The following is a 133415-nucleotide window of genomic DNA, read 5'->3' on the forward strand; positions in this document are numbered from 1 at the left end:
AGTGGACCCTGAGCAAGCACAAGTTACATGGCCAGCAGCTATGGTGGAGTCTACAACAGGTGCCATTCGATTGGAGCGTCCTCATTTGGCACCTAGCTACTGAACTCTGCCTTCACCACCCAAGAACGTCCCCCACAACTTCCGCTCGATTCACTAAGATAATATCCAACTACATGATCTACCTGCTCTTCATTCATCCAGAGATGCTTATGCCAGGCACCAGGCAGGGTCTTTTCATGGCAGCTTGCTACGATATCAGGCTCATGCTCAAGCGTGGGAATGAACCTCAGCCAGAAGATGCAAGAACACTCGCGCAACAGATTCTTCACACATCACTCTTCGTCGATAGGGGGTATGGGGACCATGGTTCTAGGAGCCTGCAAGGTCGCCGAAGAATTGATGGAGCTGCTGGAGGATGAGGAAGAGAGGTGGACGGTGATCCAAGGCGTGTGGGTGGAGATGCTCTGCTACTCCGCCAGTAGCTGCAGGGGCTACCTGCACGCCAAGAGCATGGGGGAAGGTGAGGAGTTCCTCACCTTCGTGTGGCTCCTCTTGTCGCGCATGGGGATGGAGACCTTCGCCGACAAGTTCCAGAGGTTAGAGCCTGGTCAAGGAGGAGAAATCGATGCAGGCGCGTCAGCTTCTGAGCCCCAAGACATCGTCTAAGGCTGTCCGCAGCGGACTCTGTAAAACAAACCGTACCCATCTACAGAGAAAACTCCCGCAGCGGGGCACGCCAAGCCGCTCTCTATCGTCCCATACGGCTTCCCGCACTGGATATCCAGCGCGCGTCCGACCGAGACGCAAAACTGCTGTGCGCGGGCCCCATCGTCCTTCCCGCGGCCGTCCCCAACCGCCGCAGCTCCGCGCCTCCGGCAAGCCACATCTCCGCTGGGGCACGACATCGGAGGAGGGCCGCGCTAGCCAAGGTCAAGCTCGCCCATGGCGTCGAGTTCGAGGGGCGCGGGGAGGCGGGCCAGGAAGGGGGAGGAAGGAGGGGCCGCCGTCGGGGAGGGCGCTCTGGAGGTGGCGCCGCCGAATCCCCGGCCCGCCGCAGCCATGGACAGAGAGGAGGAGGCCGCCGCCGTGCCGCTGTCTCGAGAGCCGCCTCGTGCTCGCCGCCGTCCCGCGAGCCGCCGCGCGCACCGGTGTCCCGTCCGCCGACGCCGGGGAGGCCGCGGAGGCCGCCATGGAGCTCGATGCAGCGCGGATCAGGTCGAGCTCGGCATGCCTCCGCGCAAGGCCCACCGTCGGTGGCGGGTCCCCTACTCCTGCGCCACGCGCGCACCTGCCGCCGTGCCGCACGCGCGCCGCCGTCCCGCCGTCGCGCTCGCCGCAGTGCCGCCACGCGGATTGGGGAGCTCCGCCGCCGCCGCTGATCCGCGCCTCCGTCGTCGAGGGCGGGCCCCTGCACCTTTGCCGCCCACCCGCCCAGGCTTGAGGCCGAGTCCGCCCTCGCCGCCAGCGACCGGCGCGACGAGCGGAGGGATCCGCGGCCGGCAAGGCGGGCTCGAGCTCCGCTGCTGTGGCCGGCGCGCATGGACCGGGGCGCCTTGACGCCGCAGCGCGCGCCCCGGCGCACGACCTCCACCTGCGCGCTCCTGCAGGCGCGCGGCCCCCGGTGCACGGTGCGCCTGGCCGCCGCGGCCTCCGCCCGACAGAGCAGGGGAGCAGGGAAGGAGTGGCGCCGGGGAGCAGGGGAGGACCGCCACTGGGGTGGAGTGGCCCACTCGCGAGCTCCGCCGCGGCAGCGCGAGAGAGTTCGAGCTCCGCCGCGCCCGGCGCGACCGCGCGAGGGAGGAGGGGCGCGCCCGTGGCCGGCGCGGGGAGGGAGCAGGGGAGGGAGGAGGGGCGCGCCCGTGGCCGGCGCGGGGAGGGAGCAGGGGAGGGAGGAGGGGGGCGCCCATGGCCGTGGCGCGGGGAGGGAGCAGGGAGAGAGAGAGGCTGCGGGAGAGAGAGACGGGGAGTGGATGGACGGAAAGGGAGAGAGAGGGAGGAAGAAGGGGAAAGAAAAAAAATAAAATAATCCTGACAAGTGGGTCCCGTGCTGGTAGTTGTTATAGAGTAGAGATATAGAGAGTGAATGGATGCAGCGAAACTGGATATAGAGAAGAGAATCTGATGACCAGACAAGAATATTCTGTTTAGAGAGTGAATTTAGAGAATGACGAGTGCGGAGAGCCTAAGGCTGTGTTCACTTCCCTCCCATTCCTCCAAACTTTCCATCACATTGAAATATTAAATATAGCAAATGATCCATGCATGGAGTACTAAATGTAGGTAAATAAAAAAATAATTGTATAGTTTTGATGTACGTTGCGAGATGAATCTTTTGAGCCTAGTTAGCCTATGGTAGGACAATATTTACCACAAACAAACGAAAAGTGTTACAATAAACTACAGTATCCGATGTGACTCTTTTCACCCGCTTTTCGCGGATCTAAACACAGCCTAAGGAGAAACTGTTCCCTTGTGTGTTCGCGCCTTACAGGCAGATACTTTTCTCTTTGGAATTTTCTACACGTCTTGATTGTCTGTTTAGATCGTCGTGCTCTGTTCCTTCTGCATTGTTTGCTGCTACTTTTATTGTGCAGATTAATATGTAATAAGCTGGCCCAGCTTGGCAGCAGGGTTCATGAGTTTGAGTGCACTCCTCTGATATCTTCATAATTTCATATACTAGTCTATCAATCCGTGCTCCTGCACGGGTTAATTAGAGATATCTAATAATTATCTATCTCACGTTCTCTTTAACAAATTAAATATTCTAATTCAGTACTGCAAAGATACATATTTAATATTATATAATTGTAATAGATGTGATATGTTTAGTTACTAACAATTTTCTCACTTTGCATCACACCTCCATATATGTTTGATATATGTTTAATGGAACACTTTGTTTGAGCTACATGAACAACATGAAAATTGGTATTCTTATCTCTTCTCTTGTACATGATATATGGTGACAAACAACTTATGGTTATAATATATGTTTATATAAATAATAACATAAATAATGTATTAATAATGATAGGAATAGTAAATTAGAATTTTATATTGATGCACTTTAAGATTTTATTATAAAAACATAATTTTGTTTCAGATTTGAGGTTGATTTTAACTTTTATTATCTTATCACTAGATAATATATATGAAAAATTAGGGGTTATTTGATATTATTTTATAATGGCATAAATGGGTAATTTACATGAAGATTAGGGGGTTACTTTAGATTATTTTTTATAATGGCAGAGGTGGGTAATTTAGATACATGTTTAGGGGTTACTTTATTCTATTTTCACAATAGCAAAGGTGGGTAATTTATTAAAAAAAGATAACCGATCCAATGGCTATTATGATTAGAGTTGCCGAATTGATGATTGGATGTTTCCGATTTTTGTGAGAATTTATAGAATTTCTCTATTTTTTTAGATTGTCCACCTAGGATTCTAGGTGGCTTCATCTGAAGGATTCAAAAGGAGTCTCCAATTAGTAATAGTAAAATTGTTGATACTACCTTAGCTGATTGGGCTTGCGAGCAGTGCGCACAGGCGTCTGCTCCACAGCCACGCATTCGCTAGACCATGCCAGCTAGCCTCCGCCTCTATGGCATTCACCAGCGCCACCAATGGTGTCTAGTTCTAGGGTAATTTTGCTCCTGGACACTCTACAATGATGGTTTTTTGTCACAGGACACTACTCAATCTTTTATTTGCAGCTGAACACTCTTTAAGTTTGCATATTTGCTCCTGGACACTTTAGATAATATAATATTCATTTTTAGAAAAAAGGAGGGATAAAAATTTCAAAATGACCAAAATACCCCTGCCGTCAAACCCTATCGGTTCAACACAGTACCAATTCCCTAAAAAAAGAAGATTTCGCCCACCCCTCCCGCCCATCCGCCTCGCCAAACCTGCCCCTCCCCCCGACGGCGTGACCCCAGCAGGCGCCATCGCTACCTCCCTGGACACCCCAGTCGCCGCCCCCGCCACCCTCCTCTCAACCCCAAGTGCCGGCGGCCGAAGCCCCTAAATCGGACCCCCGCCGGCCTCGACACCCCCGGCCACCACCGCAGCCACCGCCGCACCAGACCGCGGGGGATGTGGTGGAGCTACAAGAGTAGAGTGGCACTGATTGGTGTGGGGGATGTAGTGGAGCTACAAGAGCAGGGTCCATTTTGGTGGGACTTGGGGCCAGTGGCGCTGCTGCCTGGCTTGCAGATGGTGGCAGATGGTGTCTCCGGAGTCCTGCCTGGTGCTGATGGGGAGCGAAGGGATACGAACGGATGTGGCTGGGAACCGAACAGGGTGGATAAGATGTCAAGGATATTTTGGTCTTTCTTTGAATTCTTTTATTTTTTTATCAGAAAATTAATACTATAATAGATATAGTGTCTTATAGCAAATATATAAACATGAATATTGTCTATTGGCAAAGATCAAATTGAGTAATGTCCATCAGCAAATATCAACATTAAATAGTGTCCAGGAGCAAAATAACCCCTGCTTCTATGGTGCGTGGGACGTGTTCCAGCTCGACTTGGATAGTGTGATACGGCCAAAGCAGCCGGGCCGGCGGCGGCTGCCTGCTGGGGATGCGCCACAGCTGCGGCTCGCGTTCCAGGCGTGCGATAGCTGCGAGACATCAACCTGGAGGCTGGACAGGTCCACTTCGATTCATCGTGACGGCACGACACGGGAGGAGCCCGTCAAGGTCGCCGCGGCGAGCTCCGGCGCGGCCGGCATGAGGGCGGCGGCGCGGACTTCGTCAAGCAAGGAATGGCTGGGAAGGGACCCTTCCGCCATAGCGCTCGTCAATCTCTGCCGCGGCACGAGTGCCTGGACTGGCTGCACAAGCCAGCAGCCTCCGGCAGTCCGGCGTCGGTGCTATACGTGTCGTTCGGCCCGACGTCGACGCTGAGAGCGGAGCAAATCAGCGGTTGCCGCGGCGCTGCACGACAGCAACCAGCGCTTCATCTGCGCGACGCCGACCGCGGCAACGTATTCGCCGGCCACGGCGAGAGCCGGTCAGCCGGCACGCGGTGCAGCCGCCCGAGTTCAGCAAGCAGACCGAAGGGAGGGGGCTCGTGGTCACCGGCTGGGCGCCGCAGCTGGAGATCCTGGCGCACGTCGCCACGGCGGTGTTCATGAGCCACTGTGGCTGGAAGCCTGGAACTCGACCATGGGGAGCCTGAGCCACGGGAAGCCCATCCTCGCGTGGCCCATGCGCTGCGACCAGCCATGGGATGCTGAGCTTCTGTGCTGCAAGTACCTCAAGGCCGGCATGCTAGCTCGTGCGCTCGTGGGAGAAGCACGGTGATGTGATACCACCGTCGGCGGCCACATCCCACATGTCATCGAGGAGGCCATGCTTTTCTGAGGAAGGTATGGTGGTGCGACAGCGAGCAAAGATGCTCAGAGAGGCCCGTGCCTCCCGGGTTGACGGCGGCTCGTCGCACAGAGATCTGGATGACTTCATCATTTATGTGACAGGTGGGACTGTGATAGTCTATTTTCATCCGCTAAAATATATTATATCTTGGTCAAAGAGATTTTCTCATCTTCTATGTATATACTGATTTCTCCTATACCGGTCATACTTTATATCTCATTCTCTATACTAATTTACAATATATTTTATTCAATTATCTTCAACTACCATCTCATTTTAACAAACAAATTTCTTTTTTCCCTCTTTTCCTTTTCTTTTTTTTCTTTCCTTCTCTCTCATTTCTTCTCCCCTCCTCTCTTTGTTCAGTCCGCCCGTCTCTCTCTCTCTCTCGGCGAGCAGCGGGGCCGCGCCTTCCCTTCTCTCTCCGCCGGGCGAGCCGCGCCTCCACTGCTCCCTCTGCCGACGAGACGCGGAGCCTTGCGGTGGCGGAGGAGAAGCAGGGCTACGAGATTGAGCTCCCCCGCGCGAAGGCCATGGCCGCGGATAGCTGATGCCGCCCCCGCGGTCTCTCTCTCTGGGCGGCCAGCGGCCAGTGTTCACCTTACCGCCGGTAAACCGGCGATTACCGCCAAAATTTACCGATACCGCTATTAGGCGGCAACACTTACCGGTAGCGGTAACCGGTGTTTTCCGATTCAAAATTTAAAAATACAAAAGTCAAAAAAACGGTTACCGCTATAGTAAAAACGGTAAAATCTACAGTGCAAACGGTAAGGTGAACCCTGCCAGCGGCCCATCCTCTCCAGCCGGGCCCCTAGTGCATCAGGGGGCCAGGTCGCCGCCGTGAAGCGAAGCAGGGTGAGACGCGGCTTGCTGCCACACGCCCCTACCTCCCTTCCGTTCCAAGCAGGGGCGCGAAGTGGTTGCAGGCAGCAGCGATGGGAGGCGAGGTGGGTCCGGCGCGGTGCCACTTCGCTTTTGGTGGAGGACTGGAAGTCCGCTCGGAACAACGGGCGTGAGCCCGTCCACTTGCGTAGTGTATGGGATACCGTAGCCCGGTGTGACTGTTTTTATACTAAATGCGTACTGGAGGATGGGGTACCGGACTCCAGTGCGGACAGCCTTACCAGTTAAATGACAATTGTGGTACCAATCATCGATATTTATAAAATATGGGTATGGTTTTCTTATTTCAATATAAGACGTTTGCTAGAATCTATGATACAAACATGATAAGTTGTTGCAAACGATCAAACTGTTCAAAGTGTAACTGATATTGTAATGAATTTCTATTCAAAATTCTAGTTTCAAATTTGTATTTGATATAATTTTGATTAGAAAAACTAACCAGTTAAGTTTGTGCCATTATTATGACACCTGTAGCTATCAGTAATTTTATGGCATTGCATGTGTTCTCAACACTTCCACCGTGATGGTGGTGCATGGGAATTCCTTTGTGGCACACTTGTGATTTGGGTGATGCATGTTTACTTCTATCAACAAAAATATGGCTCATTGTTGGATTGGCAAGTTCAAGTGTTTTGTTCTGTTTCCGGAGGTGAAAGAATACACATATGGAGCCAACCTTACCAAATGAATAGCATTGGAAGATAATAAAAGCTGGGCTCAATTGTAAATCCCACCCCTAACTTTCCTCTAGTTTGATATTTCCCTCTGTAAAATTCGTTTGTTGTAAAAGTCACCCCACCCAATCCCTGTTTTAGTTGAAATAGCCCCCCGGATTCCATGTGCTCTCCCAAATAGGCCAAAAAATAGCCCCCGGTTTCCCCCATCACAAAACAGCAACAACAAAAAAAAGGAACAGAAAAAGAGCGCGACAAGGCACAACGTTTCTTGTGTATTGAATAGTTTGATAAGTGTGATGGAGATGCAAAATTACGTACCACTGCCCTTAACTGGGAGCGCAAGTCGGTTGGGAGATGAGGAAGGAGAAATGAATGCCTTCCATGACAACATTGTTAATGCTTTATACGCTAGGAAAGGATAATTTGTTTGTAAAAGTTATACGCTAGGAGAGTATTTGTATGAATAAATATTGAAATTTGTATAAATTATTCATAATTTTGCAATTATTTATTTACTTTTATATTTTACAAATTTATCGGATGTTAAATGTGCTCTAAAAGGATGAGCAAGGCCTTTGAAAATAGCTATAAGGGCATGCCATGTCATTTGTATCAATCCACCGGTACTCAAACTTTTTTGGTTCACCCCAACATTACCCAAAATTATAATCTACGTTTCCAAACAACCCACCAGCTTATTTCCTCTAGCTTATATAATCCAACACTAATAAGCTAGATTATATAATCTATGTGTAGCAGAACCGACCAAATTAAACCGACTTAAGTGCGCTAACTATCATCTTAATGGTTAATCAACTTACCACGCACTTAAAACGGTATAATCTGAACGTCTGTCGGGTTAAGGATCGAAAAACACTGGAAGTCTCGCACGAAGACGAGCACAGATGATTACAAGCAGACAAAAGTTCTCAAAATTTAATTTACAGTAAAGCTTTACAAAATGAGTTTTAAACAAATTATCAGAGTTCAACATGCAACGAGATTCAAATAGAAGTTTAGTTTGATAACAACGATAACTACATACTAAGGCGTGATGATGTCATATCGAGCCCACCGGTGTGAATTCTGGTTAGCTCCAACCAGCAACAAACACCTAAAAACAGAATAACAACAAACCCTGAGTATACTAATACTCAGCAAGTCTTACCCGACTATGAGTATACTTAGCCCACTATCTAGACATGCAAAGCTTTTTGGCTTTGGAGTTTATTTGCTGGAAAAGGCGACTAACAATGGATCCTTACTTTCAAATTTTAGCTTAGGTTTAGTATAAAATGTACCAACTAGGTTTGCCTGAATTTCTAGAGCACACATGGTAGAACAGAGAAATCCTCTAGCAATCTCACAATCCAGTTCTCTTCATTCCATTCTCATCTCAAGTTATTACAACAATGTGACAAAGAGATCAAGGCTCTCATAACCGCGAGTCACGGCGAATCGATCCGATTTAATCTTGCAAGGTGGACCTAACTCACACGACACATGCAAACCACACCGGGCCACACGCATCAACTGTTCTCGTCATTACCACGACACCTAAACCACGCCTGCCAAAACCCAGGTGAAGAGCCCCTCTCGGTGAACTCCCAGAGTACCCGGAGGCAACATACACTCCAACACCCGTCATCATTCCACTCCCAGAGTAGCAGGTCGCAGTTCAAGCTATCGTTGTAAATCAGGTCAACAGCTTACCGGTTTCGACTACCTCCTACTTTCGGCATGTGGTCAGTATTGTTCAATCCTCGTTCAACACTGCCAACAACGGTACGGTACTCAATCGATACAGGCGGAGGCTTACTTTTCATCCATTTCATATCCATAACCCAATTCCTCTCTGCCCGGTCTCAATTTTTCTTTTCTCACAGATTTATTCTCAAACCACTTTGCCATAAGTATCAAAATCTTATATCTCGCGAGTGACAGGAATCACTCGACTTCTACCGAATCTTGATTAAGCATGGCAGTACTAACGACCTGCACACTAGTAGAGTAACTGAGGAAACCTAGGGATCATGCATCTATGGTTTCATTCAACTCCTAGAAAACTTAATGCACAAATACATAAATAAATATTGAATACTGAAATTAGAGGTTATGCTCCGGGGCTTGCCTGGGATTTGACACAAGTAAGTTAGTTAGTTTGCACCAGCTTGATAGCATTTCCAGTCCACTCATGTACTCCAGGCAGTCCGTCCATCTTCAGGATTGGTCCACCAGTCACTGTCTTGTGGTTCGGTTCCATCCTCACTTGTTTCACGTCCACGCATCGCACATCTAGCGTACCTAGATAACATGCAACAATGCAAGTGCATGAACTTAAGGGAAACATCATATGATGTAATTAAAAAGGTATAAAGGCAAGCATAAGGCCACAATTGCATGGGTGCTGATGATGCAATGCAATGCAATGCGACTAAAAAGAAAGACATGACTGTACAATCATTTATCGAGTAAACACCGCAAACAAGCTCAAAAGGCAAAACCGGGTTGGTGTTACAATATGAGAGTTCATTCAATTTATTTTAGCCTGAAGTGTTTCCTACTAAAAAGTATTACCAAACTTATCTAGGAAAAGCCAAGCAAAACATAAAGTAAGGAGCAACCAGTAAGATTTATTTCACTAACAAGCAACTTAAGCAAGTTAAATAAAAGCAACCTATAAACTGGTTCTCTGGTTCGAAGAGGGATTAACATGATCTACACATGAACAAGAATCAAATTGCGGAATGTGAGCATGCAGAAGAGCATTTATTAGCAACAATAATAAAAGGAAACCTGTAGCTAGGAACCAAACAAATGCAAAAACATAACTTGCATGTATAAACGGGTAACCAAAATTTACCAGCATGATGAGCTATTGATAAAGCATGCAACAATATTTTTCCAACATTAGATCTTAAACAGTATGTCCAAATTAAATTTAGATTGCACCATTATTTTTTTATGACAAGATCTTTAAAACAAGATCACACTGGCCTATATTTGCATGAAATTTTTTAAAAATATTTTTAATACTAAATTATCAGTTTCATCTACTGGGAACAAATATTTTAACAATATGAACAAATAATTATGTGCAACGAATAAATATTGAACATAGCGAACATTTAATTGTATAGGATATATAATGAAAAATAAATATCACGAACAGATGAGTCAACATGGTCGAACAATTTAATCTATAAAATGAACAAATGAGTCAACATGGCCGAATAATCTATAAAGAAAACATATAGAAGGAAAAAATAAATAAGTAAATAAAGAAAAAGGGAAATACAAAATAAAAAACAAAATAAGACCAAAAAGATTTGTAGAATGGATACAGGGCGTGTTTAGTTGGTGAAAAAGTTTGAATTTTGATACTGTAGCACATTTCGTTGTTACTTGACAAATAATATCCAATCATAGACTAATTAGACTTAAAAGATTCATCTCGTGGTAATCAATTAGACTATACAATTAGTTATTTTTTTCAACTGCATTTAATGCTCCATGCATGTGTCTAAAGATTCAAAAACCGCATTTAATGCTCCATATATGTGTCTAAAGATTCAATGTGCCGGTACTGTAATTTTTTTTTGAAAACTAAACAGACCCACGAGAGAATATTGAAAGAATATAAATATAAGAAAAGGACAATTAAAGTAAAGAGAAAAAATGAAATAAAAAAGATGCATGCGCCTTATTTTATTTTCTTCAGCCCTGCTGCATGCATGTATGTTTGAAGCAGCAACACACAGCGTGGGAGAAAGAAAAATAAAAATATAGTAGCACAGTCACAATCTCGTCACATGCATATATGTTCCAAACAGCACTATTTGCGGCCAGCCAGGTGCTGCACAAGTCCAATCGTACTAATATGTATGCAACTGTCATGCATGTAATTACTGTGCAACTGCAGCAGCAGCGCACAAATTTTCACAGGCTAGTTTTTCTCTCTTTTTGGGCTGAAATTGTTTCACCGATCTTGTATAATATTCTTCATGCGATGGGTAGCAAATTTGCAACGCAAACGACATATAGCTTTCACGCCTCCTCGCACGCACACAGTATTTATCCAGCAACTCCTTTGCCGTTATATGGATTGGGCGATACGTGCGTGCAGACACATATAGAGAACCCACTCACTATCGCTAACACGGACACTAGGCCTCCTGGAGCGACGGCCCGGTAGTAGAAGCTTCCTCTTGTTCGTGGGCACTGACACGGAACCCTCCTCCGGAATGCCCGCGGAGTTGCGCGCTTTGCAGATAGTTCGTCGAGGAAGGCCGTCGCCGTGGGAAGCTTCACGTCGAGGAGCAACGCCAGATTGTGCGAGTCACCCTGGTCCTACCTTGGTGTGCCCATGTCCCGTTTGACAGTTGACTCGTATCTCCAGTTCTCCACCCCAATCGATACTCCCGCACTCCACGGATGACAATAAGAAGAATGTTAAAGAGGGGAGATAGATGGATTAGGAGGAGGTGGCCGCGGCGGCGACGGCTGTGGAGCGCCGCGAGCTCCAAGCGACTGTGCAAGCAAAGCAGCGACTTCTGTCCTCTCTTTCCATATGGCAATTTCAAGTTCAACATGTGGCGCTAACACCACCAGATTCTAATCGCTAGCAAGAAGATGCCATTAAAAGGACCATCCTCATATACTTTATTTAAACTGACTTGCAATTTGTGCTTCTGCGAGTGCCACAAAAGGTTTCAACATCTGGGCTCGTTGCGTGCATACAGCAGAGTTTCTGAATTTCTGAATGTCTGAACTTTGAATAGAACCACGCACACCATTTCTGAATGTCTGAAATTTGTTTGACAAGTTCTAGCAATAAGATGGCATTACAAGGATCATCCTCATATGCTTAATTTAAAGTGACTTGCAATTTGTGCTTCTGCGAGTGCCATAAAAGGTTTCAACTTCTGGGCTCGTTGCATGCATACAGCAGAGTTTATGAATTTCTGAATGTCTGGACTTTGGACTGACGAACCACACACACCATTTTTTAATGTCTGATTTTTTTTTATACATACACAGCTGTTGCTAGTAACAATTATCCATTTAACTGGCAGTCCTTTGCACACACACAGACACAGTATGACAACAAACAGGAAGAAGCTGTTACGTAATAGATACTCAGGCTGGAGCTTCATCAGGAAAATAGAATGACTGCAGAACATAAACCGGGTCGCCATTCGCCAACCTTGATCGTCCTTCCTTTCAAGTTTGAACATTTTCTGATAGGGATTTAGCTCAAAGCACACCTATAACGATCGATGAAAAGGATGGTTGGTCTTTACTGAATTAGGCACCATTATGAACGTACTACCTGAGCATCCTGAAGTAGCAACGCCAAAGATAAGATGCCCACAATAGTCTGACGAGGAATAAAGACAATACAACCACATACAACTTCTGAATGTCTGAACTTGGGACAGACAACCACACACAATATCTGAATTTCTGAACTTTGGATAGACAATCACAGACAGTTTCTGAATTTCTGAATTCTGTTTGAAATATAAATAGATATTGCTAGCAACAATTATCCATCTAGCTGGTAGTTCCTTGCACACACACTATGACAACAAATAGGAGGCAATTGTTACATAATAGATTTTAGGCTGGTGCTCGTCAGGAGAAGAGAATGACCGCAGATCATAGACTGGGTCACCCGCCTTGATGATCCTTCCTTTGCCATTTGCTGAAAGGGATTCCTTGCAGACTAGATTTTTCCCAAAGTACACCTACAGCGATCGATAGAAAAGGATTGTCAGTCTTCAATGAATTAGGCCACCATTATGAAACCTGAAAATGGTGTCTGGACCTTCAGAGGAAGGTTGCAGGATAGTGGCTGATACCTATGATGTTAGCCTGCTGATCTTCACTGTTCACCACAGATCCTCTGAGTATGGATGGCATTCATCCACTAAAATACTGTCAAAAGATATCAGCTAGCTTCATAAGAAAGCAAGCACAGGAAAATCAGCTATAATTTGCCAAGGATAGGTTAGAACTCCACTAAGCAAAGCAACCTTACCAGTAGTCATCAATCACAACAGATGACCCGAGCAAGAAATACAGACGGTACAAATTAAACTAACACGCAATTTTTTGCTCACTTTGGTCTGAAGCGATTCATTGTTACAGGCTCCTTAAGAATCTCCAGCGATCCCTGCAACAATCAAAGTATTGTAACAACGTTTGCAGAGAGAATTTGTCTGGGAAACCACTGAAAAACTCTGAACACTACCTGAGACTGGGAGGCTATCAGAATCAGGAAGGCATCAGTGAACATGACTTTGTAACCTTGAGCATAGTCCGGATCGGTGAGTCTAGTTTCCGAAACTGTCTGAAATTCAGAGAGGCAAGCATTCTCTGTAATTAGATTCTGAATCGACTGAACCTTCTTTGAAGCTAGGTACGCGGAAAACCACCCGGCGGCTTCAGGTCCTTAGTCGTACGCAGAGCCGGACCACTCTCATACAGCGACACCTCACACCTTCGATCATGGCGTGCTCGACAGCAAGCGGGAGTGGCCCCTGAATCAAAGAGAAGTCCCAGGTGGGAGTTGGAGTCTGGCGCAGGCTGCCAGTCCTCCTCGGCGGGCGGCGGCGAAAGCCTCCAGTGGCATGTCGGCTTCGACGAGCGCGAGGCTGGGATACACCCTCTTCGTCACTGCCCGGCCTTTGGCGTTCACCTCGCGCCACCTGAGAGCTCGGCACCACGCAATGTCCCGGCAGGGGAACGCGAGAGCTCGAGCGCGAGGAAGGCGAAAGAGCCGAAGAGCCTGGCTGCATGCAGCTATCCGCATCTAATCGTGCCGTGTATGTAGAATCCGACGGCTCGGAATACCCCAGTGGCGGACGGTATTTGAAATACCGTCCACCCCGGGCCTGGACTACCGTCCACCTCCGACGCCGTCCTGACCTCCCCCGTGGACGCTCACGGCCGGCGAGCTACCGCGGTGCCTCCTGGGCAGTTTCCATCGAGATTCTGGTCCGTCGGATGCTCGCGCACATCGGCGTGAAGCCGCGCGTCGTGCTCGCGCTGGGACCCTGCGCGGCGGCTCTAGCTCGCCGACCCGCTGGAACGTCCACGCCAGGCGGCACGGCCATGCGCCAGGCGTATACGCCCTCTGCTCGGCGGAACCCTCCGCCTCCGGGATGGCCGGGGAGCTGCGCGCGCCGCAGCTCGTTCGTCGAGGAAGGCCGTCGCCGTGAAAAGTGCTGTTGGACTTGGACGGCGAGGAGCGGCGGCAGCATCACGCGATCGTGGACGAGGAAGAGCCGAAGAGGAACGGCGCCGCGGAGCAAGGGCGCGAGGCAGACGCGAACGGATCGGAGGCCGCGAGAACGACGACCACGCGAGAGCCGGGCAGCTGCCTGCCGGTGCACAGCACATTTGCTCTGCGGTGTTGCTCGTCTCTGTGTCTTGCTTGCTGACGACCAACGAGTTGCATGACGAACATGCGTCCAGCATGGCCTCCGGCTGTTGCTGGCTGCTGGTTCTGTACCGCACTAGCGCGCCGCAGATCATGTCATCCGTCCTCGCGCGGAGCTCCGAACCCAGACGAAGAATCCTGGACGAACAAACGCCCTGCGCAAGCGATAGGTTCTACCAGTGTTGGGATTTTTTGCTTCTTAGATGCCCAGACAGAGAGCCTAAATAGTAAGAAAGATGACAATGAAGGTTGGTGTCGAACTCTCCAATAAAGATTAGAAAATTCAACTCTTTACACTGTGGAGAGGGGGGGCTATTTATACCCCTAGCCCTCTACCGGGTTTTCCTAAATTGCCCCCATCAAACTCTTGTACAGCTCACTTACAATCGGTTTCGGGGTAAAATTACAAGGTTATAGGTGTGTAAATCCGACCTTCTCACGTATTCAGGTGTACAAACCCGACCTTCTCACGTATTCACGTTCTACTCGCATGCTTGCTCCAAACGAAGGTATTCGCTTCCTTCGGAGAGCTCCGGTGGTTACGGCCCAGGAGGTTCCGTCAACGATCGACCAGCCGTCATCCTCGTTCCCGGTGGCGGTCTCTTTTCCCGAAGGTCTTGATCTTCGAGTTTATGCTTCCGGGTAGCCGTTTGTCATCTTCGTCTCCCGAAGGTGGTCACCGAAGGTCTTGTTCTTAGACTTTTTGCTTCCGAGCGGCCGTTTGTTTCCTTCGTCTACCGAAGGTGGTCACCGAAGGTCTTGGTCTTTAAGCTTGTGCTTCTGAGTGATCCTTCGTCACCTTCGGGTACGCTTACCCTATTCTTGTTGGAGCCCTGCAAAAAGAGTTAGGGAGCATTTCCGAGGGTGGGAGCTTGACCTGGAGGTCCAATCCCCAACAGTACCCCCTCGAGGGCGAGGTCCGAAGCCGACGGTCCGAACCCTCGTTAATGAAGAAGATTGCGTGTAACCTTCGGGAAGCTCCCGAGGAAAAACGTCTCCCGAACCGTCGGCTGTAACGGTCGGTTTCTGTTGTATACGTGTCGTGCTCTGATTGCGCCACTTGGGCTATCGTCTCCTCGATTTTATCGCTGGAACTGTTCCTTTTCACCGCCTATATAAGCGGAGGAGGGGGTAAAACCTGTGCCCTCTCGAGCTTGGCTTTCCTTCGTCGCTTTATGCTATAAAGCGCTTTGTCCGAAGGTTCTGGTTTCGTGCGTGGTCAAGCTGCTCGTTTTTCTCGGTGTAGGTAGCCTTGCGGCTAATGGCTCGCACTAAGCAAACAGCGCGGTTGATCGAAGGTTCGTTTGAGCCTTTGTTTCTAATTTGACTTTGTTTTTTATTTTTATTTTTTTAGTTATGACATTCATTAAGAGGGCGGTTCTCCATACAGACTCTGGTCCAGCTCCCGAAGGAGAGGCGGGTGGTTTGCAGCCTTCTCAGCAGCAGCAGTCCAGCGAGAGTCTTTCGGCTGTGTCCGCGGACGTGTCGGAACTGATGGCTCCGGAGAAACGTAAGACTTTGTTTTTCAAGCCATCTGTCGTATCTCAGAGCATGATAGACTTCTACGTTACGAAGGGCTATTTCGCCGAGGGTGTTTGTCGCCCTCCGGGGGGCAGAATTGATTCATGTACCGGAGACCGGCGAGGTTGTGGTCTTTAAGGATTTTTTTACAGCGGGACTTAGACTTCCGATGGATCCAATTGTGCCAAAGCTTTTGGAGCCATTCAATGCGAAGCTACACCATTTTACCCCGAATGGGATTGTTGCATTGGCCAAATTTCTGTGGGTAGTGCGGAGCTTCAGAGGGGAAGTCTCTGTGGATGCCTTTTGCAGACTTTTTCAGCTGCACTGCCAGCCTCGTAAGGTCTATGTAGATGATGATGCCGAGCTTAGCGAGGTTCAGAACGGCTGCTGCACCTTCGTTCCTCGTAAGCCGAACAAAAGGACTGGCCTGTTGAAGGTTATGCTCTCGACAGCTTACAAGAACAAGTGGGAGGGGAACTGGTTGGGATACTGGTTTTACGTGAAGATTGGCTTCCCTGTTCCCGAAGGTTCTAGCGAGGAGAAGTATCTTTTTGCTTCGGACATTGATATGTTCGACCACGTCTATCAGCCTGCCTTCAGCAAACGTGGGCCAGGTTTCAAATCGTGTCTGGAAGCCTTCATGACGGTTTGCCAAGTTTGTGGTGGCAGGGATGCTGTCGAGGAATTTCTGGCTGCCAAAGTTTGGCCACTGGCTGCTGGCTGGTCTCCGTCGAGGTTCGAGCGCAAGCGCTTTGTTGGTTTGAAGTATGATGTGATTTCTCCGGTTTTTGGGCTTAGGAGACCCGAAGGTGCCAGTGACGAAGTTATTGTTGATGAGCTGGAGCGTCGGGCTGTGGAGATACTGGGACCATGGAACAAAAAGGAGTACCGTTCTTTGGTGGAGGTGTGCGGAGGGAACCTTCAGTTAAACTGGTGCCTAGCTGAGATGGGCGTCGCTTACGAGCCTCGGCCGGTTCCGGCGAACGCCGTTCCAAGAATGATGCCGCCGGGGAACGTTGGTTCGGAGGTTCCTGAGGCGAAGTCCAGAGGTAAGGCTAAGGTGGAGGATGCGGGGAGCATCCGGGCTACTGGGACGCAGGGGCGCGGCCGTGGTCGGAAACCTTCGAGCACGAAGGTTTCAGTTGCGAGGGCTGAGATCGCCAAGAGAAAGGCGCAAGATGAGGAGATTTCTTCGGGCGACAGCGGTACGCCCTCATTTATGGAAGAGCTCATGGGACGGTGGGCGGGGAGATTGTAGTTCCCGAAGAGATGCTTTTTAGATCCCGTTATGATCTTAGCGATGAGTACGGGACCATGCTTTCCGGTTCCGGCCGTCGGGTTGAGGTGGCGAAAGCGTTGATTAATCTTCATTGTTCATCCGAAGGTACGACGAAGTGCTGCAGGATTCAAAGCCTCGTCAAGACTGGGGACAAGCCTGCAGACATCCCGAAGCCACTCGTGACGCGGGTGGTTGCCTCGACGGCTGAAGTCCTGAAGGATTCGGCTCCGGCGCCGAAGGGTGCGCAACCTGTTCTTGCGGTGAACATCAAGGAGGGGGAGATCTTGGTAGGTGAGACGCTGATGGCGCTCAGAGGTGGAGAGGCTCCTGGTGGTTCCTCTGCTCCACCTTCGGACAAATAGGTGGAGGCTTTGGAGGGGATGGCCTTCGACGAGTCTGGTAAGTTTCACCTACTTGGCTTTTCCTGATTACCTAACTTGTTCGCCGCTCTCGAAGGGGTTTTTACTTGTGTTACTTTTTGCAGCTGTGTCGGCGTCGATGCAGCAGCTCTTGGCCGCGATGCACGGGCCTGGCACGACTGGGATTCTCCCTCCTAAAAGGGGTAGGGTGGCGTCTGATTATGTTTGGTCTTCCTTCGATTTTTTGTTTTCCCGGAGGTGATTTTGTTTTTGATTCAGGATTTAATGCAGCCGTGGCAGAGGCGTCTACCTCCGATGCTGCTTTCATTGTTGCTTTGATGCTTCGGCCGTGCTTTGATGCAGAAGGCCAAAGCGGGCGCGGACCTTCGGGTGGCGAGTGCCACCGAGAGACTGGGTTTGGCTGACAAGCTTCGGCAGGCTGAGGCGGAAATTCTCGTTTTGAAGGACCAGAACCAGCAACTGAAGGCCAGGTGTTCGAGGCTAGAGTCTGCTGCTTCGGATAACGAGAAGGTTCTGGAGAGCCTTCGGAGGACCGTGGAGGGGGATGCGAACGAGAAGGCTGCCCTTAAGAGTAGGATCACCGAGCTGGAGTGGGTTCAGGCTAAAATGACTGAACTTGAGCGGGTCTTACCCGAGGTCGCCAGACGAGCCGATGAGGTGTACCAAGAGTACAAGAAGGCTCTTTCTGCCCTTGGAGCGGAGCCTTTGCCCTTGCCTGAGCCGGTCGAAGGTCCCCAAGTTTTCTTCCTGCTTTTGGACTGGTTGCTGTCGGAGTTCGAGGGCCTCGGTGAGGTGATGAGTATTGCAAATGACAACGCGGCCTCTGTCTCCTTCGATGGGCTTGTTGGAAATCTTCTTCGTGCCGGCGCAGTTGACCTTGCCCGACTCGATGGTTTTCAGTATGTACCCTACGAAGGCTTGGCAGCGGAGGTGGGAAGAATTCAAGAGGTGAAGGCTGCGTTTTTTGAGCGTTTCTGGGAAACTTCTGGCAAAGTTGCCGTTCAGACTGTGGCGGCCGCAGCTGCTGAGGTAGGGTTGGTTCCAACAACTTTTCGTTTTTTCTTTTCTTTGTTTTTAATTGATTTCGTCTATTTGGTGCAGGAGGCGACTCCTGATCGGCCTTCGGAGGACAATCGAATGTCCGAGGATCGGAGGTCTCCTTCGAGGGCTCAGGTGTAGAGATTGGTTTGTAGTTTATTTTGGTAGCTTTCTGGCACTTTGGTCCGTAAATATTGCCATGGTGCAGGATGTGAACAATGCTATGGTATTGATGAGCTGGGAGGCTTTTAACCTTGCTCGTCCTGGATGCAGCGTTGCGGAATATTTAATCTGGTCCGGTAGAAATTCATTGTAACACGTTTTGCCCCTTTGTCTGAATGTGACTTTCGCGATTGCCTTTGTAATTGCTTTTATTGCGTATCCTTCGGGTTTCCTTTATGTGTGCATTCTTCGAGGTGCTGTGATTTGCATCCTTCGAGGTGACTTGTGATGTGCATTCTTCGTGGTGCCTTGCGTTGTGTATCCTTCGAGGTGCTGTTCTTGTGCATCCTTCGAGGTGCCTTGTGTTGCGCATCCTTTGAGGTGCTGTTTTTGTGCATCCTTCGAGGTGCCTTGTGTTGTGCATCCTTCGAGGTGCCTTGTCGTGTGATGTGTTAGTCATATTTACACCCGAAGTTTGTAGAGTAGTACTATCGTGGTGCTCTTGGAGAAAAACGTCTCCCCCCAGCCTTCGCTTTTTCTTGTCGAAGGACCTTTTTGGATGTAATTTGTTTTTATCCGGGGCGACGCTCGTTAGAGTGGTTTTTGAAAAAAACGTCTCCCCCCTTCCTGACGAGTCGTTGCCTGGAGGTATATTTTTTGCAGAAGTGTTTGTTGTTTCGATATAAGATTTTTTTTGCCGACGAGGCAATGCGCGGAAACTTTGTTTTTTGTGAAAAATGTCTCCCCCCTTTCTTTCGCGCTGTTGTCCTCGAGGGTCTTAGTTCTTTTTGTTTTGGGTAAATCGAATGATGGGTGCCGAAGGTTCTTGTGGAAAAAATGTCTCCCCCCCTTTCTGGCATCCATCTTTCGATTTTTCCAAGGTAGCCTGTTGGCCTTCGCTTTGCACTTGTTTGTGTGCTTGTGTCGAAGGTTTTTTGGTTCGGACCTTTTGAAAGGTCGAAGCCCCTTGGCGTTTTTGCACTTGTTGTGTGTTTGTGCCGATGGTTTTTTGGTTCGGGCCTTTTGAAGGGTCGAAGCCCCTTAGCGTTTTTGCACTTGTTGTGCGTTTGTGCCGAAGGTTTTTTGGTTCGGACCTTTTGAAAGGTCGAAGCCCCTTGGCGTTTTTGCACTTGTTGTGGGTTTGTGCCGAAGGTTTTTTGATTCGGACCTTTTGAAGGGTCGAAGCCCCTTTGCATTTTTGCACTTGTTGTGCGTTTGTGCCGAAGGTTTTTTGGTTCAGACCTTTTTAAAGGTCGTAGCCCCCTTGGCTTTTTTGCACTTGTTGTGCGTTTGTGCCGAAGGTTTTTTGGTTCGGACCTTTTGAAAGGTCGAAACACCTTGGCTTTTTTGCACTTGTTGTGCGTTTGTGCCGAAGGTTTTTTGGTTCGGACCTTTTGAAAGGTCGAAGCCCCTTGGCTTTTTTGCACTTATTGTGCGTTTGTTGTGATAAGTATGCAAAGTTTGCGAATTCTGCATACTTTGCTAACTTACTGTTTTGTTTAGCATGCGGATGCTTGCCGAAACTTGCTATTTTGGCTGCTTAGGCGAGAGTGATACTGTTTGGTGAAAATTCATTGTATTGAGATTGTTTACACTGGGTCCGCCTTGTCAAAAACCTCACCTCCTGTGCGGAGTTTCCCCTTGTGAGGAAAAGAGTACGGCCCGTTTACAATGTATGAAATAACTTAAAATAGGTGCGAAGGTCTGCGATCGCTTATAGCTTCACGATGCGTCCTTTTTACAAGTTTAAATGTAGTACTTTTTGATGCTGTCGGCATTCCAAGGATGCTGCAGCTCATTGCCTTCGGCGTCGGACAAGTGATATGACCCTGGCCTGTTGCTTTTGATTACTAGGAATGGTCCTTCCCACTTGGGTTGAAGTTTGCCGGAGGTTTCGGCATTTGGCTTCCTTTTTAAGACCCAATCTCCGACTGCGATGTCCTTTTTCACGATTTTCTTGTCTCTCCACTTTGTGGTTTCTTGTTGATACTTTTCTAGATTTTCCGAAGCTTGTAGGATGTCTAGCTCTATGATGTCTTTCTCCTCCGAGGGTGTGCCCTCGTCTTGATGGGTCACCCTTAGGCTTCGATTCTTAAGTTCCTTTGGTGTCATTGCTTTGGCACCATATAGTAGCCTGAATGGGGGTGAACTTGGCGGTTCTTGATTCTGAGGTGTTATGTGACCAGATGACCTTCGGGAGTTCATCTGCCCATTTGCCCTTTTTCTGATCAAACAGGCACTTCTTGATGCTGTCGAAGACGATGCCATTGGCCCTTTCGACAGCCCCGTTGGATTGTGGGTGGTATACCGAAGCAAAGATTACCTTCGTGCCCAGACTGTAACAGAATTCTCTGAAGAGCTGTGAATCAAACTGTTTTCCGTTATCGACGGTGATCTCCCTTGGGACCCCGAACCTGCAGACGATGTTCTGCCAAAAGAATTTTCTGATTGTTTCCGAAGTGATGTTGATGAGTGGCTTGGCTTCGATCTACTTTGTAAAGTACTCAACAGCAACTGCTGCGTACTTGTAATTGCCCTGAGCTGTGGGTAGGGGGCCCACTAGATCAATTCCCCATCTTTGAAGAGGCCAGGTCGGGGGTATCAGCTGAATTGGCTCCGAAGGATTTGAGGATTTCGGGCCCATCATCTGGCATGCTTGGCATGTTTTCACTATGTGCTGGGCGTCCTTCAGGGCTGTTGGCCAGAAGAATCCTTGCCTGAAGGCTTTGGAGACAAGTTGTCTGAAGCCAATGTGGGATCCGCAAAACCCGGAGTGAATTTCCTTGAGGAGCTCGATTCCTTCGGTTGTTGAGATGCACTTTAACCATGGGCTGGTTACACCTGACTTGAACAATTCTCCCTCGGAGATAACGTAGCCCCTCGCTCTTTGGAACATTTTCTTCTCCTCTTTCTCATTTGGCAGCTCGATGTTTCCCCAAAGGTACTTCATTATAGGTGTTCTCCAATCCTCGGCTGAGATGACTGAGACTTGTTTTTCTCTCTTCGGCTTGACCGAAGGTTCTGAGATTTCTTCGAAAAATACATCCGATGGTAACTGCTCCTTTCTTGATGTTGCCTTTGCCAGTTTGTCTGCTTTGTCGTTCATGTGCCTCGGGATATGAACGATGTCGAAGCCTTTGAAATATTTCTCCATGGATCTAACTGCATCAAGGTACTCGATAAGCTCTGGTTTTCTTGCCTCCGAGTCCTTTTCAATGTGGTCTCTGATGACCTTCGAGTCTGTTTTGACTATGAAGTTCTGATGGCCAAGGGCTTTCATTTTGCGAAGGCCCCGGAGCAATGCTTTGTACTCGGTTGTGTTGTTGGTAGATGATTCTAGGTTGCCAAATGTTATTCGTGCAGCGTATCTTGTTTTTGCTCCCGAAGGAGACTCTATGATTGCAGCGATGCCCGCTCCGTCGTTGCACCAGGCCCCATCGCAGTGCACAATCCAGGTTTCAGTCGAAGGTTCCTCCTTGAAGGTTGGGGATGTCCAATCGGCAATGAAATCTGTTAGTACTTGTGATTTGATGGTTGTTCTTCTTTCGAAGTCTATGTAGAACTCTGATAGTTCCGAAGCCCATTTGGCAATTCTGACTGAGGCCTCTCTGTTGCTGAACAAGTCATGCAAGGGTTGATCTGTGACCACGACTATCTTGTGAGCTTCGAAATAGTGTCGTAGCTTCCGGACAGACATGACCACTGCGTATGCAATTTTTTCTAGCTCTGAGTATAGGAGCTTCGAGCCTGCAAGAGCTTCGGATACGAAGTAGACAGGTAGTTGCTGCTTCTTTCCTCCAACTTCTCTCTCGAGGACGAGCGCTGCACTGACAGCGGAGTAAGATGCCGCGATGTACAGTAGCAACACGTCCTTCGGGTCCGGTGAGGTCATTTTTACCATGTTCTGGAGATGGTTTTTGAGGTCCTGAAGGGCTTTGCTTTGTTTGTGGCCCCACTCAAATTTATTTGCGTTGCGAAGGACCTTGAAGAATGGTAAGCTTCGGTCTGCAGAGCGGGGGATGAATCTGTTTAAGGCTGCAATTCTTCCTGTGAGTTTCTGTACGTCCCTGATGGACTTTGGCTCCTCCATGTTCCAAAGAGCTTTTACTTTGTCGGGGTTTGCTTCGATGCCTTTGGTGGACACTAGGCATCCTAGCACCTTTCCTTTGTGAACTCCGAAGATGCATTTATTGGGATTCAAGGACAATCCTGCTTTTCTTAAGCTTGCGAATGTTTCGGCCAGATCTGCCACATGGTTGCTTCTTATTGAACTGGTTACAACAATGTCATCAACATAAGCCAGGACATTCCTTCTAAGTTGGTGTTCTAAGACCATGGAGGACATTCTTGAAAAAGACTGTCCTGCATTCTTTAATCCTTCGGGCATCCTCACAAAGCAGTAGGTGCCGAATGGTGTTATGAAGCTTGTTTTCTCTTCATCTTCCTTTCTCATCCATATCTGATGGTATCCAGAGAAACAATCCAGCAGAGACATAAGTTGACTGTTTGCTGCGTCATCAACGACTCTGTCGATTCTTGGCAGCGGGAAGTCATCCTTCGGGCAGGCGTTATTTAGGTCAGTGAAATCGATGCACATGCGTCATTTGCCATTCTTCTTTTTGACCGGCACGGTGTTTACCAGTCATGTTGGGTACTTGACTTCTCTAATGACATTTGCATCTAGCAGTCTCTGGACCTCGGCCTTGACTGCTGCGACTTTTTTATCTGCCATTTTGCGAAGCTTCTGCTTCTTCGGCTTGATGTTTGGGTTGGTGTCCAGGCGATGCTCGATGATGTCTCTGCTGACTCCCCGAAGGTCGCTGGCGGACCATGCAAAAACATCTTGATTCTTGCGGAGGAACTCGAGAAGTTCTTTCTCCTCTTCGGGCTCTAGGGTTGCATTGATAGTCACCATTTTGTCGGGGAGGTGTACATCGAGGGGGACCTTCTTGACTTCACAGTCTTCTTCGAAGGTTGCTTTCTCGCTGTCCCTTTGCTGCTCTTCGAAGGTAACTGGCTTGGATTCAGTCCGAAGATTGTGCACATTTTTCTGTCCTGGGGTATATCCCCGCTCAATGTCCCGCGCAAGTTGCTGGTCCCCGCGGACGGTGATGACCCCTGCGGGAGCTGGCATTTTCATGCACAAGTATAGTTAATGGACGATAGCTTCGAACTTGTTGATTGTCCCTCTTCCTAGGATTGCGCGGTATGGGTACGACATCTCTACAACATCGAAGGTGATGTGTTCTGTTCTTGCGTTAGCTGTGTCTCCGAAGGACACGGGTAATGATAGTTTGCCGATTGCGTTCACTCGTTCTCCTCCGAATCCCATTAAGGGGATATCCGAGGGCTGAAGCAGGCTTCGGTCAATACCCATCTTATCGAAGGTGTCAGAAAATATGATGTCTACAGAGCTGCCAGTGTCAACTAATATCTTGCCAATCCTCCAGCCTTGAATGTTTGCCTCGATGACGAGGGCATCTGTGTGTGGGTAGCTGATGAGGTTGACATCTTCTTCGGAGAAGGTGATCGGGGAGTGTGACCACTGGGTTCTCTTGGTTGGACCTTCGGAGACGATGCAATAGACTTGCCTGAAGTAGTCCCTGCGCTGCCTCTTGTTTTCGAAGTCCAGGGTGGAACATCCGGAGATGGGCATGATCATGCCGAAGGATGGTAGTGCCGCGGGTTGGCTATTTGTGGTTTGGTTTTCTTGTTTTGGTGGGTGAGCTGGGGGTGGTGGTAGCTGCTCCTGAGTGGGTTGAGCTTGGGTTGGGGGTTGAATGGTTTGCGTTTGAGGGTTTGGCTGCGGCTGCCAATTGTGATTATAGTTGTAGAGCACGTAAGACAACCCTCGATGGCCCCAGCGAAGAAGAAAGCCACCGCCGGCACCACAAGCACCTCCACTGAGCCTGGCCGCCTCCTCAACGACCCTCAACCGCAGCACGAAGGAGCCAATACACAAATGGAAGACATCACCAACGAAGCTGCTCCTCATGGAGACATGATTGATAACACTGAAAACACCGAAGCTCATCAACTCACAGAAGCAGCACTCAAGCTCAAAGCCCTCGAAATGAAGAAAAAGAACATCGAAGCCCAACTTGCCACCAAAAAGAGGGCACTGGACCAAGCAAACAATCGGTTTCGGGGTAAAATTACAAGGTTTTAGGTGCGCAAATCCGACCTTCTCACGTATTCAGGTGTACAAACCCGACCTTCTCACGTATTCACGTTCTACTCGCATGCTTGCTCCAAACGAAGGTATTCGCTTCCTTCGGAGAGCTCCAGTGGTTACGGCCCAGGAGGTTCCATCAACGATCGACCAGCCGTCATCCTCGTTCCCGGTGGCGGTCTCTTTTCCCGAAGGTCTTGATCTTCGAGTTTATGCTTCCAGGTAGCCGTTTGTCACCTTCGTCTCCCGAAGGTGGTCACCGAAGGTCTTGTTCTTAGACCTTTTGCTTCCGAGCGGCCGTTTGTTTCCTTCATCTACCGAAGGTGGTCACCGAAGGTCTTGGTCTTTAAGCTTGTGCTTCTGAGTGATCCTTCGTCACCTTCGAGTACGCTTACCCTCTTCTTGTTGGAGCCCTGCAAAAAGAGTTAGGGAACATTTCCGATGGTGGGAGCTTGACCCGGAGGTCCAATCCCCAACAACCAGTACGGCAGGGACTGAAAGTGTGCCGGCGATCGGTTCTCCCAGAACATCCTGGATCGCATCGCAGGAGCACCGCCGCCGCACCGCCCAAATCTGTTCGTCGTTGGTGCCGCGCCATGTTGGGTTCTTGCAGTCTTGACTATTCCTCGTGCGTCGATTCCACATCCGAGCAGCTTCTGATTGCCCCCGGTCCAGACTCGAGACAGATGGCGCCTCGTCGGAGGCTAGGATGGGCGCGGCGGGAGCACCGCACCGCGGCCTCCGGCATCCAAGCCTGACGAGGAAGACGCTCCTGCGATGCGGCTAATTGGAACCATCCAGATCGAATCGGACGGCTGCCAAGCACTCAAGGGGTGGACGGTATTTGAGATACCGTCCACCCTGGGCTGCGACTGCGAGAACTGCAGGCGCGTCTTCATGCCGCGCTCAGGCCGCCCCTCGCCTCCTTCCTCTTCACTTGGGCACCTCGGAGCAGACCCGGGCCCATGGGGAGTGCGGCCCGTGCAACCGCACAGGCCCCATTTCCCAAGGGCCCCCTAAATTTATCCTCCATGGCCCATAGTACTTTGGCCCAACATTGTTTCTTTCAAGCCTACCAAGCTTCACCTCTCCTCTACCGGTCCAGCAGCTGCTTCAGATTAGTTTCTTTTCGTCTCCCTCGCCCTCGCGGCCTCACGATGCGATCGTTTCTCTCCCTCTCGGTGGCCGAGTTCCGATCGTCTGCCTCCACTGTCGGCGGCGCTGCGCCACTGCCCTCACCCTACAGGTAGCGCTGGCGCCTGCCGCCTGGCTGCCTATGCCTGATCCACATCCGAATATCCAATCGAGTTTCTCTGTTTGATTTATTCAGTTTGGTCTGATGCACACGCAAAGACGCAAAGATGGTGTATGGAGTCCGGTGGCCGCTGGGTGTGGAGGGCAAGGGCGCAAGGCGCTAGGCAGCAACCGCAAGGTCCAATTCAAGCCCAACCGTCCAACAAAGGTAGCTATTTTTTAAAGCTTTTATATACTACTCGTGTGGATGAAGTTGTAATTTATTTATATATTTCTTTTGAATACATGTGCAGGTGTTCCAAGATCGAAGCCATGTCTTCTAGAAAATATGAGCCCAAGTACCATTGAATATGAGTTCATTGAAGATTTATTTCAAAGAATTATCCAAGAATGAAGCTGTTCAAGATTTGAGTAGGTATGAATTTCGAGATATCTCAATGCTATGTAATACATTTCAATCTATATATTATTATTTAATTTTTCTTCAAGATGGGTAGGGTCCTCTTAGAATTTGCGCACAGGGCCCCGGATTTCGCCGGCCCGGCCCTGCCTCGGAGAAACGCCCCATGGCATCTAGCCAGCGCCACGCTTCTACGACGGGTGTAATAGCAGAAATAGCTGGCCTGTAGAGGACAAGGGGCACCAAGGCGGGTGCTCGGCGCATCGACAGGGGGACATACCGCGCGTTGAAGACGACTCGTGGGTCGCCGAAACAAAGATCCAGCAACCTTTCAAGTTGATTGACATTCATCTGGCCAGTATCAGAGTTTCATTCAGTTCAGTAGGATCAACTTGTTTGTCTATGCCTGCCAGATTCGTCTTGGTGCTCCCTTTACCATTCAGAGTTCTTTTTATATCAACGCCATATTTTACTCCATTTGCGTCTGAGAATTTTTTCTTCATCAACAGCAGCCCAATGTTCAGGAGTGTTTCCTATATGCAATTGAATTTGTATTTGCAACCTGTTAAAGTCAAGTTGTGCCATTGCTTAAAGACTGGTGCTGCTAAATATAGCCATAGGGAATCGACAAACAACACCAGATTGTGCGTACGTTTACAGAGGATACCAGTGGTTACCACCCATCTCCATATGCTTTCTTCTGCACATCCACTAGTTTGTGTGCGTGTGACCTCCTCCCTGGCTTCTGTTCTTTTCTGGGGAGACTGAACTTCAATTAAAAAACATGTGCCTAATTTTGCAGCGATAAACATTTCTTTTAATGATTTTGGTACGATGCTCAGAGAAGAATGTTCGAAGCAGGACATGTATCTGCCAACAATGTCACTCACCATTCCTGCTAATTAATCTGAGCTCTCTGAATCAGGCACGTGGATCAATCAATCTCTGAATTCCAACAGCATCATCAGGATTCACTCTTCCATCCAACAGTATGCTGTAATTTGACCGGAACCAGAAGTTAACTTACTTGAATTAATGTTATGCAGGAAATAAGTTTTTTCTTAAACCTGAATCATATAATTGTCGCTAATCTCACAACGAAAATAAATGGAAGAAAGAAATTTAAGTGCAAACAGAACTCTGCTCAACATTCATAACATTAGGAATGTCAGGTTAACATTTTGAGCTACATCAATTATGGTACTAGTATGATTAAAGCTAAGTCCCGCATATCAGGAGTGTGAAGCAAAATGAGAAACTGACACATCTGGATGCATTATCGCTTAGAGATTGTGTTACAAATGGATCTGACATAAGACTGCTAAAGACACCAGGGGAGAAAATAACAACAAATTCAGTATTTTTTTTACCTTGCAGCAATCACGTAACCTGACACCTATGAATGTTACCCTGCTGATCTTCACTGTTTCCCACAGATCCTCTGAGTATGGATGGCATCCATCCACTAAAATACTGTCAAAAGATATCAGATAGCCTCATAAGAAAGCAAGCACAGGCACAGCAGCTATAATTTGCCAATGATAGGTTAGAACTCCACTAAGCAAAGCAACCTTACTAGTAGTCATCAATCACAACAGATGACCCAAGCAAGAAATACAGAAGGTACAAATTAAACTAGCACGCGATTTTTCTGCTCACTTTGGTCTGAATCGATTCATCGGTACAGGCTCCTTGAGAATCTCATTCAGCACATCCAGCGTTCCCTGCAACAATCAAGATATTGTAACAACGTTTGCAGAGAGAATTTGTCTGGGAACCCACTGAAAAACTCTGAACACTACCTGGGACTGCTGGGAGGCTATCAGAAATTCAGAATTGGGAAGGCATCAGTGAACATGACTTTGTAACCTTGAGCATAGTACGGATCGGTCGGTCTAGTTTCCGAAACTGTGTGAAATTCAAAGAGACAAGCATTCTCTGTAATTAGCAGAGACAGAAACGACCGAGTGTGACATCAGATTCTGAATCGACTGAACCTTCTTTGAAGCGCACTAGCCGGCTGGGCTTTCCTAGGTAAGCGGAAAACCACCCGGCAGCTTAAGGTCCTTCGTCGTACGCAGAGCCGGACCACTCTCATACAGCGACGCCTTCGATCATGGCGTGCTCGGCAGCAAGAGGGAGTGGCCCCTGAATCGAAGAGAATTACCAGGTGGGAGTTGGAGTCTGGCGCCGGCTGCCAGTCCTCCTCGGCGGCGAAGGCCTCCGGCGGCATGTTGGCCTCGACGAGCGCGACGCTGGGCTCCACCCTCTTCGTCACCGCCCGATCTTTGGCGTTCAGCTCACGCCACCGGAGAGCTCGGCGCCGCGCAATGTCCAGGCAGGGGAGCGCGAGAGCTCGAACGCGAGGAAGGCGGAGGAGCCTCGCTGCATGCAGCTATCCGCATCTAATCGTGGCCGTGCATATAGAATCCGACGGCTCGGAAGACTCAAGGGTGGACGGGATTTGAAATACCGTCCACCCCGGGCCTGGACGGCGAACCAACTACCGTTCCCCTCCGATGCCGTCCTGACCTCCCCCGTGGACGCTCACGCCGGCGAGCTGCCGCAATGCCTCTTGGGCAGTTTCCATCTAGATGCATCTGGTCCGTCGGATGCTCGCGCGCATCGGCGTGGAGTCGCGCGTCTTGCTCGCGCAGGAACCCGGCGCGGCGGCGCTAACTCGCCGGCCCGCTGGAACGTCCGCGCCAGGCGGCGCGGCCGTGCGCCTGGCGTATACGCCGCGCCTTCCGCGCGGCAGAACCTTCCACCGGAATGGACGGCGAGCTGCTCGAGTCGCAGCTCATTCGTCGAGGGAGGCCGTCGCCGCGGAAAGTGTTGTTGGACGGCGAGGAGCAGCGCCAGCGGGACGTGTTCACCCGCGCCTAGCTGGTGGACGGGCTCACGCGGGGACGTAGTGTTCCAGCTCGCCTGGGATAGTGTGATACGGCCGCTGCGGCGCTGCAGCAGGGCGCGGCGGCGGATGCCTTGCGGGGGACGCGCGGCAGCAGTGGCGCCTCGAGTTCCAGGCGTGCGGTTGCGGCGCGACATCAACCTGGACCTGGAGGCAGGGCATGTCGGCCGCTGGGCGCGCGCGACGCAGGAAGCGTCCGGTCCGACGAAGGTGGCGCCGCGCCGCGCCGCCGAGACGGTGGATCCAAGATGCAGGGAAGAACATCAACGAGCAAGTATCGAATTTGCATGGTGGGGGTGGTGAGGCGAGCGCGCGCCGGCGAGGATTCCGCGGCACCCAGCCAGGCCAGACGGACAATTTGCCGTCCTGGCCAGCGGTCATCGCAACCGTTGGATCCCAAAGCAATGGCCACGATCGAGTCTGGGTCCCTCGCGGTCGCGGACGAGCGATTCCTGGGCCAACTGGAGGCCCAACTACCGGTCGCGGAGGCCCGCGGCCATTAGCCAGGATAATTTCCAGCAGCGGCATCGTCTGCCCGCCGCGCGCCATCCGGTAGTGCACGCCCGGCCGGCGTCCCGTCCGGTAGCAGCATCGGCAATTCTCCGACATGGTGGCAGAAGGCTCGCCGCCGGGCGCGGATCGGAGGCGCCTCCCCTGCCTCCGTGGCGCGCGGAGCGAGCAGCTCTGCTTCCTGGCGCCGCTGCTGCTGGAGCGGTGGGACTGGGCGAGAGGCGGCGAGGAGACGCCGAGGAGCTGCGAGGGCGATGCTCTCTGGGCCGTGACGACGACGACGACTGCCTTGTGTAGCGGCGTGTGATGATATTTTTTGCTTGAGTTATCGTCTTTCTCTACTACTATGGAGTAGCCCTCCTCTGTGAGATAATTCAACTTCTCATTGAGAATATCCTTGCCCTGTTCAGCACCTTTGGAAAAACAGTCAAGATCCGACACAGCATTGCATACTCCACCCCTCTTTTCAGAAGGTAGTCAAACCGCTCCTGCAGGAAATCCTTAGTGCTGTCTGTTGTGAAGGTAGTCAGACCAGTAATAAATTACAAAGTTGTCCCAGGTATAATAGTCACACAATTTTTCTTCACTCGCAGATACATCAATGGAAGGATTCACGTTTTTTGCGCACCAGCTAAGAATCATTGAAGAATTATATTCTTTTCCCAGACAAAAATATAGACAATCAGAATACGCAGAAAACATTGACAATCGAATGATAAGCTCTCATGCGCTTGATCGGAATGTTCAAAATTTAGTCACTTGCTACCTTTGGAGGAGTTACAACTCTCCAATGTCGGCCAGACCATCAAACTAAGCCATCTGTCAATAAAGAAGTGTTTCATGTTCGCAAACCTATCAAACTAGATTTCAAGTAGATTCATCTTTGAAACGAACTGGAAGCATAGCAATATATCATCACACATACAAGAAGGAACTTCAACAGTAAGTGTGCAAGGCCAAACTGCCATGTCAACATTCATAGCATCAACCTTAAGTAAATTATCTGAGGCTTATGAATCACAGTTTATTTGAGTCCAGCATGCACTCCTCACGGCATAATAAACAAAAAAGTCAGAAGACATTACATGAAGCGTTCTAGAATATGCTCATAACACTTCATCCAGCATTATCTGAGCACAAGTTTTGACAAAAAGAAGGCAAAAGCAACGTGCCCCACTCCATGCTAGCTGGAAGCTTCTTCAGTACTCCTTCTTGCCAAAGTTTTTGCACCACAGTTGCGATGGGATTGGCCGGACCGGATGATGGGGGCGTTGCTGCATAAAAGCATTACATTTGTTAGAATTCAAAAATGTGACTTCCACAAACTATTGTAAAACAAAAACTATGAGCAAATTAAGTCTTTCTACCTGCCTCTTAGCAACAGGGCTCAAGGCTGAACAAATAAGGCCAACTCAAGAATCTGATCCATATTACAAAGGCAGCAAGTCTAGCTGTATCATATCATATGTGTAGATAATTTCAATCAAGGAGGTGTTTATTTAGCATGAAATCATGTTATTAGCCTGCTTTATGTAAAGTTAGTAATGAGATATCTAAGATTGTTCTAAAATGTGAAAAGAATAAATTTAAGGAATTGCCATACAGAATATCATATAACAGATACCCTGTAACCTTTGTGGCATGCTTGACAGGTGTCAACAAGAAGTAGCACAAACGTAGTACATTTTCCCAGAGGAGTGACTCTGCTCAGTTTTATCACATCACATTATTCAGGGGAGTGACTCAAACTCAATTTAGCATTTCAAATAACACATCCTCATAGGTACACAATAGCAGCAACTGCCATTTAAGACATGTGTGAAGCATCCAGCATATATAACAGTGGCAAACATCCATATAACAATTTCAAAAAAGTAGGTAAATTATGTACCCTAAGCCACACTAGAGTACCTACATGTTGAGGGAGAGCAGCCCCATGCCAACTATAACTAGCCTAAAATCCTTATGGCCCTGCTAGAAATCCCCAAATGCTCCATTTAACTTGCTGGTGAATGCTTTTTTTTTTCTCAAAATGATTTACATGATACTGTAACAAGGTCACAAGGTCACCATTCAACCAACTTTTGTGGGTGTTCAAAAGCGCAGGCGTTAGATGGGTGGGAAGCAGGATGGCATCCAGGTGAAAGAGGTTCAACCATGAGCTTAGATGAATTACAAGAAACACTTGCAGTGTTGGATGGTTAGCTGCATATTCAACAAATAGCTTGCATTCTGAAGTCCTTTGTGTAGATTACTTGCACCAAGACTTCCACACATTTTCCCTGCCAAGTCAGTTCTGTATGAAATAGCAGTTCACAGGCTTAAGGACACAGGTGGCAAACGAAAGCTCTGGACCATGAATGCTTAGATGAAGTTCTTCAGAATCAGAAGCTAAGAGGATGTGCGGACCAGTACACTGCCTCAATTGCCATTTGATGAACATATATTCTGAAAATCAGAAGCTGTGTCACTTAAAAATCTGTTAGTTGTTGGTTTTAGGAGCCTTTTGAGATGTATCAAAGAAGCTGGTAACCCCAGATAAACTAGTACATGTGAACATCTTTGCTTTCTATAAAAGCAGGCAATATACCATCTAAAAAGAAATAGTAGCATCAAACTCCCCTATCCACTTTCCCCTCCATCAGCCTAGATACCCCCCTTACATAGCTATCTAGAGAGCATGCATCATGACCATAAGAGAATTTTAGTAAAATAACTTAAAGGTATCATTTAACCCACTAGCATCGGTGTGCAAATGTAGTGCCTACCTGATTAAAATGTGACTAAGCAAGTCGTCAAATGAAAACAAGCACGCTCGTCACTATGTAAATACCAATCATTTCACAAAAGCAAGGAAATTCCAGGGCTTCGCTTCTTCTTTTTGCATTATATAGCATTCTAACGAACCCACTCGAATGAAGTAAAGACATTCTGAAATTGTATTCCATGGCAAAACTAAATCAATGTTAAGGGTACGTCGACCAGGATGACAGGTAATGCCCAAATGTAACCCACAGGTTTTGAGTTCTACAGCCAAATTAAGAGCAACAGTACCCGATTAACGAATTAGCCAGCGCTTCCACATTCTGATATGTACGCTGTGTACAATGAATAAGCTGTTCCTGGTTCCAACGACGAGAAATTTTACCAGCCGCGTAAATACTCGTTGGCCACAGATCTAATCTCTAGGCTAGAGTAGGGGTCAGCTCAAATCCACAATCCGCCCAGGGAGGAGAAGAGGTAACAGGAGCAGAGGAACCTGGATGACGAGGATGCGCATGCATACCTCAAGCTCGGCGGACTTCATGGCGATGGGGATGCAGACGAGGAAGACACCGAACATGGCGATGGCTGTGTTGCGGCGCCAGTGGACGGGGCGGCAGTAGGGCCCTCCCGTCATGCTCCACACCTTCTGGCGGAAGTCGCCGCCCCCGTGCCCGCCGCCATGGTCGCCGCCCATCGCCGCCGCCGGCGCTGCTCCTGCTCGGATTCAATCAGATCGGGGGTGCGAGGTGCGGGGGCGAACCTGACCGTGCCGAGCAGTGACCAAGGTTAACCTAACCGGTGGGAACCGGTCCGGTTTGACCGGTTACCGGTCAAACCGGTCCGGTCCGGTTCTGGTTTCGGCCGGTACCCAACCAGCCAAAATTCAAATTTTAAATTTGAATTCAAAAAATGAAAAAATTCCAAAAAATTCCTAAAAATACTTCAAGGTGTGATGAATCTAATGGTGTCAAATTTTCTCAAAAATTCATTCATTTAGTATAGTTTGTGGGAATTTAAAGTTAAATCAAAAAAGAAAAAGAAAAAAATGGGCCGGCCCATGAAGGCCCACCGATCAAACCGGTCAAACCGGCCGGTAAACCGGTCAAACCGGTCGGTAAACCGGTCAAACCGGCCGGTAAACCGGTTGCACGGGAGCTTTTGAATTTCAAACCGGTCAAACCGACCGGTAAACCAGTAAAACCGGCCGGTAAACCGGTCAAACCGGCCGGTAAACCGGTCGGAACCGGTTGCATGGGAGTTTTTGAATTTATTTGAATTTGGATTTGAATTCAACCGGTTTCCACCGGTTACCGGCCTAACCGGTCCGGTAAACCGGTACCGGAGGGCGGCGGTTAGGCCGGTCCGGTCGGATTTTAAAACCCTGGCAGTGACTCGTGCGGACGGGTCGATGTCTCGATGGGGAATTGTGCTGTGGACGGCGTTTTGGCACAAAGGTCCCTGCTGATTTCTCTAATTGCATAACATTACCATTTGGGGGTTTTTTGAAGGAAATATAAGTCTAGCTACTGCTGCTGGTCTGATTAGGTCCTTGTTCGAAATGCATGAACTTGAAAAGAACATTAAGTTTTTTCTTGGAGGTTTGGTGAATTGCCTAATTCAAAGTATGAAATAAACTCATCAACTGCACCCACCACATTTGACATTTCTAACACCCAGATTCAACTTTCAAAATTGTTACCATGTGAATCTCTATTAAACATGAATAACATAGGTCTCAGCACTTTATGTGAATACAAGAAAAATAAAGTAGCATACTCCCTCCGTTCCAAATTAGAAGTCATTCCAAAAATCTTAGAGAGTCCAAGTTTTTTAAGTTTGACCAAATTTATATGACAAGATAATAATATTTATGAATTATGATACAAATTAAGTATCATTAGATTCTTTGTTAGCTATATTTTCATAGTGCACCTATTTGATGTCATAAATTTTTATATTTCTCTCTATAATTTTGGTCAAACTTTAAGATGGTTTGACTCTCTGTACGTGCTTACGAATGATTTATTCAGAAAATAGATCTCTGTACGATATCATCCCAGAGAAATGCAATTTCGCAAGTCCAACCTACCTATTGTCAGGATAACACTCACTTTTGCATTGAGGCAGAAAGTATACAATCGATCGACAGCGACAAAGTTGTTCCTTGGCTAGGTCAACTTCTTCGGGGTAACAAAATGATAAATTTTATATATAATACATGAGACTGGATTCAAAGAAAGCAAGGCACAATGAGACTAGCCACTGTGGTTTTCTACTCCTGTGAGAACTAACAAGCACTTTGCCTCTTCCAAAATTACATGTGTGAATACAGTAATACAATGACAGAGAAAAGGCACCATAAGAAAGATGCACCAAGTGAGCTTAAAGCTCCAAATCAGTTTTATCATCTGTGCTAGAACCTCGGAGGACTCGTTGGGATTCTTGCAGCCCCCTGCATAAGATTTGTACGCCGTTTCCGATAATATACAAATGGGCCGCTTACTAGCAACATCCCAGCCATTATTACCTGCAAAAGAATGGATCTTTTTATTGGATTCTCATTGACAAATGAAGATTAAAAAGAACACAAGCCATCAATAGGATGTGAAATTTTAGTGCCGAAGGAACAAGCATGTGCTAGACGGGTTAAACACATGCTTTGCATTTTCAGGGCACACAGACTGTCCTTTTACTGGGATCCTTCAATTTTGCAAGTCTTTGCAATTTATATAAAATTTATAGATATCTACTGTTGCAAACTGAGAAGAAAGGTTTAGTGTGCGAGCTCTTATTTAAGGATGGGATGCAGAGGCCAGTTTTGCAAATACGATATATGCAGAGCTGTTTCTCAATTTATTAACACTATTTCACAATTTTTTTCCACCTGCTTTCTCACTGCCTGTTCTTCACTTATTTTTTTTCTCTGCGTTATTAGCATTAGTAGAAAAGTTACACTACAGCAAACAAAAAAAAAACATGACAGACAGCCCTGCAATCTCTGTACTAGTAAAAGAGAATTTTTGCAATTTTAATAATACCTCAAAACCAAGAAAAGATAACTTCTCTTCACCCTCCAATGGCACACAACTCCTGTAAGTAGTATAATGCTTTGGGCCACCTGATGTGGGTTTTGTGCCACCTGATGTGGATTTTGTGCCACCTGATTTGGATTTCGTGTCACCTGATGTGGATGCATCATCCAATATCTTCCTCTGCTTGCTCGTGTTTCCTTCTTTTGTACCATTTTGCGCTTGTACACATTTCAAGGGCAGGCGGTAGCCAGTTTCGCTACAGCTGTACTTTTCATCATTCTGAAAAAAAATGATATGTTACTGTCAGGACAGTATGATGGGAAAAAACTCACGCTACCATTTCAGTTGCCGACACTAAAATGGTTGTAAACTGTAATCTGAACCCAGGCTTGATATCTGCTAAATGTCAACTCAATTAAAAAGATACAAAAAGGAGCAGCTTTAGATCTGTTGTTGCTAGTGCGGCAAGCGAGGAGATTCTGACTGTCTCCCACAATGCGCATATGTTTATCCAACTGAAGTTTCCTAGGGAAAAAATATCAACATATGCTTACTGATCATGGAAAATTCATCTCTATTCTGAGCAAATCATGTTCCATCATAAAAAAAAATACCGATGTAAAAGTAGGCTACCATTTTTTTTACAGATAAGACGAAAAATCAGCCTCACTAAGCACCCAAAGGAATCTAGGTTCGAAAAAATTATGGGACATTACTAAGGTCATATACTTTCAATGCAAATCAATGTTCAATCTGTAATATCTTTTCTGAAAATCAAATAACTTTCACAGGAAGATTGTTTTGGCAATAAAACAAACGAAATAATTTATATGAGAGAGTATAAGCACTTATCTAATCCTATAGAAGTAGAAAAAGTTTGTAATCTATGACATCTAGAAAAGGGCAGCATAAAAGTATCTAGGCATCTAGCTATATAACAGTTCCAAGCGAACAGGCCTCTAGCGGAAAGACCAGTGTTGTCAATAATTTTACCAATGAAGCATAATTAGCAATATCAATATTATCCTTACATATCTACCTCGCCCATATAACCTGAGGCCTGAAGCGAAGTTGTACATTAATAAGTCAAATAAATCCGTAAATCACTTAACCTAATTGTCATTGTGTAAATTATTCAATTACTAATGAGAATAACTAAACATCACTAGATAATTAAAGCCTTCTCCGTGCTACCTTATTTTGTGTTCATCTTTGTGGATGCTACCTCAATAGGGCGAGACACTCTGCAGTAAATTGCGTCCTAACTACGACCTGATCTTAATCAATAATCACTGCCTGGAAACAAATTACTAGGTAAACTAGATGGAAGTACCCAAAAGAACATACATTTGTAGCAAATAGTGGTCCTATTTTTCAGTTAACATCAAGCAAGATCTGAACTTTTCGGAACTTTTCATGGCAAACTTATATAACTCTAACCCAGGAACACGAATCACATAAGCCACATTAAAAACAGAACAAGGAGATATCCGCGATCCCCAGGTCATATTGGAACGACGAAATCTAACACAATCTTCTTGCGTCACCTAACAAGATCGATTTTTTCCCAATGCGAAATCCCGATAGAATGTGTTCCGTTGGGCACAGAAGAAGAGAGAATCGCCCAACCTTCTCAGAGTACTGGCAGGGGATGCAGGGCCCCGAGGGCGTGCACTGGTAGGAGGCGTTCCCCTGTGCCTCCACGAAGCCGAGCAGCGACCTCCGCGCTCCGTTGGCGCTCGATGCGGCGGCCGCCGCCGCCGCCGCTGCGATCGCCGGGGGAATCCAGCATAGGGCAGCCACGGCGACGAGGAGCAGAAGCAGAAGCCGCCACCGCCAGGAGGTCGCCGCCGTTGTCTTGTTCGCCATGGCTTCCGCGGCTGCCAGCTGCTCTCGCCGACCTCCCTTGGTGCGGTGGCAAAGGGAAGAGGTTGGACGCGCCCGTTAACCTGATAGTTTTAAACGGGCACTAGGAAATTAACGGGTTCCCACCCGTAAACCCGATTCCATATTAGTAGTCGTGTCCTCCCCTCCGCAACTCCGCTTCGTCTCTCACAGGCCCAACGCGCCGCCGCCGCCGCCGGCCATGTTCCGCCGCTTCCTCCCACACCGCCGCCTCTTCTCCACCTCGTCAGCCTCGAATGCCACTCCGACCCTCTACTCTAACGGAACCACCCCATTCTCTCTCCTCTCGTGGGGCCGTGGCGCGTCCGGCCAGCTCGGCGGCGGCAAGGAGGAGCGCCGCCTCTACCCGTCGCCCGTCGCCCACCTCCTTCTCCCCGATTCAGACCCGCGACTCGCGCCCACCCCCGGACGCCTCCCTTCCGAGGGGGAGACGTCTGGCTTGGAGGTGGGGATCTCCTGCGGGCTCTTCCACTCCGCGCTCCTCGTGGAAGGAGGCGCCTGGGTGTGGGGCAAGGGCGACGGCGGCCGCCTCGGCCTCGGTGACGAGTCGTCCGCTTTCGTTCCCCGACACAACCCCAATCTCCGGGACCTCCGCCTCCTCGCGCTAGGCGGCATCCATTCCGCGGCGCTGACCACCGCCGGTGACGTCTTCACCTGGTGAGGAAACTGCCACATTGCTGATTTGAAAACTGCTCTTCAAAATTTTAGTACTCCTGCCCTAAAATAGTTCTCTGCTCTCAAAAAAAAAACTTCTCCGTTTAGATGTCTAACTAGTGGAAACTAAATGTATTATTACTCCATGAACGAATTGTGCGAAGAATGCATTGCATTTGATCGATGTGGCTGCTGCATCACTCAGTTTTCTGTAGTCTGCAGGGGTTATGGTGGATTTGGAGCTCTGGGGCACTATGTATACCATAGAGAGCTTTTGCCAAGGCAAGTGAAAGGCCCTTGGGAAGGGAAGATAAGGCACATTGCTACAAGTGGTGCGCATACTGCAGCAATTACTGACTCAGGTCGGTCTGATTCACTCTCAATGCTGAACTATAGTCTTGGATCATCCAATACCATCCTTTGCAATCAGATGGCAGTAATGTCATGCCATTCTGGCCTCTTGCTGCAATTGAAACTTCTCATCTTTGATAATTGCTTGCACTTTGTTAACAGGTGAACTTTACACCTGGGGTCGTGATGAAGGTGATGGAAGGCTGGGGCTTGGGAGTGGAGGTGGTCCAGGTGAAGCTGGCTCCCTCAGTGTTCCTTCCAAGGTGAATTCATTGCCTGTTCCAGTTGCTGCTGTAGCTTGTGGTGGTTTCTTCACAATGGCGCTGACTTCAGACGGGCAACTATGGAGTTGGGGAGGTTAGGCTGTGACTAAACATCATCTAACAACTCATACTGTCATACACATTACTGATATTTATTGTTTTTCTCTGGATGGCATAGCAGTGGTCAGTGTTTGTTAGCATATCCAGACCCTTCATTTCATTGTCAGACATAGACCAGATGACTTTGTTCTTTGGTATCGCCTCCAAAGAGCAGTTAAGCTGCTTTCATTTGGCCACCCTGTAAATGGACCCATTAAGGTGTCAAATTAATGTTAGCATTGACAACACATTCCTGAATGAATGTGCATCCATTCCTTCTCCAATTGCCATATGCTAGAATCTGCACTTTTTTATTCTGTTCTTTCAAGTTAGATGGCAAAGGAATGCATCCATTCATTTTCTACTGTAGGAGAACTTATTATATTTGAGTTTTGGTTGCACCTCTCATTTAGTGATGTGCTGAATAATTACATATTGTTTATCATTTCCAGCAAATTCAAACTTCGAACTGGGTAGAGGAAGCAATTTCAGTGATTGGAGACCACAGCTTGTCCCTAGTCTGAAAAATATCCATGTAATCCAAGTAGCATGTGGTGGATATCATTCTCTAGCTTTGACTGGTAAGTTATTAGAACCTGCAGAGTCTCAGCTTTCATGAACTTTTCTTAGAACTTACAGGCACAAATATAAATCCCGATGTATTTAAAAAGAGATTTATTTCAGCTGTATTAACTATTAATCTCAAAGTGCAGTTGTAGCAACACATTGGCTGCTGCACCATATCATTATTATGAAATATCTCACCACTGTTAAACTGTTTACAGATGAAGGTGAAGTTCTATCTTGGGGGCATGGTGGGCATGGACAACTTGGACATCCAACCCTTCAAAACCATAGAGTCCCACTTGCCATCAAAGCTTTATCTGAGGAGCGAATTGTCTATATAGCCTGTGGAGGATCGACCTCTGCTGCTATATCAGGTGAAATCTAGATAATTTTTCTCTTAGTTCACTACCCCATTGCTCTACTGGTTACTCTTGACATGTTCTTGGTCTCACTTACCTATTGTTTGTTATTTAGCCGACTAAAAATATTCTACAAAAGAAAATCTTGGTCTAGAAAAGCTAATAGATGTCTCTTCTGATGATCAGCAGACAATGTCAGAAGATACACCACCACTTGGTTACATGTAAACTAAATTAGATTCTGTATTTGGAATTTGATTCTAGAGATTAAAAATGGTATGATGTTGAAGAAACTATGTCTGTATATTGGTAACACACCCTGTAATTTAGATACAACAGATGAAGTCTCTTTCATGTCAGTTTGTTCTATCTTTTAGTATATTATGTTTAAGAAGTCCTAGTGCTTACTCTAGAGTACAGGCTGCTCAATTCTATTCTGATTCCCAGACATATTGCAGCGTAAAGGTACACTTCTTTGTGGCATGGGGTTAGTTTAGTTTGTGGATCTTGGGCTGCTTTGCTTTATTGTACTTCAACATCATGCTTCCTATAAGGTATATGCGGGTAATCAAATTTCCTCACTATAAGCAATTCACCTGAACTTCTGTTTGCCTGGGCAGAGAAAGGTGACTTGTACATGTGGGGAAATGCAAGAGACTGCCAGTTAGGCGTCCCTGGTCTACCAGAAGTTCAGCCACTCCCTGTCAAGGTCAATTTCCTCAGAGACGGTGATGAAGATTTGGGACCTCCTCATGTCATCTCTGTTGCAATTGGAGCCTCTCATGCCATGTGCTTGGTCTCCACGCAACAAATCGAGAAATAACGCATCTGGGGTTTCTGCTTTGTAAAGCCTCTCATGTTTCGACACTCTTAGATCCAAGTTCATTCCAGAGATGATCCTGTTCTCTTCCGGTTCAATTCCGCTGAGCCTGTTGGTGGAAGCTAGAAAGTCCTGCTGAGTTAAGTTTGACAACAGCCAGATACAATAAAAGCCTGCCCCATGCGGATAAAACCAGAGGAAAGGCTCTCTGGCTGGCTTGTGTCCAGCTAAGACAACTGTAGTTGATTCAAATTCTTAAATTTTAGCACTGAAAGTTATATGGGTAGATGTTGTTCTAGGTCCTGTAGCACTGTGACACGAGGGATGATATACTGTGAAAAGCATGAATGTACAACATGTGCCCTTGTGAGTTCTGACCAAAGATTCATAGATTCTGTTTCTAGTTGAGATGGCCAGAAGTTGCTGTTCAATGAACCAACCACTGTTTAATACAGAGTTGCTGTCATTCATTTTAATACAGAGTTGTTGCCTGGTTTTCTTGCCATTCAGTTTAATACAGAGTTGTTGCCTAGTTTTCTTGCCATTCAGTTTAATACAGAGTTGTTGCCTAATCGTCATCTCCATGCAATATCATTACACACCACACCAGAGCCACATGCAGATTTGCAGAATATTGCCACCACAATATGCAGAAGATAAGATCTTCGGACGAACGAGAAAAATGTGTAGACGCTGGCAGTGTGTGGCAGCGCCTTGAGATTCTCCTCCTGCTTGCTGCCTGGGCGAGCGGAGGCGCCATTTGTCCTGTCTTCGCCCAGCCTTTTGCCGGCGACGAGCGCATCCTCCAGGTATGCCCGCCCCTTCTCTTTCCTTTTGCTGTGCGAGACGGAGCACCCCGAACCCTAACAAAACTATTTGTATTCGGATCTGAACCCAGTTACAATATACTCGTATTACCTACTAAGGGTCTATTTAGATGAAACGCAAAAACTTTTTGTGTTGGAATCTTGCTGATTTGAAGTACTAAATGAAGTTTATTTACAAAACTTTTTGCACAGATGGGTTGTAAATCGCGAGACCAATCTAATGATGCTAATTAATTCATGATTAATCAATAATTAGCGGATGGTTACTGTAGCATCAATGTTGCAAAACATAAATTAAGTAGGCTCATTAGATTCGTCTCGCGATTTACAGCCCATCTATGCAAAAAGTTTTGTAAATAGACTTTATTTAGTACTCCATGCATGTGTCGAAACATTCGATGTGACGGTTTTTTTTTGCGTTTACCGGGTTTACGGGGTGGGATTTCGTTTGCAAGAATTATCGGGTACACCCATGTCTTATGCTGTGTCGGCCCCTGCCTTGTGGGCGCGTCAGACTGCACATCTGCCCAAGTGCGCAAATTCAGGGGTAGCCTGTGCCCCTTCCTTGCCGTCACACAGCCACCTCCCCAATTTAGTTTGGTTCACAGGGCGTCCTTCAGCTCCCAAGTCCCAACACAGCCGATTGACAAGAGGCGCTGCAGGTTAGAAAGATCAGAGCCTTTGTGGTTCTGCTGACTTCCTCCGCCGACATTTTCAATCGTCTAGACAACTTAAACATAATCATCTGCGAGTGCTGCCACAATGAATTTTTCTTCTTCTATGTTTTAGGTCCTCTTATGGCTGAAAGGGAGTTGATTGGCAAGGATAAGCTTGTGCTTAGAGATTTGCAGTTTCACGGATTCCATGGAGTGAAACAAGAAGAAAAGACACTGGGCCAAAAGTTCGCTGTAGACGCCGATGCTTGGATGGATCTGAGCATTGCTGGTGAAACTGACAGCATATATGATACAGTTAGTTACACAGATATTTACAGGTAACCACTAACCACGTTTGTGTATGTATGATCAGCGACTTGAGAGTTTGATTCTATTGACATTCTCTTTCCTGACTTGTGCCTTCATGTTAGCAAAGTCCTGATCTGTGTCCATGCTCCGCAGAATTGTCAAGGATGTGGTTGAAGGACCATCTCAGAATCTTTTGGAGTCAGTGGCTCACAGGATTGCAAGTGCCACATTGCTCAAGTTCTCTCAAATATCTGCTGTACGGGTTGAAGTTAAGAAACCTCATGTTGCTGTACAAGGAATTGTCGACTATTTAGGTGTTGAGATAGTTAGGTATAGAAAGGACATGGCAGGAATTTCACCATGAGCTCCACTGCACTAGCATACTGAGGATGGCATGTTCTTGTTCAATCTGTCAATGGCGTCTCTGACTGCTCAACATTGTGTTCCTTCAGATGTATATACTGCAACAATTTGTACTGAATGTTGCTCTCAGAAGCTGTTCGGCTCAAAATTGATCTAGTTTTATTGGAATTGAAGTAGGCAATTAAGTTTTTTCTAGCCAAAGCTTGGATGGAGATGAAATTCCGGCATTGGAATACTTATTATTAGCTCGGTTGATATTTTCCATATTGCACTTTCCTTTCCTGATGTATGGTCTGTGCCTCTGTGGTTCTGTAAATTTTGTACCTTCTTCTGTTCCACTCTATCAAAACTATGAGCGAATTGCCGAATTGGAGCTGTTGTGTGGGACCCATGTAATAAGCTCAAATTTATTTTATGACAGTAGAAATATCAATGGCAACAAAACTTTCTTGTACTTATGAAACCTCCATGAAACTTCTTGCATTGGGATTCCTTGGCTGTTGCGCGTTGGCTGTGATACCTATGAAGTGCCTCCAGCAATGTTCCGTTGGCTAGTTCCCCTCTTTTATTGAATACAGATACACAGACTGAGCCAATAATATCCTGTGGAAACCACCAAAGTCTTCTGAAGCAGGAGGAAAGTCACGTGGACGGTTGGGTTAGGTGATCCTTACCTTTCTGGTTCCTCAGAGGCTCTCAAGGACAGGTTGCCTCTCCATCCTTTTAGTTCCTTGCTTCGTCTCTACTCCTAATCTTGATTAATGCCTTGCCTCTTTTTTGTACTCTCCTGCTGAAGCTTTCTGAAACCACTACATCACCATTTGTTTCTATCTAACATTTTGGGAGCACTGAGCTCTTCCAGCTTGCAGGGACGGAGTCTTCATCAAGGCTCTTTCTTCACCACAGGCAGCAATGGCGCCGGCAAATGGTGATGCTGCCGGACCAAGCTCCAGCCAGGATGGCTTGGTAGCCACCATGAAGAAGCGCAACAAGCCTCAGTGTAATCTCTCCTCATATAAAGAAGGGAAATTCTGTATTTTTATCTCCATCCGGAATTGTTGTAATTTGAGGACTGGGATTTTGCTCCCACGAACAGGATGTAGGAGCCTACCTTGTTTTCTTACAGATTGTCACCAAATACGGACTTGATGTACTGCAAACTGGAAAACTGCCTTTCTGTTTCCAGGATTAGAGGATCGTGAATTTGTATTCATAAAGCTAGAAGTAGCCTAAAAGTAATTTATTTAATGGTGTTATCTTAGTTGTTTAAATTTGAAACAAGTACTTATCTCAGTATATTCTGTTGATTTTGAAGATCATCCGTTTACTCAGCAGCAGCTTCCAGCTTGCAAGCCTATACTGGCGCCTCAGACAGTAAGTTCAATTGTCTAGTCATTGTACCTTATCTTTTAGTTCTTTCTCAACATGGTTTGGAAATTCAATATGTGATGATTATGTCTAACTAACTCCGAGTGATCAGGTTATCCCTGTACTTTTGTTTGTGGGCATAGTTTTTATCCCGATTGGCCTTGGTTGCATTGCTGCATCAAATAGGGTAAGTTTGAGCTGTGATGCACATTATATAATCTGTACTCTGAACCTGGTTCTCAAAAATCAAATTTGGTTTAACTTACTGCTTTTAAATAGGTTGTTGAAGTGATCTATCAATATGAAACTTCATGTGTACCACGATACATGATTGACAACAAAATTGCCTATATCCAAAATCCTTCTATAGATAAGACCTGCACAAGGATTCTCAAGGTAAACTGTTATCATCTGAAAGTAAAAAAAAGACTTGAAACATTTTCTGTTCTCAGTTGAAAGGGAGTTTTAATAGGATGGCAGACTACCCTTTGAATGTAGGTTCCTAAGGATATGAAGCAACCAATCTACATATATTATCAACTCGACAAGTTTTACCAGAACCATAGAAGGTAAAAACGTGGCTGCTATTTTTACTGACAAGGGAAGCTTTGTTGATCTTAGACAATTAGTATATTGAAGAAAAATATATTGGGAAGCACAGGTATCTGACGAGCCGCAGCGATGAACAGTTGAGAAGTCCTAATGAGGTCAACAACAGACAGTCATGCAAACCTGAAGCTACTGAGCATGGAAGCCCCGTCGTCCCCTGCGGACTCGTAGCTTGGAGCCTGTTCAACGACACGTACAGCTTCGCTCGTGGCAATGAGGTGCTGATGGTTCACAAGCGAGGCATTTCATGGAGGAGCGAAAGGGAGGACATTTTTGGGAAGCAGGTGTTTCCGAGGAATTTTCAGAATGGGACTCTGATTGGTGGGGGCACGCTTGACCCAAGAATACCTGTAAGTTCTGTGGGACTCAACAAAGACTTCCTTAACTTTTGGAGTTTTAGTCCTAACTTTCAGTATTTGCAAAGCCCTGATTCATATTTTGTGAGTTGTAATTACCTACATTTATATACAAACTTGAACAGCTGAGCAGGCAGGAAGACCTGATCGTCTGGATGCGAACCGCGGCGCTGCCAACGTTCCGGAAGCTGTACGGGAGGATCGAGGCGGACCTCCACGCCGACGAGCTGATCACGGTGACTCTGCAGAACAACTACAACACGTACAGCTTCGGCGGGAAGAAGACGCTGGTGCTGTCGACCGCCGGCGTGCTGGGAGGCAAGAACGACTTCCTCGGCCGCGGGTACGTGGTCGTCGGCCTCGCCTGCCTCGCGCTGGCGATGCTCCTGACGCTGCTCTGCCTCGCCTCCCCACTGTGAGTGGCCTGCTGCTGAGCCGCTGCCGAACCGCAGCACCATTGATTTTTCTGCGCACGAGTTGTTGTTCAGAGGCTCTTCTGATCTGACCACAGCTCGTAGCTGCATTTGGACTGATGGAAATGGGCTTTGGTTGCAGGAGAGAGGAGCATCTTGCGCTGCGGTACCCTCTGTCCGGCAGACCTGCACGATAGATGACCACGCATGCCTGATTCATGTAGTGTTCATGTACAGATTGAAGCCGTTTCTTTTTCAGGCTTGGATTCGGTTGGCGGTTCCTTGCAAGGATCGAAAGAAGAACAGCAGCTACAGACAGAGCTGCGTCGTGTATATATGCATCCGACAGGATTGAAATTGATTTGCTTCCGGTATATTCAGACATGTTGGTTGTAGGGGTGGGTATCAAGCTGGCTCAGCTCGGCTCGGCTCGGCTCGTTAGTAGCTTAAGTCAGCTCGGCTCGTTAGTAGCTCACGAGCTGGAGGGGCCCCGCATGAGGCATGAGCTCGCGCTGCCGGGGCCCGGGGTCCAATGCCCATGGTGAAGCACAAATTTTAGCAAAATTCAGAATATACAACAACCAAAAGAATGAAATTCCCAGTCCGAGAAGAGATGGATCTTGTGCATGTTCACACCACACGAGCTGAATCTGACAAAAAAAGAATCTTCCGTTGGATCTTGCGAGTGAAACAAGAACAAAGATTGAGCAGATTCAGATGCATCAATCAAGCAGTACACGGATTCAATCAACACATGTTTTGTGTTTCGAGAGACAGAGAGAGGGAAAAAATATACTACTGAATTGCTGTCTCGTTACCGATCTCGCCGTGTATCTCTCGTGTATGGCATTTGTTGGGCTGGTGCTTTCGCACGTGCTTGTTAGTAGGACCATTCGGATGGTGGTCTACTTATTTAATTACTGACCGTTTTTAATTAATCTCACACAGTTCGTCAGGAATGACGCCGAACCTGACAAGAGGTTGTCACTGGCTGCTATGAACCCGACCTGCCCATTGACTCATCAGTTTTAAAAAGTGGACGCATTGGCCTTTGCCGCCACCGCACAGTTGCTATGCGTGCCGCCCAAACAAGTAGGACTAGCTGCGACTGCGAGTCCACGACACGATATGGCACGTAGGCACAGACCCAACAATTGGCTTCCTGCGCTACCTATCTACATACATATCACACTGTGAGCTAGTTCCTCGCATCCTCGTCTCCTCGATCTGCCTCTGCCTGCGTGCACCACCTCGACCGCCTCTCTGCGGCTGCAAGCAGCCCATGGCCATGGAGAAGGCTGCTTCCTTCCTCTCCTCCCTCGTCGGCGGCGCCGGAGGGTCGCCGGAGCCGGCGGCCACGGTGCGGTCCATCACCGTATACCCCCTCAAGTCCTGCAGGGGCATCTCCGTGCCCCAGGCCACCGTCACCTCTACTGCGCATCAATACATTAAGAAGAAAAGGGGGTAAAGAGCCCCAAAACACCTTGCCCGTTCGAGATGGCCATGGTCTCCTCCGGCCTCCATTGCCACTAGCTGATCTGGTACGGTCACGGACACTGATCCTGGCGCGCGCAGGCTTCAGGTGGGATCGGCAGTGGATGGTGGTGAACACCAAAGGCCGGGCAGTGACGCAGAGGGTGGAGCCCAGCCTCGCGCTCGTCGAGGCCGACATGCCGCCGGAGGCCTTCGCCGCCGAGGAGGACTGGCAGCCGGCGCCAGGCTCCCACATGGGTATTCTCCGATCCTTGTTCAGTTTCCTTTTCAGGGGCCGCTTTTATGTGCATTCGAACCACTTCATTTTGCAGTTATCAGAGCGCCAGGAATGGACCCTCTGAAGATCCCTCTTGCTGCCGCCGAGCCAGGGGCGGAGCCAGGAAGCCATTTTTTTCATTGAGGGGGGGGCCAACCATACAAATTTAATCAAAATTTAATCAAAATTAAAATTTCCCTCTTGCTGCCGCCGAGCCAGGGGCGGAGCCAGGAAGCCATTTTTTTCATTGTAGGGGGGCCAACCATACAAATTTAATCAAAATTTAATCAAAATTAAAATTTCCAATGAAAATTTGGGGACCATAGGGGCGCCAGGCCCCTGCCCCCCCCCCGTCTCCGCCCCTGCGCCGAGCACGCCACGATCGACGGTGTCGGTGTATGGGATTGGTCCGGCTCCGCGCACGACGAAGGAACTGAGGCGGCCGAGTGGTTCTCCGCCTACCTAGGAAAGCCCAGCCGGCTGGTGCGCTTCAAAGAAGGTTCAGTCAGTCAATTCAGAAAGATCTGGTGCTTACACGGCCCGTCATTTCTGTCTCTGCTACTTATACAGAGAATGCTTGTCTTGCTGAATTTGTTACAGGTTCGGAAACTAGACCGACCGATCCCGACTATGCTCAAGGTTACAAGGTCATGTTCGCTGATGCCTTCCCGATTCTGATAGCCTCCCAGGTAGTGTTCAGATTCTTCAGAGGTTTGCCGGACAAATTATTTCTGCAAACGTTGCTGCAATAGTTCAATACTGGGTAAAGTCTAAATTACAACCTTATACTTGTCATGGTAGTCTAAATTACAACCTAAAACCACAAAACCAGGCAAAACACACCATGTACTCTTAAATCCGTCTAAAACACAACCTTGGGTGGTTTTGTGGCCGGTTTTCGCTGACGTGGCACCGTGGGGTGCTAGAAAACTAGCACGCACACTTCCCGAAAAAAGAATCTCACATGCATGAAGCACTAAATGAAGTCTATTTGCAAAACCTTTTTAGGGATGGGTGTAACTTTTCGCGACGAATCTAATGACGGTAATTAATCGATGATTTGCTACAGTGATGCTACAGTAACCATCCTCTAATCACGCAGTCAAAGGCCTCGTTAGATGCCTCGCACAGTATTAAACGAGATTCTTAAGAATCTGTACTGTGGTTGTTACTGTAACAGTGATGCTACAGTAACCAACGAGATTCATCTGTACCGGCTCGTTTAATACAGTGATGCTACAGTACCATCCTCTAATCGATGATTCATCTGTACCGGCTCCTTAAGAATACTGTGGTACTAACCTATCCTTAAGAATACACTGTATTAAGAATCTCGTTTAATACTGTGGTTGTTGCAGGGATCGTTGGATGCGCTAAACGAGATTCTTAAGGAGCCGGTACAGATGAATCGCTTCAGAGCAAAGTGAGCAGAAAAATCGCGTGCTAGTTTGTACTTTCTGAATTTCTTGCTTGGGTCATCTGCTGTGATTGATGACTACTAGTAAGGTTGCTTAGTGCAGTACTAACCTATCCTTGTCAAATTATAGCTGCTGTGCCTGTGCTCGCTTTCTTATGAAGCTAGCTGATATCTTTTGACAGTATTATAGTGGATGGATGCCATCCATACTCAGAGGATCTGTGGAAAACAGTGAAGACCAACTGGCTAACATTCATATGTGTCAGGTTACGCGACTGCTGCCAGGTAAAGATACTGATCAGTGATACTGTTATTATTTACTCCCCTGGAGTCTTTAGCATTCCTATCTGATCCATTTTTAACACTATAAATCCGTAAGTGATAAAGCATGTAGAGTGTTGCTTCTCATTTTGCTTCACGCGCTCCTGGTATGTGGCACTTAGCTTAATCATACTAGTACCATAATGGATGTAGCTCAAGACGTTAACCCGATATTCCTGTTGTTATGAATGTCGAACAGTGTATTTTTTTTAGACAAAAGGTTTCCCCGGCTTTATTACCAGAACAAAGCGTACAAAAGAGTTCAAGAGTGCTAGGACAGCGTACAGGGCGCACCCGCACAACTAGAAGGCTCAAAATCCGGGCCACTCATGACAGCAGCCGGCAAAGGAACGAACGACAGGACATCTACTTGCGGAAGCAAGGGCTCACCCCCTCCCTGATCCGCAGCGCTGGAGACCTGCTGGGACAGAGTAGACGGGACACTCCCAAACTTGATCCCTCCATAGCGCCCATGATCCTCGGCACTCTTGCTCCCAGCAGCTCTAGCTTCCCAATATAGTCCTCCATCACTGTACGCTTGTCGTCCTTGAGCAGTATCTTCCATCCCTCCAACATCCTTGCCACCGATCCAAGCACCGGTTCCACATCTCGCCAGCATTTTCCCTGAAAACATAAACCATTTCTTAGTTTCCATATAACCCAAAGAGCAGCTGCGCACACACAATTTAGGATTTCATTCTAAATTATATGAGATCACTTAATTCTTTCTTCATTTTCTTTTCATCATGAGATCAGCGACAATTATATGATTCAGGATTTTTTAAAAAATCTTATGTCCTGCATAGCAATAATTCAAGTAAGTTAACTGCTGATTGCGGCGATATTACAGCCTAATTTGCTATGGGCGTACTTTTTAGGAAACATAGAAACCAATAAATTTGAGAATAAGGTGTGCACCCTTTACTTTGCAAGACAACACAAAAGAAACCATTGCTCAGCTTCTTCGTTGACTGATTCAGGTTCCTAACGTTGATCAAGAAAATGCGACACCTGGCATCGAACCAAATGAAACTCTGAGGACATTTCGGTCTGGTGAAGTTCTGTGTCCAAGCCACAAAAATAAACGGCAGTCAATTATCTCTTGCAAACAATCTTCTCTTTGTTCCTCATCAGACAATTATGGGCATCTTATCTGTGACCTTATTACTTTAGCATGCTCAAGAAGCAGGTTTTATAATGGTGGCCTAATTCATTGAAGACTGACAATCCTTTTCTATCGATCGCTGTAGGTGTTCTTTGGCCAAAATCTAGTCTGCAAGGAATCCCTTTCAGCAAATGGCAAAGGAAGGATCATCAAGGTCGGCGACCCGGTCTATGTTCTGCAGTCATTCTCTTCTCATGATGAAGCTCCAGCCTGAATCTATTATGCAACAACTGCCTTCTGTTTGTTGTCATAATGTGTGTGCAAGGGACTACCAGCTAGATGGATAATTGTTGCTAGCAACACCTATGTATATCAGTATATTTCAAACAGAGTTCAGAAATTCAGAAACTGTCTGTGTGGTTGTCTGTCCGAAGTTCAGAAATTCAGTAACTGTGTGTGTGGTTCTGTCCAAAGTTCATACATTCTGAAATTCAGAATCTGTGTTGTATGCATGCAACGAGCTCAGTTCTTAAAACCTTTCATGGCATGCGAAAAATGCACGAATAGCAGGTGAGTGCCACAAACATACGATTTCAATCTCTAGTTTAAATCAAACTTCAAACATACGAGGATGATTCTTTTAATACCATCTTATTGCTAGTGGTTTTAGAACCTGGTGTCAGTGCCACGTGCTGGACTTGAAATTATCAAGTGAAAAGAAAAGACTCAACTACACAAGTCACTGCCTTTCTTCGCGCAGCGCCTGGAGCTCATGGGCTGGAGAGTCTCTCTCCTCTTCAAACGTTGGGAACAAGAATTACCTGCGACTGCGACCACATAAACCTCCAAAGATTTTTGCATATGACCCCCTGAATTGGATCGCGATCCAATAGTTTACATATAACCCCCTAATAGTTTACACATAACCCCTCAGTATAGTCCCTATTTTTGTTTTGCCACTGCTATCCTCGCCCCCCTGGCTCCGGCGAGGCGGCGGCGGCGGCGGCGGCGATGGCTGCCTCGTCGCTGCGAATGGACTTCCGCTCCTCGCATCTGCTCGCTTTGACCCTGCCCTCTTTCCTGCTGTATGCCCCCTGCCGCCCTGGTTCGACCCTCACTCTCGAGATGCTTAGCCGCAGTGCTTTGGCACGGAGATTTCTGCCAGGCGTCGGGTGAGGTTAACCGGCGCGGCGCATGTTCCATGGGCATTGCGTCAAAAGCTTCAGGCCATAGATGTCCTCGAAATTCTCTTTTCGGCGGCCTCCCGTCCCCATCCCGGGTGCTGCTGGCCTCTCCCTCGTTCTCACCGCGGCTGCCTCCGCCCTGCGCACTGCAGGCCTCCTCGTCGTCGCCGGGCTTCACCTGAACTTCCTGCTTGCTTTGAAGATCATCCATTTACTCAGACACCTTTCAGGATGCAATGTGAGTTCAATTTTCTTTTCCGCTTCAAGTTCATCATCATTTCTGCTTTTTCCCTTCCCGCGACATGAGTATGATATTCCAATACTCTGTGTTTGTGAGTTTAATTTTCAATCCGATTGGGTAAATCAGTATTTCAGACATTTTGTCCTTTTGATAGAATAACTTTTTTTTAGATTAAGGAAAAAGTTCTGGCCTCGAACATTCATGAGTGAATGTCTATAGCCAAAGTCTTACATCGGCAGCACTTAGGCTGCCATTGATAGAATAACTGGTTGCTTTCTAATTAGTTTGCTGAAGTGGTTGATCATTTGAAACTATAATGTGTACTAGGAAATCAAACATGCTGTAAAAAAGAAAGTGCTGCTGATATCCACAATAAGAAATGCACAAGGATGCTTAAGGTAAAAAGGAACAAAAAAAACTTGTCGTCTGAAAGTAATAAGGGAATCACTTTCTGCAATCGATTCATTGACAGGGTAAGTTTTCAAAAGCTTATATTACTTCATTTGTAGGTTCCTGAGGGTATAGGGAAGCCAATCTACATATATATTATTATTATTATTATCAACTTGACTAGTCATACTAAAACCATAAAAGGTAGCAACGTGTTCTGATATTTCATCTATCAATTTCTACGAAAGTTAGACTATTCTGAGCTTAAGAACATGCATTCGAAATGTGAGGACTTGTAGCGGTCAGCAGCAGAGAAACCCTAGAAGCTCAATAATAGGGAATATATTGCAAGCCTGAACATACTGCACAAGTGCACATGGAAACTCTGTGGAACAATAGCTTGGAGCCTGTTCCATGGCACATACAGCTTCACTCATGGGCCATTGCAATTAAATGCTGTGGGTGAACAAGCAAGACGTTTTATGGAATAGTGAAAGAGCACATTTGGCAAGTGTGTGTATGTAAAGAACTTTCAGAATGGAACTCTGATTGGTGGTGGAAGTCTTGCTCCAAGCAAACCTGTAAGTGTATATTGTTGAACTTGTCACTGGACTGGGATATCCTATATTTGATAGTCTGTCAAAAAGAGTTAACAGCCAGCAGCTCTAATTTTCATCATGCCAAAAGCTTCTGTGCTTCTTTTTTTTTGTAACTTGTAAGTTTCACGTTTCTGTTTCCAAGTTGAAAGGTGAGTAAACAGGATCACTTGATCACGTAGATGCAAAATGTGGCACTCCTGAACTTCTGGAAGCTCAGGTGGATTTCCCAGCAGAAGAGCTTATAACAGACAACTAGAACTGTGCCAATGTTGCTCTGTAGTGCTGCTGAGCATCACATGTGTACTCGGATCAATCCTTATCTTTCTTGTGTCCCAGACGCTCTGAAGGACAGGTTGTCTCTCTTTCCTTCTATAATTCTTTTCTTCATCTCTATTCCTAAGCCTGCTTGACACTTTCTCTCCTTTTTGTACTCTCCTGGTGAAGCTTTTCTGGAACTTCTACATCACCATTTCTTTATGTCTAAAACAAGCTCATCAAGCTTGGAGGACTGATTCATTGGACATTTTTCTTCACCAGGGACAACAATGCCGCCAGTGAATAGTGGTGCAGCTGGACCAAGCTCCACCTCCACCCAGGAAGGACCGGAAGCCACCACAAAGAAGTGCAACAAGCCTCAGTGTAAGTTTCCTCAGATAAATTAGAAGCAAAATTTTTATATTTCTGTCTGCAGCTTGAATTGTTCTCCTTAGCATCGACTGAGTCTAGAATTGGTTATGATATCTGTGATAGCTTTTGCAATTTTTTTCTTTGTTTGCAAAGGATCCTTTCTTTTCCTAAACTAAATTAGAGGAGGGTCATTTATGAAGCTAGAAGTAGCCTAAAGCAGTCTATTTAATGGGGGTACTTTGGTGTTACCTTTGTGGTTTAAACTTTGGATAAGTACTTACTGCTATCTTTTCTATTGATGTTGAAGATCGTCGGCTTACTCAGCAGCAGCTTCGAGCATGCAAACCTATAATTACTTTTCCCATTGTGAGTCAATGTTTTTCTGTTCACTTCATTACTTAGTTACATTACAAGTTCACAACACGAATATGGTTCAGGAATTCAATATGTGGTGGCTATCTGTAACTTGTGTTTGTGGGTGATCAGGCTATTGCTGTAATTGCGTCTGTGGGCATAATTTTTACTCTGATAGGTCTCGGATGCATCGCAATCTCAAATAAGGTATGTTTGTGCTATGATGTGCATCATATAGATCTGTAGTAGAGACCCAGCTCTTAAAATTCAAGTTTGGAGCGACTTTCTGCCTTGAAATAGGTTGTTGAAGTGGCGTATCGATATGAGACTGCATGTCTACCAGAAAACATGCATAACAATCCAGTTGCTTATATCCAAAACCCTTCACAAGATAAATCCTGCACAAGGGCGCTCAAGGTAAAGTTAAAGCAGTTGTCGAATGGAAGTAAAAAAGGACAGAAGGTTCTCTTCTGCTTTCAAATGACAGTGAAACCTTTCTTAATGATTAGGCTACATATTCTTGTCTTTACAGGTTCCTAAGGATATGAAGAAGCCAATTTATGTATATTATCAACTCGACAGGTTCTACCAGAACCACAGATGGTATAACGTGGGCTGATCACTTCTCCTGACGAATCCACACAGAAGCTAACTCGGCCGGGCTTTTCTCTTCAGGTACGCGAGGAGCCGTAGCGTCAGGCAGCTGAGGGACCCCAGGAGTGCCAAGGACACGGGGCGCTGCGAGCCTGAAGCAACCGCGAACGGAATCCCCATCGTCCCCTGCGGGCTCGTGGCGTGGAGCCTGTTCAACGACACCTACAGCTTCGCTCGCGGCGGCAACGAAACGCTGGCGGTGAACAAGCGAGGCATCTCGTGGAGGAGCGACAGGGACCACCTGTTCGGCAAGCATGTGTACCCGAGGAACTTTCAGAGCGGGGGACTGATCGGCGGCGGGACGCTTGATCCAAGCAAGCCTGTAAGTTCGTCCGGAATCTGTTCCTGGATCGGCAGGAGATCGAAAATATTTTTGGTTGCTTCATCTTGGGTGTTTGCCAACTCTCTACGTGCAGCTGAGCGAGCAGGAGGATCTGATGGTGTGGATGCGGACCGCGGCGCTGCCGAAGTTCAGGAAGCTGTACGGGAGGATCGAGGAGGACCTCCGCGCCGGCGAGGTGGTCACGGTGGCCGTGCAGAACAGGTACAACAGCTACAGCTTCGGCGGGAGGAAGGCGGTGGTGCTGTCGACCGCCGGCGCGCTGGGCGGCAAGAGCAGCTTCCTCGGGCGCGCGTACCTGGCCGGCGGCGCGGCGTGCCTCGGCCTGGCGCTGCTCCTCACGCTGCTCGGTCTCCTCGGCCCTGTCCCAGTGTGAGTGGCCGACTGATCGGCGATCGAGCAGTCGCTGCCTTGCTGGCTTGCTCTCAGCAGAAAGACGTTGCTCCATCGATCAGAGACAGATTCAGATTCCTCCCTGTTCGTCTAACTTCTGTGCTGATTGCGACTGCTTGGTTGTGTTTGCAGCGATGAGGAACCCCGGCTCAGGCCTGCACGACGATGATCGCGCTCCCAATCCAGTGCATAAGCGTCCTACGCTGATCGGCGATTTCTTCTTTTGGAGCTTTGGTTGGTAGCTGTGTTTGTAATCAAGAATAATGTACAGTCAGCAGTCACAGATGTAATCTGATGTCAGTTCCAGTTGTTTGACTTGAAATTATCTATAAAAAATCTTCTAGTAAAAGCAGAGAAGGATGAATAAATAATAAATAAATATGCTTGCCGCTGTACATGTCGGCCACCACACATTCCAACAGAACAGGGCAAACGGATGAGGCAGACTGTCATCTACTGTGTGGGGGAACTGCCATCGTGAAATGGGCTCAGATTTTTTTTTTTGAAAGAAATGGGCTCAGATTTACCCTGTGCCGCTACCTGCAAGCTGACCTGCAGTACTCTGCTCTGCTGCGCCCGCCTTGCCTGCCCCAGCCGACCCAATGGAGAAGGCTGCCTCATTCCTCTCCTCGCTCCTCGCCGGCGGCGGCGATGCCAGGGCGCCGGCTGCCACGGTAACGTCCGTCCTCGTGTACCCCATCAAGTCCTGCAGAGGCATCTCCGTGCCCCAGGCCCCCATCACCGCCACTGGTACCTTGCCTCCGCTAGCTGCTGCGTCCTCTTCCGATCCTTGACTCGCTCGAGAAAGAAGACGCCTGCTTTCTCTCACTCCGCATTGATCCTGGCGCAGGGTTCCGGTGGGATCGGCAGTGGATGCTCGTCAACTCCAAGGGGCGAGGCTGCACCCAGAGGGTGGAGCCCAAGCTCGCGCTCATCCAGGTGGAGTTGCCGCCGGAGGCCTTCGCCGAGGACTGGCAGCCCACGCCCGAGGACCACATGGGTATGGGGTCGCTGCTCAATTTCTCAGTTCTCTGATTCTCTTCATGAACCCTCCACAAGACAATAGCTACCGGTACAGTGACAAGTGCCTGTTGATTTGCTGTCGTGGAATGTAACTGCGTATTCCCTGCTAACCACAACAAAGTCAACAACAAATTGATAAGGTAAAAGAGAAGTCAACTGCACAGCGAAACGGCACAGCATAACTAATTGTACAATCTTTACTACAAGAAATTGAAACACATGTGCACAAAATGAGAACTGGAACTACGGCTAGTTTTACTTGATCTATCCTGTTAACCTTCTAGCATTGCAAGCACACCTCTTGCTTCCAGTTGATTGGCTGTTATATTGTTATTCAATAGGCGGTAGCCGTTTTATTTTCATTTACATAGGACAGAAATCCTAAAGTTGCCATTTTTATTCAACCCACTACATGCTGCAGTTGTCAGAGCTCCTGGAATGGAACCATTGAAGATCCCTCTTGCTTCAGAATGCGCCACAATCTATGATGTATCTGTTTGGGAGTGGTCTGGCTCTGCTTATGATGAAGGACCTGAAGCAGCCGAATGGTTTTCCACTTTCCTTGGGAACCCAACTCGACTGGTGCGCTTTAAAGAAGGTGCAAACTGTTGTTTCCAGCAAACCTTTCCACTTGCCTGAAAATCATTTTGCTAGATAACATTTTTTTTGAAATTCTAGATGAGATCTTCTATGCTACTTATGGATATTTTTATTTTTTTTCTATATTTTTTTAACAGAGTCGGAAACTAGACTAACCGACCCTGACTACGCACGAGGTTATAGAGTTACGTTTTCTGATGGCTACCCTTTTCTGATAACCTCCCAGGTGTTGTTCTTCATTCTATTTTGTAGTTTCCGGATGAAAAACTATCTGCAAATGTTGCTAAAACAAAAACTTTACCTCACAATGCAAGTTTATTTTCAGGGTTCACTGGATGCGCTAAATGAGAAACTCGAAGATCCTGTACCAATTAACCGCTTCAGACCAAAGTGAGCTACGCATATTGCGCGATTGTATTTTCTGAATAACTTCTTTATGGATAATTGGTGTGGTTGATAACTATAACAGTTACTTTATAGAGCATTGACCTATCAATTTTGTAATTCCCGTGCTTGCTTTAATTCTTATTAAATTAATTTCTTTTGACAGTATTTTAGTGGAGGGATGCCACCCATATGCAGAGGATCTATGGAAAACAATAAAGATAAATAAGCTAACATTTGGAGGTGTGAAGTTATGCGGCCGTTGCAAGGTAAAAACACTTTTTTTCAAATAAATCCACATACATATTTCATTGATCAAAATGAAGGCTGTAAAAAGCACTGTTATCCCAAACATCCCTGGCATACCACGGTGGAGTTCACGTCAACGTAAATGTACTCTAGATGCGAAGATAATTATGAAATGCCTATCTGAAAGGAAACATGGTTGTTAATAGGAAGTTCAATGTCTCAACAAGCTTGTTGTGTGATTGGAGATCTACTAAATTGTTACTCTGTAAATTATCCCTTTTTTCTTTTCTTTTCTTTTTCTTCTTTGCATTGTATAAAATCAGCGACGATACTATGGTCCTAGGTTGTAGCTTCAAACTTTTTATTTACTGCATGGTTACATCATCTATTGAATTATGTGATAATGTAAGTAAGTTGATAGATAATAATTGTTAGTTCTGCCCTTATGAGGTAATCTTTTTAAAATTTTCATATAATTCATGCTGACTACAATTTCCTGGAACACTTCCTCTGTTCTGCTGGCTGCTCCAGCACTAGCCAACAGTATTTTTCTCTCACACCAAACAGCATAGGCACCAGCCACCAGCCAGCCAGCAGTAATTTTCTCTCACAATAAATCAGCAGCAGCCACCAGCCACAGCCAGCCGAACATAATGTAACCAATAAGTTCAGTACTACAATGTGCATTGTTTACATAGGCAAGCCAATTATATAAATAAGACTTATACTTTATTCATTCTGTGCTGGCTGATTCAGGTGCCTACAATCAATCAAGACACTGGAATACCTAGCCCTACTGAACCAACTGAAACGCTGCAGAAATATCGGTCCGGAGAAGTGCTGCTTCCAAGCCACAAAAATAAACGTCAGGTGATTTGTCACTCCACCATGCTCATCAAATAGGTTAACAATGGCCTAAATCATTGAACATCAGTGGTTTCGATCGTTTCCCGTAGGTGTACTTTGGGCAAAATGCAGTCTGCAAGGAATCCCTGTCAGCTAATGGCGAAGGAAGGATCATCAAGGTTGGCGATCCTGTTTATGTCACGAAGTCGTTCTCTTCATCTGGTCAAGTGCCAGCCTGAGTGACTGAATCAAGACTACGTAACAGCCACTTCTACCTAGGGGTGGTAATGGACTATGGCCCTAGTGATTACTTCACAGTTCAGTCCTTAATTTTTTTAACTCAAAATTATATAAGGTTGGAGCCTGGCTTTTTTTAGGACCTGACTCTTAGACTATCTGGATCAAATTTGACGGTCCATTACCACCCTACTCTGTCCCCTGAATCGAAGAACATAATGTATATATTTACATAAAGTATATGATCCAAACATTTGTACAAATCCCACTAATTTGGATCGCGGTTATTAATCGTGATCCGAATTGGAGGGTTATTATATGTAAATTGTTATACGGTCCCTCCTTTCCGGCAGATGCCCTCGGCCCCTTCTGCTCCGGCGACGGCCACTTCGTCGCCCCAAGTAGCCTCCGGTTCTCCGCTATCCAATTCCGTATCGGATATCCATCGCCGCGTCCCTCCTATCCATTCTCGGCGGGCCGTCAGGCTTGTGCCTAGTGGTTCTGATTTGTACCCATTCCGTCTTGATTCACGCATGGATGAAAACTCACAAAGGAGATCGATGGTCACCGGATGTGGACGGCGGCGCAGTGACGTGTCACAGCGAAAGCGACAGGGAAGGTCAGCTCCGCCGTTTACATGGTGCGGGCTCCACGCTACCGCCACCGGGAAATCATCACGAGGGCGGCCACCGGGAAATCATCACGAGGGCGGCCACCGGTGACACTCACCGCACGATTCTCTTTAGATTACCCAGCCTTACTTAATTGCTAAACCTATCTCGATTGGGCCAGTTTATCTACTCTTTTTTTCATAGGAAAAGATGAGTTTTCTTTGTTTTTGTCTAGGCGAGAGCTAAACAATTGCCGCCGTGCCATCGTGCTGCTGAGGTTTGGACGCATCTGCAGGCAGAGGTGCTGCACGAGACGGCACCGAGCCAAGAATCTGCTCCTGCTCCATCTCCATCTCGCATTTAAGCCACCATTCACCTCACTACTCTGTACAGTCCACAAGCACCACGTCCACGTGCCTGTTAGATATATATAGGATCACTAGCTCAAGAATAGAACCACAAAATAGATTAGAGATCATAGAACAAACACACCTTAAGTCTGTTGGGATGCCATCTTTGGACTTAGAGATGGCTTGTAGAGCTTTCTGTCGATGGATGGGTTGTCCTTCCCAGAGTTCCTTTGCGGTAACTATTGGTGGACAGCTTAGGGTAGAGAAAGTCAGTAAAAAATTAGACTACCCTTTCATAAGAACCTCGCATTTATTTATATACAAAGCACCACGGGGGACAGCATATTTTGGGGTCTTCTAGGTCCCTCCAACAAAGGGCACAAGTCCAAATTGGACTTGTTCTTTGACAGCTACTAATCACAGCTGTTACTATGCTTATTGCTGACATGATACCCAACAGTGCCATCTTCCTTCTTCCAGCCTACCGGGGCGGGCGACAAGCCAGGCCATGGAGAAGGCCGCCTCCTTCCTCTCCTCCCTCCTCGGCGGCGGCGGCGATGGGGAGCCGGCGGCGACGGTGAAGTCCATCCTGATATACCCAATCAAGTCCTGCAGGGGCATCGCCGTGCCCCAGGCCCCCATCACCTCCACTGGTATGCGGCCTCTGCGCTCTGCTAATGCTAGCTGAGATGTTGTAATCTAATCTGGTGGTGCGGCTGCTGCGCAGGGTTCCGGTGGGATCGGCAGTGGTTGGTGGTGAACGCCAAGGGGCGAGCCTACACCCAACGAGTGGAGCCCAAGCTCGCGCTCGTCCAGGTGGAGCTGCCGCCGGAGGCCTTCGCCGAGGACTGGCAACCCACGGCCGACGACCACATGGGTATTCTTCTTCAGACTCATTTATCTGATTCCCTGGTACAATAGCACTGCAATGCCCCAACTGCTGGTAGCCTGGTGCCTGTTACTCAGCTTGCTAGCGGGCGATGGAACTAATTGCAGGAACAACCTTAATCCATTCTGATCAATCTACAATTGCTAGCAATTACTCTGTACGGAAAAAAGAAAGAAAGAGGCCAAAAGTATATCAGTTCATGAACATGCCATGTTCCGTCTCAGATATGCACAATTTCCCGTTAGCATTCCATATTCAGTTTCAAAGGAGACCCCTAAAGACACAATTTTTTATTCACACTTCTCCACATCTTGCAGTAATCAGAGCACCCGGAATGGAACCGTTGAAGATCCCTCTTGCTGCGGAACACGCCACAATCGATGATGTCTCTGTGTGGGAGTGGTCTGGCTCTGCGTACAATGAAGGAGCCGAAGCGGCTGAATGGTTCTCCACTTACTTTGAGAAGCCAAGTCGACTGGTGCGCTTCAAAGAAGGTACCAACCTTGACGTTTCCCTGGAGTAGGTCTGCTCTCGGTTGGAGGATCTTCTCTGTTACTTATGGACAATGCTTGTTCTGCTTCATTTTCGACAGCGTCAGAAACTAGACCGACCGATCCTGATTATGCCCAAGGTTACAAGATCATGTTTACAGATTGTTTCCCGTTTCTGATAGCCTCTCAGGTAGAGTTCATGAGTTCATACTTCTATTCAGTTTCGAGTTAAGTGTCCTGTACGAATGTTGCCAAACACAAACTTGCAGTTCATAAAGCCTGTTTAGTTGGGTTGCAGGGCTCACTGGATGCACTAAATGAGATTCTTAAAGAACCTATACCAATGAACCGCTTCAGACCAAAGTGAGCATCACGCTTTCACTTGTAGTTTTGTTTTCTGAATAGATTGTTTTTAATTGGGTTATCCTATTACGATTGATAGCTAGCTGGTTACTAACTGCGTACTTACCTTACTAAGCTGATTTTTTGCCAGTATTTTAGTGGATGGATGCCAACCATATTCAGAGGATCTGTGGAAAACCATAAAGATAAACAACCTAACATTTCAAGGTGTGAAGTTATGCAACCGTTGCAAGGTAATACGCTGTCACTAATATTCTTCTAGCTTTGAAATTGATTATGCAGTTTATGTCTGGAAGGGACATGATAACTGATGAAAAAAAAATCAGTGGTCCGACAAGCTTGGCCTTACGGTCTAGGCTGTATTTATCCTGCCAGTCAATTTATCCTAGCTCTAGGCTGTAGTATGGTTATAGTTGATTTATCTGTAGATTCCAAATAATAATATAACATAATGATGGTTTTCATGTTACATAGAAACTGACAAATTGGATATTCTGATAGTCTGATGGCACCTTTTATTTCAGCAAGCCAATATATACGAAAATCTCTGTTGCCTAATTATTGTTGTCGACTAATTCAGGTACCAACCATTAATCAAGACAATGGAATATCTGGCACCGAACCAACTGAAACTTTACAGACATTTCGGTCTGACAAAGTGCTGCGTCCAAGCCACAAAAATAAACGGCAGGTAGTTATCTCATGCAGCTCATTTTATATGTTTGGACCGTTAAGAAGTTTACTTCAACATCCTCGGGACCACTGAGAACTGAACATTGTAATATTTCTCTAGGTGTACTTTGGTCAGAATTTAGTCTGCAAGGAATCTCTATCAGGAAACAACAAAGGAAAGATCATCAAGGTTGGCGATCCAGTTTATGTTCAGCAGGCATTCACTTCTTCTAATGAAGCCCCAGCCTGAATCAGGGCTTTTCAGTTTCCCATGTGCAATGGACTATAGTAGCATTTAAACCAAGTTGTCAACAAAACAAGAGAAATGCATTTGTCATGTGCATTGTGCTCAGATTAAAGAAACAGCAGGCTGTTAAGACTATTGGATGATGCAATAAAACATTTCCACTGCACACTACTCATGAATTAGATGTGCCTTCATCAGAGACTTATTTACCACTATGAAATTACATTCCTTATTCAGGATAATACAAAACAATAAGAAGTGTGTACCAAAAAGAGGGGAAAAGGAGTTAGAAACTTTCTAAATAGGATGGGTGGAGTCTTGTACCCTATACAAAATCAGTGATCCACTGCAACTGCCCTCACAATCATTAGAACAGCATGTACCTCTTGTTCCTCTAATCTTCAGAAAATGTTGCTTAGGGGTCCAGTTCCCAAAGGACCCTGTGACGGGATCACATCAAAATGTAATGGCAGCCATCGTAGCCTGAAAAAGAAAAGGAAAAGCATACAAGGTTAGATTACATGCCCTGAGCTGAAGAAACTGTTGCTGAATTCTGCAACGTTTGTGCAATGTGCATTGTTGGTTTCTGCTACTGAAAATACATATGGAGATGGCTTACTTGGGTCCTTGGTGATGAGCATGGCGGTGCCGCCGAAGTCGCAGGTGGCGCCGTTGGCCTTGGTGCGCTGCCAGTAGCTGTTGAAGGCGAAGGAGGCGTGCGACACCATGGTGTCCGGCCGGAAGCACAGGCCCGACGGCTGGATGGAGTCGCAGTCCGCGCCCGAGCCGCACGCGTAGTCCATGGCCTGCTGCACGATGGGGCCCGGCACCGACGGCTTCGCCACGCACCACTCCGAGCCCACCGTCCCCGGCGACGGCGTCGGGAACGGGGGCGGGAACACCACCGGCGGCATGAAGCCGCCCCCGCTCCCGGGGGAGGGGACGGCCCCCGGCGGCTCTGGCGCGTTCTCCGGCGGGCTCGGGACGAACCCTGGCGGCTCCGGCGCGAACTCCGGCGGGCTCGGGACGAGCCCGGGCGGTTCCGGCGCGTACTCCGGCGGGCTCGGGATGATCCCTGGCGGATACGGCGCGTAGATTGGCGGGCTCGGCTCGTACGCCGGCGGCTCTGGTGCGTACTCCGGCGGGCTCGGCACGTATGCTGGCGGCTCCGGCGCGTAGTACGCCGGGGGGCTCGGCACGTAGGTGGGTGGCTCCGGCGCGTACTCCGGCGGGCTCGGCACAACGCTCGGTGGGGTCGGTTCGTAGCTAGGTGGGCTTGGGATGATTTCCGGTGGGCTCGGCGATATCTCCGGTGGGCTTGGCGAGATCTCCGGTGGGCTCGGGGAGATCTCCGGTGGGCTTGGCGAGATTTCCGGTGGACTCGGGGAGATCTCCGGTGGACTCGGGTACGGTGCGATCTCCGGCGGGCTGGGCGCAACTTCAGGTGGGCTCGGGTACGGCGCGACCTCCGGCGGGCTGGGCGCAACTTCAGGTGGGCTCGGGTACGGCGCGACCTCCGGTGGTGGACTGGGATACGGCGAGACCTCTGGTGGGCTGGGGGTGACCTCTGGTGGGCTTGGGTAGACGATGGGCGGGAGCGGCGGCGTTTCCGTGGGAGGTGGGCTTGGGCTGATATCTGGTGGGCTTGGGCTGATGTACGGCGGAGGGTAATAGTAGTCCGGCTCCGGCGGCGGCGGGGACGAGTAGACGAAGGCCGGCGCCGGGACGGTGGTCGCCGATGGAGGCGGCGGCGGCGGCGCGCCCGGGGTGAGGCCGCAGTTGGGAGAGCCGGGAGGAGGAGGTTGCCTGAACACGTCGCCGTAGGGAGGCATCACCGGCGTGCTGTAGTAGGGGTCAGAGGAAGAGTGGTGGTGGTGACGCACTCGCAGCTCCTCTGGTCTCAGCATTCTTGCTCCTCCTGTCCAATCAAATTGACAAAGCTCTTGTTAATCATCTGGTAGCAACTCATACTTGTTGTCGTGGCGGAGTCAGTGGGAGGAATTGATGACGGAAGGAAACGTATGGAACGAGCAAGCAAGAAGGAATGATACTGGCAGAATAAATGAATCTTTTGACACTCATGTCATGTCAGAGTACTTGAACAAGATACTAACAAAAACTTGGTTGCTTGAACGATGACCCAAAAATCCTCGTACGCAAAACCCAAATGCAATCTGAATAGTAGGTTGTCATGGAACAAGAAGATGGCCGTCGCATCGCATCACACATACCGCATCGCGCGACGAAGGCGAACGCGACGAGGACGACGAAGAGCAGGCGCAGCGGGCGCAGGCACGCGGGGCTCTCGTCCATGGCGGAAGGATGCGTGTGGCGACCGTGCGAGCCGTAGGTCCGGGGTTGTTATAGCGGCCATGCCCCGGTGAAACAAATAAAGCTGAGCTCGAGAGACAAGAGCCGAAGAGGGCAGTGAAAGGGTCGCCGAGACCGAGCGGTGTGTGAGCTTTTCTGCCAGGAACCAGGCGCACCTCACTGGGGTAGCTGGGGTAAAAGCGCCGCCGTGTACGAGTGAAGCAGCATGGAAATGATTGGATTCGTTGGTGATTTTGAGGTTTCGGATTCGGCTGCCGGCTCGGCCCGTCGCCCTTTTCTCCTTTGGCAATCTTGGCACAGATGCTTGCTTCGTGCCCAGAGAAATGCAGATTGGGAAGGTCTCGCCCTCCCCTTTTCATTTGCTTGGGGATCACTCAAGATAGGCCCCACTCGGTATTGGGCACTGCTTCTACTTGGTATAGTCATGCACACATTTTGTGACTTTGTGAGGTCTCCAGGTCTTGCATCACCTAGAAACATACCTGGAATCATAAAAGAACCAGTTGCACATGACACTCAAAAATAGATGCTATGCCACAATACATACATCAGTTTCCAGCCACTCAGCCAGGTTAAAGCTTAACGGACAAGTAACCAGGGCAGTGGAAAGAAAATTCCATGATTGCACCATCCCTGATATTCTTGGAACAGTTGGAACATGTGTTATTAAAATAGGCAACAACAATTTAGAGTTTGCTTCGCAAACAGCAAAAACCATCAGGTACACATCATTAGGCTACAACCGGGCAGAACTTGACACAATTCATCATCAGATTCCCAGTGAGGTAAAATAAAAATGGACCAAATAACTTCTAAAGACTAAAATCATTTCCTTCAGCTGGAAGGATACAAGAGCAAAAGCTCGACACTGTCCGACAGGTCAGAAACAGCACATTCTTTAACTCCGTTGACTAACTAAATGATCAGGACCCCTGCTGAAAGGTGACACACACACACAGGCAGGGTCCATCGCTGAACTGCAAGGGGTAGTCTACCAAGCAAGGCCCAACTTCTTCATAGGGCCATGCGTCCTGCTAGCCGACTTTCTGATATTCTTCGATCAATTGCTGCATCAACTGAGTTCATCTGGTCATACAAATCACGAAACAAAAAAATTGGTGTTAGATATGGTAGATACCTCAGGAACAAAAGATTCAAGCACCATCTCAGGCTCACTGGCCAAATGAAAGCTGACCTGGAGCAAAACTCTTGCCACATTCTCAACCAAAATTAAGCTACAATAAATGCTACCGTATTGGCAGAACCTCAGCCACCTAGTTTTGCTACAAACCCATATTTGCATGCAGTGAATTGGCAATGAATAAAAATAATGCTTCAATTGAAATTAAATACATACAGATTTGCCAACCGCCCAGGGCTTGGTCGATAACCCTCAGGTCATTATCACAGCACCACGAGATTTGTCAGATTATAGAAAACTTACTATTAGGAAGAACGATGTAAATACCTACTTGGAACTCCTCATGTGCGCGAAATCAGCAGGATATAGGTGATCAATCAAATGAACACGGCGGAGACATTGTGAAAATGTAAAAAGGTAGCATAGAACACCAATCATCTCAGACTAACATATGCTATGACCGGATGAGCCTATTTCATATTCCCCACAGAACATTCAAGAATAACATGCCCTTGTGACTGTAAGTTCACAACTGAGTATGTAAACTGAGAATCCTAGTTTAATTTTCCATGTGCCAAAAATTAAGTGAAAATGAAAGTGGCAGTTCTATCCATGGAACAAATAAGAATTGGCTGTAAACTGAGATACTATTTAAATTTTCCATTTAAGTCAGGCACAAAAGAAATGTATGTATAACCAAATGTACCTGTTGTGTCCATAGCATCACCAAGGAAAACAAAAGGACAAGCTCGTATTCGTATATACATGTCAGAGTAGTGAAACCTTCCAAGATGTTCACTCCTTAAACACAAGCGCATTTATGCATGGTTAATAATGCCAGCCTGATATTAACAGTTATCATACCACCCTACAATGAATTGCCTAGATGACAACAGCACCAAAAAAGATACAAATACCATGCATACACTTCACACATAAGAAATGGTTGAAAGCATCAAAACATCATGTCTCTATCACTCAATGCAGAACTGCAGTGAACTTTAGTATGAGAAACTAAAATAATAATAGTTTAAACATAAAATACACAACTTACCTGGCTAGTTTCATCATGCACCTGATACTTGGGCAACGACAATCTTCTTTCCTCCTACAGAAGTCAACAAACAATTATTGACATTTTCAATTCATATTGCCATAATGCACCAGAAGCACAAGTAATATAAAAGAAGAGATAAAGAGTAGAAGCATACCATTGACATTGCTTCATCATCCCACACCAGATAGACCTCATTTGTAGCTGGCTGGGTACTAGACGCTTTGTTATTGGATACTGCAGGTGAAGATCCAACTGCTGGACCACCAGTGCCTGGAACAGGGGGAAGCACATGTAAGTTCATTGAGAGTATACCTTGCATCATGGGCAAAAACACATATAACAGATAACAAGCATCATTCACCTGAGTCCCATCATGACAATATATTGAAGTTATAAAAATATAAAAAGGGCAATATACAGAACATTTCCTATCAAACTAGTTTCTCTTTCAGGATAACAAAAATAAAAGCATTTTAAGATGTGATAATAACAGTTATCTGTCTACACACGTCTTTGATTTCGTCTACACAAATTCAACAGTGCGCGTGCTGAAGCCAACCATTTCCCACAAGAAATGAAGACATAGGCATATAGCACACTGCACTACTGCACCATTGGAAAAAAAAAGGGTTTAAAGATTAACTTACCTTGGTTATTGGCTCCATATCCAACTGCTGCAGGAGAGCTTGCCGGGATGGTTCCAGGTGCAACAGATGCTACAAATGGGGAACTTGCAGCTCCATTGACAACGGAAGTGTTAACAGGAAACAAAGGCTGGGAATCCTGAGGGGCAACAGGTGAAGGTACTCCTGGAGGAGCCATAGGAAACGATGTCTGAAGTATATTAGCAGGTGCTGATGTCATAGGAGTAGGCACATTCTGAATAGGAAATAATGGCTGTTGTGGTGGCAGCCCAGCAACTACTGGAGCAACTGAAACTTGTGGTTGTTGTGGGTATGCTACTTGTTGTGGATACCAAGCTTGTGCTGGTGGAGTAGGCCAAATCGGAGGTCGGGCCATTAAAGGATTCAGTGCAGGATTATAGCTGCCAGCAATGTGAAAGATTTAGAAAATTTCCAAAATGAGTGCTCATAATGATTACATACGGGATGGCGAACAGAAATATTAAATTGTTGCAATCAGACAGAAGGAAGCGGAGAACTTACATTGGAGGTGCTACACCATAAGGTGGCCGTGGAGGAAATGCCATGCCTAGATTATTAGGCATAATAACAGGCCTTACCTGCGGCACTTCTACTTTGGCTACCTTCGCTGAAGGATCTTCCTCTGCACATGAAACATGTGTCAGGTAACGGGGGAAATTATAGCGTTTTTTTCTGGACAAATGTAAACTAGCGAGTTCAGCTCTTAAAGTCAATTTATTTCCTGTGCATTGATATTTTCATTCGATTTTCCTCTATGGCTCTATGTGAGCGGTGAGCCTTGTATGCTTGTTAAGAGTATTAAAGAAACCTACAGTATCTAGTGCTTTCCTAGAGAGAAGACAACAAAAGGAGTATTCAAGAAACTCATGATATATAGTGTTAGTGAGAAGACGACAAAACGACTGCTACTATCAAAAACAAGAAACTACACAGACAGTGCCCTTGAGCCCTTCTAAATTCATCACAGTTTTCAGCACTCCCCAGTGATCCATAAAACATAGGGGGACATAATACAGTAGAGAAACCGTCATACCTTCTCCATAGTGAGCAGCCAATACATGTGCAGGGATTCCTTGCATTCCAAAGATCTCAATATCCGTTGACTCCCTATCAGGCTTCGCATTAGGAACCCTGCAGCCAAAAACGGTTTGACATATCCGATTATCCGTAAGTAACGATTGGAGTTGTTAATAGTGCACAGAGTTGTATTTGGAAAAAAAAAACTGCACTTTTGCGGGAGTAACAGATAAAGGACTTATTGCTAATAAACTCAAGTGATGTTTGTAAATGCCGACAAGCCCGAATCAAGTACGACAGACATTAATAAAACAAGCAAAGCGCCAAGCTACCTGCCTATGCTCATAACAACTCCCAACACAAGCTTATCATCCAGAACCGCACTTATAACAACACCGGACTTCATCCAGAACCACACTTATAACAAGAGGGGTTGTCGACGAGGATTTAATTTCGAAACACTATGAACAAATTTTGAAAGGAAGACTAGAAAATTCTGGATGCACAGACATAAGGATGTTTTCCAAAATTCGACCCTTAACAGTTGTGTCAATCAGGCGGCGCACGTGCAATCCCACCGAATACGCCGTGCAATAGCAAGGGGCCAGCAACAGATCAAATCAAGCGGGGGCAAAGCGCCGGCGGCAATCAGCGGAGCCGAGCCCCCAATCCAGCTAGCCGCGCCGGATCGAGGCGGGCGCGGATCGAGGAGGGAGGGGGGAGGAGCGGGAGGGGGAGGGCGTGTTCTCACTTGGTGACGGACTCCTTGTGGACCTGGAGGACGTGTATGGCCATGCCGGAGGCGGTGGAGAGCTTCTTGTGGCAGACGTGGCACTTGAAGTGCTTGGCCTTCTGGTGCTGGACGAGGATCTTCTCGTCGTCGAACTCGCGGTCGCAGTAGTAGCAGAAGACCTTCTCCACGCGCTTCTTCTTCTTTCCCATCGGCGCCCCCGCTGCTCCTCCCCCTGACGCCGCCGCTCTCTCCTTCCCTCCTCTACGGCGGGGGCGGGGCCGAGGCTAGGGTTTCGGCGGGGCCGGGGGGCGGGGCAGCGAGCGGGGGGAGGGAGGGAGAAGAAGGCGCCGCGGGCGAAGACGTCACGCGGCTGTCGTCTCGTGCGGGTTCGGGGGGCTTGGTCGGTCGGTGCGGGATTTTGAGGGGGCTCCTTGCAAATATAACACCGCGGTGCCCGTGTGTGTGCGTGCTGGTGGTGATCGGTTTCGGGCTCTGACCGACGTGTGGGCTTCGCTGTTTTAAGCCTTGGCCCTCCTACCCGTGTTGCGTTGCAATCGGGCGGGCTGCGGTATGTTCTGGGCTCTTTCTTTCTAACCGACCATCTTGGCCCATTTCATTGGGCATCGGCGCGCCCGTAGCTGCAAATGTTCTGAAATAATTGCTTTACTACCGGTCAATAACAATTGCTGAAATATTTTTTTTATTGCTGAAACAATTATTATTGTTCGAGCAACAAAAAAATTATTCCGGAACAAAAAGTTGTTCTAGCAACAAAACACAAATAAAGCCGGTTTGTTGGGTCAATTTTATGCTCAAAACACAGAATCCCGAAGAGTGGAAGGGCGCGTTTGGTTGTTAGACTAAGTGTAGTCTGGCTAGGATTCTAAGCTAGGCTAGCTCAAGCCAAGATAATCTTGTGCAATAGGGTATGTTTGGTTGGCTTCATTGGATAAGCTTGGGAGCAGCTCCCCCAAGCTTGAAGCACGAAGATGGAGTATTAGATATGTGCTGTCTGCGTTAACTGAAATTCTGTCGGCAACATCCACATGAATGGGCTTCATAACTTGCAAACCTTTCAGCTACAAAAGCTCCGCAGGCCCAAAGGCGATCTGCAAACATGAATGCAGGCTTTGGTTCGCGCTACCACATCTAGTGTTACAAGAGAATCTTATATGCATGAAGTACTAAATAAAGTTTATTTGCAAAACTTTTCATAGATGAGTGCAACTTTGCGCGACGAATCTAATGAGCCTGATTAATCCATTATTAGCTACAGTAATGCTACAGTAACCATCTTCTGCTCATGTGGTCAAAGACCTCATTAGATTCATCTCGCGAAGTAGCGCAGAGATTGTGGAATTAGTTTTATAAACTGCTTTTATTTAAAACCACTAATTGGTGGTCAAAGTTTGCTACAGTAACCTAGCGCTACTTAACCAAACAGGGCCCGGAATCAACTCCGCTGTGCTTGGGGAGTTGGGGGGCCAGGTTGAATCCATCTGAGTAGTTATTTTGCATTTATTAATTAAACACATGACAGCAGAAAAGTTAATCGTTCTTGAGGTACAAACGGATGATGGATCACCAATCGTCATTTCTTAAGGTCGACATGAAAGCAGCCACAAAAGGCAGCAGAGAGCCAGGGACAGAAAGAGAAGGGGAAGATATAGGAGAGGATAGATCATAACCAAGGGCAGAAAACGTACATAACACGTTCCGTCTACAAGGCACACTAGGAAACCTTCAGGACTTGTAGTTTGTATATATGTACAATAAAAGCTGATCAATGAGTAGTGAGAACATTGTAGGATTGGATAATTTGTATTCTCTTGTTTTTCAATTAGCTGGTGGTCGCCTTTGACGAGTCTTCAGCTGAAGTTCAGTTTCTAGCCATATTGTCTCCCATGAAAGAAAGAAAGAAAAAGTAATGCTCTTTCTTGAGAGAAGATATATCAATGCTGGTGCAAAAACATTCAGCCAAAAGATTATAACTCTGCATTGTTTAAAAAGCAACGAGCCAATCAATGTCCTCTTTAATCCCACACAAATGCTTCAGACTTCAGAATGTGCAGTAGTCTGCAAAGGAACTGGAAATATGTTATAAATATTACAAAATAAGCAAAAAGACTAGCTCATCAGCAGAGGTTTCTCTCTGACTTAGTGACTTAGTCAGAGGACTAGAAACGGTACAGGATCCAGTCTCAAATGTTAGCACTTTCACTTGCATGGCAGCTCAGTGCTTGCAGATGCAATTCTAGCATCTGATTACAGAACGATCCATCTAGTAAATGATGCTTGATCAGCTGCTGCTCCCGGTGATCTCCTTGTAAGTGCTCTTGACCTTGCTGATAAGAGCTTCCCTGTAATTCATCAGCACACAACACTTGATAAGCATTAGAAAATATACCAAACTATAGCTAGTTCCTCTTTTATGCAAGCATAGTAGCAATAATATGGTTCTTCTTTAAAAACAAATACTGTCTTTGCATCAAGAAGATAATTGGTGAGGTACAAGCTCATAGCACAGCAATTTGTATAAGAGACTGAACTCTTTAGAACAATATTCCTAAAGCAGTTTTTAGTAGAATTAAGCATAAAACTGTTATATCATTTGTGTCACGACATAACGTAAAACATATTGTCAACAACTAAGTCCTGGAAAACTAAATTTAGTCCAATTCAAGGCCTGTATCTTTTAGTTGAAGAGTGTACTAGTTCAGAAGATAAGCTATTTGGTAGGTCAAAAAAAGAAACTTAATCATCCCACGGCCGGTTTACTTCCTACTTGTGATTTTTTTTTGTAGGGTTCAGAAAGAGAAAAGGAACAGCAATATGGTCTTGGTAGAAGAAGAAAGGTGGATTACAGAACCAAGTTGTATTGTAACGTAAAAAAAGGATTGCAAGAACAGTGTGTCTCACCTGTCCGGCTGGAAGACGAGGTTGCGGTATGTGAACCACTGCAGCAACACATTCCAGAGATGTTCATAAAAGGCGAGTCCATGTCCATCACTAGTTATAACTCACAACAGAATCTATGCAAGTAGAAATGCTTCGAACTTACCCCAGTATAGCCGATTCCAACAATCTCAAGGACACCGGGCAGGAGAGGAAGCTTCTCGATGGCCTGCGTGCGCAAGAAGAGCATGTTTTCAACTTGACATATTTGCACACAAATGAAGATTGAAGAACAAGCAAGGTAAACATTTAGGTCGTCTTCTCCCTGTACCTTGAGAGCTCCTGCCGCTGTCCAGAGCGCGACGATGGCGGCGACGCCGATGGTGGCCACGGCGTACTTGTCCTCAACTTTGTCCCACTGCCTAGAGACAACGCTCACGGTAACGCACATTGCGCAGCAGCAAATCAAAAGGAAACTAATACGAGGAGGGCGTAGGGATGCCGACCGCGTCCTGGGCAGCCTTGACGATCTCCGGCACGTCCTCCGTCGCGCCCTCGCCGCTGGACGTCGCCCTGACGGCGACGCCTCTCGAGACCTTGGAACCTGCTTGACAGACAGATTATTGATTAAAAAGGACGCTGCTGTAAGCTAGCTGGGAGCTGGCTAACCACCAACGCTTAACCACTAGCATGCGACTGGACCGGCGGTCGAGAAGGTGTTCTCACCGCATTGGGCGACGGCCACGACGACGCCGGCGGGGGCGCGGCCGCGGGGCGGCGCGGCGAGGCCGAGCGGCGCGGCGAAGCGGCAGGCGGTGGCCATGGGGTGGCACGCGGCGGGCGGCTCGTGTGCTCTGGTCGGAGAGGAGCTAGGCGGGAGGTGGGTGGCCTGGGTCGGCGGCGGCGGCTTTGTGTGGGAGACGCGCGGCGGAGGGAGGGACGCGACGCGAGCGCGCGACGGCGACGGCGGGTGGGCGAGTGTGGTGGAGCGGCGGGGGAGCGGATTTTGGGCGGGGCGCGCACCACACGTTGTGGGGTCGGGAATCGCCTTACGGATAGTGTCTGCCAACACTTGACTGTTTCAATGGGGGAGAAACATAGATCCGGTACGAGCGTACAGACTCGATCGGCTAGGAGTGGGACGTCGTCGCTTGCAGCAAGGCTTGTGGTTCAGACCTGCTGCCGGCGGTGAGGTGGTGGTGGTGGATCCCGCCGTCTTCAATGCTCTAGGAGCCTATGTGCAATGTGAACCAACGGAAGTTCAGAAATCGGTGGTGGGAGGTTATCCCAAAAACCACTTATAACTATGCATTAAGATTTAAGAAACAGATATGTAGCTTCTTCGAGACTCAGATGAAAATCAGAAACCCCGGACGACACCTTGCATCTCACCGCCTCACCGGCGTTTTGCAGTTAACCTACCTCCATCTTGCAGCACATCAGCAGACGAACACAATCACAGGCTCCTACAGGACATTCTGCATTGCTCCAACAAGATAAGCATATTACATCTGCCTTCCTTCAGGGACCATTCCGAGGCTACCACAGCTTCTCATCATGTTTACAAATGCTACCGTTCAAAAATTGAACTACTATTCTGCAATAGGGACTGAAAAAATGCACAATTTTACCCCCGAAAGGGAATACAGCTATCGCTTTTCAGATTTTACAGGCACGCCCTTGTACATGTTGGCGCGCTGCCGGAGGTCGTCCACGCGTGGCCTTGCAACCTTGTTGTTGGGATCAAAGAGGAGGACCTCCTCAAAGGCCTTGAGGGCCAACTTCAGGTCTTTCTTCTGCTCATACGCGTCGCCTAGGTTATTCCAAGCGGTCACATAGCCTGGTTGGAGCTCCACGGCCTTCTCAAACTGCTGGATTGCCTTGTCCAGTTTGTTATCCCGCTTGTAACTGACCCCCAGGGCATTGTACACCTGACCAACAAAGCAAAAGTGTCTGAGAAAGCCGCGTGTGAAATGAGGCATTTCCCGGACATGATTATATACTGTTTTTTAATTCATAAGCATGAATTTTGTACCTAACTCAGGTTACAATATCAGGATAAGTAATACATGTTACACGGAGTATGATTCCACCTGTATAAGTAGCCATCTGTGCCTAAAAGAGCTGCACATTCTTTACATATAGTTGTTTAGTTTACTTGCTAAAGACTGGTACTAACACAATCAACTTTGACCACAGCACATATGTGTTTTCATAACAAGATCAGCCTGTATATATTATTGGATACTTCTAGCTTTATTCTTTTAATGAGTAACAAGAAAATAAACTGACTACAGACTACAGAGCATCAGTTCTTGGGTGCCACAAAAGGGTCATTCTACAGCTTATGGTGATTAACTAAACAAACCAAAATAACATATCAACAATGCAATCAAAACTGTTCAGATGCATATCAGAATGCATACATGCCATTGGCTAGATTCTAAAATGCAGAAAATATTACCAAGTAGTTGAGGATAACTAACCTGCGCAAGATCCTGCTCATCTCTGTCCCATTTTTCAATTGCTTGCTGCAGATATTTGATAGCGGCTGGATAAAATTTTCTCCGTAGCATAACTGCTCCAAGCTCAAAATACTCTGTGGCACTTGCATCACCACTTCTCACTTGTTCCTAGTAATTATGTTGGTGAGATTTAGCAAATCGCAAGAAAGATCATTATAAGATGTAAATATGAAAATTAGAATAGCTTATGAAATTTGATGGCAATTTTATTATGTTCTAAGAATCATCCATCGCGAACCACCTCTATCCAGTAGTGCCTCTATCAGTGCAAACAATGACCTTCTCTTAGCATGACATACTTTAATCATGATCATGGAATAGATCAGCTCCATTTCTAAATAATACAAATTTTGTCCTTGTCAATACATATTTAAAGTACTACAATTTCAAAACAGCATGCAACTTCGCTTCTTCCTAAACGAGGCACTCCCTTCTTTTTAGAGTAAGATAAATAGAAAAGAATGGATGGAGTAGTCAGGTTTAAGATGGAGAAAGAATTCTGGTAGTGGTACAGAAGGAAGATATGGTATTATTTTCTAATCCACACTGCCAATATTTAATGCAGAATCTATATGAAAACAAATTTTTACACTTCAGGGTCACGTCATTTCTGTAGCATTTTAAATGCAAAAGTCAGCTCTATATTGTAGTGCAACCAAAACCAAATTTTTGAGAGGCTTACTTGCAGCTCTTTGGCAGAAAGATCAAGCTCTCTACGAATGAGAACCTGACGAATGACAAAAAATGTACCAGCTCCAAGTAGACCAAGTAGTATGAGAAGATAAGACAGCTGAATTCCCAGCTCAAACAGCTCTCCGACCTCATAAACCATATTTAACTTTGTTCCCACACTAGACTGTGCTGATTGTGCAGTACTTAACCAAACTGTAGTGCAACATGGAAGTGCACTGTATTGCAGAAGCAAATCCCTGCTTCTCCTATTATCCTTGTCTGAAGGGTGACAGAAAGCTTCTGGTATATGAAGGAACATCAAACAGCATTTATCAGTAAAAAAATTGGAGAGAAGTGATTATAACACCTTATACAACTCTACGCGGTTCGCAAAATATGTTAAATGGCAGGTTTTGCCATTCAAATTTCGGTAAATAATCAAATGCCAAGGAGACTAGCTAGGTTCCCATTCTAAGGGCAATATGAGATCCGCATTAGCTGAATTAGCACCATTTGTCAAACTTCTTTGTTCCCCTTTCTGAGATGTTACTAACCAGTGAGTGTGTTTTTTATCTATTTGTCATTTGCTCATGAGGTACAATAAAAAAAACAGAAATCATAGGATCAGATTGCTAGCCTCGTTTGCATATATTTACAATCATAGTACCAAGCGAGATTATCCTCATTTAAACAGCACACCATTAATATGTAGTTTCAAAACAATGAAATGCTTATAATAAGAGGTCAATATGCAACTTTTTTTGGGGAAATGTTTGGTAGGAACTAACCATCTAGATCTTCTGAAGCTAAAATGACTCCTCTGGTTGGTGATCTGCCTTCCTTAGCAACAAAGAAACAAACCCAAATTAAGATTGGATTGAAGCTAAGACATGGTGGTGTAAAATGGTTATTCGAGTTGATGAAGATAAGAGCAACAAAAGAAGCATCCATTGTGCACATAGGCGTACCAATGCAAGCTTTGAAACGACGCTTTACTTGCGCAACATTCTAACTCTTTAATTACGATAAAAAAACTCTTTAAACATTTACAGCCCACCCTTTATTCTCAGACGTTCATTCCATTTTGTAGTTAGAATTAGCAGGCATCATGGTCAAGTTAAAGACTGAATTATTGAGACGAGCATTTCTAACGAATATTGCACGGCCTTATGAGTGACTTTCATGGAAGAATAAAAGACATCTAAAAATGGAACAGAACTCTGTAGTCCAAAATACTGAAGGACTTCCAAACAAAAGAAAGAAGCTAGCATTCCGCCCGTACGGAAATCCCTACAAGCTGGGCTTTCTCACCAAGAAAGGCGCCCTCCTTCCAGCAGAGGGAAGGACGAGGGCGACGGCGGACAGCGGAGAGGAGCCCGAGGCGGCGAGCTCCGGCGGGAGAAGGCCCGAAGGCGCGCTCAGCGGCGCGGGCGATAAAGACGCGACCACCGTGGTGGCTGCGCGCGGGAGGCTTGGAGACCGACGAGGGCTCCGCCTGTCGGAGGAGGAGGCGGCCGGGGTCGACCCACGCTTGCGACGGGAAGAGCAGCAGCAGGCGCGCCATGGCCGAGCCGAGGAGGATGGGATTCCCGAGCTAGAAGATAGGCCTGCTGCGCGCCGCTTAGACCACAGCCGTTTATTGTCCCGCCACGAAATCTGGGTCGTTCATTTTGGGATCCAACCGTTGCCATAGCATAACCGTCACTGCTAACTTCCGTCTACAAGAAACCTACACCGTCACAGTCAATGGATGACTTCCGGAAATTGCGTTCTTTTAACATGGCGGGTGAGTTCTTCCCCTCCCTTCCTCATCTACAGAACCGCCGATGTTCTTTCAGCATCCTTGGTGAGGAAGGAGGTGGATCTGACCAGGCTAGAGCGATGGCCGGAGTCGCCAGCGATGAAGATGCGAAGGGAATCTATGGTTGTGTAAGTAAAAGTTACGTTTTGTGGCCGATTTTAAAGGCTCAATTTTAGAAAATCCATGACTTCTAGACTTCCAAAATCCATAATTAACTGGATTCTCGATTTTAGAAGTCATGGATATTTGGATTTTCCAAAATTGAGCCTTTAAAATCGGCCAAAAGCTAAAACAAACAGAGTTAAAATCTCTTGTACCAGGGTGTTTCCCGTAATTTGGCTAGGAGTGCTTCATTTTAGTCCAATTCCCCCTTGGGCAGAAAAATATCAGCTTTTGGATGCTTCCACATCACAATTTTCAAAGTTTGTCACTAATTATTACAATTCTCTATTAACATAAATATTATTTGAATATTCTATGTTCTACATTACACCGCCGTTGAGGGTACAGGACGCAATGGAGAACGATAACCTACTCCGAAGCATGGACATGCGCAGTAGCAATGCGACTGCCGGAAACCCTATGTATTGCTCTGGGATCCTTTTTGTTCCTCAATTTGCTCCATAATCCTTTCTGCGTCCATCCAGAAGTCAGCATCATCATCATCATCCTGCAAATACGTGGAAAGTATGCCATAACAGCTGGGCAGAATGAGCACAGCAAAATCAACAACCGAGAACCAATAGGACTACTAACCAAGGTACAGAGGTCAGAAGTGTGCTCGATATTCTCGATGCTATCGGCAAATTTTACAGCTTCTTCCCACCATCCGGGATCCTCCTCATGACTCTCCATGACAGATTTACCATCAGACAGATAACACCTGTTCCTGCTGCTGTCGTCTAAATTGATTTCTAGAACTTTGCCCTGATATTCTGTCTTGGCTGACTCCACTACAGAGCTAAGTTCAGGCATCACATCCCAGGGTACAGGACGCAATGGAGAACGATAACCTACTCCGAAGCATTGATGTTATGAAAAAAAAAAACAGATAATCTGTGAACTGAGAATCAATACACGGATGCTCCTCGCTTACCTTGACAATCAGGGTCGTAACACTTTTGGTAGTACGCTGCTCTTTGGATATCAACAATGTACATCACTGGTGCATTTGACATAACTGGTGATTAGCTAACGTGAGCAAGAAATAGCACAGTAGTTGAAACAGTTGATGTTGCAGGGAAAAATTGTTATTGCTTCTTTTTAATATTGTTACCATGATTGCTCTTATGCTCTCTTCCAATATGCTCACAGTACCTGCTCCTTGACATGCTATAGATCATCAAACCATACTGTGAAAACCAGTACCAGGATCGAATCTTTCCTGCAGTGAAATGAACGCATCAATGTTTCAGGTAACAATATATATCCAATTATTCCATTATTGAAAAGTAGCACATCATAGGATGAAGGATTTATTTGCCTTCAACATTACATTATCCAAATACAGTAGAAACATGCCAATACAATATACTATTTGATCAACATTTTTCATTCCTCAGAAGATTTTTTAGGAGCCCTAGGTACAGACAATGACGAAGTTGAGAACAAGCCAGCTCTAGTCAAGTCTGTATTTGGAGACACAAAGGTATCCAAATCCAACTCTGATCCAGTTTTGGCAAAAAGGAATAAGGAAATAAAGCAAAGATATTGGACAAGATGTCACCTGGACATGGATACATCTGAATCTGATGGAATGCAACTTGGATTCAGGTATCTGACTCCACAAAATTTTGGAGGTATTCAAGTAACTGCAATTAATTACAAGAATGCACAGCAGTGTCCCGGCCAGATTTGCATTTAAAAGTGGTATGCATTAGTTATATTCGAGGAATTCTAATATTTGAAAACAAACCTGAGAGCTTACCATTCCTAGCCTTCAGAACAGAAAGAAGCTATATCACAGCTAATGTACTGCTATAATGTAAAACTAAGTTCTATAACATGATTATGCACATGAACATCCATTACAAAATTCGAAAAGGTCTAAGGCAACAAACATGGCAAAACATCTTCTGGAGTATAAATAAACACACATTAGAAATATACGACTATCAGAGCAAATAAAAAGATAAATACGAGACCCGCAAAAAAAAGGAAATTACAAGGAAGGCTGACAACCTGAAACATTTCCCAAAGAAGCAATAAACTCAATAAAACCATCCAAAGCTGGAAAGTGAGATTTTCCATAGGTGTATTCATGAGGAAAATCGCTTCGATAAGTAACAATGGGTTCCTTGTTCCTTCCTTGAATCTGGCCATGGCAAAATACAGAAAAGATAGATACAAAATTAGCATATGCTAAAATTTGATTCATTTTCTTAAGAGAAAAAAATGCAGAGCACTTCGGTACCTCTCAAGGATAGTAAAAAAGGTCAGCTGTATATAACATCATGTAGGCACCAACATAATTTCAAATTTTCAAACTAGAATATGCACAAGTTCTGAACACAGTGTTCAAGATTAATGAAGCCAAAATCAGCCATGGTCAGGCTCTGGCCTTTTCAGGCTGTTTTTTTATTAGTTTACTGGCCCCACACAAATAAGGGGCATAACACGTATGTTCTATTTATCTCTTGATTGATGAGTGATTTCTAGATCTTTTTCCTATGTTTGCTGTTAAACAAAAGGATCCATAACCCTCAGGCAACTGAAGTACCTTTGCCTTGGATCTCACATTTGTCTTATATATAGATGTAGGAAACATATAGGGAATATATATAACATTATGATTTCAATAAGTCAGTCATACTTTGAAGTTCAGTAGTTGCAGATTATTTTCAGAAAAGTACACTAGAAGGGAAAAAAATAATGCTCTGATGAAAATTGCAAATACTTACTCGAGGCATACTGAATTCAGAGTCAAAATGCAATGTTTTCTTGCATTCCAAGTCCAGTTTGCATATCAAAAGTTTATCACAGTTATCATCCAATCTGCAAATAAGTGACTCCATAAAGACATCTTTATCATTCTGTGACAATTAGATACAATGTCAGATTGCAATAGTGATACAGATATAAAAATCACATATGCTTTCCAATAGAATAACATATGTAGAAGACTATTGACTGCTGGCATGACAGAGATAATAACATAAAAAAAACAGGAAAGAAACAGGAAGCCGGAGATTAATATTTTATTATAATACTGCATCTACTGACCATGTTTTATATTCCTGCAAGCATAGAAACAGAAGTGCAAACTTCTATCTGAAATGTCTGATGCGGCCCAGAATTAAGGCAAAAGGACTCATAGAAACATTTAGACAACACTATTGCAAAACAATAAGAGGGAATTATCAATAAACAGGATCAGTTTAGCTTTGGCACTCAAAAGTGTATTTACTTCATAACAAAAATAATGTGTGATCAAGAGCTCACCGTTTCCTTGCATTTGAAGCGCCTGCTAGGCACAAGAAACGATTTCTTCCCAGACTTCGATGAGAAAGCCAAACGGAAACAACGATTACGAGTGTAAACAGCAGTATCCATAAAGAGCTGATCGACAGGATCTGTCGAGCTCTCTTTTGTAATATAAAGTTTATCAAGGTCGGGTTTGGCTGCACGCTGAGCTGCAATTTGTGAACAGACCTGTAGGGAAGAATAAAACTTCATTTCAGAAACCAAAACAATGTTTTATTTTTATTTCGAGATAGGATGGATTGAAACACAGTCAGTCCAAAGATAATTACTTGAAATTTTTATATGGATGTAGATTTAAAAAGCAGAAACACTATTGGAGAAATGTGATAGTTCTTCCAAAGGTCCTTAAACACAGATATAACATGAATCCTCCTATTAACAGCTCCACAACACTGCAGACAAGTTAGTAATGACGGGAATAATTGCTGTATTCCTCCAACCCTAGATGGGCCTCTATACACATGGGCTCAATATACTCCAACACCCCCCGCAGTCTGAACAACCGACGCAGCGGTATCCAAGACTGGACAAGATGAGAGTACAAAGGGCAAATACCCCCCCCCCCCCCCCGTAGCCACAACTAGCCACCGACTACGTTGAGGCTGGATCGAAACTCCGAGAAGGTCGAGGAGGGTAGACCCTTGGTGAAGATGTCAGCAAATTGGGAGGTAGTCGGGACATGGAGTACCCGAACATCGCCGATGGCGACTCTGTCGCGCACGGAGTGTAGGTCGATCTCCACGTGCTTCGTCCGCTGATGCTGGACGGGGTTGGTGGAGAGATACACGGCGCTGACGTTGTCGCAGTAGACGAGCGTATTCTTGGTGAGCGGGCTGTGGAGCTCCGCCAAGAGCTGCGTAGCCAGGACGCCTCCGCCACGCCGTTAGCGACAGCCCGGTACTCCGCCTCGGCACTGGAGCGGGAGACAACCAGCTGCCGCTTAGACGACCAGGAAACCAGGTTGCCGCCCAGGAAGACGGCGTAGCCGGAGGTGGAGCGACGAGTGTCCGGGCAGCCAGCCCAGTCAGCGTCGGTGTAGACTACCAGCTCAGCAGAGGACGAGCGGTGAAGTACCAGGCCGAGGTCCACAGTGCCACGGACGTACCGGAGGAGACGCTTCAGCGCAGCAAAGTGTGACTCCCGGGGATCATGCATGTGGAGACAGACCTGCTGAACATCGTAGGTGAGGTCCGGCCTGGTGAAGGTGAGGTACTGCAAAGCACCGGCCAGACTCCGGTAGGCAGTAGGATCAGCCACCGGATCACCCAGATCAGCAGACAGCTTCGCCTGAGTGTCGACTGGAGTGGAGCAGGGCTTGCAATCAGTCATCCCAGCCCACTCCAGAATATCGAGGGCGTACTGCCGCTGGTGAAGGAGAAGACCAGACGGGCGAGGCTCAACAGTGACGCCCAAGAAGTGGTGTAGCTGACCGAGATCCTTCATAGCGAACTCCTGCTGCAGAGAGGAGATGACACTCTGAAGCAGCTGTTGACTGGAAGCTGTGAGCACAATGTCATCGACATATAGCAGCAGATATGCCGTCTCATCCCCACGGCGGTAGATGAAGAGAGACGTGTCAGATTTAGCCTCGGTGAACCCCATTGTCAGCAAGAACGTGGTGAACCGAGAGTACCAAGCCCGTGGAGCCTGCTTCGTTTTTTTATTTTGACTGTGGCAGGCCAGATTTTTTTGGGTTTGTTTTGAGAGAAATTTAACCGCTGCCAAAAAGACAAAGCTTATATCGTTTGCCACCGAAAGAAAAAAAAATAGAACACTGTAACGTGTCATCCAATAAAAACAACTTCAAATGAAAGGGCACTGTTAAACATGCTAACGTGAGACAATGAGTACCCCTGCAATTTTTTTACGCAATTTTTTCTAGGGTAACTGCAAGGGGTGAAAATTTGAAACTGTTTAATAAGTCAACAAAGAATTAAGAGGATCAAGTGGATCTTTGTTTGGTTCTTACAGCTAGTGTAAAAAAAGAATAGACATGTGTGTTTCTGTATACCAAAAAAAAAGATTAACAAATTTCTGTACAGAAATCCAATAATCTACAGGTGAGACGGCCCTATGTCATACTCCCTCCGTTCCAAATTATAAATCATTCCAAGAATTTTGGAGAGTCAAACCATATTAAAGTTTGACCAAAATTATAGAAAGAAATATAAAGATTTATGACATCAAATAAGTGAACTATGAAAATATAGCTAACAAAGAATCTAATGATACTTAATTGGTATCATAAATATTATTATCTTGTCATATAAATTTGGTTAAATTTGAAAAACTTTGACTTTTCAAGATTCTTAGAATGACTTATAATTTGGAACGGAGGGAGTAGAACACACTGATGCTAGACATCATATGCGATTAGACAATTGCGTCAGAACGAGTGGGGAACTCAAGGCCTCGAAGCGCAGGGATGTTGTGCAGATCCTCTGTAGAGTACATGGGAACGAACCAGAACACTTTTTTGGTGCCAAAGACCTGCAGGAACCTGTATTACATACGGGACGCACGATATAAAGATCAGACAAATGAATGTGCAATAAAGATTACCTGCTCCAAGTTTCTTCTCCATCCTAGGTCATATTTCCATGAAACTGACTTCTTTCGCTCGTAGACCTGCAACAAGTTTTGATCCAACACAATCATATTGTATTGTTTTGGAAATGACATCAAGGGAACAAGCTATTAGTCTACTGGAATGTAGTGTTGAATTACTGATGCTATACAATTTAGACTGAATTAAAATGATTGGACAGTTATAAACCTTTTGTGTGAGCTCTACAATTTCCTTCGATGAATACTGTCATTTGAATCTTGCAGTATGATTACCATATTTGACCAATTTCCAAATTAACAGGTAATCAGATTGACGAAGTTTGATGTTTCATCAATACATATCTTTAATGTGTGAATTGTGCAAAACAAATTAAAGCATGAGCATTAATGTTCCCAGAATTACCTCTATAGAAGTTGTATTACTCATAGCGAGAGATGTATGCATGCCAATGAAACAGAGAAGGCTCAGCGCAAATGCTAAGTTGAGAACTGCAATAAAGACCAGCTGAGTAACTCGCACACCTTTGAGGTAAGTGCTTACACAAAGGAGGGGGGGGGGGTTACCAAAAGCCATAAATAGAATAGCAATATCCCCAGGGGAGCTGGAACGCCTACTTTCATCTTGAAAGAACTCAATAAAGTTTGGAAGTAGTACCAAGGTATCCAACACTGTCTCAACAAATGTATACACCTGTATGCGACAGAAAATGAACTTTAACAGAAACACGTAGCAACAAATGAGGTATCTAAACAGGCAAATAGAGAACTGTCACTACAGGGGAGGTAATAGGCAAATAAAACATGTGTGTTCGAGAAAAAAAAAACAGTCATATCTCTTTTGTTCTAAGTACAAGCCTGGGCTTGACTTTAAGGGCTGTTTGCCAATGGTTGACAAATTTATCTAGCAGCAAAAAAAGCTTGCACGCTTGTATACCATTAATGTTTAGGTCAGCATGTCAACTAAGAACCAGAAGTGTTGCCACGTAATTATTGTATATTTGCAAGAACAACCAAACCATAAAAGTAATGTCAATTATGCATTACATGTTTGCAAGAACAATCAAACAAGTACAATGCTTAAACTTGAAGACGGGCTCCTTATTGCAGGTGCAGGAGGATCAAATAACTTTCAACATAAAAGAGATGACAAACACACGTTTGAAATTGAATCTGCGCAGATTTATGCAACTCTGTTTACACTACATACATGATTTTTGTGATGCTTTTTTTTGAAACATTGCAACACGTTCTGTTACCTATATCTATGCTATAAGGGACGCCTAACCGAGGACACCAATGAAATTCTGTTTATACTAAAAGGGACGCCATATGAAGTGATTCCATTGTACCAGGAAAAGGAGAAAATACTTGTAGTTCCTTGCTCCAACACAATTCACTACCCAAATGCAGTGATGGTCCATTTTAAGCACACATCTGTTACCTGCATAGTGAAAAGAAAAGGTTAAAACAAGAACATGGTGAAGGACTGGATGACATCTAACGGATGCAATAGAAATTAGATAAGCTGTTTCAAAAAAAAATAAAGGTGAGGAAGATAGCAGACCCTCAGCCAAGCAAATAAAACAGAGGAAAATAAAAGTGCTTCTTGGTTATGCATCTATATCTGGTAGATTTACAATATCCAATGCAACTATAGCTACTAAATATTTTGCAGAAAGTTGACAGCATTTGTTTTTTTTAATCATAGCAAGAAACATCAACAAGAAGATCCAGACCAGGAACTGAAAAACTGAACAGTGCAAAAGAAAAAAGTTAATGTAGATACAGATAACTATCACAACTACTATTAACATGTGATTTTGATAAAAGACTCACTAATGAACAAAATCAAAGGTTCGATTGCAACTTTTCAAACTGTGGCCATAAGTTGAAATATTAGCTGCCATCAACATTCAACAGGAAACATGACTTACAGACAGAACAATGATGACAGCGGGGAGGTTTAGCATTTTGACAGCAAGAGCAATATCTAGGTGCACTTCCATGCTCCTCTGGAGAGGAACCAGGATCCCCACTATATTCGGCATCCTGTCTCCAGTTTTCAGGTACAGAACCAGGATCCGTGAAAACAACCATCAAATAGCACCACATAATCATTGCAAGCTGCAGAAGAAACAAGATCCCTGAAGAAGTTTAAGCAAGACAGAATCAAATATAATCATGATTTGTATTTCTCATTTTAAAGCCCATGTTGGAAAGTATAAAAATATAATAACTCAAAGCTACCATGCCCAAAATGAAATATTCTCACAAACTCTACAAGAAAAAAAAAGTTGTTTTTTCCCAACGTGGAATCTAGGAATTGGAACATCTTATTTGTGCGAGCAAATAGCAGTTCTAAAGCAAAAAAAAAAAAGATTAAGTATACAAATAAGATGTCAAAAAAACATAGTGCAGTTTGACTTCTCTGCTACCAGACTGTTTTTCAGAGAGAATAGCAGGAAACCCCCTACAGTGGTACTGGTATTTACATTAACAATATAGAAGAAAAGGTGTACGCGACAGAAAAAAAGGAGCTATACAGTGAGGGTAGGGCCAAAGCAGCTATACCAAAGAAGATAACCAAGAAGTGAAGGACAGTTCTAAAGGCCCTGTTATTCTATGTAACTGAGCTAAAGCTTCAACGTAAAAGCCTGCTATCCGGTGATGAAAGGAAGGATACTACCTGACTGTTTGATGAGAACAACAAAAAAGGCCTTACATAGGAAAATAGTTAGCAAATCCAATTGTGGTATATTTCAAAATGGATTTTATTCAGATATACTCAGCTAATTAAATTTGCAAACTCGACAATAGCTTCCTTGGTAGTCATGAAGGCACCATGATCCTTGATGAGGATTGCAGTATGCTGGATTTAAAACTTCAAATACAGCATACGAAATTAGAATCTAGACACTCCATGTGCATCAGCATTCAGCTCTACTTACAGAAATGTGTATTCACCTAAATAACACCGAATGGAAAACCTAATGTCAATTTTCTCCTTTTGGAACTGAAACCTAAATACGTAAGCAGGTATCTGGACTCTGGATGAGATTTCATTGGAGTATAAAGTATGTGGTTCAAATTAAAACTAAACCCCAAAATTTTCAAGGAAGCTGCCATTTAGTTTACCTCGTATATCTCAAAAAGCTGACATGTATTTAGTTAATGTTCCAATCAGAAACATGATGCTTAAGAAACATGCAGTCGAACTTCTCTAGCTTTGATCACTAATATGAAAAACAAGGTATTTGGAGGCCGCTAAATTAATGAAAAACAAGGCATTTTGAGGCCGCTAAATTATGTGAAAATGGCATAGTTAGATTTTTGTTTTAAAAATATTTTCACAACTATTTAGTAACATATTTATATAAAATGAAACGTCAAAGTTGCAGCTTGAGGATGAGCAGAGATTGTAGTTATGTAGTTTAGCCTCCAACAACACATATCAGTTACCACATCCAAAAAAAAAATATGCCGCTAACTAGTTTAGTGTCCAACAAGCTCAATCCGAGCAACCTTTCCACTCCTTGGGTCAACCACGATTAATTTAACCCATGACTGAGTTGCTTCGCAAGTCAAATCAATTTTCGCAATTGCACAACAGTACAGGTCTAAACAGCTGCACATCATAATTCCAGTACCCACAGTGCACATGACTGAGATGCGCATTCGACACGCATAGCTTAACTGACCCTAGAATCCCAAGATCGCAAGCTCAAAGCAGTCAAGATGGTGGACGTCCAATCTGATCGATGAAGAGATGACCCGGGGAAATCAAATCTAACTCTGCACTTTTCTCGGAGTCAGAGCATTACTAAAAATAGATGGCCAAGACAGGATTTTGTCTAATCTCTCGGGCTCTACAGGCTTCTACGACTAGCCCCCCCATTGCCAAATTTGTCACGGCGCACTAAGAATAGATCTCAACAGAAAGGGGCATCAGCAGTAAGGGCGTCGGCGCTTACGAGTACGTGGAAGGCGGCGAGCACGGCGGCTGCCTCCACCGCGGCGGCGCCCCCGTCGAGGAGCACGGGGCCCCAGGCGTAGACGACGACCGCGTAGTAGGAGGCGGCGACGACGGCGCCGACGAGCACCACCATGAGATAGCCCAGCCCGCGCAGCCCCGAGCAGGCGCGGAACGGGTTCACGTGCCGGCAGCAGTCCATCCCAGTCGGCCGGCGAGGTGGGGGACTCGCTTGCGGTGAGGAGGCAACCGCAGGCGCGGCAGGAGGCGGGGAGGGAGGCGGGCCGCGGGTGCTGCGTGTCGGTGGCGGCGCGCGCTCAGCTGTCTCGGGGTGGGCTTGGCGCGTCCCGCTGACCAGTGGGGCCCGGTGGTGTTGACGGTGTGTTTGCCGACAGCGGGGCCCACCTATTTTCGGTAGAGTGAAGATAGGGTAACTGCTTCTGTTGACTTGACCGTGACGCATATCCAAGGCGTCATGGCATTGGGGGGGAAAATCTCTTTTTTTTTAAAAAAAAGGAAAAAAAATCTCGAGCGAAAGAAACGGAGGCAGAGAAGTTTGCACAACCAGATTTACTCGGCATCGGAGTAGTGCTGGGCCTGATGAAGATAGTAGTTGGAGCTAGACGCTAGACAGTGGACACCAGCACGGCAGGCATGCTGCCCCGGTGAGCTGGATGAACATGGTGCCACTGCCAGCGACGAGTTGCGGCGCCAGCAGCCGGGCGATCCGCGCCGGACTCGGAGATACCTAAGGCCCCGTTTGTTCAGGCTCCTCGCGGAGAGCTCTGCACGCAGAGCCGGAGCCGGAGCGACGGAGCTGCTATTTGTGGCTCCACCAAAGCAGTAAAAAATGGCTCCGGCTCCTCCTGTAAATGTTCTGGAGCGGCTCCATCGAAATCACCATTTGGCATGGCTCCGGCTTCTCCGGTACGGAAGCGAGGCGCGGAGCTGGAGCTCAAACAAACGGGCCCTAAGAATAAAGATGAGCGTTGCGTCAAACAGACGAACATGCATCCCCGTGGCGTGCAACCCGGCATCCTCCCTCCCTTAACCTTCCCTTGCCGGCTGTCGCACGCACACGCATTCCGCGTGCCCACTGCCGCCCGCCGCCGGCATGATTCGCCCCCCGGTCCGGCCAGGTTCCGTCGCCGCACGCCATGAGGGCGATCATCGATCACCAGCCGCGAGCGCACCGCGCAACGCGACACGCGTGAAGCATGACCACCCTCCTATTCCGATTCCCGAGTCCCGACCCACATATAGATCCCTATATCCCGCGCGGCGCATCGTGACCTCGTCCGCGGACGCCGGCCGTCGTCCGCGGACGCCGGCCGTCGGCCGGCACGCGGGCTCGGAGCTCGGCGGCGGCGACGACGACGCAGGTACTAATGCGGCATGGTAAGCTGGTGGTAAGCTGGTACGTACTCCCACCGATTCAAATTGTACGCCGTTTGACTTTTTTGACATTAAATTTGACCTCTCGTCTTATTCAAAAAAATTATACAAACATAGTCAAGTTTAAGTTATTTTTGAAGATTTGTATTCATAAAGCAAGCCACAACAAAAGAAGTGATGTTTGCATAAATTTTTGAATAAGACGAGTGGTCAAATTTGAGGTCAAAAAAGTCAAACGACCTATAATTGGGAACGGAGGGAGTATGTATTAATAAATGTCCTCGTTGCTTGCATTGCTCATCCACGCAACATGATTGCCGGCGCCGTTGGTGAACGGCGAGTTGTTGGGTAGTTGGCGATGCCGCCGTGCAATGGGCAGCGGTGTTCCGGAGGTGCTACCTAGTACAATAATAATCTGATCAAATTTTGTCCTAATTATATGGATGGACTACGCATGCATTCCCTTTTTTTAAGTCCGACTCGTCCATCTTTCTTCCTTGTCAACCCCAAACACACTGTGGGGCTGCGGCCGAGCCCACCAAATGCATGCCAATCGAGAATGTTTTGCTTTCAAATCCTTGTGGTCTCGGTTGGAAACATGTGGTTAGCTTTTGGAGTTCTTCCCATCCTGACCAACACGCCTGAATAACTTACTCGGCCTCACTCAAACATTTGATAATGATCAATGGCAGCAAATCAGTGAGCAACTGATGAGCGCTGTCCAAAGCTAGGGATGAGCCAGCGCGAGCCAAATAATCATTGGATCAAAATTGGCGAGTGAGCTGGGCGTAGCACGCACGTGTATTCTTTGTGTTGTTCCACTTCCACACTTGCGCGCGGATCATCCTGCTCCTTGGGCACAAGAGGTCACATGGCTGTGTCGAGTACGTATATATATGAAGGTGTAGTGGTCGATCTGTATATGCATGCGCTGCCTTATATTTTTCGCGAGCGTGCCATTAATTAATTAATATCCGTCGCCGGCAGAAGAGAAAGAACGGGTACTAGTGTAACATTAATTATTAGAGCAGGGCGATCCAGCAGAAAGCCATGCACGGTCGTGTAGACGGACCTGCCGTGCCGACCTCTACCACCGGTAAACGGGGTCGGGGTCGGGGTCGCCATCGCCAACCATTTCTTCCCCTTTTGGGAGGTTTCACAGTGCGTACGGCGCCTCCCCTCTCGCCTGCCCGTGCGCGCGCACAGGCGAAACGAGACGAATCTTCGGCCATAAATTTTTTTTACGAAATGACGAATGGGTGCGTAGAGTACTAAACAAAATTTATTTGCGAAATTTTTTCACGGATGAGTGTAACTTTTCGAGACGAATCTAATGAGCCAAGTTCTATCATGAATGACTACAGTAATGTTACAGTAATCACATCTAATCATCCTCTAATCATATGGTCAAAGTCCTTATTAGCTACAACACATATTACAGTATCATAATTATGGAGATTGTTTTATAATTAAACTTTATTTAATACCTCTAACTAGTGGTCAAATAGACAAAAAAAAATCATAAAATTTTTTCCACCGCCAACCAAACAAGGCCTTCACCTTTTCACCGTGCCCGCCGAGTGCGTGTGAAACAAACACATGCTGACGCCGTGCGGCGCGGACCCCGCGCGTGGGCTAGGCCTAGCCGCCTAGGCTCCAACTCGAAGAAACAACTGCCACCGTGTGTCCGGGGTGGGACCCACACCGACCCCACTGGTGGTGGAGCGTCGGCGGTCGCTTTCGGCCGACGGACCGCCTGCTGTGCTGTGGGAGTGCGGAGCTGAGGTGGGCTGAGCTCAGACCGCTCGCAGGTCGCAGCAGCGCAACGCGCGGTCGCTGACGCGGTGGGGACGGATGGATGGAGCGGGTCTCCGCGCGCAGACCGGGTGGCCCACGAGGCCACGCCCTCCGTGACCGCGCTGGTCACCCGGTCTGGAGTGTGGAGTGTCAGTGAGTCTGGACGCGCCAAAAGAGCACCAACCACTGCGTTCGAGCGCTGCAATATTTTCTTTTTACGTCATTTCAACTCCAGCCTCCGGCCATAGTGAGATAATAGTATTTTTCTCTTACCGTCCTTCCGCTCCAGCCTGCCGAACCTTTGGCCGTGTTTGGTTAGTTTGCGCGAAATTACTGTAGCATTTTTGACCGTTAATTTAGAGTATCAAATGAAGTCTAATTACAAAACCACCTCCACAACCCCCGTGTAAATCGCGAGACGAATCTAACGAGGCTTTTGACCGCGCGATTAGAGGATGGTTACTGTAGCATCATTGTAGCAAATCATCAATTAATTACCGTCATTAGATTCGTCTCGAAAAGTTACACCCATCTCTGAAAAGGTTTTGCAAATAGACTTCATTTAGTACTCCATGCATACGAGATTCTCTTTTCGAAAAACGTGCGTGAAAATTTTTGAATGTAACCAAACACGGCCTTTACCGGCAGAGCCCCCGCTGGGTTCGGATTAGCAGCAGCTGATGCTGGTGCTGCTTTGAGTTTCAGCGTTGGCCTAATGACGTTTTTTCTTCATGTTTTTTTTCTTTTTGCCAGCGAGGTAGGGGAGCCACGTAAAACACCACGGCCAATGCCGTTGATACAGAAAAAAGAACGTGTGATAGTCGCGGCCTCGGACACCGAACAACGTATAGCGGGTTTTTCTTTTCGGCACGTGACACCTCTGAAAATAGGTCTGGTCGCCCTCTTTTTTTTTGCCTAATCGATGGTCTGGCTAGCTTCTAAGAGGGATCCAACTATTTTACTGTAAAATTCAATATAAAAATGAATGACATATCATTTGCATACGATTCTACGCTATAATTCTATAAGACAATGTTGTGCTGGCAACCAGCAGTAGTGTTTTTTTCTCACACTAAATGAACACCAGCCACCAGTCAGTCAGCAATACTTTTTTCTCACAGCAAATCAGCACCGGTCACCAACCACAGCCACCCAAACAGAGTTATACCTGAACATGAATATTGTTCTAATATGATGTAGTAGTTGTTACCAGAAGTAACCTATTACTTATTTTGCTAAGGGTGTGTTTAGTTCATTTTGCAAAAAGATGTAAAGATGTAAAGATGGCATTTGAAGTATTAAATGAAGTCTATTTGCAAAACTTTTTGCATAGATGGGTTGTAAATCGCGAGACGAATCTAATGATGCTAATTAATCCATGTTTAATCAATAATTAGCGGATGGTTACTGTAGCATCACTGTTGCAAATCATGGATTAAGTAGGCTCATTAGATTCGTCTCGCGATTTACAGTACGTCCATTCAAAAAGTTTTGTAAATAGACTTCATTTAGTGCTTCAAATTAGTAAGATTCCGTTTCACTTTAATGCGTTTACGGTTTTTTTGTGTTTACATGTAAATAACTAAACAGGGCCTAATATGATAATCCTATCATAAACAGACCATGTTACTCACCCTCATCAGTCATCACAATCAACATAGGAGTACGTGTGAAGGCACAAAACGCAAAAACAATGCGTACAAACAACACAAACAAACAACTTGGATGAAGGAGGGCAGAAATGTCATTCCACGTCGTCCTCAATGGGACACCTCCCTCTCCCCCTCCCTCTCTGGCTCTCTCTGTGTCCAATATCGCACCCGAAAAATCTCTCCATTAAAATATACTCACAGAAATTAGAATTCCTTCCTCCTCTCTCTCTCTCCGAGTCCGCTCCAATGCCGTTGCCTCTCTCCTCCACCTCATCATAAACGCCTCCGGCTCCGACGGCCTCCCGGACCCAAACCCTAGCCGCGCACTCGCCGACCACGCCGAGCTCGCCGGAACCCGCCCGACCCGAGCACAATTCCGCTCGGGTCGCAGCCGATCCGGCGGCTCCCCTCCCGGACAGCCCGGGGCCGTGCCCCCCCCCGCGGATGCTAGCCTGATCGCGTCCCCACGGTCGATGGGTTCGCCGGGGTCCGCCAATGGCAGACGCGGCGAGTACGTGAGGATCCCGGAGGAGGTGGAGGCGGCGGCCAAGGGGGAGGCCGACGCCGCGACGGCCCTCAAGGCGGCCGCCGCGGCGGAGTGCCCGAGGGTGCTCCGGTGGCGCGCGATCCGGTGGTGGGCCAAGGTCGCCGTGCTCGGGATCTTCCTCGCGGGGGCCGGAGCTGCGGCGGTCGTCTTCCTCGGCCCGCTCGTCATTAAGAAGGTGCGCGCTTTCGCCCCGTCTCTCCTCCTCCTCCCCTCTGCCCCCGCCGCCTCGATTGCTTCCGTCGCGGATCGTACGGAGATTCGTCGGCAACGCGAGATCTTCCCTCTCTCTTCTGTTTCTGCTCAGTTTATGTCCGTCGAACCGTCGATTCCGACGTGATTTGCGGATTTGTGCGTGAATGTTTGGATATTTGCTGATATTTTTTGTTTGTGGTAGGGACATCTTCATTGTTCCATTTGTATTGTGATGGTTGTTTTTTTCCGTGGCTAGCTCATAAGAATAGGTAGGTGACTAATTTTCCTTTTGGCTATATTATGAGCTGGAGGATGAGGTTGTTGAGCGTTTTAGGATCTCAATCTTTAGCAGAATTTAGAAGAGTCAGCTCTTTGAAAGTGGGAAGAAAGTCACCAATAGATTTCGTTTCGATTTCAATTTTGGATATGACTGGGTCGGATGGGGACGTCGCTGTTCAATGTGTGAATTTAGCATTATTCCCAGCTGGAATATGGGAGATGGAGAAATTATTTGCCAATTCACCAAGTTTTGACATCGGCCAATGCCTTTCACTAATATCTAGTGGACCAATATGTGGGGTCTGTACTCTTGGTGCTCCGGTAGTGCATATGCTTTCACTAAAAGGTGGATGGATAGGAATAATCTCACAATCCAACTGGTACTTGATTTTTTTTAGGTTGTAAAGAAAGATGTGGTATTGTTACTCTTAGTTGTAAAGAACATCATGTTTGCAATTCTTCCATAGCATTTTAATTAAATGAGTTCACTTCAGTGGCATGTCCATTCACAACATGCAATGGCACATGGAAGCTTCTACCTGGAAGAAGATCAGCGTGTCCTGGTGTTTGGGCTCTGGACGCACTTGATTTATGATCTTGCTTGGAAGCAAACTCCATTGTGAAAGCCATTCCCAGAAATAGTTGTATAGAAAATAGTTTTCCATTATCTTTCCATGCTCCTGTTATTATGGATTTATGGTTAGTTCATGAGGAATACATTAGAAGTACTTTTTGGCAAAATATTTTGGTTGGGTGTTGAGGTTGGTGGCACAAATTGTGTTTTGCTAGTTTATTTGCTGTAGTGTGTTCAAAGATCTTTATTTATTATGTCATGGAGTTATAGATCTCTTTGGAAACCAACTTTTGGGGGTGTTGGGATTGGATGAGGATCTCATTGTTAATGATTAGAGTTGACTTAGAATTCTGCTACTGCTAGTGTGCAACAACTCTTAGAAAATAAAAAAACATCATACACCAAGGAGCCACGGCTTTCTGTTAATGTTAACCATTGCTTGTGACTGGCTTTTATATTTAAGATATGGACTGGTGCTGTGTTATTATCGGTGCTTGCACTGCAACATAAATTGACCAGAATGCTATTAGTTGTGATACTGCTTTTTATAGAAGGATTGGAATTGTTGTCAAATTCATGTTTACAACTCGACGGCTCGACCCATAATTGGTAATTAAACCTTATCCTTATCATCCCTTCCAAAGGTTTACAATATCAAGTCAGATCAGACGCTTATGTACAAGTAGGTCAATAACACATGCAAGGAGCAGCCCTAATTAGAGGTCATGTGCTTGTCAAGGCTGCTTGTTTGCGACCTTCAATATAAATTATATGGGATAGAGTTCTCCAAAGAAGTTGATGATCATAGGCATTATGCTAAAGGTTGGACTCTGACATCTTAAGTTCAACAGACCAGAGAACTTACAGTATCATTCTGTTGAATCAAGTGAATCGGTTGCATCATCTATTTATCTGCACCAATTCAGGGTGACCACCTCATATTCCACTTGAATAGACTGGTTACCTGGCTTACTTCAGTAGCTTTCAACGCCCTAATATCCCTGGAATTATGTTCTTAGTTTCTTGCTGACCTTGATTTTCGTGTTACCATTGACAGGTTGTTGCACCTATTCTTTACTGGGAATCGACAACTTTCAGCAGATCAGCTATTGCTCTAATATGTTTTGGCGCAATTGCCTTGTTCCCAAGTGTTTTGTTACCTTCTTCACCATTCATGTGGCTTGCGGGGATGACTTTTGGATATCTTTATGGGTTTTTGATAATCCAAGCGGGGATGAGCATAGGCATGTCATTGCCTTATTTTATAGGCTCTGCATTCCACTGTAGGATACATGTGAGTCTCTTACTGTCACCTTTTCTTCCTCATGTTTATATACAAATAGAATAGGAGACCCATTAGCGAATTACTTGGTTTTGAACATTTGGTTGGTAATGGTTCTGCAGAGATGGTTGGAGAAGTGGCCAAAGAAAGCAGCTTTTGTAAGACTTGCTGGCGAAGGAGATTGGCATCATCAATTTAGGGCTGTTGCTTTGCTCAGGATTTCTCCATTTCCATATATAGTTTTTAATTATGCTTCTGTGGCTACAAATGTCAAATATTGCCCATACATAGCTGGTTCAATGGCTGGAACCATACATGAAACTTTCCTTGCAATATACAGGTTTGTACATATCTCTTGCCCCTTCCATTTTTTTGATGCTGTGGTTGCGATCTTATTTCTGCATTTTGTGGAGCATGCCTGGTACCCAATGTGGTGAATCTGTGTTGTTATTAAATGAATATGCAACACTTTGTAAGCAACATTTATCATGTTACATCTGATGTACTTTTTTGTGATAGCTGTTTTTCGTAATCACCCATCAATTGTTTTTTCTAGTATTTATCAATACAGTTTGATGGTGTGGTATATTGTCAATTAGCTTGTTCATGCATGAAACTGGAGTCATGATGTGCATCCTATTCTGTACTATTTTGAGCATAAACTTTAAACGTTGAGCTGCTGTAGTATATTATTTTCTGTTTCTTATTGGGAGAATCTAACCTCTTAATTTTCGAGAGCAGTGGGAAGCTTCTTCAAAGCTTGGCTGTAGCAACTAGCAAGGGGTCCTTCTTGTCAGTGGATCAGATTATCTACAATGGAATCGGCTTCACAATCGCCGCAGCTTCCACAGCTGCAATCACTATCTATGCAAAGAAAGCGCTACAAAAGCTCCAAGCAGAGGATGAGATATTCTGAGCGCAAGAGGCCTGTGCTCCGGATCAAACTAGTTTCCATTCAGGTGTACTATATATAAACACTTGCTACTAATCTGGTTTCCTGTGTCGACTACCTGACTACAACCATCTGAGGGGATGAGGGTGCTGCAGCAACTGTAAAGAAAATAGAGAACCAAAAAACACTTACGTTTTCTGTTCTTTTTTCTTGTTTTGTTTTCTGTAGAGAGAACTATCAACTTCATCAATGTATTGCTTTACGCGATGTAAATTCCTATGGCGAAGCTTCCTTTCCTTTCTTTCACCAACTATAGCGAAGATGTGCAATGCTTGATGCCGGTAGGGTTTGTTACTAACCTTGGAGAATTGAGAAGTTGATATCCTTCAGTAGTGAAGGCCATTTAGAAATATAATGAGTCTCTTGGGAATATAGAGACTCATGGAAATAGTCCTTTATCTATTTAACAGCGTTGATATCCTGCCTGCAGGCACGATTCGCGTGCTCCATAGTGATGCATCGTTATGCTCCTGCAACGTTGGACCATGCATTGGTGTTCGTTTCATGCTCGCAGAACTCTCTAACCGATAATTTGATACAAGTACAACGCTACGTCTCGCTGGCCCTCAACTTCAATGCTACGTTATATTTATGCGAGGACAATTGATTTTGTAATCAGGCGTCACCATCTCAATAAAGGAAGAAGTACCAGGTACAGGTAGAGAAATAAATCTACATTGTTCCATTAATGGTGTACGATCTCCCAAATCAAGCTTCACTTTAACAAGATACAAGAACAAGGCAATATGGCACCATTTTTTTTTTGCTACAGCAGGAATCTCAAATGCCAGTCAACCCAACCGAACAAACGAAACTGACATCTAAATTGTGCAACGCAAATTGGGTTGCTGCAGACACTCAGCGAGTCTTTGACCTACTACCACCAAAACATGTACATTCTGAGCACTGGGTTGAAATCTACTCCACATTATAGAACAGAATCACTGCTCTGCTCACATCCAAGAAGTTACTGAATCTCTCCACAAGGAATAAAATTAAGGATCTTCAACTTGTTATAAAACTGACAAATCAAATAAGTGCACAGGCCAAGAAAGGTAAACATCAAAAAGCACAGTATCCAGTCTCCCAAGTTCTTCCATCGGCTTCTTGGGTCACAATGCGATATTGTCAGTTCAAGGAGGATTTATCAGATCATGCCGCATCGCCTACCTGAAGGCCGAAGGCACGACAACGCTAAATCAAACTATACACCTAAGAGTGAAATTTTCAGTAACAGCTAAGGGAAGTTCTTGCATCTTCCTCGCACAGACACTGTGCTTGCTTAATGAGGTTATAGCTAAGACCACACTACAGTCTTTTGGGGATTACATGCAATAAGAAGCGGGCGCTAGTTGCCAGTGCTGTTATGCTCTTTCTGCGACTACTAATGCTGCATCAATTATGTAGACTGCACAGCAGCAGGTGCTGCCACTGCAAGTTTCTTGTTACTTGGGCTCTTGTCATCAGCCTTCTTGGCACCTTCGGTAGCCTTGCCAGGAGTGGATTTTGATCCTGATGCAGAATCAGGCTCGTCGTCCTCGACAACAAGCTGTACAGGACGCTTGCGACCACGATGCATATGACGCTCACAGTATTTTTCGTTTGGGATAGTACTTCTCCAGCATCGCCACTTTTTACCATCTGTTCGCCGGCATCTCCCAGGTTCCGGCTCGGGGTTCTTCCCAAAGTCCAAGCACAGTGTTGCCAAGCCCATCACTGTTCAATCGAGTTATACAGATATGTTAGAATGGCTAAAATAATTCATATACAAGAAATTCCAACTTTATGCATTAAGTTTAGTAAGATGCCCTAAGCCTAATTCAACCAGGTTCCTTCATTATCCCTTGGTAACATGTGCATCAAGTTGCATTTCATCTTAACCTTGCTTAGCTAACAATATGAGTTAACCTATACAAACAAGGACAACTTGAAATGACATCGATAAATTTATCTCTTGTACTGCCCTACACATTGCAAACAACTAACACTGATATCTAGTGAACACTTGGTGAAGGCCCACCAAAAAATTCAAAAGATTTCCACAAGAGTAGCACAAAGAAGCTGAAACAGGTTAGAAGGCATACAGGTAGGGTACTTCTGGGCACCTTCAGAGGATGCACCAGTTACACTCTTCCATATTGGAAAGACGAGATGAGTAGGCACAGGTACTCGGGCAGCCATGTATTGATATACCCGGGACTGCTGCTCTAGCTCCTGAAGTTGCATCGCTGTGAATGCTGCACCAGCACCATCAGGGATCGATGCCACAAGCGCTTTCATTTCTTCCTGAAGTGCTGCTGTTGCTGCAGCTGTAACAAAATAAAAGAAAATTCTCAGCGGCGCACAGCCAAGAATTTTAAGGTCGAATAGATATATACTCAGTATGTAGATATATGCTCGAGTACTTAGTTCAAACAGTGAGCACAAAAGCAGACCACATTGGTTGGACAACATTGACAAGCTTCAAATTCATGTTCACTGTATCAGTGAAAAGCAACATAACAGTAAAGGGGTGAAAGGAAGGTCTTCAGTTTTCTAGCATGGCTACAAGTCAAACGAACCTAATAAAGGAGCTAGAATAAAACAAACTACCTTTTCTGAAGCTTTTAAACTTTAAGTAACTAAGAGAATTAACAGATTTGTACAACAGCAATAACTATTTCTCTTCGGCCTCTGATGTTTTGCATCTATTCTCAACAACAGAACAAAACTATGAATACAACTAGAACAAAGCAAGAGGAAACCCCCTGAAATCCCCTCGTACTTGACAACAAAAGGCGCTGTTAAATCTATAAACGACAAGTTACAGTGTAGATACACTGAACAGATAATCCCACCCTTGCCAGATGAAACAAAACAACTGTACAAAATTTATGGGCAAGTAAAGTTACAAGCACCCCAAAAGAATATTTTCTTTTCTTTCTGTTTCACGGCAACTGTTTCAGTAGGGAAAAGACGTCAAGAACTAGCACTACCGTATCCATGCATCTGACAGGCGATACACAGCAGCGACTAGTACCACGGCCACAGCCGGGGAGAACCTCTGCAGGAACAGGCACCGTACCTTCCTCCGGATCCTCCACGGCGACCACCTCCGGATCCTCGACCAGGACCAGATCTCTGCACGCTCTGTCGTCCTTCTCCCCCTCTCGATCCGCCTTCTCCCCCTCCGGCCCTTGCCCCGTCCCTTGCGCCGCCGCCACCACCGCCTCCCCCTCGGCCGGCGCCGGCGCCGACGGCGCAGCCTCTACCTGGGGGTTATCCCCTCCTCCTCCGCCGCCGCCCGACGGGTTCTTGGCCTCCCCCTCCGCCGCCATGGTCGCAGCAAAACGGCGGCGCGGGGGGAAAAAAGGTATCTTTGGGGCGCGGATCGGAGGGGGACGCGAGGAAAGGCCGGTGATACGGCCACTCGCTTTGACGGGCGCGGGTGGGGGTGGGACGGGAGGAGGAGGGAGGGGCAGGGCCGTGCCGAGAGGGAAAAAAAAAGATTGGGGCCGTGCTGTTTGTTATCAGGTGCGGCGTCCCGGGGGAAGGGAAAGCTCTCGAACCCAAACCGCTAGGCGCACCCGGGGGGTTGGCTGGGAGTAAAAAGTATGGACCCTGGATTTTGGGCAATCAATGGAGGCGCGTTGCAGTTGCAGGCTTGTCATGGGAATGGCAACAACAACAACATAGCCTTTTTTTCCCAAGTAAGTTGGGGTAGGCTAGAGATGAAACCCGAAAGAAATAAGTTCAAGGTTCAGGCACATTGATAGCTAGTCTCCAAGCGCTCCTATCCAAAGCTATCTCTTTAGAGATATTCCAATCCTTAAGGTCTCTTAACCAACTCATCCCACGTCAGTTTAGGTCTACCTCTACCCCTCTTTATATTATCGACCCGCTCAAGAATCCCAATACGCACTGGCGCCTCAGGAGGCCTTCGTTGGACATGTCCAAACCATCTCAGCCGATGTTGAGTAAGTTTCTCCTCAATTGGTGCCACCCCGACCCTATCCCGAATAACTTCGTTCCGGACTCTATCCCTCCTTGTGTGCCCGCAAAACCACCGCAACATCCGCATCTCTGCTACACTCAGTTGCTGCACATGTCGCCTTTTTGTATGGCATGGGAATGGCAAGGTTTTAAAAAAAGACACGAGTACTCTGCACGTGCCTTGGCGCGCTTTCGTATAAGAGCAATTATATGTAACCTCTGTGCAGATCGCAATATATAAACTTATGTAGTAATAATTTTTTTCCATAACTAATTTATGAGGAGCTATATGATCGCCGGCAAAGAGAATGATAGGTCGAACGAATTTCCCTAACATATGTCACATTGCATTGCATACGTGAGCAGTATGCAAATTACATATGTAAGGGTTTAATAATCAATTGATAGTGATGGATTAGCAAGAGAATTAAGCTTTGTATAGTTTTCATAACACGGAAGAGTAAATTCGTTGAGTAGGGTTGTGCCCATGCGAATATATTACATAAGTAGTTATAGATAGTCAAGGTTTGCAGTTCAGATGCATACATATATTACGACCATGTTTAGTTGCCTTCAAAATTCCAAAACTTTACAAGATTCCACATCACATCAAATCTTTCAACGCATGCATGAAGTATTAAATATAGCTAAATAAAATAACTAAGTATACAATTTGTCTATAATTTGCGAGACGAATCTTTTAAGTCTAATTAACTCATGACGGGATAATAATTACCAAATACAAATAAAAGTGCTACATTACTTTACACCCAAAAGTTTTCGCATCTAAACAAGGCCACATAAATAGTTGTTGGCAAATCAAACTACTACATGTCGACGATGAGCTTGAGCTTTGGGAACGATGGGGGTGTAATGGCAACTGCGAGGGAAGAAGTACCAATGCAGACAGACGGCTGGATCCCCTCACACCGCAGGAAAGTAGTAGACACAGATCGAAGAGGCTGGACAGAGGCAAGTCAGCGAGGAATACCTGTGAGAGGAGGAGGGAGAATGTTCGCCATCCAGCAGCCCGCCGCTGTCAGTCCGACCTATCTGTAGCCGACAGTCGCCGCCACGCGCTCCTTGTGCAACATCAGCTCCGGAAACGCGTTAGTGCAGGATTTCCCCTCCGCGCCGTGCCAGGAACTGGCGGCCAAGATCACAACCGCCCCCAACGCCGCTGGTCCAACGGCTCTGTAGTGGGGCGACGAGGGAGGTAAGCGGGGGCAGGGCCGGCGCGCGCACCCGATGCGGCAGCGAGACGCACTGACGGCTTGGGACGGCGTGGAGCAGTAGTGGAGAGACGGTCCGATGGAGGGCGGCGGCGGCGGGTGGAGGTGGTCACCGGGAGCCCCCTGCGGCAGAGAAATCTAGCGGGTGAATGTCGTGGAGGGGAAGGCGAAGGTGTAGCAGCAATGAATCGAAGGGAGGATCATCGGAAGCAACGAATTTCGACGGCGGCTGGCGATGGCGAGGAGGTAGTGGCGGCGGCAATGGAGATGGAAAAACAAAAGGGGCTAGGTTTTTGTGACACCCAGGTGTTTAATTAGATGAACCAGAGTCATTAGCACCAAATCATGCATCCTTAACCAACAAACGTTGAAATAGATGTGTATGTATGTGTGTCTAAGTGTATATGTGCATAGGTCGAAAACTTTAAATAGTTTTTAAACTGATGCAAGTTTGCTTGTGAAATTTCATAGGCAACAACAACAACAACAACATAGCCTTTTTTCCCAAGCAAGTTGGAGTAGGCTAGAGATGAAACCCGAAAGAAATAAGTTCAAGGTTCAGGCACATTGATAGCTAGTCTCCAAGCGCTCCTATCCAAAGCTATCTCTTTAGAGATATTCCAATCCTTTCTTTCCCACTAAAATCATAATAAACCAAAGTCTAGTTGAAACCATGGGAAGAAAGTGAGTTTTTGCACATGAAATGATAAGTCGATCCACAATACCTTTCTTTCCCATAATTAATTTCAGAAAATGCTGAAAAGATCCGAAAATACAAAGTGCAAACCATAGCTTAAATAAACTTTTGCCTAAAACCAAAGTTGTAAAGTTTCATATAACAAACAACTTTCATGTTCAAAGTTTTTCAAGTTAGCACACAAAAATTTGGAGAAAAATTCGAAAAACAATGTGTATACGGTAATTTCTTTTGCATTTAACTTTGAATTTGTAACTTTCAAACGAAACCTCAAATGGGAAAATGCCTAAAACAAAAGTTGTAGATTTCGACATTTTGAACAACTTTTGTATTCAAAGTTTTTCGAGTTTCATTTGAAAATTTTGAGAAAAACACAGGTCAACACGTTGACCTCCCTCTTTCTCTCTCTACTCTCTTTCTCTCCCCCTCTCCCTCCCTCGCTCTCCCTTGCTTCTCTGCGCACGCCGAGCTACTCGAGCGCGCACGCCCGCGCGTGCTGCGCCGCTGCCGCCCGCTCGCTGCGCCTGCTGCTGCCGCGTTGCTGCCTCGCTGCGCCGCTGCACCGCCGCGCTCGCTGCCTTGCTGCCGTCCTGCTGCTGCCGCTTGCTGCGCCGCGGCCCGGCCATGAGTCCTCCCCGCACGCCACTGCAGGCCACAAGAGCCGGACAAGCACTCGGCGATGCGCACTCGACGCCGCTGGCCACCAATGCCGAGCGCCGCGGCCGACGCGCCTGCCCTGGCCTTCAATGTCGAGCCTACGCCGTCGCGGACGCCGAGCTCAGCGAGCAGGCTGCACCCAACGCCCGCCACACGACGCACCGCTGCTGCCACTAGCCGCACGCGCGCCTCCGGCCAAGCCCGGGCCGTTGCCCGCCTGCCCGAGCTGCCCGGCCTCCCCAGCACCACCTCCCCTCCCTTGTGCGCCTATTTGAGGCCGAGCTCGGACCCTGCTCGCCGCCATTGCCGTGCCGCCGCTCGACCTCGCCGTCGAGCTGCCCCCTCCGCTCGGCCTCCACCCCTGCCCACCCCGGAGCAGCTTCACCACCACCCACTCCCCCTCCCAGGGCCGCCAAACCGCCGCTCCTTGCCCCCACCGAGCCGGAACGCGCACGCCATCGCCGGTGCCCACCATTGCCGCCGCCCCTCCCCTGTCCACGTGGAACCCCCTGCTCCGCCCCTCCTCGACCAAAATAGACTCGCCCACGAGCTCCCCCACCTCCCACCGGTGCTCGACGACCCGACCTCCACCGTCCAAAGCCGCCGGAGCGCCGCCGCCACCACGTCCGCCCGCCGCCCGCCCCTGCTCACCGTGGCCGGCGCGCCACGGACCGCCTCCGCGCACACTGAGACCACCTACGGGTTCCTCTTCAGCCCCTGGTGCTAATCCCCCACTTCCTCCTCGCCGTCGGCGAGCGACCTCGCCGGATTTCGGCCCCCAAGGTCCGCCCTCCCCTGTTAAGTCCGGCAGGGACCTATTTGCAATTCCCCAAAACCTTCCAGGGGTATATATGCGAGAGTCGGTTTTGTTTTTCTTTTTGTTTCCAAAAACAACGAACTTGTAAAATAGATATAAATTCGTAGAAAAATAGGAAAAATGCAAACTCAACTGTTTTGTAATCCTTGTTACAATATATACAAGTTTTGTTACATGCACATCTTCATAATCTGTCTACATTTTAATCTAGGAAAAAGATTAGATTAAATGGGCTATGTTTGTTCTAGGAGTTATACTCAGTATCTATAGCTGATTTTTGGCTAGATGTTACTTACTGCAATGTGTAGACCTGTGTAAAAATCTGAGCACCAATTGATACCCCTAACTAGATGAAATCCTAGTCTTTGCTAGATCTAGCATAACAACTTGCTATTTATTTCTGGATGTTATGCTATATATATGTGCATGAAACTTTTCCATGTTTTTTTGTAATGCTAGGTAAACACCACTGTCCAAGTTTGGTTAATTTTTGATCGGTATAGCTATATATGTGATTTAATCCATGTTTAATAGTGCTATTTCATGATAAATAGTTCTGGTAACTAGAAAAATATGAAAAATTCACAGCATACTTTAAACCATATTATAAATATTCAGAAAAAGTTTTAACACCAGAACTTGTATACCTTGTTATGTATAAATAGGTTTTCTTTCTAGCACTGTCTATTTGTTTTATTTTTTCACAATTAATTTGCTGACTAAAATTTGTTGAAACTTTTACAGTAGTATTCTTAGCATATCTGGAATACTCTGTAAAATCATGAGCACCATTAATGTCATATTCCGTCCTATAGAAATGAATCTTGTTTATAGAAGAATCTGTGTATTTAATTTTCATGTTAGATATGATTAATGAAAATGTCTGAAACTTTTATATTAAGCTTTTTGTTTAGTTTTGTTCTCTGCATAAAAAGTTCAACACCATAAACTCTTCCTAGTAATGATAGTAAATAAACTAAGTTTCTATGTGAAAAATGACAAAAGACAAAAATAAGAAATCCAACTTGCTCTATAAGTTTAAGCCAAGTTAATTACTACTCTATAAACGATTGCCCAAGTAGATGTAAATGAAATGTTTTACAACTTTATAGTGAAGTAAATAATAAATTGTTACGGTCACACAACTCATGCATGCGCATTTCATATAGATACGCCTACTCTCACCGACGGTACGTACGAGCTGGTGCCGGAGTCCGAGAGTGAGCAGCGTGAAGCCCAAGCTAATCTAACTGAAGCCGCCGAAGACCCGAACCAAAGTTCGGAAGAGCCCAAGGCTAACTGTGCTTAGCAAGGCAAGCCCCGGAGCATGTCCTATCTATTGTAGATTTATGCAACTGCTTATATTTCTATATACTTGTGCATTTACGTTTACAGGAGTTGATTGAAACCTTAGTTGCATGATCCTAGGTACCTATGCTTGAACACTAGTTGGTTTAGGTCGCTAGTTGGCTAGGCTAATGGTTCGGTAGAAGTCGAGTGATTTCCTGTCACTTGCGAGAATTATAGGAATTGAATGTCCACTACATACTGCAACTATAAGGCTCACGGGCGGGGCTGTGGTACTTGTGATGCCCCGTCTGTTTAGTGAAAATGGATAAGGCCGCAGTGTGTGATAGTGGTGGTTAAGCGTTTGAACGTACTAACCACATGCCGAGAATATGGTAATCGGTAAGCTTAAGTACTGGATTGAACCGAGGCCGGAACATACTCCCCACCGTCTTGAACTCGTTCACATCTAGCTAATGGCGAGTACACAGTCGTCGTACTGCTGTACTTGAGGGCGGTGGGCCTGTTCCGAGAAGCGGGAATTGAAGGGAACTGTTGCGTGGGTGACTCTGTTCCCATGCGTGTGTTTAGGTCTGGCTGGCCAGGTTAACAAATTCGATTCGAATCGTCCGTCTCTCACGGATATTAAGACTGCTTAACCCTTTTGCCACATAGAGTAAGAAGTGTAACATTGGTTATGAGGAATATGGTTGAATGATGAAAAATAATTGTTTTTCCACCATGTATGCTATTGGATAGATGATAATGTAGAATGGTTAATCGAACTAGAACTTGAAAGCTAAAATCTGAAAATAAGGACTTACTCTTTATTGCTTTTCGGCAAAAACAAACCCCTCAAGCCAAAAGCCTTGCATGTCTAGATAAAGGGCTAAGTATACCCTTAGTCGGGTAAGTCTTGCTGAGTATTAGTATACTCAGCCTTGCTTGTGGCTCAACTTTGTTTCAGGTGATGTGTTGAAGATCGGATAGCTAGCTTGACTTGGCCGTGTACTGTACCCCCTGGTTGGTCGGTGGAATGGGATTTGACTCCGGCCGACGATGACAATGCCGAGTGATGTCATGTACTGGCTTCATCATGACATCTTGTATCGTCGTTTTGAACTCGCTTTATTTCCGCCGCAGTTGAACTCTGAACTATTTTCAATTTGAATTTCAAGTACCTTTTTAAGATTTCAAACTCGGTTTGTAATATTTAAGTTAAGACTCTGTGATGTAAGAATTTGTGAAATGTTGTACTCTCTGGACTCACCTTCGTGTGAGTTGCATGTAAGCTTTGGGTTTCGAATGCAGCTCAGGTGGTTTTATCGGGACTCTACCCGACTGGACTGTCGGATTACTCCGTTTGAAGTGCGTGTTAGCCGGGATTACCTTTATGGTGATGGTTAGCGCACTTGAGCCGGATTAATTCGGGCGGTACTGCCACAGTTTTGGGGAAGGCGAGCGGGAGAGCGACGAGCCCCAGCCACGTGCAGGAGCATGGAACGGGCGGCCCTGCGCGGCCGGCGGGACTCGCGGCCATTGATGGCGCTGATGGCAGCATCGGCCATGTCGCCGCCGCCGCCGCCACAATTCCCACGAACCAATGGGCGCCGCCGCTAGCAGGGGCACGGCCGCCGCCGACTTCACCTTCGCCATCCAAGAGGAGGAGGTCGAGCGGGGAGGCGTGTTTTTCCCTCAAGCAGGAGGCATGCCGGCGCCGCCGCCGCCGCTGCAGCTACCCCACCAAGAAGGCCGCCGCCACGAGTCCTTAGGAGGCAGCACCACGAAGGAGGTCGAGCGGAGGAGACGCCGGATGCTTCACGAAGCGAGATTTTTTTCAGCAGCCTCACGAGACGACGGCAGAAGCACCATGAACCGTCGGATGCACATCATGTGGCTCATATATTTTTTGCTGGTGTGGCCCAATGAGAAGCTGAGGAAGGGTGGGTCTTTAACATATAGAAATGCTTTCTACTTCTGGAGGTGCTGTGTGCTTGTGTGAGCATCGGTTTCTTTCTGCTCTTTTTTTTTTGCTGGTGCAATCAATCACAGTGCATTAGGGCAAGTACATTGGTGTCGTCTTAAGGCGGTCTCATGCAGTGACACATAATCTTGAGACGACCTACTAGACAAACTTTTAAAGTTCTTTGCCCTAGTTGTTTGATGGTTCAAATGACCATGCAAGTGTCACCTTACATGGTATGGTACAGAATACATATCATTTGACTCTATAATCTGAAGGTACGCCTAACAAAATGATGCTTCTTCCGCATCAACCTAACCTTTTTAAGAGATTTGCACTAGATGTTTGACGATTCAATAGACCATAAAAGTTTCACCTTGCATGGCATAGAACACATATGACATATCACGACTCAAACTGGAGGTATGCCCTAACGAGTTGATGGTTCTTCCACGTCAACCCAAGCTTCTTAAAGTGCCTTACACAAGTTGTCCAACAGTTCAAACAGCCAACACAAGTTCTTTGAAAGTAATTTATACTACTAAAATTCCTAATGAATGCAAACAATACAAATCCATAAGTTAATGTTTTTTGATAATATTTTTAGTCTGAGAAATTTTTGAGAGATCTTGACTCACACTTAGTTTGGAGTTTTTAAACTGAGAGCAATTTATACAAGTTCTAAATCTAGTGGTTTGCATGACATGTTGAGCTTATTAAAAACACAAAGTGCATTGAAATGACTAAATACGTCATGTAACCAATAGTCCCTAGGAGCTACTCCTTCCGTTCCAAAATAAGACATTTTGGTTTGTTATAAGTCAAACCATTCTAAGTTTGACCAAATTTATATAAAAGAGTAATAGTATTTTGAATGTCAAATTAGAATAATTAGATTAGATCCATTATGAAATATATTTTTTATAATTTACTTATTTGATGTATTAGATGTTAATATTCTTCTCAATAAATTTGGTCAAAATTAAATTACTCTGACTTAGAACAAAGCAAAAAACTTTATATTTCAAGCGGAGGGATCAGGACTCTAAGATCTTTAATTATAGTTGATCGTGGCGGAGCTCCCCTTATAGCACCATGGGGCAACTGCCCAGCTTAATTAGCGGCACAAAAGACCCCCTCACTCCTCCCCCACGGCAGCATGAGGAGCGCTGCACCAGTTCAGCCATGGTGGCTCCATGCTCGAGAATGTACACATCCACCGGTATTACAAACCAAGATCAAAGCAAGTTCTGCCCCACCTAAAATCTTAAGTGAGCTATGCCACTGCGAACTACGTCAATATGCTACCGTGACAACTCAGAATATGTTAAATTTCCAAGATATGATCGTTTGTTGGGGAAAGATGATTGTAATGTAGTACACGCGATACTTTACCGAACCCATAGTAGTATTTCCCTATTGGAACTGTCCGTATACGGCTTAATTACACATTCAATGTATGTTTGTACGCGAGACTACTTGTATTCGGAACGTCCAATTTGTCTCTACGCTAAGGAAAAATGGATATAAAAGAGCAGTTCCGATATGGGTACAGTAACGGTCAAGTCATACATACTTTGAGAAGCCGTGCAGTGGACCTTTCCAAAAAAAAAAAGCGTGCAGTGCATACCGCTGCCGTGGTGAGTGGTGAGGGACTGGAGAGTGAGCGCGGGCGTGCGGGCCGGTGAGAGAGAGATGCGGAGCCAGGCTGGGTCGGGCAGACGGGCTGCCGGGCGCACCCGACGAGTCAGTGAGCCAGGAGGCACGGGGGGCGCTCGTGACCCGCCGTGACTCGTGACCACCCACTCGCCGCCGGTGGCCCACCACCACCACCACAGCGCCGGCCGTGGGAAGGTCTCTCTCTCTCCCCTGGTCACGCTTTCTTCGTTCCCGCCTTTTGCTGGTGGTCCCGTCCCCCCCGCGACGCGCACGACATGACGGGTGGGCGCGGCCGGTGGCGCCCGCGTGTACGCGACGCCCATCAAGGCCGCCGGGCCGGGTGGCCGCTGCCTGCCTGCTGCAACGGAGCGGCCGGCCGCTTTCTTCGTTCCCGCCTTTTGCTGGTGGTCCCGTCCCCCCCGCGACGCGCACGACATGACGGGTGGGCGCGGCCGGTGGCGCCCGCGTGTACGCGACGCCCATCAAGGCCGCCGGGCCGGGTGGCCGCTGCCTGCCTGCTGCAACGGAGTGGCCGGCCGGCCGGCCGGCCCGTTCTGCCAACCGGGCAGGCCGGGCCCTACCGCCTTTGATGGCCTCGGCCGTAAGCGCGCGTCACACCTTGGACCACGCACACGGCCACGCACACGGCACACCTTGGCAGGGTTCCCCTTACCGGTGGGATGACCGGTCCGGTCCAGTTCCGATTTGGGCTGGTACTAAACCGGCCTAAATTCAAAATTTAAATTTGAATTCAAAAAAATGAAAAATTCTCAAAAAATTTCTAAAAATACTTCAAGGTGCGACGAATCTAATGATGTCAAATTTTCTCAAAAATTTGTTCGTTTAACATACTTTTTGGGCATTTAAAGTTAAAAAAAAGGAAAAAATGAGACGGCCCATTAAGGCCCACTTGATAAACCGGCCGGTAAACCGGTTTAACCGGCCGATATACCGGTCCAAACGGTTACACATGCCATTTTCAATTTGGATTTGAATTCAAACCGGTCTAACCGGTCGGTATACCGGTACGAACCGGTTGAACTGAGTTTTTGAATTCAAATTTGAATTTGACCGGTTTCTACCAGTAACCGGTCAAACCGGTCCGGTTTACCGGAACCGGAGTGCTTCGGTTTGGGGTGTCCGGTTGGGAAAAAAACCCTGCACCTTGGACCTTCCCCCTGACTTGAGGAAGGAAAAAGGTATCTCACGATCTGTCGCTCTCACGCGGAGCGCGCGACCCCGCGCGGTCTGGCGCGGCTTACTACGGTCCCTCATCGAAAAAATTGGGCTGTTGTGGCCCATTTATTTTTATATTGTTTGAGGTTAAAAAAAGAAAAAAGGTATCTGACGACCTGTCGCTCTCACGCGGAGTGCGCGACCCCGCGCGGCCTGGCGCGGCCTACTACGGTCCCTCGTCGAAAAAAATTAGGCTGTCGTGGCTCATCTACTTTTATATTGTTTGAGGTTAAAAAAACAAAGTTTATTAGACGACCGATCACGCTCGCGCGCCCCCACCGCCCAGCAACCAGCCCACGGGGCCCATCTCTTTTTCTCTCTAAAAAATATTTTATCTCACTGATATGAGCTCCGTTTGAGAAACGATTGCACCACAGTGTTCTACTCGATGAGCCGAACAAAACTAGATCCCACTTACATATGTTTTGACGATGTTTTGCAACAGTGTCAAATTGCTATATGCTATAATATAAGTTGCACAGTGTTGTATACATAAGTTGTCTCACTTATAATATACAAGTTGTCATAAAAAATATCATTTCATTTATACGAGTTTGTCAAAAAGCAGAGTGTCCACCAACAACTCATGTGACAACTTATGTGTAGAACATCCTTTTATATTTGTGATAAATTATGTATTATATGTGTAGCAACTTATGTTTACGACACTCTTCTGTGTTTGTGGCAACTTATGTGTTATATGTGTGACAACTTATGTGTAAGACACTTTCTGTTTTCTGGCAACTTCTATATTACAAGTGTGACAATTTAGTATAAGATTTTTTTTACAACTCGTGTGCATGACACTTTTTCTGATCTTTGTGACAACTTCTGTGCATAACAAAGTATGATTTCATGGTAAATTTCTTTTTTTCTTGACAACTTACACAAAAAATGCTATTTTTTTGTTGCCACTCTTACTTTACAAGTGTGACAAGTTATGTGTAGACATCTTGACAATTTATGTGGTAGCATATAGCAATTTGACACGAGTAAAAAACATCATCAAAATATATGCAAGTGAGATCTAGTTTTATTCCCCTCGTCGCATAGAATACAATGGTGCAAACAGTTTCAAAAACGAAGAGCATATAATAGAAATAAATTATTTTTTTTCTAAAAAATACATGAACCCCACCTCTTTTGTAGAACACAACTTGCATATATTTTGCTGATCTCCCCGCACCGACGGGTCGCGCCCTCCCGCCCAGCGCGACCCGTCGCGCCTTATCTTCGTCGGTTCGGAGAGGACTCAGCTGTTAGTTAGACTGTCCACAACGACCCGAGTAACCGGAGGAGCAAACGTAAAAATGCTCGGTCTGGTTCGCACAGCGGAAAGAGCATCCCGTGGAGCAAATATACGCCGCCCACCGCAGCCCAATAATAGACCCCGTACAGGACCAACTACCGCCTAGGTCCTTCGGTGGCGGCGCAGAGGGAGGGGAAGGCAGGCGTCTCGAGTCGGGGCGCACCCGGGACGGCGACGCGCGCGGCGGCGACGAAGAAGGCTCCCGGGGCGACAGATCCGGCCCCCCGGACGCGGAAGCGGAGCCGACGCTGCCGCTCCCCCCACTGCTTCTCCATCAACACCGCCGGTCCTCCTCACGAGCTTGGCGGCGACTGAACCTCCCCACCGTACATCTTCCTCCTTTGCTTGGTGTCCTCTTCTCTCCGCCGGCGGATCCAACGCCTCTCGGTCAGGATATTTGAAGGTAACCCGCATCTTGTTCCTCTTTGTGCTTCCCGGCCGGATCTATGCGTAGGTAAACAATGCGCATCCAGTAGAGCACAGTTCCGTTGAGCAGGGTCTAGATCGGGCCGTTGCTGTGTCTTTTGTGTTTAATGGAAGCTTGACTTGTTGTTTGCAAGTATTGGCAATTTCTTCTGAAATTATGACTGAACCTTTTATATGTCCACTCCCTTCTGTGTAATGCAAATCTTGAAATTATGTTTTCAATGACCTTTTACTAATGCGGCTTTTATATGTCCACTGCCTTGTGTTCATATCTTATTCATGTCCCTGTTATTTTTTAAAAAAAATTGCTTATTTATCGTTTTGTGCATATTTTAAAGGTCATGGATTCAGAGAGCAACCACAATGTTGGCAGTGAGTTCAACCCTTTCGACTACGCTCAGCCAACACCCCCTGCCCATGCCACCCAGAGTCCTCCCATGAACCATCCACCCCTTCAGCCTGAGGCCACATACATTTTTACAGAGTCAGGCACCTAATTGTATTAAAAATCGCATTCGATTCTTTTACATTTCTATCATTTTTACACTTTCCACAAATTATAATCACTAGTATCTATTTGTTCCTTTCCTATATCAATCCTTCTCCGGTACGTAGCGTCCCGACTTCTTCGCCAGCGAATCACAAGATAATAGGATTATATTGTTGACAAGGTAGGAACATTCACAATTTTTTTTTCTCGAATATGGAGGAGAGCTGCATATCTTTGTATTAAGTAGAAGAAATAGAGTTTGTTACAACACGACGATTACACTCTCACCACAACTAGGAACATTCATAAATTATGTACTTAAGTAAAGAATATATAATCATAGTCGTGTACATTTACCCATCATGGGACACGGATCCTGTGCATATAGCATTTATTTGACCAAACAAAAAATAACCAAATCTTGTTGTATATTTGGAGAGGACATTCGATCCACCACACGCTGAAAGGGCTATCAATCTATCCTTCGATCGGTGGATAATAGGAGCAGAAGCAATTAGCTAGGTAATTAAGAAAATTAATAGTGTAGCTTGGCGCAGGAGCATCGGGTGCTAACCATGGGCGTGTAGCCAGCCGATCGATGATGCATGCACAGGTGGCTCATTTCCACATCATCAACGTTTAGGAGTGTCGGCGATAGCAGGCGAGGTGCAGGACTTCTTGCAGGTCTCGATGCGAGAAGGGTCCGTCTCTCCCATACCACAGATGGTGTGGCACGCCTTGACGATCTCCGCAAGTCCAGCCTCATATTTTTTTTGGCATCCATCCTCGCAAGCCTTGATGGAAGGGGGTTCCTTTAGCTCGGGGCATTTGCTATGGCACGTGAAACCCTCGAGGAACGCCGCATTGGCCCGCTGCCCAAGGCCGCACATCTCAACGCAATGGGGGCCTTTCTCAGATTTGTCCTTACAGAGCATCTCGCAGATTGCTAAAGCGGCCTGCTCTCCTTCACTAGTCTCTTTTGCCTGCAGCACTTTGGGAGATTGTAGAGCGAGGACCAACATGAAGAGCACGGGTAGGATGGTCATTTTCTGGGTCATTGATGCTATTTTGTTGAGCTTAGTGTTGCTGGATGATACTGACTTTCCTTGTGGAACTAATTTGTGTGGTGGCTATATATATAGAGGATGGTACACAAATAAAGTAGCGGTGACCATGCGGCCATTAGAGTTTCCCGCTCAACCTCACGGTCCTATTTGCATGTAGTTATATATGCCTGTGATTTATGACTCCTTGCATGTCCATTGTTTCTGGATGACCGCAAACAATTGTTGTCATACTCATGTAAATTTGCATATGACCTTGAAGTGCATGGCCGTAATCATTTATACATTTTTTTGCAATTTAAAGATATCGTTTACGGCACATGTACTTCGGATGTGTAGTAATTCCAAAAAAATATGTATCAACACATGTAAATTAGAAAAAGCATATTATTTAAAAATAATAATCCAACTATTTTCATAATTAAATATGTAAAATAGCTGATGTTAAATTTTCATGTAAAAAGAAAATGTTGGTTATTAATGGCCTTGCATCTCCCTAGTTACGATAGGGAAGAGAGGAAGACTAGGAAGATTTACTCTAATGTCGGGGTCAAATGAACCATATATTTGCAAATTTTTATTTTCTTGGTGAATCTTTTTTTTGGGATGTCATGATGATGTACTTTGGTATCCATCCAAACTTAGAATTTGGAGAGAAGATTTGCGTATTCTTATGGGGCTGGTGAACCGTACCTGAGTGGTTCTTTGAGCCAGCCCCCAAGCCGGCGACCTGAGTTGGAGCCCCGGTGCTGGCCACCAAGAGGCCCCTTTCCAGCCTTCTCTTTGAAAAAAATCCTTCTCTTTGAAAAAAAGATTTGTGTGTATTAAAAATTTAAAACTTTTAATGGGTTAAATAATTACTCTATAAGGATAAATTAGTACAACTAGGTGACACTTATTTTGTTGCATTCATGAAAATATATTCTTTTTAATGTTTACGATAGTAGTTTTGATTTCAAAATTTGTTGATATTTCAGAAGTAGAAAAGCGTGGCAGCCAACAATCAAAGATGCACAGAATTGTAGAGTAAATATTAGAAGATATGTAAATACGCCTTAGGTAGTCCAGTGGTGCATGTTCTTTTCCTTTCTGCAGAGGTCATGGTATCCAACGACCCCTGAAAGTCTTAATTTTTTTTTTCTCATTTGAACCAATGTATCCAGCAACCGTTTCTTCTTTAAATTTCCATTTAAACTAAAACTAAAATGTGGGACCCACACTGACACTTAGGACACCATAGTCAGTGGAGGTACCTGACTGCTGGGGCATGATTTCGCATGTGACAGTGGGACCTGCACTTAAATATTTTAAGTGCAACAAGACCGTATACAATTTTTTGCATAGATGGTTTGTAAATCGTGAGACGAATCTAATGAGCCTAATTAATCCGTTATTAGCATATGTTTACTGTAGCAATTTAGTGTCTAATCATTGTCTAATTAGGTTCGTTAGATTCATCTCGCGATTTACAATCCATTTGTGTAATGCAATTTTTTTTCCGACTATATTTAAAACACCATGCAGGCGCCACAAAAATCTTTTGGAATTTTGAATTTTGGATCTAAGCAAGACCTGAAACTGAGAGGAGTAGTTGGTAGCTGCCTGTATATTAAATTATTAATTAATTCGAGGCCATGACAACAAACAACATGCGAGAACTACTCGTAGCTATGGCTTGTGGTGATGAGGTGCATGCGTGGCCATCGGGTTTGGCCATGAGAGAGAGAATCGGCAAGAGCTAGCTTGCTACTGTAGCTTACTAGCCAATCGAGGCCACGACCACTCGGCTCGCCGCGCGCGCCTAACCTTCATTCATCACATCAGGCCTGCATCACATCACATCACATCACATCACATGGCACTGGCACTGGCATGCCATGATGGCCGTCGTAGAGAACAGTCCCCGGCGGCATGGTATAAATAGAGAGCCAGCAGCAGCCTAGCTTCGAGACGGAGACGCAGAGAAGAAGTAACTAGCTGGGGGCACCGATCGATCGAGAGAAAGCTAGAGTGCTCCGCGGATCGACGACGATGGCATCCGGCAAGAAGCTCGCGGTGGCGGCGGCGGCCATGCTCGCCGTCCTCGCTCTGCTCGCGCGTCCTGGCGACGGGCAGGAGCAGGCCCTGGTGGTGGGGGCGGCGGGTCCATCGTCGTCGTCTGCCCGGGCTGCATCAGCTGATCCACTGCGCGTTGTTGGTGAGTTCTCCCTGGGTGACATGTTCCCCGACCTCCCGAAGTACATCCGAGACCTGCCCAAGGACCTCCGGGCCAAGGTCGTGGAGTGCGTCAAGAGGATGGTGTCCAAGTGCGTCGTGCTGCCCACACGCAGCTGCCTCAAGGACGCGCTGGCGGAGTGCGTCATCAAGGCCTGATCCACCCGTTGTTGGGTTGTCTCGCTCACTCCATGGGACAACTGCATTTAATATGTGCGTGCTTAATTATATTGCTACTGGCTGACTGTATGTATGCAGTCGTCGTGTGTGGCGATGATCGAGCCTAATATGAGGCCGCAGCTTGTGAGAAAAGCAACTAAATAAAATAAACCATATATGCATGCAACTGAATGAGTTCTGAAACGCATCCACCAGGCACCTCTCGACGATCTAATAATTGGGAGATAAGTAAAATTATATATATTGTTTCATCAAATTAAACACACAAGTGCTACTACTTGTGGTAATAAATTAAAGGAAAATAATAAAGGTGAGCGAGATGCCATTGTATGATGGGCCACAGGCAACTCGGGCCACAGGCAACATATCTATTTCTTCCCCAAAAGTAATTCATCTCGGGTCCCCGACGAGATGAGGCAGGTGTTCTTCTAGTAGATCGTGCTCTCCGCGTCGCCTGACGCCGATGGCCGGGGCTGCGTGGCCATGGCCGTTCTCCCGAGCTCCACGGACGACTCCATGATAAAAAGAACTAATACAAGACAGGCAGAGAGCTTGCAAGTGACGTATATTCTGTGTTTGAAATTATGAAAAATAGCACATATAATATTTGTTCATAAATAACAGTGAATGTGCAATACTGGAGTCTGTATCTTTAAATAAATGACAACTAGCAAACTGAACATACTCATTTAAAAAGATTAAAACTTGGGTCAAATGTAGCAATTGACTGAGTCAAGCTGCTTTCAAATTTACGGTGGGCTATGCTCTTTTCCTACTCATGCTGCAATGCATTATGAAAGGTGTCGGCGATAGTGCGCGTGCGCGCCAACATGGGCCCGTACTTGGCCACGGCGTACGCGTCCGTGCAGCCCTTGCCGCCGGCGGCGCGCATCGGCAGGAGGCCCTTGCACCCGATGATGCCTAGCTCCACGACGCCAAGCGGTGGGTGCCAGAGCTGCCGCGACGGGAGGAGGTCGAGCCATTTGGACGCCACCTTCCTGTCGTCGACGTGCCGCTCGATGGTGGCGAGCGAGATGCTGGCCGAGCCGAAGGGGAAGGCCTCCTCGCCGTGGCGCACCTCAAGGGAGACGATGAGGCACCTGGAAGCCCAGCCGCGACGCGCACCGCGACACCGGCGTCGCTGGGAGGCGGCGCCGTCAGCGTGTCCTGCGCCTCGATGACGGTGAGGCGTAGGAGCCAGAGCTTCGGCGAGACGTAGATCTTGGCGCGCGAGGTGGCGGCGACTGCGGTGGAGTAAAGGAAAATAATAAAGGTGCTACACTTGTAAAATTATATTGTTTCATCAAATTAAACACACATGTGCTACTACTTGTGGTGAAGTAAAGGAAAATAATAAAAGATGCCATTGTGGCAGCCACCGTTGCAACTCGGTCACCGGGAACATATATATTTTTTTTCCCAAAGTAATCGATCTGTAATTTTTTACTAACAGAACAATAATGGAGTAATAATCCAATTTTATTTCGACCACGTGAATAATTAATTAGATCGTGAGTCACCTTTGTATGATGGGCCTCACCGTCGGCTTTATTACACATAAACATCCAGCTAGCGGCCTGTCACTGTCTTGTAAACTGGCCGACAGTATGTAAACCCAAAGATCTTGGAGGACTTGGCGTCCTTGCACCTGGAGAGGCTAGCAAGGTCCTTGCGACTTCGTTGGTACTGGTAAAAATGGAAAAACGATGACAGACCTTGGGCAAGTCTGGACTTTTCCTGTGACACCACGGATAAAGATCTTTTTAACGCCTCAATGATCGTCACAGTTGGAATAGGAGACAAGGTTTTTGGCACTCAAGTTGGATCAAGGGACCTTAATCGTGTTTATACAAATTACAAAACTTAAGCCATCTATTATTGCACCGACCGGTCAGGCAGACCGATCCGACCAGTCTATCTACTCCCTCCCATGTCAAGTGCAATCCTGAGTTTGAAAAAATCACACAAAGAGTGCAATTCTAGAGATTGGATCTCAATTACCTGCCTAATTAAGTGGTTAGATTTGAATTTCATGCCAAAACTAACCATATGTGGCAAACAAATGAGGGTATGAGAGTCTTTTCACACCACCACTAATCAGTCTGAGAAACATAGAATTGCACTCTTCACAAGACGGAGGGAGTAACACTTAAAACAGGCTGAACACAAGCCAACCGGTCAGACTGGTTGGAGTGTAGTCAGACCGGTCCACTGCAGAAACTGCACAAATATCATAGTTAACCCTTCCTCGAGCTCTAGCACCAAAGCAACTTGGTGTAGTGCCTCTGCAGGTGATATCTAGTATATTTTAAGACCATGAACACACAGAAACATCACACCAAAGTAGATCGACGTGGAAGCACAAATGCAGGCTAGAGAAATAAGATGTGAGGCAAACCACAAAGAAGACACAAATATTTGTTTCATTGAAGTTTGGATTCAGCCCGCGTACTCACGTATGAATCCTACCCTCTTGCGGAAGCTTATCTCGACTGCAAAATCAACCTATTTCCTCCTTTCCATTATATATATATATATATATATATATATATATATATATGACCATACACCCTCTTGGCACAAGATCACTGCTGCAACAAACTTACCATTGCTCACCACAAGAGCACGGGGGTGACTGCACGGCGGCAGGTGGCGACGAAGGTGAGGGCGAGGGCGAGGGCGTGCGGGAGGCGACAACGGCGAGGGCACGGCGGGAGGCGGCAGTCGGGGTGCCTCCCGAGAGCATAGCGGTGGCAGGGAGGTGTCCGTGGGTTTGTGGGAGGCCAATTACCCTAGTACACTTCATCAAATAAATTTAATTAAAACTACTAATTTTGATAAGCACCCACAGGCATTAAAAGGCACCCATAACCACCATAAAAAGAGCTCAAAATCTTGAGAATATTGATGAGCTGTGGCTTTATCCTGAGATCATTTTGCTCTAATGCCTAAAAATATTGATGATCTATATCAGGCCCAGACATGAGCAGCAATGGCTGAAGCTAGTGGCAAAGGACACGCTCTCTTTAGTTCTGTTAGTTAGGGACAACTGCACCTCCTACTCCTAGGTATGGCTCTGACCGATGATGTTGCGAGGCAATGAACCTGCATATTTTATCTGGAACTTTCCCAGCCGGCCCTAGCGAGTGGATTAGGTTTGAGGGTATATTGTTATGTTTGAGGGTAATTTGATGTTGTGTTAACTCATTGTACAGACTGTAGGTTCCACTCTTCCGTCATTTTGCTGCTAGGGAGGCTGGAGCGTATCGTCTGCCTGCAATTGCAATTTCATTGAATCGGCGAGCATGCCTCAAACTGGGTGAGGCTAAGGTGTTGGTCTGCCTGCAATTGCAATTTCAATCTAATTCGAAGTGTATGCATCTGTCGCTGTATGTTGCTAGAGTTAGAAATATTTTATACCATGAGTATGAATGCTTATAGAATAATTTTTTTGCCCGTAGGAAGTAGGAACGCACGGGCCCAAACCTAGTAACAACTAATTTTCTTGCTCATGGTTTTTTAGTCGGGCCACCATGATACTTCTCCAAGAGAGAGAATCGGATCAAGTTTATAAACTAATTTTGGAACCCGCCGTCCGGCATTGCGACGCGCCGGCGGCCGCCGGGCCGGGCGCGCGCACTGTGACGCCATGTTTGTTCGGCTGCGACGGCGATGGCTCGTGACAGGGTTAGGCGGGAGGTCACCACTGTTTATGTAGCTATGGTCTTCGTGTGTTTGGATGCAGCAATGGCAAATCGGTTAGATGCTTACTTGGCTCAGGCCACGCCGGCGAGGACCACCACCATTCCACCTGCCGGCCATCGAGCGAGCCCGTAGTGCGGCGGCGGTACCGTTGCAAGCTAGCTGGCCGCCACGTCCTACAGATATTAGTTTTAACAGCCGCCACGTCCTGCAGCAAGCAACTCGATCACACAAACACTTAACCCTCAAGCTGATCAGCCGATGCATGTCTCTAAGCCGAGCACTGCGAGCCTCGGTGGGAGACGAGCACTTCGCGCGGGAGCTGATCGAGCAATCAGCTGGGCATCCACGCGGCGCACATGTAGATCAGGGCTGCACAGAGGGCGTTTTGCAACATAGTCACAGGATTCGGGGTCGAGGGTACCGTTCCTCGACCCGGAAGCACCGATCCCGTCCCGAAAACTCGGAGTCGTTTTCGTTCCCGCCGTGTAAAAACCTCTCACAAGGACCGTATCTCGTTCCTCGACCCCGTCCCTCGACTCCATCGACACCGAATCTTTGTGACTACCAGTAGAGGTGCCGCACGTGTTTCAAAAAATCCTAATACATAATAATTTTATATTACAAAAGTTGTAATGACTAATAATATTATATTTACAAAAAAGATATACATGTTGCAAAGGACTTTCCCTCCTCTTAGCCCCCTGCTCTCCCTGCTCTCCCTCCCTTGGGATCTACATCGACACAGCCTCAGGGGATGGCCGCCGCACCACCTGGCACGGTCACGATGGCCGGCCGCACCGTCCGCCGCCTCTCGCCAAGCGAACTGGATGAATGCCGCCGCAACGGACTGTGCTTCAACTGCGATAAGTATGTCCGGGGCCACAACCGGGTCTGCGCACGCCTCTTCGTCCTAGAGATAGCAAGCGACACCGACGCTGCGGTGGACAACCCCGAACCGGCACCTCAGATCTCCCTGCAAGCCATCTCGGGCGTTCGCACCCGGGACACCATGCAAGTGGAGGTTCAGCTGGGCTGCATCACGGTGACCGCTCTACCTGACTCCGTCTCCACCCACAACTTCATGTCGTCGGCGGTGGCCATGAACACCGGCTTGTGCTTCATCCCGCGCACCGATCTAGCGGTGACGGTAGCCAATGGTGACCGTGTCCGCTGTCCGGGGGTGTTCCGTGACGCCGCGTTCTCCATCGACGGCGAGCCTTTCCGCGCCGACGTCTACGTGCTCCCCCTCGACGGCTACGACATGGTGCTCGGCACAGATTGGTTGACCACCTTGGGACCGATCCTTTGGGATTTTGGCCGCCAAACAATGTCGTTGTGGCATTCCAACCGGCGTGTGCGCTGGCGCGGTGTGCCGGGGCCACGAGGCTCGCAGCTCCATGCGACCCAAGGGCCGGACCTCCTGGATCTTCTCGCCGAGTTCGCAGATGTGTTCGCTGCTCCGACTAGATTGCCGCCACCACGTGCCCGGGATCACTTCATCCATCTCTTGCCGGGCACCCCACCAGTGACTGTGCGCCCCTACCGGTACCCGCAACTGCAGAAAGACGAACTGGAACGCTAGTGCCGCGCCATGGAGGAACAAGTTCTTATCCGACGCAGCTCCTCGGCCTTCTCCGCCCCAGTGCCCCTCGTCAAGAAATCAGATGGCACATGGCGCCTCTGTGTGGACTACAGAGCACTCAACGAGCGCACAGTGAAGGACAAATTTCCCATACCTGGGGTTGAGGAACCCTTGGACGAGCTACACGGTGCTCGATTCTTCTCCAAACTCGACCTCCGATCCGGCTACCACCAAGTGCGCATGAACCCGGACGACATCGCCAAGACAACGTTCAGAACACATGATGATCTATATGAGTTTCTCGTCATTCCCTTCGGCCTCACCAACGCGCTGGCCACATTCCAGGCTCTGATGAATGATGTGCTACGCCCGTTTCGCCACCATTTCGTGCCCGCCACGTTCTCCTTGTTGCCCGCGATCCTCGCCACGGCCCACAACGACAAACACGAAGGCGTTCAGCGCACACTTCATCACCTCTGCCGCGACTTCCACGTGGCGAACGCCCGCGCTGCAGTGTAGGACTTTGTCCGTTCCTGCGTCGTCTGCCAACGGAACAAAGTAGAACCCCTTCAACCCGCTGGGCTCCTGCAACCACTACCGGTTCCATCTGCGGTCTGGCAGGACATTAGCATGGATTTCATCGAGGCATTACCAAAGGTCGGAGGCAAGTCTGTCATCCTCACCGTTGTGGATCATTTTTCAAAGTACGCGCACTTCATTCCCTTGGGGCATCCATACACGGCTGAGTCAGTGGCGCGAGTTTTCTTCGCTGAAATTGTGCGCCTGCACAGCATCCCGACATCCATCGTCTCCGACCGTGACCCGATGTCCACATCGGCGTTCTGGAAGGCGTTATTCGCGGCGTCCGGCTCCAAACTTCTGATGAGCTCGGCGTTCCACCCCCAAATGGACGGACAGACAGAAGCAGTGAACAAGGCCATCGGTATGTATCTTCGTTGCATGATAGGGGATCGCCCTCGCCAATGGGTCCGCTGGCTCCCATGGGCCGAGTACATCTACAACACCGCTTTCCACACCTCTCTCAAGGAGACGCCGTTCCGTGTGGTCTATGGCCGGGATCCTCCAAGCATGCGCTCCTACGACCATGGCGATATTAGAGTGGCGGCTGTCGCCCAATCCATGGCCGAGTGCGATGCGTTCCTGGCAGATGTGCGACTCCGGCTCAAGCAAGCTCAAGCGGTCGCCAAGGCTACCTATGATCGCTCCCACCAACCCTAGCACATCGCAGTTGGCGATTGGGTATGGCTTCACCAACCCCTCCTTAGCTACCTCCAACGCACAACGGGGCTATCATGGCTGTTCCAGCAAAGGCACTCAAGGCTCGCCTCTGTCGCGGTGTTCGTCAGATTTTGGTGTAGTGGGAGGGACTCCCGCCCTCATCCGCGTCGTTTAGGGTATGGTGGATTTGGGCATGGATGCGCATAGGTTGGGTTTAGGGTTGCGAAATTGTTGCCTTTGTTTGCCATGTTATCTAGTCGTCCGACTAATCGCGATTAGTCGCGATTAGTCGGGCTTATCGGTCTATGGACCTCGATAAGGGGCACCGATTAGGTTGGAGCGACAAGTTTTCTAGTCGTCCGAATAGTCGTCGCCTAATCGCAATTAGTCCGCCGATCAGCTAGAAAAACGATCAGACCACGAGCCGGTGGTGGGCTATTTTGCGTTGTGGGCTTGGGCCGGTGGTGGGCTGGAGAGGCGGCCCATTAGGTTTTAGGTATATAGTCAGACACAGCAGCTCCCAGCTCCAGACCACGACCGTCCGCCCGCTCCTCCAGACTACTAGCGCCGTCCGCCGCCGCCCGCCAAATCCGCGCCAAAATCGCGCTGCCCCGCCCAAAATTGTGCCGCCCCGTGGACCGCCGCCGCCTGCTACACGTCCGCCGGCGCAGCTGCTGGCCTGCTGCTGCTACCGCGGCAAGACCCGGCGGCCGGCGACCCTCTTTCTTCCGCTTCCTAAGTTCCTGGCTTTGCCTCCGCCTTCGCCAGGCCTTGGGCGCCGGCGTTCTGCAAGGCTGCCACCAGCAGCAGCACCTGAAGATGACCTCCTCTTCCTCCGACGGTAAGTGGCATGTTTCTTCTCTATGCTCTCCCCTCCCCTGCTTCACTATCTGCTCGTGCTTTTTCTCCATGCTCTTCGCTCCCCTGCTTTACTGTCTGCTCATACTCGAGCTCCGCTTCCCCTCTTGTTTGCTATTCTTCTAGCTTCTTTCTCTCCTCTGCTTAGTGTTATGTGTATGTGCAGATGTGGATCGACGCCACAGAGCTATGGAAGTGTTCCCGCACATACACTTCCACCATCATTGTTGCCTTCATGCTTGCTTTTTATTAAGTAATATGTAGTACATATATCATATCGGTCCTGGGACACTAGGACGACTAGGCAGACGACTAGAACCGACTAGGCTCGACTAATCGGCCTGATCGACGACTAATCGCGACTAGTCGTCTGATCGGTCCCAAGGCGACTAGGTCCGACTAGACGATTTGAAAACATGGTTTGTTTGGATGTATACTTGGTGCGATGGGGATTGAATCAGTCGAGAATTGTAGGATCTGAAATTGGGTTATGTTCATGTGTTGAAATTTTCCAGCGAGTTAGCGTTGGATGGTATATTCGACAGTTTGATATGTGTTTTGGGTTAATTAGCCATGCGAGTACAAACAATTATTTCCACTTTATGTTCTTCCGATGGTAGCACAAGGAGTCTGAGTTCAACGAAACATGAGGGGGAAAAACTCTGTTCAATTGAAACTACCGTGAAATTTTGATTCATACCATCATAAGTGGCCTTGTCTATCTAGCTTCTAGGTTAATATTACTATCCTTTCACTGTGGTTCTAGCGCAATAATGTTCACATTAGTGATTAGTCAGATTGAAACTGGTAAGCCTCTAATAATTCTGACCAGTTAGAATCAGTGAATAATGGATGCTGCAACCCACAGAATCAAAGCAAACTTTTATTATCTCCTTTTTTTTGTTACAAGGAGTCTAGCTGAAAAGCACACGTATTCTTATCTCCAGCTTTTTCTAAACAAATGCCGCCAAAAGTAGATGTTGCATTGTAAATGCTTGACCATTTTTCGTAATGCTTGAATATTATTGCTGTTTATCTTGAACATTATTTCTAAAATCAGAGGGATTATTATGGTGGCCAATGAGGTTTTTGGCACACAACTTTTTTTTGGATTCGCAGTGATGCTCATCCTTGAATATATTGACTGATCTGTCATATTCTATTGCAGAACAGGATCATTTAGTCTCATTCTCAAATGGCTGGTTCGGACTTGGTATAATCTCCTCTGGCTCAACTGATGCTATTGTCCTCAGGTAGTGTTTAAGACACTGATCAGTAAAGCTTGGTTTGATCACTTGTTATTGGTGTGTTCCATTAATTCCCACTGAGTTTGTATATTGAGTACTCATTTTTATGGACCCATGATTATTCGGTGTGAGATACACTCGAGTAGTCAGATGTAAAGTAGCCCATATGAGCTACAGTATGAGCTTCTTTCCGACAGACTTCAAGCTCACCCATGAGGAATTTTGTAATACATGGTTAAGTAATTTGCAGTGACATAATTTTATAAACTAATTTCAGTTGGACATAAAGGCAAACTTGCTAAGAATAGTAGCCAACATGTCATAGCTGGCCACTATGAGTTTGAATGCTTTTGTTAAATTTTTATTACTACTAACAAATCGTAAGCATGGTTGCTTAATTAATGATATTAATTGAGTCTCATATTCAGTTGTCACCGTCATATAATATAATTTCAGTATGTAGACCCACTATCTGACATAGTTTCTGCATCTCTTTGCTACTAGGGCTGTACAAGGGAATGATTGGGAAGACTTTATTTGCTATCCAATTAAGCATCACTTGTGATTTTGTGAAGAAGTTATAGCTATAAGATCAAATGTATCGCCCAGACAAGTTATATTATCCTTATGGAAGATATGGACATGATTTACTATTTCACTTAATGATGATCACGTGAAATCTCCAAGATCATCTAATTATGCATGTGTGATGATCAACATGTTATCAATTATTTTATTTTTTCTTCGTTGCTTCATTTATTGCTAAAAACTAAAAAAATGAGCTCTCAGTAAAGATAGAACCTCATATTGCCAACGTGCATGGATTTGATTGGCTCCAAATTAATTCATGTAAACTCTCATTGGTTATTCCATCGCGTATCAATTGAGACTTTTCAGTAGCAGTTCAATGCAATCCAATCACTTTTAAACATCTCCACTTTAAACACGTGCCTGGGGCACGTGCATCTCTGCTAGTTGTATTAAAAATCGCATTCGATTCTTTTACATTTCTATCATTTTTACACTTTCCACAAATTATCTTCAAAAGTATCTATTTGTTCCTTAGATAACAGGATTGTATCGTTGACAAGCTAGGAACATTCACAATTTTTTTTTCTTGAATATGCAGAAGAGCTGCGCATCTTTGTATTAAGTAGAAGAAATATAGTTTGTTACAACGCGAGGATTACACTCTCGCCACAACTAGGAGCATTCATAAATTATGTACTTAAGTAAAGAATATATAATCATAGTCGTGTCCATTTACCCATCATGGCACACAGAACCAGTGCATATGGCATTTATTTGACCAAACAAAAAATAACTAAATCTTTTTGTATATTTGGAAAGGACTTTCCATCTACCACACGCTGAAAGGGCTATCAATCTATCCTTCGATCGATGGATAATAGGAACAAAAGCAATTAGCTAGGTAATTAAGAAAATTAATAGTGTAGCTTGGCGATGGAGCATCGGGTGCTAACCATGGTCGTGTAGCCAGCCGATCGATGATGCATGCACATGTGGCTCATTTCCACATCATCAACGTTTAGAAGTGTCGGTGACAGCGGGCGAGGTGCAGGACTTCTTGCAAGTCTCGATGTGAGAAGGGTCCGTCTCTCCCATACCACAGATGGTGTGGCACGCCTTGACGATCTCCGCAAGTCCAGCCTCATATTTTTCTTTGGCATCCATCCTCGCAAGCCTTGATGGAAGGGGGTTCCTTTAGCTCAGGGCATTTGCTATGGCACGTGAAACCCTCGAGGAACGCCGCATTGGCCCGCTGCCCAAGGCCGCACATTTCAACGCAATGGGGGCCTTTCTCAGCTTTGTCCTTACAGATTGGATGCCGCACGATTATCTATCCTCGGCTCCAACCATCCCCCCAACCAGCGTCTCCCATTGGATGTCACACGGATTGTGTTTTCTCCCGTCACATCGTGCATCCCGCAAGCCTCATGCAACCACATGCATGCTGCAGACAGGCACTCTGGATCCCTTGGCTCACCCACCACTTCACGCATCTCCTCGCTAGGCCGCGTCCATCGCCCAGCCTCCCTGCCGCCTGCCACCTTCTCGACCGCCGCGCGGCGCGGCCTCATCCTCCGCGGTGTACAGCGATGACGATGACGCCAGGGAGCCTTTTCTTCTTGGCGTCGATGGACACCGCGGCGTGTGGCGATGATGACGAGGCCGGGGCCGCTGCGCCTGCGGTGGTGAGGAGTTGGCCGACATCGTGGCGGTGGAGGAGGCCCACTCTCTCTCTCTCTCTCCACGGAGCACGTCGGCGCCGGCGCTCCCCTCATCCCTCCTGTCACCGGCCTCTTACGTCTCTGCCCTTGTCTCCTCCGCCTCTGCCTCCCTCTCCTCCCTCCGGCTCCGCTTCCCCCTCCACCCTCGCCTCGTCCCCCTCCGCCTTCGCCTCCTCCGCCTTCTCGCCATGGTCTTCGGGGAGGGCAGCGCCACCGCACGTGGGCGCTCGAGCTCGAGCGTAGCGGCGGAGCTGCGGCGCCCGGCACTCCGCCCTCTCCTGCTCCCTCCTCTAGTGCCCTCCTATGGCGGTGGCGCTGGCGGACGCCTGCGCGGTGGGGAGACGACGGGGCTAGCTAGATCCGGTGGCCTGGACCTCGGCCCGTGGCGGCGGCAGCTAGAATTGGCGGCCTCGATGTCCAGCTAGGGCGGTGGCGGCGCCCTCATCAAGCTCTGTCACGGCCCGATTAGGCGCGCCCTCCTTCCCCCTTCCTGGTCGGCGGCTATGGCGCGGGTGCCCGCGCGGGGCCCGGCAAGCGGCGCGGTGGAGCGGCGGCGGCAGCTCCTCCAGACGCGACACCGGAGTAGGAGCGGGGGCGGCCAGCGAGGCGCGGATCGAGGGACTGCGAGTTGATTTTCCAGTAGTAGAAGGGTTTTTATGCAAAAATCCTAGGATTTGCACGATCTAGACCGTCCGTGTGCCCGATCGGATAGCCGGGAAAAGCAGGTGATGTGGCCACACTGGCTGGCCACCTTTTGTTGCGCGAATCGTATTGTAAAGATTGCTAGCTTTTTCTATGCAAAATGCCATGACCGCCTGCCTTTCTTACAAGCGGGCCCGATTTTTGATGGGAGCCTAGCCTAGCCTAGCCCCTGGAAAACATAGCACGGCCCAAACATGGCCGCACGGAAGCCCAATCCGCCAAGCAAAGCCTTGGCCAGAGACTGCACTGCGGCCGCAGCCCACGGCAGTGCCGCCAGAACCCGCACCGTCTCCGCGGCACCCACCCCCCTTCTCCCACCGCACCGGTGGCCTCCACTACTCTACTCTCCGCTCACGCCATCGGCGTCGACGGCCCCCGGCAGCTGCCCCGATTCCGCCCCCCTCCCCACACACACACAGCTAAGAAACCCTAAACCCCCGGAACGAATTCGCAGCCCCTCAAGACCTCAGGCGATGCATCTCACTCTCGAATTCGGGTAATCCGTCTTCCAGCACCTCTCGTTTTCCTCCCGATTCCTCTTGCCTTGGCGCTTTAGTCTGCGTGAGCGCGGTTCCTGACGGGCAGAGCTGGTTTTGGGGGTTACAGGGGCGGGCTGGAGCTGCTCCTGGAAAACTCCACCAAGGTGCACAAGGTGGAGGTCTCGCCCAAGGACGGCGAAGGCAAGGTTACGATGAAGGGTTTGCTCTCCTGGGTCAAGGCCAATCTGATCAAGGAGCGCCCGGAGATGTTTGTCAAGGGAGATTCTGTGTATGTATCTGCTTTGCCCCCGTTTCTCTTCATTTCGACCAAAGGTGTCACACCCGGCTTTATAAAAAGCTTAGAAAGTGTTCTACAATGGTCGACCAGCTGGGGTTACCAGCGCACAAAGACAGAGTTTAGCAGCTTATTTCGAGCATGTTCATGCTGTGTGATGTAACTCATCTACATGTTCCTTCTTTGCTACAAAGATGCTCAGTGCTCCCATGTATTCAAGCAAAAATAAAGAAACACCAATCGAACTTATTGATGGAATTTAAAAAGTTAGCATTTATATACAACTATATGCTATCTTTCACTCTTCTGTTTGAGGAGGGAAAATATAGGTATAAAGCCAACCCACAAAGCTGTAGAGCATTAGAGCTAGATGCCAAGCACAGCTAGGTGTTTAATTTGGATTTCGGAGGAAAGGCACAGGCACAGGCACAGGCCCAGGCCCAGGCCCAAGCATGCAATCTAGTGCCTAACAGTAGGGAGTAGCAGTAGCCAGTAGAGTAGTGGAGGACAACACAGCGTGTACAGAGGCACAAGCCAGCGTGGGGCTGGAGGCAGAAGACTAGAGGAGCAGCATAGCATGCCTTAGGTGAGGATTTACCGAAAGGCAACCCTAGGTGCATCAAGAAAGTTTCCAGCTGCAACCTCTAGACAGTTCGTGACCAAGTCTGACCATCTCGACAATCTAGCTATCTAGCTCTACGTTTAGCCCCTAAACTTGTTATTGACACGCTGGCCAGTGCCTAGTTACCATCTAGATTCTAGGCAGACAATTATCCAGGTGAACACTGCATTAACTTCATCCCATTATCTCATTTTTTTCGTTGCAAAAAAAGTGAAGAGACATGAAAAGTGATACCTGACCGCCTTTTCTGTTATTTTTTCCTTCCAAATGATTTGGCAGAAATATATAGGTTACTTTTCTTGCCCATTTAGAGGTGTGTATGCTTTGTCAGTTCAGTAATGTTATAGTGTATTCAACTATTTCAAAACTAACAGTGGCCAGGTATTTGTTCTCATGGATTTTTCTTTGCTTCATGCGTGCAGGAGACCTGGGGTTCTTGTCCTTATAAATGACTGTGATTAGGAGCTGTGTGGTGGTCTTGATGCGGAGTTGGAAGAGAAGGATGCTGTGGTTTTCATATCCACTTTACATGGTGGTTAGTTTAATTATCGGGATGTGACATCTTATGATTCTTCTGATAATCGCATCTTGTATCATGTTGGAAATGGATTGCAAGTCGTGGAACTGAACCTGATGATATCAATATCATCAAACTATAGTTCCATTTTCCTGACTGAAACTCAGTCGCGGAATATTGTACACAACTGATCCTGTATTTGCAATACTGCTGTGCTACTCCTTGAATTGCTGTATACATAAGTGGATGGTCAAGTGACCGTATTTTAGCCACTGTTCCTTCATGACTATGGAGTTATCCTTAAAGTGAACAGTTTCGATGTACGAACGTGCTATTACTAGCGCGGATGCTGTTTCAGTTTTAAAGCTAGTGAGTACTCTGGGGATAATTGCTCATGTTGTTTTGTATTTTACTCCTGAGCGCCATGGGTTTATTACTGGTGCGGTGGTGCTGAACTGCCGATGCCTCAGTTATGAATCAGGGTCAATCACTTGACAACCTCTCTGCAATGAAGCGTAACACGTAGCATGGAGAATGTGACTCGCGAATTTGTTCATATTTGAGCATGATTCGAGGATCAGTTATCCTGTACTGCAATAAGTTCAACCGCAGCTGCCTCAACGACGCGCTGGCGGAGTGCGTCATCAAGGCCTGATCCAGATGCATGATATGTTATGGCTATCTAAAGATAATCGGGTATCCATTGCTATCTGCCAACCTTCTCCAATTATCAGTTTTTTTGAACTGAAATTCTCCAATTATCAGTCAATGAATGCTCCAATTGTTTTTCCTTGGATGGTGCATACTGATTTCAGGCTATTGAAAGTTGGCCTGATCAACAGCACGGACGACCTATGTCAGGCCCAGACATGAGCAGCAGTGGCTGAAGCTGATGGCAAATAAAGGACACGCTGGACTTACATGGCGCCCGAGATCCTGCTTGGCATGGCCCATGGTTGGACACTGCCTGCTGCATCTTGTGCTCGTAGCTTTATTGCAATTATGGTGGGAAGTGTGTAAGTCATATTCAGTGACATTGCAATTGGATATCTCCAAGGCCTTGGACCGTGTTAGTTGGGTTTTCCTTTTAGAGACGTTGCAGGCTCTTGGCTTTGGCTAGCGATGGCGTGACTGGATTGCGTCTTGTTGGCCACTTCCACTTCAAGAATTTTGCTTATTGGAGTGCCGGGGAGAAAATTCAAACATGCCCGGGGATTACGCCAAGGCGACCCATTATCGCCGATGTTATTCATCCTCGCAATTGATCCACTACACAAATTGATTGAACTGGCGGCAAGTAGAGGCATGCTACATCAGGTTCTCCCTAAATCAGCTAATCTACGTTGCTCCCTGTACGCGGACCCTCGGGTATCAGACGTAGACGTGGAATAGGAGCGAGTAACAATTATTTTATTTAATTGCGCTAACCAGAAGTCGAACTCGAGACCTCTGGCCCTGACCAATTCAACCCAAAAGTTTAAGCTGATGGGGAGAGGTGCGCAATTCACTTATATTCTAACAGTAGAGAGTTAAATAACATCAGCCAAGTGCTCACAATCTATGGGTATTGCTCGGGGCTTAAAGAAAATTTGAACGAGACCAAGATCTTCCCAATTAGATGTAGCAGGAGATTGTTTCGGACGTTGTGTGCAAATTCCCTGAAAAATACTTGGGCCTACCTCTGCACACGCGGATATTTCTCCAAGAGAGTGGATCGAGTTTATGTAACCGGTGGTCCCCCAAATGATAGCCCGGCTCACCTCTAGCGGTTAGATGAGCTAACTCCCTAGTTAATGTGTCTGAATGCAGTAAAAGGCCCATGAGAAATGTTGTGTCCCGACAAATAGCTGTAATGTGGCTTCTATGCCTCACTTTGAATTTGTACCACATTGACAGGACTCGAACATTAATCTGAACCATGGTTATTAATAGACATGAGCCAAGGGGTTAGCTTGTCAAAGTACCACTACCTGTGCCGTTTAAACTTTCATGATTCACGGTAACCTTTGGATTAATAAAAGTGGCAGCATGAACATTTATCATTATCCTCCCAAGGGAACAACTCCTAACCAACACATTTGGTTTGTGCATATAAAAATCATGTCGTTTGACTTATTCTGAAGGTAATTCGACAATTTTCGTAAATCACCATAGATATTATTGTTAAACTGTAGTAGAAAATTGAGGTTAATTTTGCATCTCAAAGAATTCGAAATAAACTGCGCATCATCATTTTTTGCAGTTGTTACAGAGTTAGGCACCTAAGTGTATTAAAAATCACATTCGATTCTTTTACATTTCTATCATTTTTACACTTTCCACAAATTATCTTCACATCTATTTGTTCCTTTCCTATATCAGTCCTTCTCCGGTACTTAGCGTCCCGATTTCTTCGCCAGCGAATCACAAGATAATAGGATTGTATTGTTGACAAGCTAGGAACATTCACAATTTTTTTCTCGAATATGGAGGAGAGCTGCGCATCTTTGTATTAAGTAGAAGAAATAGAGTTTGTTACAACGCGACGATTACACTCTCACCACAACTAGGAACATTCATAAATTATGTACTTAAGTAAAGAATATATAATCATAGTCGTGTACATTTACCCATCATGGCACACAGATCCGGTGCATATAGCATTTATTTGACCAAACAAAAAATAACCAAATCTTGTTGTATATTTGGAAAGGACATTCGATCCACCACACGCTGAAAGGGATATCAATCTATCCTTCGATCGGTGGATAACAGGAGCAGAAGCAATTAGCTAGGTAATTAAGAAAATTAATAGTGTAGCTTGGCGCAGGAGCATCGGGTGCTAACCATGGGCGTGTAGCCAGCCGATCGATGATGCATGCACAGGTGGCTCATTTCCACATCATCAACGTTTAGGAGTGTCGGCGATAGCGGGCGAGGTGCAGGACTTCTTGCAGGTCTCGATGCGAGAAGGGTCCGTCTCTCCCATACCACAGATGGTGTGGCATGCCTTGACGATCTCCGCAAGTCCAGCCTCATATTTTTTTTGGCATCCATCCTCGCAAGCCTTGATGGAAGGGGGTTCCTTTAGCTCGGGACATTTGCTATGGCACGTGAAACCCTCGAGGAACGCCGCATTGGCCCGCTGCCCAAGGCCGCACATCTCAACGCAATGGGGGCCTTTCTCAACTTTGTCCTTACAGAGCATCTCGCAGATTGCTAAAGCGGCCTGCTCTCCTTCACTAGTCTCTTTTGCCTGCAGCACTTGGGGAGATTGTAGAGCGAGGACCAACATGAAGAGCACGGGTAGGATGGTCATTTTCTGGGCCATTGATGCTATTTTGTGGAGCTTAGTGTTGCTGGATGATACTGACTTTCCTTGTGGAACTAATTTGTGTGGTGGCTATATATATAGAGGATGGTACACAAATAAAGGAGCGGTGACCATGCGGCCATTAGAGTTTCCCGCTCAACCTCACGGTCCTATTTGCATGTAGTTATATATGCCTGTGATTTATGGCTCCTTGCATATCCATTAATTCTGGATGACCGCGAACAATTGTTGCCAGACTCATGTAAATTTGCATATGACCCTGAAGTGCATGGCCGTAATCATTTATACAGTTTTTTTTGCAATTTAAAGATATCGTTTACAGCACATGTACTTCGAATGTGTAGTAATTCCAAAAAAAATATGTATCAACACATGTAAATGAGAAAAAGCATATTATTTAAAAAATAATAATCCAATTATTTTCATAATTAAATATGTAAAAATAGCTTATGTTAAATTTTCATGTAAAAAGAAAATGTTGATTATTAATCGCCTTGCATCTCCCTAGTTACGATAGGGAAGAGAGGAAGACTAGGAAGATTTACTCTAATGTCGGGGTCAAATGAACCTTATATTTGCAAATTTTTATTTTCTTGGTGAATCTTTTTTTTGGGATGTCATGATGATGTACTTTAGTATCCATCCAAACTTAGAATTTGGAGAGAAGATTTGCGTATTCTTATGGGGCTGGTGAACCGTACCTGAGTGGTTCTTTGAGCCAGCCCCCAAGCCGGCGACCTGAGTTGGAGCCCCGGTGCTGGCCACCAAGAGGCCCCTTTCCAGCCTTCTCTTTGAAAAAAATCCTTCTCTTTGAAAAAAAGATTTGTGTGTATTAAAAATTTAAAACTTTTAATGGGTTAAATAATTACTCTATAAGGATAAATTAGTACAACTAGGTGACACTTATTTTGTTGCATTCATGAAAATATATTCTTTTTAATGTTTACGATAGTAGTTTTGATTTCAAAATTTGTTGATATTTCAGAAGTAGAAAAGCGTGGCAGCCAACAATCAAAGATGCACAGAATTGTAGAGTAAATATTAGAAGATATGTAAATACGCCTTAGGTAGTCCAGTGGTGCATGTTCTTTTCCTTTCTGCAGAGGTCATGGTATCCAACGACCCCTGAAAGTCTTAATTTTTTTTTTCTCATTTGAACCAATGTATCCAGCAACCGTTTCTTCTTTAAATTTCCATTTAAACTAAAACTAAAATGTGGGACCCACACTGACACTTAGGACACCATAGTCAGTGGAGGTACCTGACTGCTGGGGCATGATTTCGCATGTGACAGTGGGACCTGCACTTAAATATTTTAAGTGCAACAAGACCGTATACAATTTTTTGCATAGATGGTTTGTAAATCGTGAGACGAATCTAATGAGCCTAATTAATCCGTTATTAGCATATGTTTACTGTAGCAATTTAGTGTCTAATCATTGTCTAATTAGGTTCGTTAGATTCATCTCGCGATTTACAATCCATTTGTGTAATGCAATTTTTTTTCCGACTATATTTAAAACACCATGCAGGCGCCACAAAAATCTTTTGGAATTTTGAATTTTGGATCTAAGCAAGACCTGAAACTGAGAGGAGTAGTTGGTAGCTGCCTGTATATTAAATTATTAATTAATTCGAGGCCATGACAACAAACAACATGCGAGAACTACTCGTAGCTATGGCTTGTGGTGATGAGGTGCATGCGTGGCCATCGGGTTTGGCCATGAGAGAGAGAATCGGCAAGAGCTAGCTTGCTACT

The 133415-nt window shown here is 46.6% G+C and overlaps 18 protein-coding genes, 3 long non-coding RNA genes and 3 pseudogenes across 30 annotated transcripts; 12 read left to right on the top strand and 12 right to left on the bottom strand.

Moving 5' to 3' along the window:
* Nucleotides 1–12549: 12549 nt before the first annotated feature.
* Nucleotides 12550–13800, bottom strand: LOC120695481 (annotated as a pseudogene).
* A 13961-nt stretch (nt 13801–27761) lies between these two features.
* On the bottom strand, nt 27762–29229 carry LOC120695482 (annotated as a pseudogene).
* A 1753-nt stretch (nt 29230–30982) lies between these two features.
* LOC120687138 lies at nt 30983–34266 on the bottom strand. Its single transcript, XM_039969158.1, has 3 exons — nt 34219–34266; nt 33347–33607; nt 30983–31334 (listed from the first exon to the last, which is right to left on the bottom strand). The coding sequence occupies exons 2-3, from the start codon at nt 33518–33520 to the stop codon at nt 31260–31262; spliced, it is 249 nt and encodes an 82-aa protein (XP_039825092.1). The 5' UTR covers nt 33521–33607; nt 34219–34266; the 3' UTR covers nt 30983–31259.
* Nucleotides 34267–34959: 693 nt separating this feature from the next.
* LOC120687086 lies at nt 34960–37796 on the bottom strand. The gene is made up of 3 exons (XM_039969152.1): nt 37488–37796; nt 35865–36137; nt 34960–35353 (listed from the first exon to the last, which is right to left on the bottom strand). Exons 1-3 carry the CDS (start codon nt 37725–37727, stop codon nt 35240–35242), a joined length of 627 nt encoding a protein of 208 aa, XP_039825086.1. The 5' UTR covers nt 37728–37796; the 3' UTR covers nt 34960–35239.
* A 103-nt stretch (nt 37797–37899) lies between these two features.
* LOC120687043 (RCC1 domain-containing protein RUG3, mitochondrial-like) lies at nt 37900–41381 on the top strand. The gene is made up of 6 exons (XM_039969149.1): nt 37900–38420; nt 38640–38779; nt 38931–39125; nt 39583–39711; nt 39916–40071; nt 40677–41381. The coding sequence occupies exons 1-6, from the start codon at nt 37945–37947 to the stop codon at nt 40877–40879; spliced, it is 1299 nt and encodes a 432-aa protein (XP_039825083.1). The 5' UTR covers nt 37900–37944; the 3' UTR covers nt 40880–41381.
* A 157-nt stretch (nt 41382–41538) lies between these two features.
* On the top strand, nt 41539–43312 carry LOC120687102 (dihydroneopterin aldolase 1-like). Of its 3 annotated transcripts, XM_039969155.1 has the most exons (4): nt 41549–41685; nt 42159–42365; nt 42493–42697; nt 42822–43312. In XM_039969155.1, exons 2-4 carry the CDS (start codon nt 42176–42178, stop codon nt 43030–43032), a joined length of 606 nt encoding a protein of 201 aa, XP_039825089.1. In that variant the 5' UTR covers nt 41549–41685; nt 42159–42175; the 3' UTR covers nt 43033–43312. The 3 variants fall into 3 exon arrangements, with proteins under 3 accessions (XP_039825091.1, XP_039825089.1, XP_039825090.1); XM_039969157.1 differs by lacking the exon at nt 42159–42365 and having other exon boundaries at nt 41539–41685; XM_039969156.1 differs by lacking the exon at nt 41549–41685 and having other exon boundaries at nt 42089–42365.
* Nucleotides 43313–43589: 277 nt separating this feature from the next.
* Nucleotides 43590–46590, top strand: LOC120687060 (putative ALA-interacting subunit 4). 2 transcript variants are annotated; one of them, XM_039969151.1, is made up of 9 exons: nt 43590–43737; nt 43894–44031; nt 44347–44405; nt 44512–44586; nt 44679–44795; nt 44898–44968; nt 45061–45358; nt 45490–45779; nt 45920–46590. In XM_039969151.1, the coding sequence occupies exons 2-9, from the start codon at nt 43944–43946 to the stop codon at nt 45972–45974; spliced, it is 1053 nt and encodes a 350-aa protein (XP_039825085.1). In that variant the 5' UTR covers nt 43590–43737; nt 43894–43943; the 3' UTR covers nt 45975–46590. The 2 variants fall into 2 exon arrangements, with proteins under 2 accessions (XP_039825085.1, XP_039825084.1); XM_039969150.1 differs by lacking the exon at nt 43590–43737 and having other exon boundaries at nt 43744–44031.
* Nucleotides 46591–47839: 1249 nt separating this feature from the next.
* LOC120695483 (mitochondrial amidoxime reducing component 2-like) lies at nt 47840–50828 on the top strand (the record flags this gene model as incomplete). Its single annotated transcript, XM_039978719.1, has 4 exons — nt 47840–48026; nt 48128–48216; nt 48886–48950; nt 49127–50828. Coding segments are annotated over 4 exons (510 nt in total), but the record flags the coding sequence as incomplete, so codon positions are not given.
* Nucleotides 50829–51317: 489 nt separating this feature from the next.
* On the top strand, nt 51318–55504 carry LOC120687186 (ALA-interacting subunit 5-like). Of its 3 annotated transcripts, none has more exons than XM_039969183.1 (10): nt 51318–52766; nt 52964–53136; nt 53322–53423; nt 53719–53777; nt 53898–53972; nt 54066–54182; nt 54298–54368; nt 54441–54741; nt 54836–55131; nt 55285–55504. In XM_039969183.1, exons 3-10 carry the CDS (start codon nt 53330–53332, stop codon nt 55319–55321), a joined length of 1050 nt encoding a protein of 349 aa, XP_039825117.1. In that variant the 5' UTR covers nt 51318–52766; nt 52964–53136; nt 53322–53329; the 3' UTR covers nt 55322–55504. The 3 variants fall into 3 exon arrangements, with proteins under 3 accessions (XP_039825117.1, XP_039825111.1, XP_039825125.1); XM_039969177.1 differs by having other exon boundaries at nt 51318–51792; nt 52123–53136; XM_039969191.1 differs by having other exon boundaries at nt 51318–53136.
* A 126-nt stretch (nt 55505–55630) lies between these two features.
* On the top strand, nt 55631–58843 carry LOC120687206 (mitochondrial amidoxime reducing component 2-like). The gene is made up of 8 exons (XM_039969202.1): nt 55631–55902; nt 56003–56152; nt 56597–56773; nt 56913–57001; nt 57101–57165; nt 57326–57428; nt 58165–58278; nt 58365–58843. Exons 1-8 carry the CDS (start codon nt 55755–55757, stop codon nt 58491–58493), a joined length of 975 nt encoding a protein of 324 aa, XP_039825136.1. The 5' UTR covers nt 55631–55754; the 3' UTR covers nt 58494–58843.
* Nucleotides 58844–59879: 1036 nt separating this feature from the next.
* LOC120687216 (mitochondrial amidoxime reducing component 2-like) lies at nt 59880–62311 on the top strand. The gene is made up of 8 exons (XM_039969211.1): nt 59880–60105; nt 60180–60329; nt 60659–60835; nt 60934–61022; nt 61131–61195; nt 61326–61428; nt 61776–61886; nt 61989–62311. Exons 1-8 carry the CDS (start codon nt 59961–59963, stop codon nt 62115–62117), a joined length of 969 nt encoding a protein of 322 aa, XP_039825145.1. The 5' UTR covers nt 59880–59960; the 3' UTR covers nt 62118–62311.
* LOC120687154 (extensin-like) lies at nt 62270–64824 on the bottom strand. 2 transcript variants are annotated; one of them, XM_039969160.1, is made up of 4 exons: nt 64346–64824; nt 63629–64032; nt 62734–63580; nt 62270–62597 (listed from the first exon to the last, which is right to left on the bottom strand). In XM_039969160.1, exons 1-4 carry the CDS (start codon nt 64425–64427, stop codon nt 62566–62568), a joined length of 1365 nt encoding a protein of 454 aa, XP_039825094.1. In that variant the 5' UTR covers nt 64428–64824; the 3' UTR covers nt 62270–62565. The 2 variants fall into 2 exon arrangements, with proteins under 2 accessions (XP_039825094.1, XP_039825093.1); XM_039969159.1 differs by having other exon boundaries at nt 62734–64032; nt 64346–64822.
* Nucleotides 64825–65084: 260 nt separating this feature from the next.
* Nucleotides 65085–69465, bottom strand: LOC120687177 (protein SUPPRESSOR OF FRI 4-like). Its single transcript, XM_039969168.1, has 7 exons — nt 69077–69465; nt 68342–68439; nt 67810–67930; nt 67291–67688; nt 66798–66913; nt 66641–66694; nt 65085–65531 (listed from the first exon to the last, which is right to left on the bottom strand). The coding sequence occupies exons 1-7, from the start codon at nt 69265–69267 to the stop codon at nt 65460–65462; spliced, it is 1050 nt and encodes a 349-aa protein (XP_039825102.1). The 5' UTR covers nt 69268–69465; the 3' UTR covers nt 65085–65459.
* A 1549-nt stretch (nt 69466–71014) lies between these two features.
* On the bottom strand, nt 71015–72931 carry LOC120687269 (protein CURVATURE THYLAKOID 1B, chloroplastic-like). The gene is made up of 6 exons (XM_039969259.1): nt 72680–72931; nt 72460–72557; nt 72285–72371; nt 72120–72182; nt 71978–72015; nt 71015–71418 (listed from the first exon to the last, which is right to left on the bottom strand). Exons 1-6 carry the CDS (start codon nt 72774–72776, stop codon nt 71358–71360), a joined length of 444 nt encoding a protein of 147 aa, XP_039825193.1. The 5' UTR covers nt 72777–72931; the 3' UTR covers nt 71015–71357.
* Nucleotides 72932–73402: 471 nt separating this feature from the next.
* LOC120687234 (tetratricopeptide repeat domain-containing protein PYG7, chloroplastic-like) lies at nt 73403–76764 on the bottom strand. Of its 2 annotated transcripts, XM_039969228.1 has the most exons (5): nt 76462–76764; nt 75939–75986; nt 75161–75450; nt 74440–74586; nt 73403–73884 (listed from the first exon to the last, which is right to left on the bottom strand). In XM_039969228.1, the coding sequence occupies exons 1-5, from the start codon at nt 76712–76714 to the stop codon at nt 73603–73605; spliced, it is 1020 nt and encodes a 339-aa protein (XP_039825162.1). In that variant the 5' UTR covers nt 76715–76764; the 3' UTR covers nt 73403–73602. The 2 variants fall into 2 exon arrangements, with proteins under 2 accessions (XP_039825162.1, XP_039825167.1); XM_039969233.1 differs by having other exon boundaries at nt 73415–73884; nt 75161–75990; nt 76462–76702.
* A 32-nt stretch (nt 76765–76796) lies between these two features.
* On the top strand, nt 76797–79107 carry LOC120687277. The gene is made up of 2 exons (XR_005680686.1): nt 76797–77079; nt 77272–79107. It is a non-coding gene; the product is annotated as an uncharacterized LOC120687277 (long non-coding RNA).
* LOC120687251 (DNA-directed primase/polymerase protein-like) lies at nt 77259–80972 on the bottom strand. Of its 3 annotated transcripts, none has more exons than XM_039969247.1 (7): nt 80393–80972; nt 79852–79983; nt 79133–79265; nt 78228–78335; nt 78048–78113; nt 77708–77964; nt 77259–77618 (listed from the first exon to the last, which is right to left on the bottom strand). In XM_039969247.1, the coding sequence occupies exons 1-7, from the start codon at nt 80624–80626 to the stop codon at nt 77532–77534; spliced, it is 1017 nt and encodes a 338-aa protein (XP_039825181.1). In that variant the 5' UTR covers nt 80627–80972; the 3' UTR covers nt 77259–77531. The 3 variants fall into 3 exon arrangements, 2 of the variants coding, with proteins under 2 accessions (XP_039825181.1, XP_039825175.1); XM_039969241.1 differs by having other exon boundaries at nt 77259–77621; nt 80393–80967; XR_005680677.1 differs by lacking the exons at nt 79852–79983; nt 80393–80972 and having other exon boundaries at nt 77323–77621; nt 78228–78762; nt 79133–79268.
* A 1359-nt stretch (nt 80973–82331) lies between these two features.
* Nucleotides 82332–87311, bottom strand: LOC120687226 (probable protein S-acyltransferase 12). Its single transcript, XM_039969222.1, has 7 exons — nt 86974–87311; nt 84937–85126; nt 84352–84443; nt 83567–83693; nt 83406–83491; nt 82997–83062; nt 82332–82924 (listed from the first exon to the last, which is right to left on the bottom strand). The coding sequence occupies exons 1-7, from the start codon at nt 87172–87174 to the stop codon at nt 82808–82810; spliced, it is 879 nt and encodes a 292-aa protein (XP_039825156.1). The 5' UTR covers nt 87175–87311; the 3' UTR covers nt 82332–82807.
* A 4691-nt stretch (nt 87312–92002) lies between these two features.
* On the top strand, nt 92003–95888 carry LOC120687284. Its single transcript, XM_039969273.1, has 4 exons — nt 92003–92538; nt 94466–94702; nt 94813–95030; nt 95432–95888. Exons 1-4 carry the CDS (start codon nt 92290–92292, stop codon nt 95604–95606), a joined length of 879 nt encoding a protein of 292 aa, XP_039825207.1. The 5' UTR covers nt 92003–92289; the 3' UTR covers nt 95607–95888.
* A 712-nt stretch (nt 95889–96600) lies between these two features.
* On the bottom strand, nt 96601–99117 carry LOC120687295 (GRF-interacting factor 10). Its single transcript, XM_039969284.1, has 3 exons — nt 98707–99117; nt 97727–97951; nt 96601–97358 (listed from the first exon to the last, which is right to left on the bottom strand). The coding sequence occupies exons 1-3, from the start codon at nt 98957–98959 to the stop codon at nt 97042–97044; spliced, it is 795 nt and encodes a 264-aa protein (XP_039825218.1). The 5' UTR covers nt 98960–99117; the 3' UTR covers nt 96601–97041.
* A 12582-nt stretch (nt 99118–111699) lies between these two features.
* LOC120696154 lies at nt 111700–112489 on the bottom strand. Its single transcript, XM_039979296.1, has one exon. The coding sequence runs from the start codon at nt 112443–112445 to the stop codon at nt 112020–112022; it is 426 nt and encodes a 141-aa protein (XP_039835230.1). The 5' UTR covers nt 112446–112489; the 3' UTR covers nt 111700–112019.
* A 9812-nt stretch (nt 112490–122301) lies between these two features.
* LOC120687327 lies at nt 122302–124231 on the top strand. The gene is made up of 2 exons (XR_005680698.1): nt 122302–123482; nt 123981–124231. It is a non-coding gene; the product is annotated as an uncharacterized LOC120687327 (long non-coding RNA).
* Nucleotides 124232–126764: 2533 nt separating this feature from the next.
* Nucleotides 126765–128677, top strand: LOC120687317 (annotated as a pseudogene).
* A 266-nt stretch (nt 128678–128943) lies between these two features.
* On the top strand, nt 128944–129433 carry LOC120687335. Its single transcript, XR_005680700.1, has 2 exons — nt 128944–129039; nt 129159–129433. It is a non-coding gene; the product is annotated as an uncharacterized LOC120687335 (long non-coding RNA).
* The last annotated feature ends 3982 nt before the right edge of the window (nt 129434–133415 follow it).

The sequence above is a fragment of the Panicum virgatum genome, chromosome 2K (genome assembly GCF_016808335.1).
Source record: "Panicum virgatum strain AP13 chromosome 2K, P.virgatum_v5, whole genome shotgun sequence".
In the NCBI taxonomy this organism is placed as follows: domain Eukaryota; kingdom Viridiplantae; phylum Streptophyta; class Magnoliopsida; order Poales; family Poaceae; genus Panicum; species Panicum virgatum.

What these genes read in the sequence shown, in the direction of transcription:
- LOC120687226 (XM_039969222.1), bottom strand. Translation starts at nt 87,174, where the DNA reads ATGGACTGCTGCCGGCACGTGAACCCGTTCCGCGCCTGCTCGGGGCTG. An exon ending in TCGCCGCCTTCCACGTACTC is followed by an intron (nt 85,127 to 86,973) that starts GTAAGCGCCGAC and finishes TTTCTTCTGCAG; the next exon opens with CTTGCAATGATTATGTGGTG. An exon ending in CTGTCATCATTGTTCTGTCT is followed by an intron (nt 84,444 to 84,936) that starts GTAAGTCATGTT and finishes TTCACTATGCAG; the next exon opens with GTAACAGATGTGTGCTTAAA.
- LOC120687251 (XM_039969241.1), bottom strand. Translation starts at nt 80,626, where the DNA reads ATGAAGTTTTATTCTTCCCTACAGGTCTGTTCACAAATTGCAGCTCAG. An exon ending in AGAGCATAAGAGCAATCATG is followed by an intron (nt 78,114 to 78,227) that starts GTAACAATATTA and finishes CAAATGCACCAG; the next exon opens with TGATGTACATTGTTGATATC. An exon ending in CTTCTGACCTCTGTACCTTG is followed by an intron (nt 77,622 to 77,707) that starts GTTAGTAGTCCT and finishes ACGTATTTGCAG; the next exon opens with GATGATGATGATGATGCTGA.
- LOC120687060 (XM_039969151.1), top strand. Translation starts at nt 43,944, where the DNA reads ATGGCGCCGGCAAATGGTGATGCTGCCGGACCAAGCTCCAGCCAGGAT. An exon ending in TTTTACCAGAACCATAGAAG is followed by an intron (nt 44,969 to 45,060) that starts GTAAAAACGTGG and finishes TGGGAAGCACAG; the next exon opens with GTATCTGACGAGCCGCAGCG. An exon ending in CTCTGCCTCGCCTCCCCACT is followed by an intron (nt 45,780 to 45,919) that starts GTGAGTGGCCTG and finishes CTTTGGTTGCAG; the next exon opens with GAGAGAGGAGCATCTTGCGC.
- LOC120687043 (XM_039969149.1), top strand. Translation starts at nt 37,945, where the DNA reads ATGTTCCGCCGCTTCCTCCCACACCGCCGCCTCTTCTCCACCTCGTCA. An exon ending in GCCGGTGACGTCTTCACCTG is followed by an intron (nt 38,421 to 38,639) that starts GTGAGGAAACTG and finishes TGTAGTCTGCAG; the next exon opens with GGGTTATGGTGGATTTGGAG. An exon ending in GACCTCTGCTGCTATATCAG is followed by an intron (nt 40,072 to 40,676) that starts GTGAAATCTAGA and finishes TTGCCTGGGCAG; the next exon opens with AGAAAGGTGACTTGTACATG.
- LOC120687216 (XM_039969211.1), top strand. Translation starts at nt 59,961, where the DNA reads ATGGAGAAGGCCGCCTCCTTCCTCTCCTCCCTCCTCGGCGGCGGCGGC. An exon ending in ATGAACCGCTTCAGACCAAA is followed by an intron (nt 61,196 to 61,325) that starts GTGAGCATCACG and finishes ATTTTTTGCCAG; the next exon opens with TATTTTAGTGGATGGATGCC. An exon ending in GCCACAAAAATAAACGGCAG is followed by an intron (nt 61,887 to 61,988) that starts GTAGTTATCTCA and finishes ATATTTCTCTAG; the next exon opens with GTGTACTTTGGTCAGAATTT.
- LOC120687102 (XM_039969155.1), top strand. Translation starts at nt 42,176, where the DNA reads ATGTCTTATGCTGTGTCGGCCCCTGCCTTGTGGGCGCGTCAGACTGCA. An exon ending in ATTGACAAGAGGCGCTGCAG is followed by an intron (nt 42,366 to 42,492) that starts GTTAGAAAGATC and finishes TCTATGTTTTAG; the next exon opens with GTCCTCTTATGGCTGAAAGG. An exon ending in AGTTACACAGATATTTACAG is followed by an intron (nt 42,698 to 42,821) that starts GTAACCACTAAC and finishes CATGCTCCGCAG; the next exon opens with AATTGTCAAGGATGTGGTTG.
- LOC120687086 (XM_039969152.1), bottom strand. Translation starts at nt 37,727, where the DNA reads ATGGCGAACAAGACAACGGCGGCGACCTCCTGGCGGTGGCGGCTTCTG. An exon ending in CCTGCCAGTACTCTGAGAAG is followed by an intron (nt 36,138 to 37,487) that starts GTTGGGCGATTC and finishes ATTTTTTTTCAG; the next exon opens with AATGATGAAAAGTACAGCTG. An exon ending in TATCTTTTCTTGGTTTTGAG is followed by an intron (nt 35,354 to 35,864) that starts GTATTATTAAAA and finishes ATTCTTTTGCAG; the next exon opens with GTAATAATGGCTGGGATGTT.
- LOC120687177 (XM_039969168.1), bottom strand. Translation starts at nt 69,267, where the DNA reads ATGGGAAAGAAGAAGAAGCGCGTGGAGAAGGTCTTCTGCTACTACTGC. An exon ending in GGCTGCTCACTATGGAGAAG is followed by an intron (nt 67,931 to 68,341) that starts GTATGACGGTTT and finishes TTTCATGTGCAG; the next exon opens with AGGAAGATCCTTCAGCGAAG. An exon ending in TATGGTGTAGCACCTCCAAT is followed by an intron (nt 67,689 to 67,809) that starts GTAAGTTCTCCG and finishes CATTGCTGGCAG; the next exon opens with CTATAATCCTGCACTGAATC.
- LOC120687206 (XM_039969202.1), top strand. Translation starts at nt 55,755, where the DNA reads ATGGAGAAGGCTGCCTCATTCCTCTCCTCGCTCCTCGCCGGCGGCGGC. An exon ending in GGCCCCCATCACCGCCACTG is followed by an intron (nt 55,903 to 56,002) that starts GTACCTTGCCTC and finishes ATCCTGGCGCAG; the next exon opens with GGTTCCGGTGGGATCGGCAG. An exon ending in CACGCCCGAGGACCACATGG is followed by an intron (nt 56,153 to 56,596) that starts GTATGGGGTCGC and finishes TACATGCTGCAG; the next exon opens with TTGTCAGAGCTCCTGGAATG.
- LOC120696154 (XM_039979296.1), bottom strand. Translation starts at nt 112,445, where the DNA reads ATGACCCAGAAAATGACCATCCTACCCGTGCTCTTCATGTTGGTCCTC.
- LOC120687186 (XM_039969191.1), top strand. Translation starts at nt 53,330, where the DNA reads ATGCCGCCAGTGAATAGTGGTGCAGCTGGACCAAGCTCCACCTCCACC. An exon ending in CGCTTGATCCAAGCAAGCCT is followed by an intron (nt 54,742 to 54,835) that starts GTAAGTTCGTCC and finishes CTCTACGTGCAG; the next exon opens with CTGAGCGAGCAGGAGGATCT. An exon ending in CTCCTCGGCCCTGTCCCAGT is followed by an intron (nt 55,132 to 55,284) that starts GTGAGTGGCCGA and finishes TTGTGTTTGCAG; the next exon opens with CGATGAGGAACCCCGGCTCA.
- LOC120687295 (XM_039969284.1), bottom strand. Translation starts at nt 98,959, where the DNA reads ATGGCGGCGGAGGGGGAGGCCAAGAACCCGTCGGGCGGCGGCGGAGGA. An exon ending in CGTGGAGGATCCGGAGGAAG is followed by an intron (nt 97,952 to 98,706) that starts GTACGGTGCCTG and finishes ATTTTGTTACAG; the next exon opens with CTGCAGCAACAGCAGCACTT. An exon ending in TGCCCAGAAGTACCCTACCT is followed by an intron (nt 97,359 to 97,726) that starts GTATGCCTTCTA and finishes TCGATTGAACAG; the next exon opens with TGATGGGCTTGGCAACACTG.
- LOC120687269 (XM_039969259.1), bottom strand. Translation starts at nt 72,776, where the DNA reads ATGGCCACCGCCTGCCGCTTCGCCGCGCCGCTCGGCCTCGCCGCGCCG. An exon ending in TCAAGGCTGCCCAGGACGCG is followed by an intron (nt 72,372 to 72,459) that starts GTCGGCATCCCT and finishes GTCTCTAGGCAG; the next exon opens with TGGGACAAAGTTGAGGACAA. An exon ending in CAGCGGCAGGAGCTCTCAAG is followed by an intron (nt 72,183 to 72,284) that starts GTACAGGGAGAA and finishes TTGCGCACGCAG; the next exon opens with GCCATCGAGAAGCTTCCTCT.
- LOC120687154 (XM_039969159.1), bottom strand. Translation starts at nt 64,427, where the DNA reads ATGGACGAGAGCCCCGCGTGCCTGCGCCCGCTGCGCCTGCTCTTCGTC. An exon ending in CGCCTTCGTCGCGCGATGCG is followed by an intron (nt 64,033 to 64,345) that starts GTATGTGTGATG and finishes TTGATTGGACAG; the next exon opens with GAGGAGCAAGAATGCTGAGA. An exon ending in GCTCATCACCAAGGACCCAA is followed by an intron (nt 62,598 to 62,733) that starts GTAAGCCATCTC and finishes TTTCTTTTTCAG; the next exon opens with GCTACGATGGCTGCCATTAC.
- LOC120687234 (XM_039969228.1), bottom strand. Translation starts at nt 76,714, where the DNA reads ATGGCGCGCCTGCTGCTGCTCTTCCCGTCGCAAGCGTGGGTCGACCCC. An exon ending in TTTCTGCCAAAGAGCTGCAA is followed by an intron (nt 74,587 to 75,160) that starts GTAAGCCTCTCA and finishes CATAATTACTAG; the next exon opens with GAACAAGTGAGAAGTGGTGA. An exon ending in ATGAGCAGGATCTTGCGCAG is followed by an intron (nt 73,885 to 74,439) that starts GTTAGTTATCCT and finishes TTTGTTGGTCAG; the next exon opens with GTGTACAATGCCCTGGGGGT.
- LOC120687284 (XM_039969273.1), top strand. Translation starts at nt 92,290, where the DNA reads ATGGGTTCGCCGGGGTCCGCCAATGGCAGACGCGGCGAGTACGTGAGG. An exon ending in GCCCGCTCGTCATTAAGAAG is followed by an intron (nt 92,539 to 94,465) that starts GTGCGCGCTTTC and finishes TACCATTGACAG; the next exon opens with GTTGTTGCACCTATTCTTTA. An exon ending in ACTTTCCTTGCAATATACAG is followed by an intron (nt 95,031 to 95,431) that starts GTTTGTACATAT and finishes TTTCGAGAGCAG; the next exon opens with TGGGAAGCTTCTTCAAAGCT.
- LOC120687138 (XM_039969158.1), bottom strand. Translation starts at nt 33,520, where the DNA reads ATGGGCGGCGACCATGGCGGCGGGCACGGGGGCGGCGACTTCCGCCAG. An exon ending in TGAAGTCCGCCGAGCTTGAG is followed by an intron (nt 31,335 to 33,346) that starts GTATGCATGCGC and finishes GCTTTTATGCAG; the next exon opens with CAACGCCCCCATCATCCGGT.